This window comes from Heterodontus francisci, chromosome 36, assembly GCF_036365525.1.
Source record: "Heterodontus francisci isolate sHetFra1 chromosome 36, sHetFra1.hap1, whole genome shotgun sequence".
Lineage (NCBI taxonomy): Eukaryota > Metazoa > Chordata > Chondrichthyes > Heterodontiformes > Heterodontidae > Heterodontus > Heterodontus francisci.
In genome coordinates, this window is record NC_090406.1 from 5,768,044 (window position 1) to 5,912,222 (window position 144,179).

The 144,179-nt window shown below is 45.6% G+C and overlaps 3 protein-coding genes across 7 annotated transcripts in view; 1 reads left to right on the top strand and 2 right to left on the bottom strand.

Moving 5' to 3' along the window:
* Positions 1-3,282: 3,282 nt before the first annotated feature.
* LOC137351333 (vascular cell adhesion protein 1-like) lies at positions 3,283-22,337 on the bottom strand. The gene is made up of 7 exons (XM_068015770.1): positions 22,022-22,337; positions 12,243-12,521; positions 11,611-11,928; positions 9,433-9,714; positions 7,736-8,008; positions 5,807-6,079; positions 3,283-3,317 (listed from the first exon to the last, which is right to left on the bottom strand). Exons 1-7 carry the CDS (start codon positions 22,077-22,079, stop codon positions 3,283-3,285), a joined length of 1,518 nt encoding a protein of 505 aa, XP_067871871.1. The 5' UTR covers positions 22,080-22,337.
* A 10,321-nt stretch (positions 22,338-32,658) lies between these two features.
* Positions 32,659-103,287, bottom strand: LOC137351535 (hippocampus abundant transcript 1 protein-like). 2 transcript variants are annotated; one of them, XR_010969512.1, is made up of 13 exons: positions 103,053-103,287; positions 73,422-73,517; positions 71,241-71,303; positions 68,415-68,542; positions 67,143-67,257; positions 66,413-66,631; positions 58,967-59,080; positions 51,368-51,439; positions 51,053-51,165; positions 46,485-46,582; positions 45,306-45,472; positions 43,508-43,850; positions 32,659-36,960 (listed from the first exon to the last, which is right to left on the bottom strand). XR_010969512.1 is itself a non-coding variant. In XM_068016028.1 (12 exons), the coding sequence occupies exons 1-12, from the start codon at positions 103,131-103,133 to the stop codon at positions 43,638-43,640; spliced, it is 1,479 nt and encodes a 492-aa protein (XP_067872129.1). In that variant the 5' UTR covers positions 103,134-103,287; the 3' UTR covers positions 32,659-43,637. The 2 variants fall into 2 exon arrangements, 1 of the variants encoding a protein (XP_067872129.1); XM_068016028.1 differs by having other exon boundaries at positions 32,659-43,850.
* Positions 103,288-134,107: 30,820 nt separating this feature from the next.
* The window catches only part of pgpep1 (pyroglutamyl-peptidase I), a 47,999-nt gene continuing 37,927 nt past the window's right edge, over positions 134,108-144,179 (top strand). The window contains exon 1 of one of the 4 annotated variants that reach the window (XM_068016030.1): positions 134,108-134,270. In XM_068016030.1, the coding sequence (XP_067872131.1) occupies positions 134,234-134,270 (37 nt within the window). In that variant the 5' untranslated portion in view covers positions 134,108-134,233. Of the gene's footprint in view, positions 134,271-138,064; positions 138,144-144,179 lie in introns of those variants that run through there. The other 3 variants (XM_068016032.1, XM_068016029.1, XM_068016031.1) reach the window with 3 other exon arrangements.

Consider the following 144,179-nt stretch of genomic DNA (forward strand, 5'->3'; position numbering starts at 1 on the left):
ATAGCAAGAACATCCTTCCTCAGATAAGGAGACCAAAACTGCACACAATATTCCCGGTGTGGCCTCACCAAGGCCCTGTATAACTGCAGCAAGACATCCCTGCTCCTGTACTCGAATCTTCACGCTATGAAGGCCAACATACCATTTGCCTTTTTTACCGCCTGTTGCACCTGCATGCTTACCTTCAGCGACTGGTGTACGAGAACACCCAGGTCTCGCTGCATTTTTTTTTTCCCAAAATATACTTTATTCATAAAAATCTGTAAAAATTACATTGCCAAACAGTTTCCAAACAGCACCAAAAAATACAAACATTGCAAGGGAGATCAGTTTCCTTCAATACTGTCATGAGTTTCTTCCCAACCCTTCCGTTTCACAATTGTCATGTCAATTACAGTTTTACATTTACAGCAATTCAGAATATTAACGATACAGTTCGAGGGGTTTCCCATGGATCCAGCCCCTCAGTCCAGCTTGGTGGGGGAACCTTACACTGTGGTCTTTCCCCATTGAGCCTTTGCTGCGGCTGCCCCAAGCTTTAGTGCGTCCCTCAGCACGTAGTCCTGGACCTTGGAATGTGCCAGTCTGCAACATTCGGTGGTGGACAACTCTTTGCGCTGGAAGACCAGCAAGTTTCGGGCAGACCAAAGGGCGTCTTTCACCGAATTGATAGTCCTCCAGCAGCAGTTGATGTTTGTCTCGGTGTGCGTCCCTGGGAACAGCCCGTAGAGCACAGACTCCTGTGTTACAGAGCTGCTTGGGATGAACCTTGACAACAACCACTGCATCTCTTTCCACACCTGCTTTGCAAAGGCACATTCCAGGTCTCGCTGCATATTCCCCTCTCTCAGTTTATAGCCAGATAATAATCTGCCTTCCTGTTTTTGCTACCAAAGTGGATAACCTCACACTTAACCACATTATACTGCATCTGCCACGCATTTGCCCACACACTCAACTTGTCCAAATCACCCTGAAGCCTCTCTGCATCCTCCTCACAACTCACCCTCTCACCCAGTTTTGTGTCATCTGCAAATTTGGAGATATTATATTTAGTTCCCTCATCTAAATCATTAATGTATATTGTGAATAGCTGGGGTCCTAGCACCGTTCCCTGCGGTACCCCACTAGTCACTGCCTGCCATTCGGAAAAAGACCCATTTATCCCTACTCTGTTTCCTGTCTGCCAACCAATTTTCTATCCATCGCAATACACTACTCCCAATCCCATGCGCTTTAATTTTACACGCTAATCTCTTATGTGGGACTTTGTTGAAAGCCTTCTGAAAGTCCAAATAAACCACATTCACTGGCTCCCCCTCATCAACTCTACTAGTCACATCCTCGAAGAATTCTAGTAGATTTGTCAAGCATGATTTCCCTTTCGTAAATCCATGCTGACTCTGTCTGATTCTACCACTATTCTCTAAGTGCTCTGCTATAAAATCTTTGATAATGGACTCTAGAATTTTCCCCACTACTGACGTCAGGCTGACTGGTGTATAATTCCCTGCTTTCTCTCTACCTCCCTTTTTAAATAGTGGGGTTACATTAGCTACACTCCAATCTGTAGGAACTGTTCCAGAGTCTATGGAATCTTGAAAGATGACCACCAATGCATCCACTATTTCTAGGGCCACTTCCTTAAGTACTCTGGGATGTAGATTATCAGGCTCTGGGGATTTATCGGCCCTCAATCCCATCAATTTCCCCAATAGCATTTCTCTACTAATACTGATTTCTTTCAGTTCCTCTCTCTCACTAAACCCTGTGTTCCCCAACATTTCTGGTATGATATTTGTGTCCTCCTTTGTGAAAACATAACCAAAGTATGTATTTAGTTGGTCAGCCATTTCTTTGTTCCCCATAATAAATTCCCCTGTTTCTGACTGTAAGGGACCTACATTTGTCTTCACCAATCTTTTTCTCTTCACATACCTACAGACACTTTTACAGTCAGTTTTCATGTTCCCTGCAAGCTTACTCTCGTACTCTATTTTCCCCTTCTTAATCAATCTCTTGGTCCTCCTTTGCTGAATTCTAAACTGCTCCCAATCCTCAGGTCTGTTGTTTTTCCTGGCAAATTTATATGCCTCTTCATTGGATCTATTGCTATCTCTAATTTCCCCTGTAAGCCATGGTTTGGCTACCTTTCCCATTTTACTTTTGCGCCAGACAGGGATAAACAATTGTTGCAGTTCATCCATGTGCACTTTGAATGTTTGCCATTGCCTATCCACCGTCATCCCTTTAAGTAATGTTTCCCAATCCGTCATGGCCAACTCTTGCCTCATACCTTCGTAGTTTCCTTTATTAAGATTCAGGACCCTAGTCTCAGAATCAACTATGTCACTCTCCATCTTGATGAAGAATTCTATCATATTATGGTCGCTCATCCCCAAGGGATCTCGCACCAGTAGATTGTCAATTATTCCTCTCTCATTATACAATACCCAGTCTAGGATGGCCCATCCCATATACACTCCAAGAATTCCTCTTCTACTGTATTGTGACTAATCTGCATATAGATTGGACAAATCAAATTAAAGTCACCCATAATTACAGATGTTCCTTTATCACATGCATCTCTAATTTCCTGTTTAATGCCATTCCCAACATCACCACTACAGTTTGGAGGTCTATATACAACCCCCACTAACTTTTTTGCCCTTTAGTGTTTCTCAGCTCTACCCATACAGATTCCACATCGCCAGAGCTAATATCCTTCCTCACTATTGCATTAATTTCCTCTTTAACCAGCAATGCAATTCCACTGCATTCTACTTTTTGTCTGTCCTTCCTAAATACTGAATACCCCTGGAAGTTCATTTCCCATCCCTGGTCACCTTGCAGCCATTCTCCGTAATCCTGATTAGATCAGACCCGTTTACATCTATTTGCACGATTAATTCATCCACTTTATTGCAAATGTTCCACGCATTAAGGCACAAAGCCTTAAGGCTTGTCTTTTTAACATTACTTGTCCCCTTCCCACTATTTTTCACTGTGGCCCTGTTTGATTCTGGCCCTTGATTTCTCTGCCCATCACTTTTCTTATTCCCCTTACTGTCTTTTGTTTTTGTCTTTGATTGCCCCTCCTGACTCCTTGCAAAGGTTCCCATTCACTCTGCATCTGCTCCACACTTCCTCCACATTCACTTCAAATCCACTCTGCACTCACTCTCAATCTAATGTGCATTCACTCCGCACACACTGTGCTCATTGACTGTCGTCTCATTTCCGCAAGGCTCTGCTACTTTGGTGATATTTCAGCCATTAGTGTCAGAATCCATGAGAAAAGGCATCATCACCCTCATCTACAAGCAGAAGGGGGAGAGGACAGAAATCAGAAATTGGCGGCCCATCTCACTGCTTAATGTTGACTACAAGATTCTGTCCAAAGTCGTCACCAGTCGGGTCAAGTCTGCTCTGGAGTTGGTGATCCACCCTGATCAGACCTGTACTCTACCCGGCAGGAAGATCTCTGATAGTCTCGAGCTACTCAGGGATACGATCGCCTATGTACGGGACAGGAGGGTGGACACCTGCCTCATCAGCCTGGACCAGGAGAAGGCTTTTGACAGGATATCGCACATATACATAATGGATGTGCTCTCCAAAATGGGGTTTGGGGAGGGAATCTGTAATTGGATCAAACTGCTCTACACAGACATAAGTAGCCCAGTCTTAATCAATGGGTGGAAATCAAAGTTTCCCGATCCAATCTGGAGTCAGACAGGGCTGTCCTCTCTCCCCTGTCTTGTTTGTTTGCTGTATTGAACCCTTTGCTGAGTCTATTAGGAAGGAAGCGAGCATCAGAGGGGTGACAATCCCAGGCAGTGGAGGCACTCAGGTTAAAACCTCCCTGTACATGGAGGACGTCGCCATCTTCTGCTCAGATCCACTGTCCGTTTGCAGACTGATGAGCATCTGCGACCAGTTCGAACTGGCCTCGGGAGCCAAAGTTAACCACGGCAACAGTGAGGCCATGTTCTTTGGGAACTGGGCTGACCGATCCTTTGTCCCCTTCACCGTCAGGTCAGACTACCTGAAGGTGCTGGGGATATGGTTCGGAAGGGCCGGGGTGTGCACCAAAACCTGGAAGGAGCGAGTAGCCAGGATACACCATAATCTGAACATGTGGGAGCAGCGATCTCTCTCCATTGTGGGTGAGAACCTGCCGCGGTACGCTTCATCCAGTTGGACCGTGCCGTACCACCTATCCTTCGTGGGAAAGTTTCTGCGGAAAAACACCTTTGACCACCAATCCATCAGGCAGTGGTCTGCACGGAATGTCCTCAAGGCCCTACGGGAAAAGGAGATGGTGGATCCTGTCGGATGTTTCCCTGAGCAGACCGTCAAAGTCATTTGGCGGAATGCCTCATCACCAGAACTTTCAAACAAGCACCAAGATGTAGCTTGGCTGGTGGTGAGAAGAGCATTCCCTGTCAGATATTTTCTGCATGCCCGGAGTCTCACCCCCTCCGCACAATACCCTCGCGGGGGCTGTGCTGGGGAAGAGACGGTTGCCCACCTCCTCCTGGAATGTGTCTTTGCAAAGCAGGTGTGGAAAGAGATGCAGTGGTTTTTGTCGAGGTTCATCCCAAGCAGCTCTGTAACACAGGAGTCTGTGCTCTACGGGCTGTTCCCAGGGACGCACACCGAGATAAACATCAACTGCTGCTGGAGGACGATCAATTCGGTGAAAGATGCTCTTTGGTCTGCCCGAAACTTGCTGGTCTTCCAGCGCAAAGAGTTAACCATGGCCGAATGTTGCAGACCGGCACATTCCAAGGTCCAGGACTATGTGCTGAGGGACGCACTAAAGCTTGGGGCAGCCGCAGCAAAGGCTCAATGGGGAAAGACCACTGTGTAAGGTCCCCCCACCAAGCTGAACTGAGGGGCTAGACCCATGGGAAACTCTTCGGGTTGTATATACCAAATATGGGTTTGCTGCAAAATGTACATGGCATGTAAAATTAAATGGAAGGGTTGTGAGGCAACTCACTCCTGTATTGAAGGAAACTGATTTCCTTTGCACTTTGTATTGTTGACTGGGTACGGTTTTGAACTGTATTGTAATTTTTTTTTTTACAGAATTTTATGAATAAAGTATATTTTGGAAATAAAAAAAAGTGAGATTTCAGCCATTAGTGAGCATTTGGTGTAGAACAGCCCCACCTAGTGCCAGACACAGGGAATGCTGGAATTGCACAGCAAGCTCAACAGTGTTAATGGTTTCGAGTTTGGACAGAGTGGGGGGAGGGTCAGTAACCCGAGGACAGATTTAAGAACCAGAGGGGAGATGAGGAGAGCTTTTTTTTTAAATGCAGTGAGTTGTTGTGATCTGGAATGCGCTGCCTGAAAGGGCAGTGGAAGCAGATTCAATAGTAACTTTCAACAGGGAATTCGACAAATACTTGAAAAGGAAACATTTGCAGGGCTGTGGGGAAAGAGCAGGGGAAAAGGGACTAATTGGAAAGCTCTTTCAAAGAGCCAGCACAAGCACACAGGGCCAAATGGCCTCCCTCTGTGCTGTATGATACAGACCCCTAGAAAATAGGCAACATGTTTAGATAGAGGATCTGGATCGGCGCAGGCGTGGAGGGCCGAAGGGCCTGTTCCTGTGCTGTAATTTTCTTTGTTCTTTCTTTCTTTGTTCTATGATTCTGTATAGACTCTGTATCAGAACTGTGTGAACTGTAACACGCTCTGCCCTGTGCCTTATCCTGTGTGTAAGACCCACCCTCCTGGGTTTATGAAGCTCCTTTTATAAGCTTGAGACATACAGAAAAGAGATACTCACATTCCACATCGACCTGAGCTGTCAGTCGCACTTCACCCAATTTATTCTCCACGACACACTCATAAATCCCGTGGTCGTCCGGTCTGAGAGAGTCGATTCTCAGCTCCGACTCCCCCCTTGATCGGGAGATGTTCCACCTTCGCAGCGCACTGGGGTCTGTTCTCCTCCAGGTGATGTTGGGTTCAGGGTTGGCATCTCCACAGCAGGTTAACGCCAGCGCCTCGCTGTCCCTGGCACTGCCCCCACCGTCTATGGAAACATTCCGGGGACCATCTGGAAATCAGGAAACAAACTGCAACTCATCCAAAACCTCTGCTGTCCCGTATCCTGGGCACCCGCGGAGAAAAACCATAGATAGGGACATTTTAAAAAATTGTGGGGAATTTTTATTTACCTGACCTGCACAGAGCAGGTCAGCCAGAAGGTCACGGGAAACCTGCAGTCTGGGATTCACCCACATCGTGTCTACAATGTCACTGAGCAGTTCCCTCCTGGACCCCAGAATGATCGGAGACTGGGGGGGGGGGGGGGGGGGGGGGGGGCATTGGTTGGTGAACACAGGTCGATTGGGGGTGAGGAGGGGGACAACTCTGAGCTGCTGATCCCATAGGAGAGGTCGGGGGGTCTGAGGGAGGGGAATTACAATTTAGAGGGAACTCAGGACTCGGTGGGGGGAAAGGAGGGGGGGGGAATGGTTGTGGGGGAGGGGTCGGATGAGGGAGGCACCTGGGTCAAGGAAGTAGCAATGTGCGATGACACTCACCTCCTGAATCCACCAAGACCTGTAAACCTGCATCTCACGGACTGCAGCAGTTCACAAAGGTGGATCAGCACCACCTTCTCAGGGGCAATTATGGATGGGCAACAAATGCCAGCCTCGCCATTGACCCTCACATCCCACAAACAAATAAAATGTGAAAGCTGGAAATGGGCAGGCTGGAGGTGGGTTTGGGCCCAGAAACAGAATTTTCAGCTTTTAACCCACCCCCACCTGTTTTTATAGGTTAAAATTCTCCCCATTGTGTGTTTTTACATTTTTGAGCAATTTGATTTATTATAAATAGAAAGACTTACATTTCTATAGCAACTTTCATAACCTCAGGACATCCCAGCCAATGAAGTACATTTAATGTGCAGTCTCTGATGTAACGTAGGACATTACTTATAAAAAATACTTGGGGACGGGTGGGGGAGAAGGCTGCTCGACTGGGTGGGGCAGTTGGAGATGGGAGATCCAGTGATGAAACCTCCAGGATACACCCCAGCAGAGTTGGCAACCCCTGAGTAAGCGTTGGGATGAATTCAGTAGATAGATTCCTCAGTGCTCGATTCTGTTCTGCTATTGGTTACAAAGGGAACCTCTTGTGCCAGAAATCCTACAGGAAGCATCAACAGGAGTCGGCCATTTAACTCAGCGACCCAGGTCTTCCATTTTGTAGCAGGTGTGTCTGTTCTATTCCAAATCCTGGGGCTTCTCCCGATCCCATCCCATCATCTCCCTCCGAGATAAATCCCCACTTCACATTTAAACAGGTCGACTGATCCAACATCTGCAAAGCAGCAATCTGGAAATGGGATCATGCAATGTCCTTTTAAGGAGTGCTGAAGGGTGCAGCAGGCCCTCATTCCGCACTGGGAGTGCTCCTGCAGGAGTAACTTTGGAAAGGGAATTGGATAAATACTCAAAGGAAAAACAGGCCATGGGGAAAGAAGAGGGACCAATTGGAAAGCTCTTTCAAAGAGCCAGCACAAGCACACGGGGCCAAATGGCCTCCCTCTGTGCTGCATGATTCTGTATAGACTCTGTATCAGAACTGTGTGAATTGTAACACGCTCTGACCTGTGCCTTATCCTGTGTGTAAGACCCACCCTCCTGGGTTTATGAAGCTCCTTTTATAAGCTTGAGACATACAGAAAAGAGATACTCACATTCCACATCGACCTGAGCTGTCAGTCGCACTTCACCCAATTTATTCTCCACGACACACTCATAAATCCCGTGGTCGTCCGGTCTGAGAGAGTCGATTCTCAGCTCTGACTCCCCCCTTGATCGGGAGATGTTCCACCTTCGCTGCGCACTGGGGTCTGTTCTCCTCCAGGTGATGTTGGGTTCAGGGTTGGCGTCTCCATGGCAGGTTAACGCCAGCGCCTCGCTGTCCCTGGCACTGCCCCCACCGTCTATGGAAACATTCCGGGGACCATCTGGAAATCAGGAAACAAACTGCAACTCATCCAAAACCTCTGCTTCCCTGTATCCTAACTCACAACAAGTCTTGCTCACATATCACCCGCTGTGTGCTCACTGATCGACATTGGTTTCTGACTCACCACCTCACCTTGTTTTTTTAAATTTAGAGATTCAGCACTGAAACAGGCCCTTCGGCCCACCGAGTCTGTGCTGACCATCAATCACCCATTTATACTAATCCTGCATTAATCCCATTACCTTCGTATATCCCCACCTTTCCTCAATTCCCCTACCACCTACCTATACGAGGGGCAATTTACAATGGCCAATTTACCCATCAACCTGCAAGTCTTTGGCTGTGGGAGGAAACCGGAGCACCCGGCAGAAACCCACACGGTCACAGGGAGAACTTGCAAACTCCGCAGAATCGAACCCGAGTCGCTGGAGCTGTGAGGCTGCGGTGCTAACCACTGCGCCACTGTGCCGCCCGTTTCTCATTGAAACTTTTGTCGATGGCATGTGAAATCTGTCTGGAAAACTGAACTGTCCATTTTTAGTCTCTATGTGGGTTTGAGTTGCCAACCCTCCAGGATTGTCCTGCAGTCTCCAGAAATTAAAGATTAATCTCCAAGAAACTGCTGCAAGTGAGAGCCTTTGAACAATTTCATTTATTAAAGAACGAACTTGCATTTCTATAGCAACTTTCACAACTTTGGGACAGTCGCTGTTGCAATGTAGGAAATTAGTTTTAAAAATATTGGAGGATGGGGGAGGAGAAGGCTGCTCGACTGGGTGGGGCAGTTGGAGATGGGAGATCCAGTGATGAAAACTCCAGGATACACCCCAGCAGAGTTGGCAACCCCTAGGTAAGTGTTGGGGTGAATTCAGTAGATAGACCCCTCAGTGCTCGATTCTGTTCTGTTCTATTGGCTACAAAGGGAACCTCTTGTTCCAGAAATCCTACATGGAAGCATCAACAGGAATTGGCCATTTAACTCAGCGACCCAGGTCCTCCATTTTGTGACGCCTGTTCTATCCCTAATCTTGGGGTTTCTCCCGATCCCATGCCATCCTCTGCTTCCAAGCAAAATCCCTGTTTCACATGTTAAACAAATTGATTTATTCAACATCTGCAAAGCAGTGCCCTTTTAAGGAGTGCTGAAGAATCCAGTATGGCATGCAGCGTGCCTTCATTCTGCACTGGGAGTCCTCTGCATGCCAAATTGGTTAGTGGTTCCCAAAGAAGTAACTTTCAAAAGAGATTCGGATAAATACTCGAGGAGGAACACATTTGCAGGGCTTTGGGGAAAGAGCAGGGGAGCGGTACTATTTGGATAACTGTTTCAAAGAGCCAGCACAGGCACCAGGGGCCAAAATGGCCTCCTTCCGTTCTGTGCAATTCACTTAAATATTTTGTAAAAAGTGTAGAGATGCTCACACCAAACTTCTACTGAGCTCTGACGGTCAGTACTATTTGCACCACTGCTGATTTTACAGATGTAAACTCCTCCATCCTGGGCTCGCAGCTCATGAATAAACAGCGTTGAACGGCCGTGTGCACCGGTGATGTTCCAATGCTGAGTGGTCCTGGTGCCTGAGCCAACCTTCCTCCAGGTGATTGTGGGAAGAGGGTCACCATCCGCACTGCAGGAGATTGACAGCAGATCTCCTACTCTTTTCACAGTGTGAGTTGGTTCTATCCAGATATTGTGTAGCCCATCTGTATTTAACAAAGAGACTATTTCAACCGTGAGATATCAAAGTGACATGATTAAAAACATGAATACAAAATAAGACAAGTTCACAGAGGAGATCCATATCAAAGGAAAGTGACAGGAGTCTTTTCGAAATGGGACGATGGGGCGGTGGGGAGGGCCTCAAACAACACCTTTAAAGTCATTTCACCATCAGGGACCCCTTTTAAAGCCTCTGGTGTCACTGACAGGAAATGCTCAATGAGGCCGGGAATTCAAATCTGAGTCCTCACCCTGAGATGGGTCCCGGGCACCTCCATGCCCTGCATCAGGCCTTGGGGAGAACTCCCCTGCTCTTCTTCAAATAGTGTCTGGGTGTCTTTTGCCACAGATGCTGCCAGACCTCCTGAGTATTTCCAGCATTTACTGTTTTTATTTGAACTGACATTCTCTGGGTTACTGCTTCAGCAACAGAACCACTACACTGCTGTACTGCCAAAGCTGCATCAGCTTGGAGTAGAAAATTTGAATACACTCTTCCAATGTGACAATTCGGGAACCAGTTTCATTGTGACTACAGCAAGGTGGTGTTTGCAAGAGGACCCCTGAGTTGCTGAAGACTAAGTTTCATAAAATCACTTTAGTCCATGAAAGCCACTCATTATTGTTAACAAATTCAACCTTGTAACATAGGGACAGGAATAGGCCACCCAGCACCTCAAACCTAGTCTGCCATTCAATTAGATCATGGCTGATTTGTATCTTAACTCCATCCACTTCCTTGCTTCCATATCCCTTATTTCCCTTGGCTAACAAAGATCTATCAGTCGCAGTTTTGAAATTTTCAGTTGACTTCCAGCCTCAACAGCTTTTTGGGGGAAGAGAGTTCCAGATTTCCACTCCCCTTTGTGTGAAGAAGTGCTTCCTGACATCACCCCTGAACGGCCTGGCTCGAATTTTGAGGTTCTGCCCCCTTGTTCTGAACTCCCCCCACCAGAGGAACTAGTTTCTCTTTATGAAATCATCGAATGATAATGGAGGTCAGCTGGCTCGTCACAACTGTACCTGCTAATTGATAGAGCAGTCCCATTTCCTCCCCTCTTTCCCATACCCCTGTAAGTGTTTCCTTTTCAAGTATTTATCCAATTCCTGTTTGAAAGTTATTATTGAATCTTCTTCCACTGCCCTTTCAGACAGTGCATTCCAGATCACAACAACTCACTCGGGTTTTCGCATGTCACCTCTGGTTCTTTTGCCAATTATCTTAGATCTGTGCCCTCTGGTTACTGACGCTCCTGCCACTGGAAATATATATTCTACCAAAACTCTTCCTGATTTTGAGCACCTCTATCAAATCTCTTGACCTGCTCTGCTCTTAGAAGAACTCCAACTTCTCCAGTCTCTCCACTAACTAAAGTTCTTCCCCCTCCCCCCCACCCCCCCCACCCCAGTATCATTCTCACCACCTTTGCCAGGGAAATTAGGGTTGGGCAAAAAATGATGTCCTTGCCAGCAACACACTCATCCAGTGAATGAATATTTTTTAAAAATCCTCTGCACTCTCTCCAAAGTCTGGACATTCTTCCTGAAGTGCAGTGTCCAGAACTGGACACAATACCCAATCGAATCCTTTAATTGCCTTAAAAACCTCAAACCAGAGACTAGAATTGCACAGAAACAGGCCATTTGACCCAACCAGGCTGTGCTGGTGATTATACCCCACAGGAGTCTCCGCCCTACCATTTCATTTGCCTCATCTTATCTCTCTCTATTCCCGTTTCTCTCATGCACTCTAGTTTCCTTTCAAAGCATTTTGAAATCAATTTATTTCCCTATTGGATTCATGAACTATCACGTATTTATGCCCCCAGTTTTGGAATTTAACTCGCAAAGGTGCGTCCGTGCAAACAATGGGCACTCACTGTAAAGATGCAGCTCCAATGAGCTGTTCTGCTCCCTGAATCCCACGGAGTTCAGACCCAAGCGAAGCTGACAGGTGAACGTGAGGTCTCTGCTCCTGGTGCTGGTCTTGTAGTTTACTCGAGAGATTACGTTACACGTCAAACCAGAGTTCCAAATCGGTTCTGCTTTCTGAGTCTCGAACACCTCAAAGTTGTGATACCAAAGGACATTTATGTTGTGACAAGGATAAAGATCCCGTGCTGAACATTGCAGGGTGATAGTTTGCCCAGACACAGGATTGAGTGACTGCAATTCCACTTTGGGACTGTGTGGGAAGGCTGAAAGAAAAGGCAGACTTTATACACCTCTGCAATTAGATTGCTCTAGTCTGTATTGCCCTCCCCTCCATTCTCTCTCTACCTGTTTCTGCATCTCTCTCCAGTCTGTCTCTGTTCAAATATATCTGCAATATTGACTCTCTCTCTCCCCCTGTCTCTTGCCTTCGATCTGTCTCTCTGTTTCCTCCTGTCTCTCTGACCCAAAATCTTTCTTTAATGGTGTATAAAGGGCAGGGGTGTAACGAGCCATACGAATTTCTGCCCCCAAGAGACTTCGCACGGTTGTTTTTCATTTCCCGAGCGCTCTCACTTACAGTAAACTGTTAGAAAGACCTCCTTGCTGGAGAATTTTCCTGCACAGGTGATGGTGCATTTATAATCCGCCTCATACGCCTCCAGCACCTTGTCGATTCGTAGAAGCGTCTTGGAGTGGGAAGGAATCTCTTTTCCCGGTGCTAAGTCGATGGTTTTCTCCCATCTTGGCCGGCCACTCGGACACTGAGACACACATGTTAACTCCACCGCCTCTCCGCTCTTTACAACAGGGGCTTCCGGGAAAATGAGCAGAATCTCTTCACTCACTGTCACAAGGACTGGAGAGAAAAAACATATTGAGCTTAGCCAATAAACCATCGAACACTTGAAAAATGGTGCTGGGAGTGTTTGATGGGGACAGTGTAGAGGGATCTTTACTCTGTATTTAACCCCCGTTTTTTTTTTCCTTTATTAAAACCAGAAACAAAACAAAACTCAAATTAAAATGCCATTCTCGGCGTTGACAATGCACTCCAGTCCCAGCGGTGCCCACCGGCTGCGGAAGGCCTCAAGCGTACCGGCAGACACCGCATGCTCCTTCTCCAGGGACACCCGGGCGCGAACATAACCGCGGAAGAGGGGCAGGCAATCGGGGAGGACGGACCCCCCGACGGCCCGCAGCCTGGACCTGTGAATTGCCACCTTGGCCAGAACCAGGAGCAGACCGATGAGGAGATCCTCCTCCCGGCCCAAGCCCCTCCGCACCGGGTGCCCAAAGATCAGGAGCGTGGGGCTGAAGTGCAGCCAGAACTTGAGGAGCAGCCCCTTCAGATACTCAAATAGGGGCTGCAACCTCGCACACTTCGTATATATGTGAAACACGGACTCGTCCAGGCCACAGAAAGTACAGGCGGCCTGGGAATCCATGAACCTACTTAAAAGTCTATTGCACGGGACTGCTCTGTGCAGCACCGTCCACCCCAGGTCCCCGATGTAAAGAGGGAAGACTCCCGTGTAGAGAGACCTCCATCAGGGTTTCCCCTCGCCACCAGATGGCAACGCGGACCGCCAGGGCGTGTCGGGCCGGCTGACGAGGGCGAGGAAGTGGAAAGTGTGCAGGAGCAGCCCGTACAGGAAACCCCTCCATGCCGATTGGAATGGCACGGAGGGCCTTTCTGAGAGGCGGCTCTGGTTGTGCTGGACCGGCTCCTGAGGAGGGTTTCGGGGCCTGGGTCTGATGAGCAGTTCTGGCCGAACGGGGTTCAGCTCGGTCGGGAGCATTCCGCACTCGAGTCCCCTCGCCACCCGCAGTGAGGGGCGTCCCGGGGGTTTCGGCTACTCCTGCGCCCGGACAGCCGAGGCACTCATCTCCGCCGGTGGGGGAGCACCCTGACTGGAGGCGACCATGTTCCAGACTCGGAATAGATCCCAGTAAAAGACAGGCAACTCCCTCAGAGAAGCGCGACTAACGGACTCCACCGGGAGCTGCGTGTCGTCTTGAAGGCAGTGACACTGGCAGAAAAAATACGTCGCCAGCGCACACCATCCAGGAGGACGCTTGACGTACAGGTATCTCTGCAGGGTCCGAAGGCGGAGAGTCGCAGACTGGGTGCGGACGCACACCAGCAACTGGCCGCCCTCCTCGATCGGGAGACTCAGGACCGCGTCAGAGACCCAGTGTTTCCTCTTGCCCCAGAAGAAATCGACGAGTTTCTTCTGGATCTTGTTGGCAAATGCAGGGGGCGGGGCCAAAGTGACCAACCGGTACCACAACATGGAGGCCACCAGTTGGTTTATGACCAGCGCTTGGCCCCTGCAGGAAAGCACTCGGAGCAGTCCTGTCCAGCGCCCCAGCCGAGCAATGACTTTCGCCTCCAACTCCTGCCAGTTTGCCGGCCAGGCTTCCTCAGCGGGGCCAAGGTGGACTCCCAGATAGAGGAGGTGCGTGGTGCTCCACGCAAAAGGTGTCATCTCCTCCGGCAGGGAGTCCACCCGCCACTGACCCACCAGGAGTCCGGAACATTTCTCCCAATTGATCCTCGTGGAGGACGCGGCAGAAAAAGTCTGCTGGCAGATGCGCATCCTCCGCAAGTAAACAGGATCTGTGACCGCGAGGAGCACATCATCGGGTAAGCCGATAGGACAACCCGCATGGCCGGCTCGCGCAGAGCCAATCCCGTCAACCTCCTGCGAAGCAGGCACAGGAAGGGCTCCACGCAGATGGTATACAATTGGCCGGACATGGGGCATCCCTGACGCAATCCTTTCCCAAAGCGAAGGGGCGCCGTCAAGGACCCATTAACTTTGACTAGACACTCTGCGGCGGCGTATAAAAGTCAGACCCGGGCCACGAAATGCGGCCCGAGTCCGAAAGCGCGCAGAGTCCCGAAAAGGTATTCGTGATCCACCCTGTCGAACGCCTTCTCCTGATCGAGGGAGAGAAAGGCGACCGACTGACCAGTCCTCTGGGAAAGATGGATCAGGTCCCGGACCAGGTGGATGTTGTCCTGGATGGACCGGCCCGGGACCGTGTAGGACTGGTCAGGGTGGATCATGTGGGCCAGCACGGAGCCCAGGCGGGTAGACATAGCCCGGGCAAAGATCTTATAATCCGTGCTGAGGAGGGAGACCGGATGCCAGTTTTTAAGCAGGCGGAGATCGCCCCTCTTTGGCAGCAGGACGATGACCGCCCTGCGCCATGAAAGGGGCATCTCCCCCAGGACCCGCGCGAAATCGTCCCCCAGGACATCCCAGAATGCCCTGAGGAACTCCACGGTCAACCCATCCAGCCCTGGGGATTTGCCCCTCGAGGGCTGGTGGAGGGCGCCAGTCAGCTCCGCCACGTAAGCGGAGCCTCCAATTCTTCGGCGCTCTCCGGGCTGACCTGCAGCAGGTCCTCCCACAAAACTCTGCGCGCATCCTCGCTGGACGGATCCGGAGAGAACAACGCACTGTAATAAGTACGGACCAGGAGGCCCATTCCCTCCGGATCCGTGATGGAGGATCCGCCGTCGGCCAGCAGCTCAACGAGCTGCTTACGGACCCCCCGCCATTTTTCCAGCGAGTAGAAGAAGGGTGAGGCGCGGTCCAAATCTTCCAGGATCTGGATCCGCGACCTCACGTACGCGCCTCGGGACCCTATGAGCTGCAGGTCCCTCAGCGCGCCCTTTTTCTCTTTGTACGCCTGCCACAGGGCTGGGTCCGCGATGGCATGACCGAGGCGGGACTCCAAGTCGAGCACCTCCCTCTCTAGGCGTCCGATCTCGGCTTCCCGCCTCTTGGTCGACCCCTTCGCGTACTCCTGACAGAAGACGCGGATGTGAGTCTTGCCCACATCCCACCATAGCCTCAAGGAGGGGAAGCCCCCCTGCTTCCTTCTCCAGTCGGCCCAGAATCGACAGAACGAGTCCCGAAATCGCACGTCCTCCAGCAGCCGGTTGTCAAAGTGCCAGTACGCGGACCCCGCCCGCGTGCGTGGCAGAGTGAACTCCGCCCACACCAGGTGGTGGTCCGAGCACGGCACCAGCCACATGGAGGCCGCCGAGACACGGGAGACGTACGCCTGCGAAATGTAGAGGCGGTCGATTCGGGACCCTCCTCCTCCAGACCTCCACGTGAAGGCGCTGGAGTCAGGATGGAGATTCTGCCAGACGTCCACCAAGTTAAGGGAGCTGATCAGTCCCCTCAACTTCTCCACCGACGCTTGGCCGCGCTGGGGACCGGAATGATCCCCCACCTCGAGGGTGCAGTTAAAATACCCCCCGAGGATGATGCACTCGCCGCTATCAATGGAGCTCAAGAGAGCGGACACTTCTTCAAAGAAGCACGCTTGCAACGCGCCGGGCCTGGGCGCGTACACGTTCACAAAGTGGAGCGGCACGCTACCCAGGCGAACGGCGAGGTGGAGCAAGCGGCCCGGCACTAGCTCCTTGACCCCCAAGATCTCCGGCTGAAAAGTCGGGGCCAACAAGATAGCCACCCCAATAGAAATAGGGGTGAGGTGACTCATGTAGACCCCATCCTGCCATTCCAGGAGCCAGGTGGCTTCGTCTCCCGGAACGGTGTGGGTTTCCTGCAGAAAGCTCACCGCGTATCTCCCTTCCCTGAGGACTGAGAGATTGTGAAATCTGCGGTGAGACCCCCTGCTGCCGTTGATGTCGAGGCTGGCTATGGTTATCTTCATGTCAAAAGTACTTAAAACCCATCACCAACAGCTCACTGTGAGGAGGGAGTGGAAGTGTACCTGGCCTTCCACTCCCCCAGCAACCCATTGAGGAACACATTAAAACAGCGCCTCTAAACCAGTTTCACGCCCGCGTGCTTGCCCGCTTTCTTCAGGGCGGCACGGACGGACTGTATGATCAGCGCCAGATTCGACCAACGGCCGAGGGCCAGCTGAACTTTATCGCAGCAACCCCTGCAAGCTGCGAGGAAATCCCGGAGTTCCGCCGTGGGGATGAGAGGAGATTCGGTGGGAGGCACGAGGGACTCCACCACCTCACTGGCGATGGAATCAAGGTCATCCTCCTTGCCCCACACCGAATCCCCATCCTCCTCCGGGTCGTCACCGCCAGCGGCCGACACATCCACCACACATTGTGGGGCGGACGTCCCGGCCGCGCCAGCTGATCCCGCCGTCACGATCCCACCCATAGGATCGATGGTGGAGGAGTCCTCTCTGGTTTCTATTGTGAAACTGGAGCCTGTGGGCGCCAGCAGCTCAGGACCCCCCTCCACCTCCGTCCCCAGGCCAATGAGTGGTCCAAGGGAGACAGAAGTACCCGACTCCGGAAATCCAGCTGGAGCCGAGACTTGAGGCGGAGAGAGGAGGCCATCTCCCGCTCCGCCAGCACCCACAGACCCAGCAGATGGGGCAGCATTCTCGGTTATAACCGGGTCGGGTGTCTCCTGGTTGGTGGTGGACTCCGGCTGGGAGGGCCGACCCTTTGGGACCCCGCCCTCCCCTCTACTCAGGGCACCCGACCCAGTGGCAGTGGCAGAATGGGCGGCGTCCCCAGGCTCCCCCATCACAAGCAGGGCTCCACTGGCTTCCCCCGGAGGGGCCACATGTACAGGTGTCTCCCCCTCTCCTCCATCCTGAGGAATAGGGAGCTCCTGCTCAGACTTTGCAGCCTTGATGTTGGTGGTGGTGGTAAGGGGAACCTGAGGACCCAAAACAGGAGACAGCTCCCCTCCAACAGATGGACCCTGCACCTCAGGGCCCCTCGTTACCTCTGTGGAGGGGTGCCTTCTCCTCTTTTTCCCACTAGGGCGCAGAGGCTCAGAGACCTCCATGTCATCAGAGGCCTCCGCACCCTCCTTTTTTTTTTAGTCACCCTAGGCCTGAGCCCAGCCCTAGGACAGGTGGATTCCGTGAGAACAGGCTTTGGGCTGAGCTCAGGCTCAGGTTGTTTCAATGTGTCCAGGGGACGCACCTCTTGATGTTTCTTTTGCCTCCGCGTCTTCGTTCCACTCGGACGGGCACTCCCTTCCCTGCTGAAGGCTGTGAAAACTACAGCCTCCGTTGGATGTGTGGGGGGAGTGGGAGGAGGTGCTGTGGAACCACCCTGGGCCGCCGAGGTGGAGCTGGCAGCCGGGAGGTTGGAGCAGTTCTTACGAACATGCCCCACGCCCTTGCAGATGTGGCACCGCGCCCCGTCCGAGGTCCAAAAGACGCGGTAGGCCGTCCTCTGGAAATCCACATTAAATTGGCCCTCCGAGACCTCCTCCCGCGCCAGCTGCATAAATAGCTGGCGGCGGAAGGAGTAGACATTCCGGAGGCTGTTAGCCCGAAGACCGAGCGGGACTGGGGTGATCCCCGACCTCACCTCCCCCAGATGGTGCAGGTGGGGGAGGAGGAGCTCACTGGGAATGAAGGGCGGGACATTGGACAACAATATCCGCTGCGCAGTGGCCCCCAGAGGATCCACAGGCAGGAAGGTCCCCCCCACACTGAGCCCCTTACTCAGGGCCACGGACACGGCCCACTCGGTCTTTAGAAAAAACACAGCCTTCCCATACATCTTTGAGGCCGCAACAATGGCCGAGGGGCCGATAACCTCGGCCATTGCCTTCACACAGGCCTCAATGGACATGTTGGGATGGGGATAGCTCTTCACCCCATGGCTGGATGTTATTAATTTAAAGGGTGACGGGGCCACGTGGGCAACCACAGAGGCTGCAGCTGCATAGGTAGTAGAGGGCCCCGCCACCTGTGATGAAGGGCTTGCCATGGGTCTGAGAGCTAAACCCACCCCCAATTGTAGGCTTGAAAATAACTTTAAGATGCACAAAACAAACAAACAACAGGTTAGGGGAGAGGCTGAGGGAATAGAGCAGAGGGAAAGACAGACTGGAAGGGATGACTTTCTTTTCCTTTCTGGAGGTGGTGCACACAGCACACTTGAAACAGTCTCTGCCAGCACACTTGGTATTCCGGTCTTCTGGTTGGGGGAGGCGTCTTCACCTGGGTCAGCTGAAGCTGCCCAGGCACTATTTATCCCCTTCTGTATATTAGCCGGGTCCAGCCCGCCCCCCCCTCGCACCATCTTCACCCCGCACCCCCTTCCCCTGCACCCCCCCCCCCACCCCCTCCCTCTACCCCTCCCCCTTGCATCCCCTCCTCCCACCGGCACCATCCTACACCTGTGTAGGGGCCCCAACAACCCCACTGCCTTGTGGGCGTCTCGGGAGAGACCAAGGCTAAGGGAGTAAACCCTAACAGAAAATCCGGAGCGGAACCCCGTAGGCGGTCATGTGTCACCTTTGGCATGTTTCCGGCAGTTCCTGCAGCCATACTGGTGCCAAACGTCGTGTCCTGCACTCCTTTGGACCCCACCAGAAAGGCCGAGAGGGGGGTTTTGACGACTGGGCAACTCTCAACCTCCATAAATTTGCCCAGGCATGCGCCATGGAGAGGTCACTCCATATCACAAACCACTGACCACCTCCAGGCGCGTATCCATTGTCTCTCGAGATAAGGAGGCCCAAAAGAAAGAATATTAGCCGGGCAGCTTCAGCTGACTCAGGCTGGGCAATTGGGGTGGGGAGGGAGCTTCCCTGCAACTTTAGTGCAACGGCACAGCTCCACCCACTTGTTGTTCCGGCCTCTTCCACCTCCCACAACAGTCCAAATGAAATAAGAGTCTGGTGCTCAACACCCACCTCGAAATACAAGCTTATTCCAAAAGTCTTTCCTCCTCTGCAGCAAAAGTTGTTCAAAGTTTTTGCAGTTTCTCCTCAGCATTCCTTCTCCAGCAGCACCTCCAGCAACTGACTGCAGCAGTCAGCTGCACCTCGTTGATGCACTTTGGCATCCCAATTAGGAAGCAGCCAACCCCTGTGCTGTACCTGTCCTGGAAGTGTTTGATGGGGACAGTGTAGAGGGAGCTTTACTCTGTATCTAACCCCTGTTTTTTTTTATTGGCAAGTTCGTTTTATTTACAAAAATGGAGCATCACAAAAATTTGCTTCTCCCATGTGAAGACAGTAGAAAGTTGTCCCCCGTTTTTTTTTTAGCTTTACTCTGTATCTAACCCCCGTTTTTTTTTTTTTTTCTTTTTTTCTAACCCCCGTGCTGTACCTGTCCTGGGGAGTGTTTGATGGGGGACAGTGCAGAGGGAACTTTACTCTGTATCTAACCCCCGTGCTGTACCTGTCCTGGGAGTGTTTGATGTGGACAGTGTAGAGGGAGCTTTACTCTGCATTTAACATCTTTGCAGTGTTCACATGTAGCCTTGTTGGTTTATTAAAGGAGAGGAAGTTTGTTCGGGTTTATTTGCATGCAATTATCGTGAGCTTATTTATCAGAAATATGAATCCACAGAACCAGGGAAGTTTTGAGCACAGCAGGAGGCCGTTCATGACATGGCTGCTCTTTGCTAGCTAGAATTTTCCAAAGCTGGTCCCATTGCCCTCGTCTCTCCCCATAGCCCTGTAATGTAGTCTGCTTCAAATATTTCACAATTTTCCTTCAAAAGCAGCAATGGTCTCTATCTCAACCACCCACAGAAGCAAAGCATTCCATGTTCCAAAAACTTGAGTAAATACATTTTCTGTAATCTCTCGCCTCACAGTTTTAAATTGATAATCCTCTTGTCACTGACTCCCCAACCAATGGAAAACATACACACTCTATCAAAATTCAAGTCCCCTCATTGGTAGAGTTTTCCATCCCTGGTGTCATCCTAGTGTCCAACCTTTTCACGTGCGGGGCCACATTACAATTATTGTCCTACATAAGGGGCCAGTGAGCAAATTTCAGAAAGACTATCAATCAAAACATTGTTCTCACCTCCCTTGTCTCAGTATTCTCATTACCACCGTCCCCCCGCCCACCCGTCTCAGTATTCTCATTACCACTGTCCCCCCACCCGTCTCAGCATTCTCATTACCACCGACCCCCCGCCCACCCGTCTCAGCATTCTCATTACCACCGACCCCCCGCCCACCCGTCTCAGCATTCTCATTACCACCGACCCCCCGCCCACCCGTCTCAGCATTCTCATTACCACCGACCCCCCGCCCACCCGTCTCAGCATTCTCATTACCACCGACCCCCCGCCCACCCGTCTCAGCATTCTCATTACCACCGTCCCCCCACCCATCCCCTGCACATTCTCACCTCCACCCGCCCCCATCAGCACCAATTGACAACACCGAATTGGTGGGCTGGATCGAACACACAAACTAGGAGTAGGACATTCGGCCCCTTAAGCCTGCTCCGCCATTCTAGAATATCATGGCTGTTCTGTTTGAGGACTCAACTCCACTTTCCTGCCTACCCCCGAAACCCTTTGACTCCCTTGTTTGTCAAGAATCTGTCTACCTCTGCCTTAAAAACATTCAATGACCCTGCCTCCACCGCTCTTTGGGGAAGAGAGTTCCACAAACTCAGGACCCTCAGAAAAAAAATTCTCATCTCAGTCTTAAATGGGAAACCTCATTTTTAAACTGTGCCCCTTAGTTTTAGTCTCTCGCACAAGGGGAAACATCCTTTCAACATCCACCCTGTCAAGTCCCCTCAGGGTCGATTATGATTCAATCAGATCACCTCTCATCCTTCTAAACTCCAACGAATACAGACTCAACCTTTCCTCATTAGATAACCTTCTCACCCCAGGAATCAGTCAAATGAACCTTCTCCGAACTGCTTCCAATGCAATTATATCCTTTAAGTGAGACCAAAACTGTACACAATACTCTACACGTGGTCTCACCAATGCCCTGTACAGCTGTAGCAAAACATCTATTTTATATTCCATTCTCCTTGCAATAATTACATTTGCCTTCTTAATCACTTGCTGTACCTGCATACTAACTTGTGTACAAGGACACCCAGATCCCTTTGCATCGGAGTTCTGCAATCTCTCCATTTAAATAATATGGTGTTTTTATAATTTTCCAGACAAAGTGGACAAGCACACACTTACCCACATATTACTCCATCTGCCAAATCTTTTCCCACTCACTAAACCTATCTATATACCTTCGCAGACCCCTTATGTCCTCTTCACAACTTCAAAGAATACGGCAAGCTGGACTCTGGCCTGCGGGCTGTCTGTTGGACAACCCAAATCTACACTGTAAAAGGGCACCCAAAACATGCAGATGCTATAACTGACATAATTTAATAGGATTGCAGAATATATTTCAAAGCAATGTATTTGAATATTTTCTTGCAAAAATTAAAACTCAAACACATTTTCTTCTCTAACTTTAAAACTCTTTCGTTAAGTTGCCTTGTGCCTTTAAGTCAATTCACATAGAAAAATAGATTGTTAATATTTTGGTTCAGAATAAAGATTTTAAATCAAAAAAGAAAATTAAAAGTACCTACCAGGATCTTGGATCAGTACAGATAAAGTAACAATCAGGAAAGAGACTTTTCCCCACATCTTGTCCCTTCTCTTCAGAATTCCAATTATTTAAAAAAAAAACTCCTGATTTAAACCATTTAAGTTAAATTCACTCTAGAATATTGACATCCAGGTTGGCCATAAGCCTACTGGCTCTGCGAGGCTTCTCTATAAATTTGAGTTGTTTTATAATAGATTGTGTACTTCCTGTGGGGCTCAGTCCTCCAGATTCTTTCTCTCAGAACTACAAGCTGCAATAATTCACAGGCTGTGAAGATCCCCCTCTTCCCATAAGGAAAAGGGATGGATCTTACATCTGCCAGTTATATCCTGGCTCCTCATGGAGTCTCTTATAGGTTGCTTCTCCTTCAGCACGTTCAGCTGCTTTGGACACAAACTCCCCACCTTCCATTTGTGCAGAGTTTGTTTGAGGCTGTGGTTTAAGAAATGGTCATTAGGACAAGAGGAGGTCACTTCAGTTCCTCAAACCCAATTTGCCATTTAATTAGATCATTGCTGATCTGTATTCTTAACTCCATAGAACCACCTTGATTCCACGACCCTTAAATACCCTTGCCTAACAAATATCTATCAATCTCAGTTCTGAAAATTTCACTCGACTTCCAGCCTCAATAGTTTTGTGGTGTCCAAGAACTCCAGATTTCCACTGCCCTTTGTGTGAAAATTGCTTTCTGACATTGCCTACCATTGCCCAACTCCACCCCTGCTGCTAAAATCCCTCATGTATGTTACCTGTAGACTTTACTTTCCAATACTATGCCAGTGAGAGTTGTGGCTCAGTTGGCAGCACTTGTGTCTCTAAATCATATGATTCTGGGTTCATGTCCCATTCCAGGGCTTGAGCTCAAAAATCAAGGCAGACACTCCAGTGCTGCACTGTTGGAGGTGCTGCCTTTGGGATGTGATGCTAAACTGAGGCCCCATCTGTCTGCTTGGGTAGATGCATAAGGTTCCACGGCACTCTCTTGAGGAAAGAGCAGGAGAATTCTTCCTGGTATCCTGCCCGGATGATCTGGTCATCATCACATTGCTGTTTGTGGGAGCTTGCTGCGTGCAAATTGGCTGCTGTGTTTCCTACATCACAAAAGTGACTACACTCCTTGGCTCTGAAGCACTTTGCGATGTCCAGTGATCGGGAAAAGCAGCATTGTCATTTTTCTTTTCAATATTCTCTTGGTGAGCGCCCCGTCTTCCACTCGATATAAACTTAAACTACTGCTGCCCGTATCTGAACCAAGTTCCGTTCACCCATCACCCGTGATCTCTCACCGATGGAGGCTCATAGTTAGCACCACCTCGATTTAAAAAAATTTCTGCCTGGTTATCACATCCCTCCATGGCCTCACCCCTCCCTATCTCTAACTTCCTCCATCCCTACAACTTGAGATCTCTGCGCTCCTCTGGTCTCTCGAGCACCCTGATTTACATTGCTCCTTCAGCTACCAAGGCCCTAAGTTCTGGAATTCTCTCCCTAAACCTTTCTACCTCTGCTCCTCCTTTCATGATGCCCCTTAAAACCTACTTCTCTGCCCAACATTTTGGTCACTTGCCTTATTATCTCCTTGTGGCTCAGTGTCAAATTTTGTTTGATGATTGTTCCTGTGAAGCACCTTGGAACCTTATACTATGCTAAAGGTGTTATATAAAAGCAAGTTGTTGTTGTTGGCTGAGGGGAGGTCATCATCACTCACTGACTGTAAAAGCCTGTCAATTGAGAGGATTAGAGTCTTGTCCCCAACATGATATAATAGATCAGCTGTGCTTCCCCTATCCATTGTTACTTTGAAAACCATTATATAAATCTACTCTGCACATTTATCACCCTGTGCGCTGTGGCTCAGCAGGATGAAGGTGTCTATCTCACATCTCCATCTACGAAGGAGGGTGCCCGATAAGTGTGTGGGGTTTGAGCGTGAGTGGGGGAGGGTGTATGAGTTCGAAGTGGGGCATTTGCGGTCGGGGGTGATCAGAGTTTTGGTGCATCAGGTGGATGTAGTATAAAGGATGCAAGAAGTTAATACCAAAGACAATGAGAGAGACCCCTCCCACTGTACAAGTGATGCTGTAACAATCACGAGATAGGCTTGAGAAGGAGGTGGTAGAGCAGCACAAAGGATTCTAGCTTAGGTGGCTTGCTGAGCGTGTACATAGTAACGTTCAAATCCTCTGAAGAAGGAATTTTCCTCCACACAAGATCAGGGGGCAGGTTGTTCAACCTTGCCCGTCTAAGAGCGAAGTCCAAAGTACGGAAAGTCCTCATCAGAGAACTCCTCTTTGCTGACGATGCTGCTTTAACATCTCACACTGAAGAATGCCTGCAGAGTCTCATCGACAGGTTTGCGTCTGCCTGCAATGAATTTGGCCTAACCATCAGCCTCAAGAAAACGAACATCATGGGGCAGGATGTCAGAAATGCTCCATCCATCAATATTGGCGACCACGCTCTGGAAGTGGTTCAAGAGTTCACCTACCTAGGCTCAACTATCACCAGTAACCTGTCTCTAGATGCAGAAATCAACAAGCGCATGGGTAAGGCTTCCACTGCTATGTTCAGACTGGCCAAGAGAGTGTGGGAAAATGGCGCACTGACACGGAACACAAAAGTCCGAGTGTATCAGGCCTGTGTCCTCAGTACCTTGCTCTACGGCAGCGAGGCCTGGACAACGTATGCCAGCCAAGAGCGACGTCTCAATTCATTCCATCTTCGCTGCCTTCGGAGAATACTTGGCATCAGGTGGCAGGACTATATCTCCAACACAGAAGTCCTTGAAGCGGCCAACATCCCCAGCTTATACACACTACTGAGTCAGCGGCGCTTGAGATGGCTTGGCCATGTGAGCCGCATGGAAGATGGCAGGATCCCCAAAGACACATTGTACAGCGAGCTCGCCACTGGTATCAGACCCACCGGCCGTCCATGTCTCCGTTATAAAGACGTCTGCAAACGCGACATGAAATCGTGTGACATTGATCACAAGTCGTGGGAGTCAGTTGCCAGCATTCGCCAGAGCTGGCGGGCAGCCATAAAGACAGGGCTAAATTGTGGCGAGTCGAAGAGACTTAGTAGTTGGCAGGAAAAAAGACAGAGGCGCAAGGGGAGAGCCAACTGTGCAACAGCCCCAACAAACAAATTTCTCTGCAGCACCTGTGGAAGAGCCTGTTACTCCAGAATTGGCCTTTATAGCCACTCCAGGCGCTGCTTCACAAACCACTGACCACCTCCAGGCGCGTATCCATTGTCTCTCGAGATAAGGAGGCCCAAAAGAAAAAGAAGAAAAAGAACATAGTAACTGTAAATAATAGAATTGTTAGTTAACTTTTACCAGAGTCTAAGACTTTCTCTAGAACGCCCTCCAACACTACTAATACAGCTAAACCCAACAGTGGGTGCCAATAATTCATGATCACTTTCCAGCAATGAGTATGAAAAACCTTAGCTGATTAACTAGGACACAGAGGCCCTGCAGCACCCTCATTGCTAACCAACCTGTGGATCAGCTAACTCAGCACCCAATCCTCCCCAGTACAGTGTTGAATGACACCTCACCCTTCAGACCCCGGGGTAGCGCACTGTTGCTCGAAGAGCCAGTCCTACAGTGGCCACTGTTTGGCTGTTAATCCTTATAACAATTACCTTGTCACATAGAATTACATAGGGTAAATGGCACAGAAACAGGCCATTTGGCCCAACCAGGACATACCAGCGTTTACACTCCACAAGTCTCCTCCCATCCTTCCTCATCCACGCCATCAGCATAATCCTCTATTCCCATCTCCCTCGTGTTTACCAGCTTCTCCTTAAATACATCTATACTATTCGCCTCAACCGCTCCCTGTAGTAGTGAGTTCCACATTCTCACCACTCTCTGGGTAAAGACATTTCTTTTGAATTCCCTACTGGATTTTTTTTTGACTACTCTCAGCTATTTATAATTGGGGAAATAAATAGTGTTGCAGCTGAAATGCAGAATCAGTCTCCAGTGATATCTGTTTCCACCGGCTGCTCTGTCAGCTGTTTGGTAGACAGGTTGCACTGGTGTACGTCTCAGTTAGTATGGTATCAGGTGTGACAGATATCTATTCCCCCATGGGAAACAAAGGGAAGATCGGAGTTAGAACTGAAACCCTAGATTTAAAATGGTTTCAGATAAACTGATTTCCTCAGGTCCATGTGTGCAGCTGCATAACTGCTTACCCAATGACATTAATCAAAGTATAAAAACACTCAGTAATCGAGAAAGATCTCCAGTTATATTACTGGGGAAATGCAGCTGGAACAGAGACTGAGAGTCAGCATAGTCATGTAAGTAGGCAAGTGTTAACAGTATGGGGGTGCCATCATCCAGGTGGTTAGACAAGTTTGTTGCTGCATTTCCTTTCTGGTGCCAGAGTGGGAAGCAACAGAGCAGGCAGGACAACTTCTGGACAGGAAAGGAAATTAACCCAACATTGTGGATCGTAAAGAAACCAATAAATGGGAAGAAAAAGTGGGATGGGATCTTGTGACAACATACAACTTTCATTTATATAGCATATTTAATGTAGCAAAACATCACAAGGTGCAGTGCAAGAGCATTATTATGTAAAATTGACACCGGGTTGCATAAGGAAACAATAGGATTCAAAATGAGCTCAAGCTTGGTCAAACAAAAGGGTTCATGGTGCAAGGCCAAAGGGAGTGGTATTGGGACAGGTAAAGGAAGGTTTTAAGAAACATCTTAAAGGATGAAATGGCAGAGAGGGGGAGAGATTTATGGAGGGAATTCCAGAGCTTATGGCCTTGACAGCTGAAGGCACGGCCACCAATGGCGGGGCAATTAAAATCAGGGATATTCAAGAATTGGAGAAGCGCAATGATCACTCTCCACCATTTTTCACCATCTCCAGCATGATGCCATCAAACATAACTTCCCCTCCCCTTTCAACATTCTAAAGGTACTGTTCTCTCCATGACACCTTGGTCCACTCTTTAGTCACCCCCAATACCCCCTCCCCACAGCACCTTTCCATGCAAGCACAGAAGATGCAACACCCACCCTTTCACCTCTTTCCTTCTCACCACCCAAGGTCCCAAACACACTTTCCAGATGAAACAAGAGATTTACTTGTATTTCAATTTAGTATACAGTATTCAGTGCACACAATGTGGTCTTCTGTACACTGGGGAGACCAAATGCAGACTGAGTGCCCACTTTGTGCAAGACCCGAGCTTGGTGTTGCCTGTCATTTTAATTCTCCACCTTGCTCCCACTCTGACCTTTGTCCTGCTACAGTGTTCCAATCATACTCAACACCAGCTCAGGGAACTGCACCTCATCTTTCGACTGGGCACTTTACAGCCTCTCAGGCTCAATATCAAGTTCAATTTTAGATTGTAACCTCTACCCCCATTTTGTTTCATTTTTCTTTTTAAAATTCTCATTTTTTTCCCTTTTTTGTTTTCAGATAGAAGTTATTCAGGATCCTGTCATTCGCACCTTCAAGACACATCTTTTGTTTCTTCACCTGTCCCATTATCACTCCCTTTGGCCTTGCACCATGAACCCTTTTATCATTTAATATCACCTGCCCTCCACCCTATGACAGACCTTTCCTTTTGTTATTCTTTCCCTTCTCCCCCAACCATTTACTTCCTTAAAACCCATCAAATCTCTAACATTTCCCAGTTCTGATGAAAGATCACTGACCTGAAACATTAACTGTGTTTCTCCGCCGAAGATGCTGTCAGACCTGCTAAGTATTTTCAGTTTTAAGTTTTGATTTGTTCTGAAATGCAGTCGCTGTTGTAATATAGGCAACACAGCAGCCAATTTGCACACAGCAAGCTCCCACAAACAGCAATGAGATAATGACCAGATAAGCGGTTTTGGTGGTGTAGGCTGTCCCTTCAGCTGCCAAGGCCTTAAGCTCAGGAATTCCTTCCCGAAAACACACTCTTGTCCTTTAAGATGCTCCTTTAAATCCTACCTCTTTGAACAAGCTTTTGGTCAATTGCCCTAATATCTCCTTTGGTCAATGTCAAATTTTGTTTGATAACACCCCTATGAAATGCCTTGGGGCATTTTACTACATTAAAAGCGCTATCTAAATAAAAGTTGTTGCTGTTGTATGGAGTTGGACAGCTTTGAAGTCCTGGGCAAAAGATAGTTCGACAGTTTCTTATTTCAAAACAGATGGAAGACATAGCGAGAAAGGGTGGCACAGTGGTTAGCACCGCAGCCTCACAGCTCCAGTGACCCGGGTTGAGTCCTGGGTACCGTCTGTGAAGAGTTTGCATTTTCTCCCAGTGACCGTGTGGGTTTCCGCCGGGTGCTCCGGTTTCCTCCCACAGCCAAAGACTTGCAGGTTGATAGGTAAATTGGCTGTTGTAAATTGCTACCTAGTGGAGGTAAGTGGTAGGACAATGGTGGGGATGTGGTAGGGGATATGGGATTAATGTAGGATTAGTATAAATGGGTGGTTGTTGGTTGGCACAGACTTGGTGGGCCGAAGGGCCTGTTTCAGTGCTGTATCTCTAAATAAATAAAATAAAACAAACATGTAAGGCAAAGTATTAAAAAAGACAATGGGGGAGGGAAGAGAAAGAGAGGTAGGTTGGAGGCTGGGGGTGAGGAAAGGATTACTTGGTGGGGGGGGGGGGGGGGGGGAGAAGAGAAAAACAAGTCAGTAGAAGAATAATTGTGGAAAGGTCAGAGATCAACTCTTAAAATGTAAGGCTATTTTCCCCCTACATCAAGTTGAAACTTGTCTTTAACTACACAATTTTGCTTTTCAGTTTCACATGAAGTAAAACAATTTAGGAGAAAATCTCAACAACTACTCGTAAACACTGGGATCAGAGTTTGATGATTAACTTTTCTTTCTTTAACCTTTGACCACTATTTCCAAAAGCAGTTTAAAAATAAAGCACAAACATAAGTACAACATCCCGTTACGTGCCAAGTTCTAGAGTTTCCACAGATAGCAAATTTATGGAAACTGGATAGGTTCCTTTTTCCTTCTGTAGGTTAATTAACCATTGTTTGTAACACTCTGTGACAACTTGGTGTTGACAGAATTAGGGAAGATCAAGAACGAACACAATGGTAACTGCCCTCTGAAATGGCCTCAAGTCATTGCTATATAAAACCACTACAGAAACAAAGAATAAAACTGGACAGGCCACACGAAAACGACAAAGACATACCTTGCCTAGTTGGCCCTATAGTCCTTCTCACCATCAAGGAACTTAGAGCTGTCCCACAGACTCGAGCAACAGCCTGACAGTCATACTCACCAAATCATACCTTACAGCCAATATCCCAGACTCCTCCATCACCAGGAGGTCAGATCAACCAGAAGCAGCAGCACAGTGATATAGAGTGGCGGCACTGGGAGTCCGCAACATTGACTCCAGACCCAGTGAAATGGAGAGGGGTGCTAACTCATTTAAACAGCTCAACACCTCCCTTATGAGGAATATAAAGAAAAGGATGTGAACTTATGTAGCACCTTTCACATCAGAACATCCCAAAGTGCTTTACAGCCAATTATATTTAGTGTGTAGTTGTTACAATTTAGGAAACATGGCAGCCAATTTGCACACAGCAAGCTCCCACAAACAGCAATGTGATAATAAGCAGATAATCTGCTCGTGACATATATTGGTCCAGGACACCAGAGAGAAATCCCGTTCTTCAAAAAACGTTACGGGATCTTTAACGTCCGCCTCGATTTAACATCTCATTCAAAAGACACCACCACCCGACAGTGCAGCATCCAACATGACTGCACTGAAGCAAGTGCAGTTAGCAATAAAGCATTTGTAACTGATGTTCGCCAATTGGAAAATGTGTTAGTTTCGGCAGGATGTTGGATCAAGGTGGGGACTGCTTCACAGCCAAGCTCACTTTTGCAGGATAGCAGTAGTGGGGTAGGGGGAAAAAGGGGTACATTGCTAGGCCATTTTTAGAGGGTAGTTAAGTATCAACCACATTGCTGTGGGTCTGGAGTCACATATAGGCCAGACCAGGTAAGAACAGCAGATTCCCTGACCTAAAGTGAACCAGATGGGGTTTTATGGCAACCCAGTAACTTCACGGACACCATTACTGATACTAGCTTTTTCTTCCAGATTTATTTAGTTGATTGAATTTAAATTCTCCAACTCCTTGGCGGAATTTGAACTCATGGCTTCAGATTAGTCCAGGCCTCTGGTTTACTAGTCCAGCAACATAACCACTGTGCTACTCTACCCCTGCAATGCAGTCCTAGTGGACTGCTGCACTGTCACAGGTGCCCTCTTTTGAACCAAGTTCCCTGCTGTCTGATGCACTAGGTTAGGTGGATTTTGAAAGATCCTATACGACTTAGAGATTAGAGAATTTCCTCAGCCAATACTAACACCAACCGCCCCCCCCCCCACCCCCACCCCACCCCCTCAGCCACCAGTACCAAAAACAAAGTTAGCTGGTCAGTCATTTCATGGCTATTTGTGGGATCTTACAGTGTGCAATCTGGCTATTACATTTGCCTACGTAATAGTTACTTACAGAAAAAGTAATTTGCCTGAAGGACTTTGAGACACAATGAAGTTGTAGATAAATGTAAGTCTCTATTTGCATGTTAGTTTCAAACTGGGTCATACTCAGCCAATTTTTCTTTTGTACTTTTAAATAAAAGAAAAATTAGATTAAATTGGCAATTTGCTTTTATTACCAACACAATTCGCAAGTCAAAAGTTTTTGCAGATAAATGTTACACTGACATACTGTTCAGATGTAATTTGAAAACTGTTTGCATGGGAGATCTGATAACTCATTAAGTCAAGGAAGATACAAGTTTTATGGATTAATAAAAAGTAATTCTTACATGATTCTCTTCCACAAATCTGTAATTTTATATTATGGCACATCTTCGTAGAAATAATCTGTGAACAGCCCTGATTTAAAGAAAAATATTTGCATTTATTTTGCCTAACCCTGTAAAACATCTAAAAAAAAATCCACTGTGAAATACTGGAGTACAGCAACCTTATTACCTAGGGAGCCATTAGCAAGGTCCTACATACAGCAAGACTGATGACTAATTAATATGCCCAGGGCCATAACACTGCTTTTTTGCCCAAATAGCATAACGGGAATTCATTTGAACATAAACTGTTCAGTTTATCATTTACAACCTCAGGACATCAAAAGTACTTCAATGTAAAGCACTTTTGTAAGTGTAGTCACTGTTTTAATATAGGAAATGCGGCAGGCCAATTGACACACAGCAAACTCCCACATCAGCAATGTGTGACCAGATAGATCTGTTTGTGATGTTGGTTGAGGGATAAATCTTTTCCAACCACCCGAGGGGGCACCTCAAGAGTGCAGCACTTCATCAGTATTGCACCAGAGTGCTAGGATACAGATCAGAAAGGTCCAGGTTTGATCCCCTACCTTTGAGTTGAATTCTTTGAAAGAGCTATCCAATTAGGCCCACACTCCTTGCTCTTTCCCCATAGCCCGGCAAAATTCTTCCTCTTCGAATATTTATCTGATTCTCTCGACGTTACTATTGAATCTGCTACAACCACCCTTTCAGATGGAATGCACTATCTCCCAGTTTCCTTCGCCAATTACCTTAAATCTGTGCCCTATGATTACCAACCTTCCTGCTACTGGGAGGTTTTTCCTTAGAGTATTACATCCAGTTCTGGTCATCACACTTTAGGAAAAATGTGTGGGCCCTTGAGAGGGTGCAGAGAAGATTTACCAGAATGGTTCCAGGCATGAGGGATTTTAAGCTCTGTTCGGTTGGAGAAGCTTGCATTATTCTCCTTGGAGCAAAGGAGTTTGAGGAGTGATCCAATAATGTACAAGATTGACAGGTTTAAATAAGACCAACAAAGAAAAGCTGTTACCATTAGCTGATTGTACAAGGATTAGGGGAAACAGATTGAAGGTTTTGAGCAAGAGATATGGGAAGATGTGAGGAAGAACTTTTTTTTAATGCAGCGAATGGTAATGATCTGGAACTTGCTGCCTACGAGGGTGCTGGAGGCAGAGACTATGATTTCAAAAGGAAACTGAACAGGTACTTGATGGAAATATACTTGCAGGGCTATAGGAATAGAGCAGGAGAATGGGACTGACCAGATTGCTCTAGAGAGAGCTGCCATGCACTCGATGGGCCCAATGACATCCTTCTGTGCCATAATGACTATGACTCTATAAACTCAATTTTGACCATTAAAATTCATTAATAAAAAAACTCTGCACTTCCCTGCTTCTGTATTTTTGTTCATACCCAGTATCCTCAAACAAAATACTGACCAAGTGTCAAAATCCTCTCAAGCTGGAGAAGGAAGTCAAATTGATAATTTCAGGTCATAAAATATACAACACAAAACGGGTCATTCAGCCCAAATGGTCCAAACTGGTGTGTATGCTTCACATAAGCCTCCTCCCACCTTACTTCATCTAACCTTATCAGCACATCCTTCTCTTTGTTTCTCCCTTGTTTATTTAGCTACTCCTTAAATGCATCTATGCTACTCACCACAAGCAATCCCTACAGTAAGAGTTCCGCATTCTCACCACTAAGATGTAAAAAAAAGTCAACCACTCACAAATCAGTTTCATGTACATTTTTAATAAATACTTTTCTTTGATAATTCCTATTTACAATTTGTACAGGTTTGGTAGGCACATTTGAAGGAGGCAACAAGCTTTAACCAAAACCTCCAGAGACAAATTAAAGGTTACACTTTGCAAATTTTTGCAGGATTTGCTGAATCCAGTGTGAGAATTTAGACAGCAGACATTTTAAGCTGTTTTAGAGCAGCAATTAAAAAAAAAAAAAACTTGGCAAGGTATGCTGCAGAAACTTCTGGTAACAAACCTGGAGATGTGCAGTTATTTCAAAATACCGATGGCTGACCATTGACCACTTAATAAGTGGGCAAAGAATGAATTTGTGTTTCGAAAGCACCTTTCACAAACTCAGGATGTCCTAAAAGTGCTTTACAATGAAATACTTCTTTTTTAAAAAGTGTACTGCTGTAATATAGGAAACGCAGCAACCAATTTGCCCACAAGCTCCCAAAAAACAATAAGATAAGTGACCAGATAATTTGCTTTATGTGTTGGCTGAGGGATACATATTGGCAACGCTACCGGGGAGAACGACCCTGTTCTTCCAATAGTTCTGTGGGATCTTTTACATCTACCCAAAGAGGCAGGTGGGGCATCAGTTTACCATGTTATCCAAATGACTGCACCTCCAACAGTGCAGCACTCCCTTGGTATTGCACTGGGAGTGTCAGCCTGGATTTTGTGCTCAAAGTCTCAAGTGGGACTCAAACCCACAACCTTCTGACTCTGAAGGGAGAAAGCTATCGCTGAGCCATAACTGACACCAGATGTTCACCCGGGGTACACTTGGGTTATGTTACAACTCACAATGTAAATTCACAGATTTGCAAGAACACATTGTTTTTCTGTTTTTTGCAATTTAGGATTGGAAAAGGGGTACAGAATAATTGTGTATCCTTAGTCCTTAGTTTGAATTACGACAAGCTGAAGTTCTTTTTAAAGCACTCTAAAGTTGCTCTCCTTGCTCAATAGATACTGCAAAATTAATCAAATATAAAAAACCAGGGCCAATGCTTTGATGAGTTAACAAAAACTTGATGCAGGACACTGGTAGACACAGGCCTGGTCTGTTTTAATTTTGCTCTGGGATTTATTTTCGATGCATGCATCAGCTTACCAGATTCAGGCAACTGAACAAATTGAAAGGAACAGAATAGAAAATTCTTTGGGCCATTCATCTCCAGTCTCTGTGTGTTAACTAAAACCCAGATAACTGTAGATTGTTTATATAAAGCTAAAGAATGCCTTGGCAAGAGCATAAGCATCATTTCTCATCCATTAATTGACTGCTAACTTTCAGGGAGTACAGCATCAAGAAGTCCAACTAGTGATAAGACTCAGCCCAGTACAGAGTGTGAATTAGAAAACCAACCTTATTATTGCCACTATTCCAACTGCCAGGACAGCCAAAACAGACAAGTTCGATTTTTCCTTATTTTCTCCCTCCCACCATCCCCTCTCCAATTGCTCTCTCCTGGGGTAATTTTACAGGTACCAAGCATCCTCGGGAACCCCCATGTTATTGCCCCTCCACCTCTCAAAGTAGTCACTTCATAGACAGTGTAAGATGTCACTGTGGAATGCACTACAGGTGAGCCTGATGCTTGCTCTTAACCAGAGCCTCACACATTTCCCAGTAGGAATCACACACACTGAGCAGTTCCTTTGAAGTTAGCGGAGGAGCATTGGATAAGCAAATCCAGAGCTCGCTCTAACCCACAGTACATGGATATATGATAAATGTAAACACAGCTGGAGTCTGAACACATATTCCATTTTTTCTAGGTTCAAGGGCATAGAAACGACGATCACGTGCCCTGGGAGAAACCAGTATGTCAACTAGTTCATATTAACATTTTAAAAAAATTATATAAGCTGACAATTTTCTCACCTCCTTTGAAAGGGGGTGGGGGTGAGTAACATTTTTATTGGACTGCACATGCGATCAAGCCAGGCCAGTTCAGCATAATAAATCAAGCTCCAGAGCATGGGAGGCACCAAATCTTCTACTTGTTCAGCTGGCCACATGAGGGTGGCCAGTGTGAGCAATGCTGTGGGGTGGGAAGCAGAGGGGAAAAAAATCAAATCGACAGCAACTATACTTCAAAATTTAAAAGAAAAAAAGTCAGGTTTTTGGCTTAGTGGGTGACAGGTGGGTCCAGCTCTGAGCAGAGTACATCCAGGGTGAATAAGGAACCACATAGAGCGACTCTGCGACAAGTGGAAGAACTGATGTGGTCTTGTGGGTCCCACACCAAGCTGGCATTCCATATTAAAACACACTGGAATGGTATGGATTCTGGTTAAGTTGCTGCTCTAATATTCCAACATAAGAACGGAGTATCACAGCTGTATCGGTGCTGCATGACACACACCATTTGAGTGAGAGGTGCCCAGGAGATGCAGCAAGTCACTACACTCACTGAAATCCTAACAAGTGTCACTTTCATCACAACCGAATTGGCCTGCCTTTGCTGCCCAGTACTTGCTTGCCTCTAAAATCCCATCATCTGAGCGTCTATAGCTCAATCCTGACAGCAAGTAATTGTGTGTAGGGGATAGCGTGGAGTTGTATTCTAGAAACACTCCCTATTATGTTACTCGAAAGCAGAAATATACTAGCCATTATAAATGCTATTTACTCTTCCTTGGACGACAATGCTGTCTACAATCTTCACAATCACGTTGAACCCGAATCCTGATGGGGGTAATAACTTGCCAAAAAATGTCACGCGTATAAAGTTCTGTTTTAACCACAGCCCAATCTAAACAAAAACAGAACAATTATATTTCTAAGACTGTACAGTGGACTAGCCATCCAACAGCAACATGTAGACAAATGCAAAGCCCCACAGACAAATAACCCAAATACATGTTCCTGTTCACTGGTCTCTGTGAAATTTAAGTCAGTTGAATGCATTATTGGTCTTTTGCCAACATCTGAACTTAAAACTTGGGTGGCCTTGAATTTCTAAGATTAAACTAGAGCACCGCCTTGTTACTTTTTACGGACCGGTTAGCTACCAGGGTACTCTGCTGTGATTGTACAGTGGAGCAAACTGCAATACTACCACCAGCTTGAATTTCCTGTGCCCTGCTTCCCCCGGTGTCAATGCAGCAGAGTGGAATCCCCAGCCCAAGGCCAGAGGCCCTGACCCAAATTTCAGGGGCAGAATTATTTACATAGCCAGGCCAGTCCACCCCTTCCAATGCCAAGCAGAGTTCTCTGCAGTCCCAAATGGGCCAAAACTTTTTGGAACAGAGTTTTCACGGGGGCCACTCCAACTGAAGGTGACTGATCCCCTCCAGAATCCACAACCTGACTCCAGTAAAGGTTCAGGGCCCATAGAAGACCTCAAAAGTGACATGTGCCTGGTCACAAGGGGGTGTGAGTTCTGCTGAAGCCTTTTCAGGAGCTAGAGTGAAGAATTTTCCAGGGAAACCCCACTGACACTCCCACTCCTGGAATTTCATGGTCCTACTGAAATATGGCATGATAGCATGGCACTCCTTGGATGTAAATGCTACTTACGCCCTTCCCAACTTCAGGAATCTCAGGTCCATTTTATAGAAAAAATTTGGGTGCACCCAACATATTGAATTGTAAGATTTCCTATTCTTAAATTGATCACGGATACCCGACCAGCACCAGTGCAGTGCAAAGCATCGCACCAATATCAGATGCAGTATAATTGGAAATGTGCATGTTGAACATTTAAAGGCCCAGAGCATTTTATTTATTTATTAAACCACTGATCAAGAGTTCACACAGGAGGTGGACTGCATACAAAATGGTTCGGTACATCGCTGTTCTGTGGCTGCACTATTCTCAGTCGAAGCAACGGGCAACAGTGCATCCCACAATTACAGATGCACAGTAATTGTGTGACAGATGTAACCACAGTAAGTTCAACAAGCCTGGGGGCACAGCATGCCCATGGCCTCTGTCGAATTTATTTGATCAGCCACCTGAGTTAGTTACTACTACTAGCTTGGTTTTAGCTGGTAGTAAAGACCACAGCACCATCTCTGTAAACAGCCAACCTTGGCGCTTGCTAACCAGTACCTGGGTTTAGCAAAGGACTCAGTACCTGTACAGAAAAAGCATGCAGGTACTTCATAAATCAGGTAAACAGAGCGTGCATCTGCATGAATAGTTCAGTGGTCTGGTTTAGAGACTCTTCAGCGTACTGATCAGTTTCCAAGACCAGCAGAAATCCAGTACTTAGCATATAATAAAAACAAGAAATGCTGGAATCACTCAGCGGGTCTGGCAGCATCTGTGGAAAGAGAAGCAGAGTTAACGTTTCGGGTCAGTGACCCTTCTTCGGAACTCCAGTACTTAGCAATTGGACATCAGCAGTTCTATTATATTTATTAGCTGAATATGTCTGCAATTATGTGGCATTGACAGATCAAGGATTCATGCAATCCTGAAATGTTAATTTATCAATGAACATTTAAGAGAGGTTAAATAAGTACAGGAGGGAGAAAGGAATGGAAGGTTTTCCTGCTATGGCCCAAGGTGGGAGGCAGCTCAGGGCAGATCAGGATCAAGGTGATAAATGGTTTACTCCTGTTTCTGCGTGTGGAACCCAAACACTGGCATTGACTAGCTGCTCCAAATGGCCTGTTGCTGTGCCGTTAGTTCTATGTAATATTGAACTTACTGGCTTGTGTCAGCCACAAGAAGCCAAGCCTACACTGGGAGGGAAGGGAAGTGAGATCAGTATAATTTTTTTGATTCATGTTGTGTGGCAATACACTCAGTAATATCTCAGGACTTGGACCAAAGCACTTTACAGCCAATGAAGAGTAGTCATTGTTGTACTGTAGGAAACGCAGCAGCAAATCTGCACACAGAAAATTCCCACAAACACCAACGTGATAGTGATCAGAGAATATTTTTTTGATTAAGTGATGTTGGTTGACGGATAATTATTGGCCAGGATAACGGAGAATTCCCCTGCTCTTTTGCAGAATAGTGCCATGGGCTCTTGTGGCCACCTGAGACCGCAGGTGGGGCCTCAGTTTAATATCTTATCCTGAAAGTCAGCAGCTCTGACAGTGCAGCACTCCCTCAGTACTGCACTGGGGTGTCAGCCACAATTTTATATGCTAAAAGATGCTAAGCCATGGTAGCAGCAGATATGGTTCATTTTTCAAGGCACAGAACTCTCCAACAAAAAAAAAATACAACTGGTATAAAACTGACAACTCATTGTGAATGCACCGGCAACAATTACTCTTGTAACAACTTCTAAATTAGCAACGCTTTAAGTGTGGAACAAATATTTCTTGCTATAAAATACATGATTAAATTACAATTTGACTTAATAATGCTTAAACACATCCCCCATATTTTCAGGTGGGATACAAGTCTCAGCAAGACAGAACCAATCTTAGACAGAAATAGATGGAAGATTTGTTAACACCATAGATATTCTTCTGTGGAAATAACACAGTAAGATCTTAGCACCTGGTGAGAAGCAATTTTGAAGCAAAATTAAAAACTGCTCCTTTTGCCCTAATTATAAAGATTAGAAAGCTTGATCTCAAGGTCGGGGTGGATTTAGGAGAACATCTTCCCTCAGCCAGTCACTGAGAACTAATAAAAGTCATGCAAAGTCCATAGGTGGACCCCTTGCTCTCCCAGCTGATGGGAGGAAAGTTCCTTTTTGAGGGCAAAGAGGAAGAGTGGAAAAGAAAACCATTTAGTATTTCTTTTTAAAGCAGAAGCTTACTTCCTATGACATGGCTGTACAGTGTGTTCGGCTGTACAATGCTCCTAACTTGGATGGTTCCAGTGGCCGAGACCCCCTTCCTGTCCTGGAGAGGGGTGCATACAGGGTCACCCCTACTCCCAGTTAGAAAGGAGATGACTGGGTAATTCTCCTGTCAAATCAAGTTTGGAATTGATTTTACGCACATTGTATTAAGCAACAATCCTCCACTCACTGCATTTTGCTGGAATAACAATCCTGCTTTTATTCAGAGATGTTACTGTATTTTGGTCATGAATTTTGTTCCTTAAAGTTTGTAGAGACTCCTTTAAAATAGACTCTGCAGACTGTTTGCTGAAGTGCACTGTACAAATAGACTGCTGTACTATTGACTGCGCTACAAGTCCTGCCTCACTCCAACTCATTAGTTGTATTAATAGACACGCTGCTGGAGATAGCCAAGACATGGCTTGTGGAGGAAGGATTGGTATCAAGGTTTTTCAAACTCCATTGCTACATTTGAGGAAGAAGTGGCTTCCACTGCCCCTCCATGTGAAGTAAATTGTAACCAAATACCCAACACCTCAAAGTCCCAGGTACACATAAATAGCAGCATCCAAACTGAATTCACAATCTTTCTGTTCCCCACATAAATTGAGTGTCAAGCCACTCTTTCAAAATATCTTCAAACTAGTAGCAAGAGCATTTCAAAGCCAACATTTAGAAGATTTCTGGAGCAATATCATATTTAAAGACAACTTTGATCAAATACTGAGATCTATGCACGAAACTTGTTGTGGTCCTGGGCACCCACTGGTACCTCAGCCAAGTGGCAATGCATCATGCAACAGTCCAGAGATAGCGATTGTCAACAGACCTCTGGCTGTGTGGAGTATCACAGCAGAGCACGATCATTTTTTAACCCAACATCCATGATGAAGTTCCCAGCAGGGTCCGTAGATATCGATTAAAAATTAACAGCTGATGCTCAGATCAACTACAGACCCTATGCTCCAAACATGTGACTTGGCTGAGATTAGTCAACTCGCTGCAGATCAAGGATTGAACCTGGAACTTTCTAAGCAGCAAGGCCACCTCTACCAATGCTAACTCAGCCTCTATACACCGACACACTGTCTACTGCTAATTTATTGTAACCATCTTGCACGCTTCCATAGATGGAAGATAAGGAAGCAGTCATCACCTCCCTGTCTACACTGGGAGTTTGACCCACAGAACCCATCCAACCACTTCCCAAGTCACAACTGGACAGCCTATAAAAGGATATCTGAAAACATTAGCCAGACCAGTAAACGTTTTGTATTTTGCTACAAACATTGCCTCAGCCCTGACAAAGCTCCAACAATAATGTTCATTCCAGAATGGCTCTAATGTTGTGAACACTAAGGCTAAGTTGACTGGTACCTATTGCAAGAAAAAGCTAGAGAAGGTAATCCGAAATGTTGTTTTTCCATTTTATATATATATATATATATCTAATTATATAATAAACTATTACAATAAATGTTACACCAACTATCATGTAGAATTCGAGCGTACTTTGTTACAAGTACAATTATCTTTTGAGGCCTATAACAACCTCTCAATGCTCACATGGGAGCGTCAATAAAGCTTATTATCCCATCAGATTGTAGTCGTCATATAGGTAATGAAATATCAAAAGTCATAATTTGTCTAAAGTTGCTAATAATTTTTGTTGTTGAATACACCCATCTTAATCAGAGTGCTCTGTAATAACATGGCAGGCAAATAAATTGGTTTGGACCTTCTGTAAGATGCTGCATCATCCTGTTTCTCTCTCCCTTGCCTCCCCAGTCCCCAAATCTGCTTCAGCTTGCAAATATTCAGCAGGGCATTTTCCTGTCCAAGATTTTTCTTTGTAAGGAACAGGTTTATATAAAAAAAAATTCTACCTATTGACTTGACCACTGCGATGAAGGTTAAGGTATTATCATGGTTTGGTCACATGGCTGTTGCACATCACATAGTCGAAGACCTCATTCAAAAACAAATTAGTGGCAAAGACTAGAATATTTGGCGGTGGGGGAGGGGGAGCAGGGAATGGGAAGGTTGTGGGAACTGTAGCTGTCCTTAGAAATGGAGGAAAACCCACAATCCTGTTGGGATGATATACATTGCGATTATTTTTCAATAGACACCCTACGAGATGTCATATCACACTGATAATGGAGTGGGAGGGTCACTTCCATTGTACAACTTCAAAGTGAGAAAGGAGGAGGAAAAAAACTGACCCACCATATAGTAGAGGGTCATTCATCTTTCTTTCCTCATGCAGTGGATTGATTACCCCTTGCCAGGGAAAAGAACAGTGGCCATCAGTTTTACAAAAAGGCACCCATGATGAATGTAATCTCTCTCTTCTCTCCTCTCCCCATCCCTTAATACAAAAAAAATCTTTTTCCACAATACAGACAGCAAAGTTGAATAAAGTTTACACTCAGAATAAAACAGGGCACATTACAGAAAAATAAAATGGCACGTTAAAGGAGGTCCAGATGTTACCAGCAGAGGTTCAATCCTTGTGATAGCTCACAAAGGGCAGTGGGGGGACTGCAGTTGGTGATTTATTTCTCCTTCATCAAAACTCCATTTGGCTATCGTTTATTTTCTTGGTTTAGAGAAAATAGAGTCTGGCATAGGAATCTCACTACAATTCGGACAGTGTTGCTCGGGGTGGTGGTGAAAAAATGGTCATTCTGAAAGTACAGCATGCATACTTAGAACATTTTCAAAAGAGGAAGCAGTGATGGTGATGATCACTGGATTAGCCCAAGCTCGTTCCACTCCTGGAAATATTCTGTGCCCGATATCCATCAAAAAGCAAGAACTGCACAAATGCAAACCGCAGCCGTAGCAATTCTGGATCATCAGTAATCTGGTTTACAAATCCTTTGCCCCCAAGCCCTAGGCAACACAGGGCGTCAGATTCTAACCTAAATGAACGTCCAGATTAAGGAAATAACTTTGAACCCAGGATCAGAAAGGTCTTTTTTTGTTCCTGTTTTTTTTCTCTCCTCTCCCGAAGGCTCTGGTAGTGCACTTTTTAACAGGTGCTGCACACCCTTTAGCAGCTCAAACTGGCACTGTTTTTTCTGTGAATGTCCACAGTGAGAGACTATTTGAATTCAGAGGACAAAGTGGAGGTGAGTCATGTCCTTATCCAGATGGACACAAACACTTTCCAGCAACAGAGATTATTCATCAGGAGAGGGAACTCTGGCTGGATTTCCCCTCTTCCCAAGGGTGCTGAGGTAAACTGCAACATCTTAAACACCCTCCATGCTTGTAGGCATCAGCTAAACCAAAGATTGGAAATCGAATCTGGAGTCTATATGGCACAGTTTAGAAGTTCCCTTTATCAAATCACAAAGCAGAGGTTAAAGTCAGGGTGAAGTCAGCCAATTGGTTTATAATGAAGCCTCCAACCAGGTGCCCTCATGGCTAAATACAAGGCCGGTGTAAAATTCCAGGTGCCTCTGGAATCCACTACCATAATAGATTAAGTTTGCTGCGGGACTGAAGCTGGAGACAGCACAGAGTAAACTAGCCAGAAATCATCCTCTAAAGCTTGATCTGTAGTTGCAGGAGCAACACCATGCAGCAACTACTTCAAATCCTTTCAAAGTGTCCCATCAGTGTGAAAAGCTGTGAACTGGACCAGTTCAAAGTTGGATAAACTTAATCTGAATAGGCAGCTTGTTTGAGACAGGAGCCTGTATAAACAACTCCAGATCTGTCAGGATTCAGTTCGGTGCAATGCAAACCTCAGAGAATGACACTTTGTACTGCAGGTTGATTAGGATGCACACTTGCGCCCCAAACTCTCCAGAGCGGAGAGAGTTTGTCCTGCTTCAAGTAAACAAGGCAAGAAAATAACGAGAGAGCATGTTAGGGTCTGATTGAGCTGCTCTTCAGTCCTTGGACTAGCAAAGAGCTTTCATGGTTGGGGAACATGATGTGATACCAGAGCAGTCATGTTCATGACCAAGAGGACAACTTGCTCTTTATTGATGGCCGAATTCAGGGCCTCTCCTTAGGTAGGTGGTGATTGGCCTTTGAATTGATACTGTTCTGAGCCTTTCTCCTGCTCTCTAGCAGAAAAAAAGCCAACGAACTGTGGTTAGGAGGTGGGGCTGTCCCTGCTTCCATAAAGCAAAAGAATGCATGATTTTCAAGTAGAACAGTTGGTCTTGTAGAGTTATTCACCCCCACCATTCTCTCTATGCAGAGGTAAGTACCTTCAGCAGCCTGTATAGAATCAAGAAGTCATTATGATGGAGAAATCACAGAAAACCCCCATATCCCATCAGCAACAGGTACAGCACTGCCAAGTGTGGATCTCAGTTGCACTAAGAACCCAACAGAAAAAACAGCAAGGGTTAGGGTGGGAAGTGGAGGACAGGAACTCAGGTCATCTTAGTACATGGCTGGGTGATCAGAGACTGGGACTTACATGTCAATTTGCTACATTTGAGAAGAATTAGTTGCTTATTCATGAGACCAGAAAGACAGGTTTCAGCGAATAGTTACTTCAAACCATCTCCCCACCTCTTTTGACTGAAGCTGCTTTTATACTGCATGACACCTGCAGTAAACTGCCATCAGATCCCAGAATCACAGGTCTAGCAGATGGCTGCAAACTCAATTTAAAATCACCAGTATTCACAAAGTCGGTCAGCCAGAAAACCCAATTTTTTTTTTTTATACATTTGTTTAAGTGGACCATCCTTGCTGCTGATCGCTGCAAATCCTGGCAGTGTTACATGTGGCTTACTGTCATCCATGCAATACCAGGAAACGATAGCATCAAAGCAGTTTTGAAAAAACTCGGGTAGAAGTAGCACAGCAATTTAACAACTGATAATGGACTTTTGCTGCCTTGTGCAAGACGCCAGAACAGGGAAGAGTGACATCCTGTAATCAAGAAACTCTGGAATTGTACCAACTGCTGTAAACTATCCAAGAGCATCCAGACTCCAATAAGCCAATCAGGAGGTGGACCAGAAAGTGGTAGGAAAGGAATTGTTTTTAAACACAAATTTTAAAAAGACAAGAGACAAACCTTTAAACTTCCAAAAATTCAGAAAGAAAAATGTCAATGTTAGTATTCCCGAAATGAAACCTTGGCTTCACAGCCATGCCTGATCTCTAACTCCATCTCCAGCTACCCGACAGTGGGCAGCTCTTGGCCATCATACACAACTGTCTTGTAATAGAGGCTCCTTGCCATCAGGGCTCGCGCTCTGCGTGTTGTGAGTGAGACCCTGGGACCCGTTATTGTGCTTCTTCCAGCTGCCGGAACGCAGAGGGAGGCCGCTGTGCTCGGGGATGAATAAGGCGACCAGCAGAGACAGCAAGACCGAGCACGCGCCAAAGAGAAAAGGAGGTCCTGGGATTATGGTACTCTGAGAAGCAGAATAAGGGAGAGAAAAAAAAATATAAGGGATGAGTAAAGTCATAAACTTGCAAGCTTGCAAACTAATTTAACTCAAGGACAGTTTATTTTTCAAACATTCGAGGAAGGATTTCACATAAGGCAACTTGTCTATTTTAGATCAAAATGATGTGCACCAGTGTTTATGTCCAATGAAGAGGAAAATTAGGAAGCTTACATGTATATAGCACACTGTTTTAGGTGTTAAGAATTACTCTGAACTATGCTATGTATGGCAATATGACAGCAATGTTGTCCATTATCAGCTCCCACAAATAGTTACGAGGTGAATAAACTCGATGATCTACTTTTAGTGATGTTGGTTGAGGGAGGTATGGATTTCAAGGCACCTGCCTTCAGCTGCCCAGGCCCTAAGCTCTGGAATTCCTTCTCTAAACTTCTGCACCTCTATTTCCTACTTTGAGACAGATGCTTTTAGTCACCTGTCAAAATATCTCCTTATGTGTCAATTTTTGTTTGGTTACACTTCTGTGAAGTGTGTTGTGATGTTTTTCTACATTAAATGTAATAGAAAATGCAAATTGTTGTCGTTGCTCTTCCATCAATATTTAACATCCATCTGAACAGGCAGATTTGGGCCTGAATTTAACGTCTCATTAGAAAGATGGAAACTTCAACAACGTAACAAAAGTCATTGGCATCCCACAGATCACAAACAGGCTCAACGCTGGACATACAGCTTCCTAATGCTCAGGTCAGAATAGCTTTGGACCTTGTGTGGTATAGAGCCATACAACAGAGGGGGTGGCCCTTCAGCCTATCTTGCCTGTTCCAGCACTTTGATAGAGCGATCCAATTAGTCCCACTCCCCCTGCAAATATTTATTTTTCAAGTATTTATCCAATTCCCCTTTGAAAGCTAGCATTGAATCGGCTTCCTCCACCCTTTAAGGCAGTGTATTCCAGATCACAACAACTTACTATGTGAAAAAATTGATCCTCAACTGCCCTCTGGTTCTTTTGTCAATTACCTTAAATCTGTGTCCACTAGTTATCAACCCGACAGTGGAAGCAGTTTCTCCTCATCTACTCTATGGAAACTCTTGATAATTTTTAACACATGTATTAAATCTCTCCTTCCTTGCTATGAGGAAAAAACCCCAGCTTCTCCAGTCTCTCCATAAAACTGAAGTCCCTCATGGCAGGTACCATTCTAGTAAATCTCCTCTGCACCCTCTCCAAACTCTTGACATCCTTCCTGAAGCACAGTGTCCAGAATTGGACACCATATTCCAGCTGAAGCCTAACCAGTGCTTTAAAACATAACTTACTTAGCTTTTGTACTCTATGCCTCTATTTATAAAGCCAAAGATCCCAAAAGCTTTTTGAAACAGCATCAACGTCGGTTGACTGACTCATGGAGGTACTCTAGGGAGCTGGGCCCACACAAAAAATTGTTTCTTTACCTCATCAGTGGGATTCTGCATGTTTCCTTTTGGAACTTTGCCTGGGTTGTCAACCTCTCCCATTCCATTTAACTCCACGTGAAAAAGGTAGAATACAAATCCGTATAAAGCTGGACCAAGGCCATTGCACAATCCACGGATTCCAGTGATCATTCCTTGCACAACTCCTGTAGAAAAAAGGAAAGACCGGCTCAAACGTAAATCCTCTAAAATGAAGACTTCACATTTTAACTGTTCCTAATCGATCAAGGATTGAGCAGATGCAGTAAATTTACTCTTGCTCAAGGTAAAATTAAAAACAAACCGTATATGAACAATGAAAACTCTTTTAGAATTGCAAGTGCCAATCAGGTGCCCCCTCCACTCATGACCTGGCGACACTGGAGGTTCACTGGGAAATGGTTCAAGTGCCAGTTGCCCGACACTACCTCACTGAAGTGAGCGTGGGCAAGCACGGACAGGTTGTAGCTGCTGGCATTTACAGCTCCTCTAGACCCTTTTTAAAATTTGTTTTATCCAATTATCACCCCCTTTTGCCTTGCACCATCATCTCTTTTGTCATTTAATCACTCCTGCCATACTCCCCATCAGAGCTTCACTTTCGCTCTTCTCCCTGCATGTGCTTGCTTAAAACCCATCACATCGCTAACTTTTTCCAGTTTTGATGAAAGATCGACTTGAAACATTAACTGTTTTCCTCTCCACAGATACCACCTGACTGCAGTATTTCCATCATCTGCAAAATTTTGCTTTTGTATTAATTATTGACAGGCAGTATAGCTATTAAATGCGCGCACACACACACCCAGCTCTGGCTGATACCTTCCTTCTCCCCCTCACCCACCCACACCCCTCACAATGCAGAGGCCAATTGTAGTGCATTAGATGTTGAGATCAGCTTATGCAATAAAGGCATTCGACCAGAGACTTGCTGGTCTGTGTAGCTTTAGTTCATTGACTCAGTGATCCAAAACAGAAGTCCTACAGGAAATGGCAACTCATTCACCCAGTCACAAAGTGGGCATTTGGAGACAGGAACAGCAAATTCACCCACAACTGATTGCTTATAGCATCACAACAACGGCTGTTATTCAGACTGCAATTTGTGGGAAGGCTTAAAATCATTTTGCACCTGCTATACACGGTGTATGTTTGAGAAGGGGGGGGAAGAAGGCCTACCTTGCTGATCTGGATCGGCGTTCCTGGAAACAAGGGCGCTGACCGCTGGGAAGGTGATGCTGGACATGGCAGCCACGGCTCCTGCTGCCCACATCATCCTGCAAGACCAACAAGTAAACACTCGGTGTCAACATATCAGTGGCAGTAACTGGTTTTCCTGGCTGTGTTTTACAGTTCAAGCACCCTGCAGTTGAGAACTGGCAACATGGCAGACTTTTGAAAATGCAGGTGCACCATTGGAATAAGGAAGCTGGTTTCAGTAGTCTAAGTGGAGGGCATCAGTTCCCACTGCACTGTGCAAATACACCTCCACTATTGCACAAGTGTAGTGGGAACTATGCCCTCCACTTAGACCACTGAAACCACAGCCACTGTATCCGACTGAAAAGTGAAATGATAAAGCACCAGAGGGCATCCTATCCATTTGTATTCATCAATGGCTCCAAGAGTAGGAAATAGGCAACATAAAAGCACCAATTGGAACTTTAGCAGCCAACCTTAAAACACCAGATTATGTGCTTACAGATCTACCACGTATCACTGACCACAACTGACATCATACATTCATTTAAAAACTATTTTGATGGAAACTTAAAAATTAAAAAACAGTTCCATTTGTTTAAAGAGGTTTGCAAGCTTTGCTGTTCTCGTAGTTGTAAATAAAACTCCTAACTTCCCCAACGTTTGCTGCTCTGCGTACAGTAAGAAAACAATTTAGGCACGCTCATTTGTTCTAGTTACTTTCTGTTCAGCTAGTCATACCTCATCATTTTAATTCCGTACAGACAGCTGGGACTACACCAGAGACTGCAGACTAGCTGAGCTTATAACCAGTCAGCCGTGACTTAAGCTGCACCCAATAACACCTTGAGATTTTTAAAGTTGCCATGGCAAATGTTCTCAGGCAATTTTGCTTCATTATGTTCTTTGACCTCAGAGGAAAAGGTTATGAGCAAGTGGCTATGGCAGTGCCAAGAAGTCAGATGTGAAAGGAGATGAAACACAGGTTGAGCTGTTTGGGGAGGCAAAAGTGCTTTGCGTTCAAATAGACTAGAGGCTAACTAGTTTGTTGTTAAGCTTAGTGAATGTTTTATTTTGGTATCCTATTTCAGAAGGAGCAGAGATGAAGAAGAGCTCAGAGTGCCCTGAATGTTGGAATCTGGTTTAGTCTGGCAGCAGCTGGACTCAGGGCTGTTTCTACTTCACCATCACCTTTCTAGAGTATTTCAGCATTTGCTCCTGTGCAAGAAAAGTTTTGCCATTTTATCACTCAGTCAACACATTTTCTGCCTCTGACATGCTGCTTTAAAAAAAATTAGTTTTTAATATCTTTGGGCCACAATTTGCCTCCTGAATAAAACACTAGTTGCTCTATGGGGCCTCTTCCAGGAAATCATTCTTTACATGCTACCCCAGCCACTCAGCATTAGTAGGCTATTCAACTGCAGGGAGCATCACACATCCAAGTCCTCAATCAATGCCCACATGCATTCGCACTTTTCAACAGGGGTCACTGGATATCGTTCAGGTGCAGGAATCCAACCTGACTTTCCCCTCAACACAGGCTCACTAAAGCCCAATCCTAGCTCCTCTATTTTTCCCAGGGAAGATCAGCTAACTTAACAGATCAAACATTGAAACTGGGACCATCGGGGTCACTGTGGCTTAGCTACTCACTCCTTAGACCATCAGGTGAGCAGTACTCATCATTAAAGCAGTGTCCGGCCACTGCTCAATGCCAGAAACCCCCTCTCAATCTCTAGACAAACATCTTTAATATAATTTTCACTTATTTTCAGACATAGAATCATATAGCTCAAAAGGTGGCAACAAAAGTTACTATTGAATCTGCTTCCACCACCCTTTCAGGCAGCGTATTCCAGATATAACAGTTCACGGCGTGAAAAAAAATTCAGCTCCCCTCTGGTTCTTTTTCTAATTAACTTGAAACTATGTCCTATTACTGATCCTCCTGCCAATGGAAACCATTCTCCTTCACACACTGAAATTTTAAAACAGCTTGACTGAATCTTTCTTTGACTTTCTCTGCTCCAAAGTGAAAAATTCCAACTTCTCTAGTATCTCCACATAACTGAAGTGCTTCACCATTGGTACCATTCTAGTAAATAGAATATAGGAGGCCATTTGGTTGATTGAGCCTGCATCAGCTCTTTGAAGAGCTATCCATTAGTCCTACTCCCCCAGCTCTTTTTCCATAGTCCTGCAATCTCCTCTGCACTCTCTCCACACAGTTTCCTGTAACTTATAATTCTAGAAAGGTGTCTCTCATCTCCATGGAAATTCTAAACTAGCAAAACTGAAGATTATTTGCATATGCAGGGCATCTTGCACTGAAAAACTATTGAGTTATAAACAGGATACTAGCAGCTGCCTGGAGCAAGAGTCCAGAAACAGCAGCCATAGTCCTAAATGGCTGACCCCTTATCCTGAGATGAGAAATTTCTTGCATAGCAACAGAGGAACAGGAGGAGGCCATTCAGCCCATCGAGCCTGCTCCACAATTCAAAACAACCATGGCCGATCATCCACTTCATTGCATTTTTCCCCACACTAACCCCACTTCCCTTTGTGTCACTGGTATTTAGAAATCTGTCAATCTCTCCTTTAAACATACTCAATGACTGAGCTTCCACAGCCCTCTGGGGTACAGAATTTCAAAGATTTACAACCCTCTGAGTAAAGAGATTTCTCATCTTGGTCCTAAGTGGCTTCCCAATTATTTTGAAATTGTGCCTCCTGTTCTAGACTCCCCAACCAGGGGAAACATCTACTCTGTCGATCCCTTAAAGTATTTTGTAGGTTTCAATGAGATCACCTCTCATTTTTCTAAACTTCAGAGAATACAGGCCCAGTTCCCCCAATCTCTCTTCATTGGACAGTCCCGCCATGCCAGGAACAAGTCTGGTGAACCTTTGTTGCACTCCCTCTATGGCAATAATATCCTTCCTAAGGTAAGGGGACCAAAACTGCACACACTACTCCAGGTGCAGTCTAACCAAGGTTCTGTACAATTGAAGACTTCGCTACTCCTGTACTCAAATCCTCTTGCGATAAAGGACAACATACCATTAGCCTCCATAATTGCTTGCTGCACCTGCATGTTAGCTTTCAGCGACTTACTGACGAGGACACCCAGGTCCCTTTATACATCTACTCTTTCTAATCTGCTACCATTTAAGAAATAGTCTGCACATCTGTTCCTCCTACGAAAATGGATAAACACACATTTTTCCCACATGATACTCCATCTGCCATGTTCTTGCCCACTCACTAAGTCCGTCCAAATCCCCTAGAAACCACTTTGCATCTTCCTCACAACACACATTCTCACCTAGTTTTGTGTCATCCACGAACTTGGAAATACTACATTTGGTCCCCACATCCAAACCATTGATATATACTGTGAACAGCTGGGGCCCCAAGTACTGATCTTTGTGGTACCCCACTAGTCACAGCCTGCCAGTGTGAGAATGACCCATTTTTTCCTAATGTTTTCTGCCTGTTAACTAATCTTTAATCCATGCCAGTATATTATCTCCTATCCCATGTACTTTAATTTTGCTAACCAAACTCCTGTGGGGGACTTTATCAAAAGCCTTTTGAAAATCCAAGTGTACTACATCCACTGACTCCCCTTTATCAATTCTGTTAGTAACATCCTCAAAAAACTCCAACAGGTTCGTCAAACAGGATTTCCCATTCATAAATCCATGATGATTATGCCCAATCAGATTATAATCCAAGTGTCCATTTATCACATCCTGTAGAATAGATTCTAGTATTTTCCCTACTACTGACGTAAGGCCAACAAGTCTTTAGTTCCCGGTTTTCTCTCCCCCTCCCTTCTTAAATAGTGGGGTGACATTTGCTACCTTCAAATCTGCAGGAACCGTTCCAGAATCTATAGAATTTTGGATAATCCCCAATACATTCATTATCTCCATAGCTACCTCTTTCAACACTCTGGGGATGTAGAATATCAGCTCCCAGGGACTTCTCAACTTTCAGCCCCATTAATTTCTCCAATACAACTTCTTACTAATACTACTAATTTCCTTCAATTCCTCATTCTCCCTAGTCCCTTGAATCTCTAATTCTGGGAGATTTCTTGCATCTTCCTCAGTGACGACAGAAACAAAATAATAATTTAGCTTCTCTGTAATTTCTCTATTCCCCATTTTAAATTCTCCACTCAAGGGTTAATGAATCTTTGGAATACTCTAATCAGAGGGTTATGGATGCTCATTGTTGAGTTTATTCGAGGCTGAGGTCGATAGATTTTGACTCAAGGGAATCAAAGAATTTGGGGTAAATAAAAACAAGAAATGCTGGAATCACTCAGCAGGTCTGGCAGCATCTGTGGAAAGAGAAGCAGAGTTAACATTTCAGGTCAGTGACCCTTCTTCGGAAGAATTTGGGGATCAGGCAGGAAAGTGGAGTTGAAGTCAAAGATCACGCATGATTTTTTGAACAGGCTTGAGGGGCTGGACGGCCTACTCCTGCTCCTATTTGTTATGAGTGATTCTTCAGAGGAAATAAATACTTACCAGGGCTGAGACCCAAAACCATACCAAGCAAGCTGGAGAATCTGGAAGCCAAGGCCCAGGAGGATGGTGTTCTTATGCCCTATGGATCTCATCAGAATACCAAGCACCACAGTCTGTAAACCAAATACAAGTGAAATGAATGTTTCATCAGTAAAAGAAAAAAAATACATGTTGGAAAAACACAGTCGGCATCAGCACACAATCCTTATTTCCCTAACTCACTGTCATTTGCTGACAGACAGCTACTAGAATAGTTGTCAGACTGTAAGCATATTGCACTTAAAATGTTCCTACTTTTAAGTAGCAAGCACTTACTTGAGCTAAAATGGAAAGGATTCCTACAACTGCAATAAAGGCAGCTACAGTTTCTGAGGAAAATCCAATAACCTAGAGAACACAAAAGTGTACAATAAATAGAAGAAAGGGTCGGGTATAAAAAAAATACACACATCTTAAAGTATTTACAGCTTAAACAGGCCATTCAGCCCAACAGGTCATTGCTGGTGTTTACGCCACACAAGCCTCCTCTCGTCTTCATCTAAGCCCATTAACACATCCTTTTATTCATTTCTCCCTTGTGCTTATCTAGCTTCCCCTTAAATGCAACTATGCCATTTGCCTCAACTACTCCTTGTGGTAGCGAGTTACACATTCTAACCACATCTTATGTGGAATAACATTGCAGAAGATCACTCTGCAATCAGAACCCCATTTCAGCCTGAGAATAAATGCTCAGGAGAATACAGAGGAAGTTATAAACCCAATAATGCGAGGGAGCTGAATTCTCAGTCGAGATGTAACTGCGAATCCAGAGTTGGTCTGGGCTCAGAATCCATAACATCAAACACCCCAGCCTACTTGGGAGGAGGTGGAGCCACTACACGGGGGACTAAACTTCCCCATTTTTAAAATAAAATGTTTAAACTCACCCTAGTCCAGGAATACTGCCAACTGTCAATTATGACTATTGGGCCAAGTGCTGGAAAATGGGATTAGAATAGGTAGGTGCATGATGGCCGGCACGGACATGATAGGCCGAAGGGCCTGTTTATGAACATAACACAAGAACATAAGAACTAGGAGCAGGAGTAGGCAATTCAGCCCCTCGAGCCTGCTCCGCCATTCAATACGATCATGGCTAATCTCATCTTGGCCTCAACTCCACTTTCCTGCCCGTTCTCCATAACCCTTCAACCCATTTCGGTGCTGTATAACTCTATGTCACACCCTTCCTACTAACCAGAGATCAGGAAACTTAGCACACAATGGGAATTGAACTCAAGTTACACACAGAGTTAGCAAGGAAGTGCTGACTGTTTTTAAATAACATAGTACTTCTCGGAAAAAAGGGAAGAACTTGCCCTTGTAGAACATCCTTCATATTTTCAGGACATCCCAAATTGCTTAACAGCTAAGGAGGTACTTGGAAGAAACTTATGGGTAAACATGGCAGCTGATCTGTGCCCAGCAAGGGTCCGAAGACAGTAGTGAGATGAATGACCAGCTAATCTGTTTTTGTTTGAGGAAGAAATGTCGGCCAGAAATGGGAAAGGGGCCTTGCTATTCTTCATTACTGCCATCGGCTCCTATGTCTACCTGAACAATGAGACGAGCGGTCATCAAAAAAAGTCACCTCCACCAATGCAGCACTCACTCCCCTCAGACCTGTATTAAAATGTCATCCAGGATTGCATATGCAGAATAGGGACTTGAATCCACAAGCTTCTTACCCACTGAACCAAGCCCTCACAAAAGGAAGAAAAACAAAGGCTACCTGTAGTCAGACAGACAGACAGGAGACTGGCAGCAATATGAAAACATATACACTGCAAGGGGATCCCAGTATGTCTGAGCTCCACCATTAACAAGGCAATAGGCAATTCGACAGAGCAACCATCAAGAACATTGATTTGGACAAATTTCAGGAATCCTCATTTAAAATTCATTGTATCCAACTTGAATTTCTTGTTCTTGAATTTTGAAACAGATAATTTTACTATTTCTGGTCCTAAAACAATTCCCAAGTTATTAACAAATTGGTAGCAATTGAGACTCACATGTTGAAGACATGTTGATCTACAAAAAATGAAGGGAGAAAAGTTTCAACCCTCTTTCCATAGCCTCAATAGCTTCCATAGTTTGTTAATCCTCCACTGGAGACATTTTACTCACTCCGCCCAGACTCTGCTCCTTCCTAGGTTATACAAACATACAAATTAGGAGCAGGTCACTCGGCCCCTTGAGTTTACTCCATCATTCAACAAGATCATGACTGATCCGACTGTAACCTCCACTCCACATTCCCACCTACCCCGATAACCTTTCACCCCCTTGCTTATCAATAATCTATCTACCTCTGGCTTGAAAATATTCAAAGACTCTGCTTCCACCGTCTTCTGAGGAAGATAGTTCCAAAGACTCACGACCCTCAGAGAAAACAATTCTCATCTTTGCCTTAAATGGGCGCCTCTTCATTTTTAAACAGTGACCCCTATTTCTAGATTCTCCCACAAGAGGAAACATCCTTTCCACATCCACCCTGTCAAGACCCCTCAGGATCTTCTATGTTTCAATCAAGTTGCCTCTTACTCTTCTGAACCCCAGTGGATACAAGCCTAGCCTGTCCCACTTTCCATATAAGACAACCCACCATTCCAGGTATTAATCTAGTAAACCTTCTCTGAACTGCTTCCAACCCATTTACATCCTTCCAAAAATAAGTAGACCAATACTGTACAGGGTACTCCAGATGTGGTCTCACCAATGCCCTGTATAACTAAAGCATTAACTCCCCACTTCTGTATTCAATTCCTCTTACAATACACAACAACATTCTATTACCTTTCCTAGTTACTTGCTGTACCTGCATACTACCCTTTTGCGATTCATGCACCAGGACACCAGATCCCTCTGCATCTGAGAGCGCTGCAATCTCTCACCATTTAGATATGCTTTTTTATTATTCCTGCCAAATTAGACAATTTCACATTTTTCCCACATTATAACTCCATTTGATATATCTTTGCTCACTCACTTAACCTATCTATAGCCCTTTGTAACCCCCTTATGCCCTCTTCACAACTTACTTTCGACTCATCTTTGTGTCATCAGCAAATCTAGCAACCATACCTTTGGTCCCTTCATCCAAGTCATTATATAAATAGTAAAAAGTTGAGGCCCCAGCATTGACCCCTGCAGCACCACTCATTACATCTTGCCAACCAGAAAGTGACCCATTTATGCCTTCTGTTTCCGGTTAGCTAGCCAATCTGTTACCCCCTACACCATAAGCTTTTGTTTTCACAATAACCTTTGATGTGGTACCTTACCAAACGCCTTCAGGAAATCTAAGTACAGCACATCCACCTGTTCCTCTTTATCTACAGCACATTACTTCTTCAAAGAACTCCAATAAACTGGCTAAACATGATTTGCCCTCCACAAAACGTTGTTGACTCTGCCTGATTACCTTGAATTTTTCTAAGTGTCATCTCTCTCCTATCAGGAGGCTTAGCTATGCTCCACTTCCTCCCATCCCAAGTGCTCCAGCTGCAGTCCCCATGCTGATCTGTCCAAGTCATTACAGCCATTGCTCTCTATGCCCACTCCCAAATACCACAGCTGAAATCCTGTAGCTGAAACTCTCGCTCCAGCACCATAAGGTCAACATTGCTGGTTAAAAAGGAAATTAACGCAATAGTGAGGAAGGATATTAGCTCTGACGATGTGGAACCTGTATTGGCAGAGCTGAGAAACACGAAGGAGCAAAAAAAACATTAGTGGGGGTTGTATATAGTCCCCCAAACTGTAGTGGCGATATTGGGAATGGTATTAAACAGGAAATTAGAAACGCATGCGATAAAAGAACATTTGTAACTATGGGTGACTTTAATCTGCGTATAGATTGGGCAAATCAAATTAGTCACAATACCGTAGAGGAGGAATTCATGGAGTGTATAAGGAATGGTTTTCTGGACCAATACGTTGAGGAACCAACTAGAGAACAGGCCATCCTAGACTGGGTATTGTGTAATGAGAGGGGAATAATTGACAATCAAGTTGTGCAAGACCCCTAGGGGATGAGCAAACATAATATGATAGAATTCTTCATCAAGATGGAGAGTGACATAGTTGATTCCGAGACTAGGGTCCTGAATCTTAGTAAAGGAAACTATGAAGGTATGAGGCGCGAGTTGGCTATGATGGATTGGGAAACGTTACTTAAAAGGGATGACGGTGGATAGGCAATGGCAAACATTCAAAGAGCGCATGGATGAACTGCAACAATTGTTTATTCCTGTCTGGTGCAAAAGTAAAACGGGAAAGGTAGCCAAACCATGGTTTACAAGGGAAATTCAAGATAGCATTAGATCCAAGGAAGAGGCATACAAATTCGCCAGACAAAAAACATACCTGAGGATTGGGAGCAGTTTAGAATTCAGCAAAGGAGGACCAAGGGATTGATTAAAAATGGGAAAATAGAATATGAGAGTAAGCTTGCGGGGAACATAAAAACTGACTGTAAAGGTTTCTGTAGGTATGTGAAGAGAAAAAGATTGGTGAAGACAAATGTAGGTCCCTTACAGTCAGAAACAAGGGAATTTATTATGGGGAACAAAGAAATGGATGACCAGCTAAATGCATACTTTGGCTCTGTCTTTACAAAAGAGGACACAAAAATCATACCAGAAATGTTGGGGTATGCAGGTTTAGTGAAAGGGAGGAACTGAAGGAAATCAGTATGCGTAGAGAAATGGTATGGGAAATTGATGGGATTGAAAGCCGATAAATCCCCAGGGCCTGATAATCTACATCAGAGTACTTAAGGAAGTGGCCCTAGAAATAGTGGATGCATTGGTGGTCATCGTCCAAGATTCTACAGACTCTGGAACAGTTCCTACAGATTGGAGTGTAGCTAATGTAACTCCACTATTTAAAAAGGGAGGTAGAGAGAAAACAGGGAATTATAGACCAGTCAGCCAGACGTCAGTAGTGGGGAAAAATTCTAGAGTCCATATCAAAGATTTTATAGCAGAGAACTTAGAGAACAGTGGTAGAAACGGGCAGTCAGCATGGATTTATGAAAGGGAAATCATGCTTGACAAATCTACTAGAATTCTTTGAGGGTGTAACTAGTAGAGCTGATGAGGGGGAGCCAGTGGATGTGTTTATTTGGACTTTCAGAAGGCTTTCGACAAACTCCCACATAAGAGATTAGCGTGTAAAATTAAAGCGCATGGGACTGGGGGCAGTGTAATGCGATGGATAGAAAATTAGTTGGCAGACAGGAAACAAACAGTAGGAATAAACGGGTCTTTTTCCGAATGGCAGGCAGTGACTAGTGGCGTACCGCAGGGATCGGTGCTAGGACCCCAGCTATTCACAATATACATTAATGATTTAGATGAGGGAACTAAATGTAATATCTCCAAATTTGCAGATGACACAAAACTGGGTGGGAGGGAGAGTTGTGAGGAGGATGCAGAGGCGCTGCAGGGTGATTTGGACAAGTTGAGTGAGCAGGCAAATGCATGGCAGATGCAGTATAATGTGGATAAATGTGAGGTTATCCACTTTGGTAGCAAAAACAGGAAGGCAGATTATCTGAATGGCTATAAACTGAAAGAGGGGAATATACAAGACCCGGGTGTTCTCGTACACCAGTCGTTGAAGGTAAGCATGCAGGTGCAACAGGCAGTAAAAAAAAAAAGCAAATGGTATGTTGACCTTCATAGCAAGAGGATTTGAGTCAAGGAGCAGGGATGTCTTGCTGCAATTATACAGAGCCTTGGTGAGGCCACACCTGGAATAGATTGCAGAGTTTTGGTCTCCTTATCTGAGGAAGGATGTTCTTGCTATAGAGGGAGTGCAGTGAAGGTTTACCAGACTGATTCCTGGGATGGTGGGTCTGATGTATGAGAAGAGATTGAGTCGGTTAGGATTATATTCGCTGCAGTTCAGAAGAGTGAGGGGGGATCTCATAGAAACCTATAAAATTCTAACAAGATGCAGGAAGGATGTTCCCGATGGTGCTGGGGGTGGGGGGGTACTCCAGAACCAAGGTCATAGTCTAAGGATACGGGGTAAACCTTTCAGGAATGAGATGAGGAGAAATTTCTTCACCCAGAGAGTGGTGAGCCTGTGGAATTCGCTACCACAGAAAGCAGTTGAGGTCAAAACATTGTGTGTTTTCAAGGAGTTAGATATAGCTCTTGGGGCAAAAGGGATCAAAGGATATGGGGGGAAAGCGGGAACAGGCTACTGAGTTGGATGATCAGCCATGATCATAATGAATGGTGGAGCAGGCTTGAAAGGCCTACTCCTGCTTCTATTTTCTATGTTTCTTTGTAACAGCCTCTGGTATGAAGACTAACTCTCTTACACTTAACTAGTACCTGTAAAATTTTTTTTAATTCATTCATGGGATGTGGGCATTGCTGGCCAGGACAGCATTTATTGCCCATCCCTAATTGCCCTTGAAAAGGTGGTGGTGAGCTGTCTTCTTGAACCACTGCAGTCCATGGGAGGTATGTACATCCACAGTGCTGTTAGGAAGGGAGTTCCAGGATTCTGATCCAGCGGCAGTGAAGGAACGGCGATATAGTTCCAAGTCAGGATGGTGTGTGGCTTGGAGGAGAACTTGCAGGTGGTGATGTTCCCATGCATTTGCTACCCTTGTCCTTCTAGTTAGTAGAGGTCGACGGTTTGGAAGGTGCTGTCTAAAGAGCCTTGGGGCGTTGCTGCAGTGCATCTTGTAGATGGTACACACTGTTGCCACTGTGCGTCGATGGTGGAGGGAGTAAATGTTTGTGGATGGTGTGCCAATCAAGCGGCTGCTTTGCCCTGGCTGGTGTCGAGCTTCTTGAGTGTTGTTGGAGCTGCATCCATCCAGGCAAGTGGAGAGTATTCCATCACACTTCTGACTTGTGCCTTGTCGATGGTGGACAGGCTTTGAGGAATCAGGAGGTGAGTTACTTGACACAGGATTCCTAGCCTCTGACCTGCTCTTGTAGCCACGGTATTTATATGGCTACTCCAGTTCAGTTTCTGGCCAATGGTAGTCCCTAGGGTGTTGATAGTGGGGGAATTCAGCAATGGTAATGCCATTGAATGCCAAGGGAAGATGGTTACATTCTCTCTTGTTGGAGATGACCATCGCCTGGCACTTGTGTGGTGCGAATGTTACTTGCCACCTTTCAGTCCAAGCCTGGATATTGCCCAGGTCTTATTGCATTTCTGCATGGACTGCTTCAGTATCTGAGGAGTTGCGGATGGTGCTGAATAATCAGCGAACATCCCCACTTCTGACCTTATGATTGAAGGAAGTAAATGTAACTAAACATTTCTAACATAATCTCAGAAAGGTGATGGACTGGGAGCAGGATTTGGGAGAAGAGTTGAGGGAGATGGCCTAAGGTACACGTAAGAGATATTTTGCTGCCCTTGTGTTGATAATAATATACAGCTTTTCGAGGCTTATGACGACTTAGTTTAATTTAGTTGATTATACTGGTTAAGTATAAACACTGACTGTGCAGCAGCTTTGGAACACAAGGTCTGTGCCCTAACACACCATGCCACAGACTTGGCATGCAACTGTGCCGTCCCGTTTCCCTGGTGAATTTTCCATTTCAGCCACATTATCTGTGGACAGGTGTGAGTGAGTACAAGTCAGTTACGTTTCCCAGTGAAGGAAGGAGAGGCAGGGGATAAAATAGGAGCAACAGCTACCTTTAGTGATTCTGGTATGGCATCAGCCTGGGAGCAGATCACCCATCTACACAGTGAGAAGGGGAATGAGAAAACTATCAGGAGGGGGGGAAATAAAGGAAGAGAGCAAGTTAATCTACTGTCATTAAACCATTCATTCCCTTTCAGAAATAACAGATTTTAAATTTTACAGGGCCACTTTACCTGTCTGAGATAAAGAAAGAAGCTGGAATACTGGCCTGCTTCAGGCAGGTACGAGAGAAACACTGTTATACAGATCAGTAGAACTGTTGAGTCCTGACCCACTTTCTTCAGAGACTGAAATAAAACAAGGGCAGAGAGGAAAACAACAATGAAAATGAAAAACTGAGCCAAGTTCTTTTAAAAGATATTCCATGCATGATTACTCAACATTTCTAAAATCACAGAAGTGGAGGGTTACAGATCTCAATTTCACTCAAAATGAAATCAGCATCGGCACATACTACTTTTTACAACTGAAAATTTATACTTGTTAATACTTTTGATAATACTTTAGAGTGGAGCCAACAGCAATTGCAGTGGATGCTTTCTAAGAACATAATAGAAGCAGGAGTAGGCCATTCAGCTTCTCAAGCCTGCCCGCCATTCAATAAGATCCTGGCTGATCTGCCTCAGACCTCAACTCCTCTTTCATGCCAGCTCCTCATAGCCCTCAACTCCCTGATATTTCAAAAATCTATCTACCTCCTCTTTAAGTACTTTGTGATCTAGCCTCCACAACTCTCTGGGGCAGAGATTTCCAGACATTCACTATCCTCAGAGAAGAAATTCCTTCACATCTGTTTTAAATGAGTGTTCCCTTATTCTGTAACTATGTCCCCTAGTTCGAGATTCCCCCACATATTCTCAACATCTACCCTGCCAAGCCCCCTCAGAATCTTGTACGTTTTGATAAGATCAGCCCTCATTCTTCTAAACTCTAATGAATAAAGGCCTAACCTGTTTAGCCGTTCTTGATAAGTGAACCCCTTCATCCCAGGAATCAGTCTAGGGAGTCTCTTTTGAACTGCCTCCAATGCCATTATATCCTTTTTTAAATACGGGAACCAAAACTGTACACAGTAGTCCAGGTGTGGCCTCACCAACACCCTGTACAGTTGTAACAAGACTTCCCTATTTTTAAACTCCAACCCTCTAGCAATAAAGGCCGAAATTCCATTTGCCTTCTTAATTACTTGCTGTATCTGCATGCTAACTTTGTGTTTCATGCACAACACCCAGATCCCTCTGTGCTGCACTTTTTTGGAGTCTCTCTCCATTTAAATAATAGTCTGCCTTTTGATTCTTCCTACCAAAGTGCATGACCTCACACTTTCCCACATTAAACTCCATCTGCCAAGTTTTTGCCCACTCACTCAACCTATCTATATCTCCTTGAAGATTCCTCATGTCCTCATCACAAGATGCCCTCCCACCTATTTTTGTATCGTCAGCAAATTTGAATATATTACACTCTGCCCCTTCTTCCAAGTCATTAAAAAGATAGTAAATAATTGAGGCCCTAGGACTGATCCTTGCGGCACTCCACTAGTTATGTCTTTCCAACCTGAAAAAGACCCATTAATCCCGACTCTGTCTTCTGAGAGTTAGTCAATCCTCAATCCATGCTAATACATAACCCCCCAATACAGTGAGCTCCCATCTTGTGCAATAGTCTTTTATGTGGCACCTTATCGAATGCCTTCTGGAAATCCAATTACATCTACTGGTTCCCCTTTATCAACTCTGCTTCTTATATCCTCAAAGAATTCTAGCAAATTTGTCAAACATGATTTCCCGTTCACAAAACCATGTTGACTGTTTAATTGCGTTAAGCATTTCTAAATGTCCTATTTCTTCCCAATAATGGACTCTAGCATTTTCCCAACGACCGATGTTAGGCTGACTGGCCTATAGTTTCCTGCTTTTTGTCTCCCTCCCTTCTCGAACAGGGGTGTCACATTAGTGGTTTTCCAATCCACTGGGACCCTCCCGGAATCCAGTGAGTTCTGGAATATTTCGACCAATGCCTCCACTATCTCTGCAGCCACTTCCTTTAAAACCCTTGGATGTCGGCCATCAGTCCTGGCGACTTGTCTGCCTTTCGTCCCATTAGTTTGTCAAATACTTTGTCCCTCGTGATAGAGACTGTTACAAGATCTTTCCTCCCATTAGCTCCCTGCTTATCTGATATCTGTGGGATGTTTATAGTGTCCTCCACCGTGAAGACCGATGCAATATTGGTTTAAATTAGCTGTCATTTCCCTGTTCCTTGTTATCAATTCTCCAGATGCATCCTCCAAGGGTCCCACGCTCACTTTAGCTACTCTCTTTTCACATACCCGTAGAAGCTCTTGCTGTTTGTTTTTAATATTTCTTGCCAATTTACTTTCATATCAATTTTCTCCCTCTATTAAGTTTTTTTAGTCATCCGCTACCGGTTCCAAAAAGATTCCCAATCCTCTGGCCTACCACTAGTTTTCGCTGCTTTGTATGCCTTCGTTTTTGATTGGATACTGTCCTTGACCACCTTTGTTAACCACGGCACAGTGGTTAGCACCGCAGCCTCACAGCTCCAGCGACCCGGGTTCAATTCTGGGGACTGCCTGTGTGGAGTTTGCAAATTCTCCCTGTGTCTGCGTGGGTTTTCTCTGGGTGCTCCGGTTTCCTCCCACATGCCAAAAACTTGCAGGTTGATAGTTTAATTGGCCTTTATAAATTGCCCCTAGTATAGGTAGGTGGTAGGGAAATATAGAGACAGGTGGGGATGTGGTAATGTGGAATTAGTGTAGGATTAGTATAAAATGGGTGGTTGATGGTCGGCACAGACTCGGTGGGCCGAAGGGCCTGTTTCAGTGCTGTATCTCTAAACTAAACTAAAGGGGTGGTTCATCCGTCTCAGAGTCTTTCTTATTGATCAGGATAAATTTTTGCTGAGTGTTATGAAATATCTGCTTAAATGCCTGCCACTGTACATCCACTGACCTTCTCTTAGTCTATTTTCCCAGCCAACTCTTTCTTCATACCTCCGTAATTGCCCTAGTTTAAGTTGAGGACACTGGTTTGAGACCAGTGTTGCTCGCCCTCAAACTGAATTTGAAATTCTACCATGTTGTGATCGCTACCCCCTAGAGGATCCTTAACTATGATATCTCTAATTAATCCTACCTCATTACACATTACTAGATCTAAAATAGCCTGTTTCCAGGTTGGTTCTGCAAAGTATTGCTCTAAGTAACAAGCCCTGATGCACTCTACAAATTCGTCTTCCACGTTACCTCTGCCAATCTGATTTATCCAGTCAACATGCAGATTAAAATCATCCATGACAATTGTAGCACCCTTCTTACACGCCTCCATCATTCCCAATTAATACTTTGTCCTACAGTGAAGCAACTATTCGGGGGCCTATAGATGACTCCCGCCCATGACTTCTTCCCCTTACTATTCATTATTTCCACCCAAACTGATGCCACATCACGATCTATTGCACCTATATCACTACTCACCACCGCACTGATACCTTCCTTTATTAACAAAGCTACCCCATCTCCTTTTCCTTTTTGCCTATTTTTCCGGAACGTCGAATACCCTTGAATATTGAGTTCCCAGTCTTGGTCACCCTGCAACCACGTCTCTGTAATAGCTATCCATTTATTTCTATTTGAGTCGTCAACTCATCTATCTTGTTACAAATGCTGCTTGCATAACTACTCAGACACACGACCTAGTGTCATCTTCAAGATGTTCAAGGCTGCCAAACAAGCTCTCCCAATGGCAAATGTACTGGGCAGATTGGGGTTGAGTTCAGCAGACCATTCAGAGCCCTGGGTTAAACCCCTGGTCTGCCCGATTAGTTAGATGTGCTACAATGGCCAGGGGATCCCTGGACTCGAGAGGGATTTCCTGCCGCAAAATACTATTAGAGTCACAGAGTCAGAGTTTTACAGCACAGAAATAGGCCCTTCGGCCCAACACAGTGCCGACCAACAAGCACCTGTCCTAACTAACCCCATTTCCCCACACTTGGCCCGTAGCCTTGTATGTTATGGCGTTTCAAGTGTTCATCTAAATACTTCTTGAATGTCATGAGTGTTCCTGCCTCTACCACCTCTTCAGGCAGTGTGTTCCAGATTCCAACCACCCTCTGGGTGAAAACATTTCTCAACTCCCCTCTAAACCTTCTGCCCCTTATCTTAAATCTATGCCCCCTAGTTATTGACCTCCCCGCTAAGGGGAAAGGTTTCTTCCTATCTATCCCATCAATGCCCCTCATAATTTTGTGTACCTCAACCAGGTCCCCCCTCAGACTTCTGCGCTCCAAGGAAAACAACCCCAGCCTATCCAGTCTGTCTTCATAGCTGAAATGCTCCAGCCCAGGCAACATCCTGGTGAATCCCCTGTGCACCCTCTCCATTGCAATCACACCCTTCCTATAGTGTGGTGACCAGAACTGGACACAGTACTCCAGCTGTGGCCTAACCAGCATTTTATGCAGCTCCATCATAACCTCCCTGCTCTTATATTCTATGCCTTGGCTAATAAAGGCAAGTATCCCGTATGCCTTCCTAACTACCTTATCTACCTGTGCTGCTGCCTTCAGTGATCTATGGACAAGCACCCCAAGGTCCCTCTGACTCTCTGTACTCCTTAGGATACTACCATCCATTGTATATTCCACTGCTTTGTTAGACCTCCCAAAGTGCATCACTTCACACTTCTCAGGTTTAAACTCCATTTGCCACTGCTCCGCCCGTCTCTATCGTCCTGTAATCTAAGGCTTTCCTCCTCACTATTTACCACACCACCAATTTTCGTGTCGCCTGCAAACTTACTGATCATACCTCCTATATTCACGTTGAAATCATTAATGTAATACAAACAGTAAGGGTCCCGGCACCAATCCCTGCGGTACCCCACTGGTCACAGGCCTCCATTCACAAAAACGACCCTCGACCATCACTCTCTGCCTCCTGCCACTAAGCCAATTTTGAATCCAATTTGCCAAATTACCCTGGATCCCATGGGCTTTTACCTTCTTAACCAATCTGCCATGCGGGACCTTATCAAAAGCCTTACTGAAGTCCATGTAGACTACATCAACTGCTTTACCCTCATCGACACATCTAGTTACCGCCTCGGAAAATTCAATCAAATTTGTTAAGACACGATCTCCCCCTGACAAAGCCAGGCTGACTATCCCTGATTAATCCCTGCCTCTCCAAGTGGAAATTAATCCTGTGTCTCAATTTTTTCCAATAATTTCCCCACCACTGATGTTAGACTCACCGGCCTGTAATCACCTGATTTATCCCTGCTACCCTTCTTGAATAATGGTACCACATTTGCTGTCCTCCAATCCTCTGGTACCTCTCCTGTGGCCAGAGAGGATCTGAAAATGTGTGTCAGAGCTCCTGCAATCACCTCCCTTGCCTCAGATACATCTCATCTGGGCGTGGGGATTTATCCTTTAAGCCACTAATACTGCCAATACTTCCTCCTTTACAATGCTAATTTGTTCAAGTATATCACAATCCCCCTCCCTGATCACTACACCTACACCGTCTCTCTCCATAGTGAACACCGATGAAACGTAATCGTTCAAAACCTCCCCTATGTCCTCCGGCTACACGCACAGACTGATATCTGTTCCTATTCACTATTGATCCTATTCGCTCAGCCATGCTGGAAAGTGAAGGTAAACTTCAAGGTAGGACAGCATCAAGACTCCATGGCCAAATAGCATGCTGATGCTCACTGTTGATGTTTAGATATGAAGAGCAGCCACTTGACCGACATCCAGGCAGGCTGTCTCACATGAAAGCGCAACCCAGCATAAGATGCTATCTTCCAAGAGAGGAAAGGGGCGGGGTGGGAGGGGGTTGTCAAGAGATGATGGGACCTTTTTGTTAACAGCTTAAAGTAGCAAACTATACATAAGAACAAGAAGCAAAGGTAGGCCATTCAGCCACTCTCGCCTGCTCTGCCATTCAATAAGATCATGGTTGATCTGTTTGTATCTCAAATTCCACACATTCATCTACCCAATAACCCTCGCCTAACAAGAATCTCTCTACCCCCGCCTTGAAACTGTTCAATGACCCCACCTCCACCACTTTGAGGCAGAGTTCCAAAGTCACAATACTCAGAAAAAAATTTCTCATCTGTCTTAAAAGGACAACCCTTAATTTTAAATCAAATTTCCCCTCACTCTTCTAAACTCCAGTGAAAACAAGTCCAGTCTGTCCAACCTTTCCTCATACGATAACCCGCTCATTCCAGGTATCAATCTAGTAAACATCCTCTGAACCGCCTCCAACGCATTCACATCCTTCCTTAAATGAGGCCAAAACTGCACAAAGTATTCAAGATGTAGTCTCACCAATGCCCTGTTTAACTGAAGCATAACATCCTTACTTTTATTTTCAATTCCTCTCATAATAAAGTTTAGTATTCCATTCGTCTTCTTTATTTACTTGCTATACCTATATATTAACTTTTTGCGACTCATGCACTGGAACACCTCGATCCCTCTGCACCTCGGAATTCTGCAGTCATTCTCTGTTTAAGTAATACCCTGCTTTTTTATTCTTCCTGCCAAAGTGAACAACTTCACATTTTCCCACATTATACTCCATCTGCCAGATTTTTGCCCACTCAACCTATCTATATTGGTCTGCAAGCTCCTTATGTCCTCTTCACAGCATACGTTCCTACTTATCTTTGTGTCATCTGCAAATTTAGCTACCATGCCATTGCTCCCCTCATCTAAGTCATTGATATAAATTGCAAAAACTTGAGGCACCAGCACAGACCCGTGTGGGACTCCACTCTCACATTCTGCCCATCAGAAAAGGACCCATTTATGCATACTGTTTTCTGCCAGACAGCCTATCTTCTATTCATGCTAACATGTCACCCACTACACCATGAGCTCCTACTTTGCGCAATAACCTTTTATGTGGCACCTCGTTAAATGCCTTCTGGAAATCCAAGTAACGGGCTCTCCTTCATCCACGGCACATGTCATTCCTTCAAAGAACTCCAATAAATTGGTTAAACATTATTTCCCTTCAACAAAGCCACGCTGACTATTCCCGATTACCTTGAGTTTTTCTAACTGCCTAGCTATAGCCTCCTTAATGATAGATTCGAACATTTTCCCCATGACAGATGTCAAGCTCACCCCCTTCTTGAATAGAGGGGTTATATATTTGCTATTTTCCAGTCTGATGGAATCTTTCAAAATCTATCCTAAGGTACTTCACCAAAGGCGGCTGATTGGACACTGGCCTGGAATTCAGCGATTGAAGATGTAGTTGGGGTAGATTTTGAGGCTTTTTGAAGGTGGACGAAGACATGGAAGATGGAGGAGCTTAGGCAGAAAATTCCAGGCTAATGTAGCACCAGAGGAGGTTGCAGTGAAGCTATGGAAGGATTTGTGAATGATGACAGGGATCCCGAAAGCAATGTAATGGGGGCAGGGAGCCAATACATCAACATAACTTAGTTTGGGATAGGATGCCAATAATGAAAGCCTGGAATTATAATCAGGAGGTCTATTGAAAGCAGGGTAAGGATCAGCACCAATACATTTGGATGGGCTTGTGAATGAATTCAGTTACTTACTGCAAAAGGGTCTGCTTGTTCCCATGAAATCGGCGCACCCCAGGAAGCAGGCCTCATCTTCTCTGGTAAAGATTCTGGCACAGCCACGAGAATGAAACAAATGTCCAGCAAGGCAATGGCAGTGGCCAAAACTACCACTAAATTGTCCCCATATGCCCTGGACAAGTATGCTCCAATGGCCGGGCTGGTCACAAGACTAGCTGCAAACGTTGCCGATACCTGTGATTGAGAGAAAACAAAATTCTGACTACTTTCCAACCCTGGAGACTTTCTTCAGTGTTTTTATTTGGGTGAATTTTGAGCTCATTCAGACTTTCCATTTCAGGCACCAGTTTCAAACACGCCCAGGGCAGGTACAGCACAGGTAAATACACAGAGCAAAGCTCCTGCTACAGTGCTCCATCAACATACAGGATGAAGAGCTTACAGGGTAATGGACAAAATGGGACTAAGCAGGACTACTCTTTCAAAGTGCCAGCACAGCCATGACAGGCCAAATGGGCTCCTTCTATGCTGTAAGTTTCTATCATTCTATGAACCCAAAACCTTCTGAATCAGAACTGCAGCATGCTGAAAAATTGCCCATGTACAATGGTTCATTGCTTTGGAAGAGGTGCAGTTGAACCTCCATTAATAATTATCCAAGAACCCTTGGTGTTTTAAACTCTGAACAAACCCTTACAGTGGAGTAAGAGATGTCCTTCTCTTTAGCTGCGGTTTTGTGACTTACAAGTCCATAAGCTGTGCTCCTCTCGTGCTCCTGAGTTATATCTGCTACGTAGGCAAAGATCACTGAAAACGTGACTGCAAATACTCCAGACATGGAAATCACTGCAAAGTACCACCTGCGGAGGAAAGCACATATAGAAACAACCAATCTTCAGATTGTTGGAACTTTAAACACTAACCAAGAGTTTTTTAAAAAAGCTGGCTAAAGAAAATGAACTGCATTTAGATCAGCATGATAGGCTGCAAATATATAGTTACAAGGAGTGCTGCATATGGAATAACTTAAGCTCAGAGTGTTACAATAATTTGAGGCAGGGATATGGCTCCTAATCCCTGCCTATTGAGCTTTCCTGAGAATCTATGGACTTTGGGTGGGGGGACAGAATTGGGTTTAAGAGGTATGCTCCCCCCACTAGCCAGACATCCTTCCGATACTCTTGCCCATGCTCATACACCAAGAATGAGCACTTGGGGGAAGTATTTGAAGAATGACAGCAGTGTACCGTACCAATCACGGTATGGCCTTTTGGAATGCACACTGGAAAAACTGGGTTTGGGAAGCATGGGGGAAAGAGGATGGGAAACATTGAAAAAGCAGAGGGGGAAAAACTATTACATGGAAGTTTCTGAAGTATTTTGTCCCCGTATTTAGGATCCATCCCAGGTCCAGCATGACCTTCACTCCCTTCTTTCTCCAGAAAAACACTTAATTGACTCAAGACCCTTTATACTGTGAGCTTCAATGCCTCCTTGGAACAATTTTCATTTGAGTTCTCCTCTGACTCTTAATCGTCTCATTTTTCACAAGCTTCCATTGTTGTTTGAATCTTCCTTTCACAATTTTGAAAACTTCAATTAGGTCAACTCAAAAGCTTCCTCTTTCCCACACAAAGCAAGTCCAACGCTGTTGGCCTTCTTTCGTAATTGATACCCACAATGATCTTGGCATAAGTGGCTAGCCAGCAAACTGCAGCTTAGCTGGTGGAAGGAGAGATCAGGAACTCACTACATAAAAGTCTGGAGCATAAGTTTGAATCTCATTATTCTCTGATACAGATGCAGGGAGCTTAACTGTCAACGGTAACAATTTGAAATGAAGGATAAATTTTCAAAACATGCTTTTTAATTTTATTTAATTCTTGAAATCAGATGTGAAGCGAGCACCAAACATCCGGTCACATTATGGCTCAGAAATCCACAAAAATGTCTCAAGATTTTTTTTTTTGTTTTTGCTCTGATAAGGGAGCTAATATAGCAACTTGCAGCCACTCACCAGGGGCTTATTCTCATGAGAGGAATTGGGGCACAGGTGAAGAACACAGTCAGAAGAAGAAAGGATTTCCTGCCCCAAACATCCGACAATGCTCCAATCAGAGGAGCGCTAAGAAACGATAATATTCCCTGCAAATCAAAACAAGTCATTAGAAGTGACTAAAACATATGTGCACTGTGATTTTAATCAGAGAAGCTGATTCTGGACAGCCAAAGAAAATTTAAATTAAAATACTGGAAATCTGAAATGAAAACAGAAAATGTTTTAAGTACATGGGAGGCCAGTTAGCAACACAATAAAGCAATGACAGGAAACCCTTCACTGGAACCCATCTGAAGCTGGGACTCATCCTCCACTCTCAGTCCCCCCTGCTGTACATTTTCCAACAGTTATTGCTACAAAGATTTATTGACCTGACCACATGAGGGAACTCTGAACGGTTGGAATTACATAAATACTGAGTGCAGGAGGCAACAATTGTACCTCAATTCATTCAGTTTGCTCGCATCCTCAAGCTCCACAGCCAATTTCCTGAATGAAACTATTTTTCAATGTAAGAAAACAATGTTTTTTTGTTGAAAGGGTCACCCATGGGAATTCTTTCATCAAGCTATAACCACTCCTGCCCTGAATCAAGATTGAGTAGCTGCACTGTGATTTCTCCACTTGCTCAGAGAACAAACGCCTTGTAATTATAATTCTCTCTGGATGTGGGTGTCACTGGCAAGGCCAACATTTATTGCCCATTGCTAGATGAGATGTTTGGGATGATGGTGATGGCCACCTTCTTTAACCGCTGCAGTCCGTGTGGTGAAGGTGCATCCACCAACAGTGCATTGACTGAAGCAGCTCATTACAAGTGACACTAAAGGAGCATTTACTTTATAAAAAGTCAGCCAATGATAAATGTCTGCTTCACCAGCCATTTGTTGCAGTTGTAAATATAAAAGTGCTGGCACAGCCAGTTCCTGCAGCAGCAGAAACCTCTGTCCCTTGTCTTGTGAACTGTTGCCAGATTCATTGACACCAGCGCCTGACATAGAACGGGCACTGGGTGGGAATGTAAACTGGATGGAGTGGCATTGGGGGGTGGGAGAATGGGTGAGGGAATGCTTTCTAATGTGCTGCACTCCCAAAACTGGAGCAGCAGTGCTGGAGACCATCTAAACTAAATGCCATTCACTCCCAAATGCAGTGACACTAATAGCCAGATGACACGTCATAACCAAAGGAGTGGAAAGGAGCATCCAGAGATGGTTGACTGCTACATGTGAAATTCAACCAGTAATCAAGAGATGTACATTCAGCACATTACAAGTGGTCAGTCCATTTACTGGAGTTCATTAATAGGCATTTTCTCTAAGTCAAAACAAACTGCTGAAATGGCACAGTGCAAGGCACACCTCTGAAAGAAACAAGAGTTGAATATTAAACTTCCTTTCACTTCCACACTCAAATCTACCGTGTACTTTCACCATTTTCTTTCATCTCCGATTTCCTGCATTTTCTTTTTTACTGAAGAGTTTTGAAATTTCATACATGCAAGTCAACAAAAAACTTCTGCTGGTTCTTCAAATAAGGCAACAAGAGTGGGCTATTCAAGTCAAACATATTTTGTTTCAAGTACAAGCTACATCATAGAGTCACAACAGCATAGAAAGCGTCTGTTCTGAGTCCACGTCGGCTGGCAGTAGAGCAATCCAGTCGCTCATTCCCTTGCTCTAACCTGCAAGTTTACTTTCTTCACGTGCCCATCCAATTTCCTTTTGAAATCACTGAGCGTCTCTGCTTCCACCACCCTCAGAGGCAGCAGGTCCCAGGGTTGTTACCACTCGCCAGGTTAAAAAGAAAGCTCTTGCTCACAACCGTAAACCTGTGATCCTTAGTTCCTGTACCATCAGCTAATGGCAACAGCTTTTCTTTGTCAACCTCATTTAAACCTGTCTTAATCTTGTACATCTCTACCAAATTTCCCCTCAACCTCCTTTACTCCGAGAACAATCCCAGCTTCTCCACCCCATCCTTGTAGCTAAAAGCCCTCACCCCTAGAACCATTCTGGTAAATTTCCTCTGCACCCTCACATCCTTCCTAAAGGGTGGTGACCAGAACTGGACGCAATACTTTAGTTGTGGCCTAACCAGAACTTTATAAAGATTCAGCAAAACTTCCTCTGCTTTTGTACTCAATACCTCTATTTATGAAGCCCAAGATCTCATATGCTTTGTTAACTGTTCTCTCAATAGGTCCTGCCACCTTCAAAGATCTATGCATGTGAACCCCAGATCCCTCTGTCTCTATACACTCTAGAACTGTGCTGTTAAGCCTATATTGCCTCTCCTTATCTTTTCTACGAAAATGCACCATCTCACACTTCTGTATTACATTCAATATGCTACTTGTTTGCCCATTCTGGTAGCTTATTTATGTCCTGTTGCAAGCAGTTGCTATCAACCTCACTGTCTGCCACATCTCCAAATTTGGAATCATTGCCAAATTTTGAGATCTTACTCTGTATTCCAATAGCCACGTCATAGGCAGTGGTCCTAGCACTGACCCTTGGGGGATATCACTGTCTACCATCTTCCAGTCTGAAAAAAACAAGCATAGCCATTTTTTAAAAATCCAAGTTGACAGTAACCCACAAGCCTTAATTTTATTGAACAGTCTTTTTTGAGGTACTTTGTCAAACACTTTCTTAATCAATATAGACAACATTCACTAAATTCCTCTCATCAACCTTCTCCAATACTTCATCAAAAAATTCAACTAAACTAATCAAACATGGTCTGCCTTTTACAAATCCGTGCTGGATTGTATTTTCTTACCTTCACCCCATGAATAAGTCCATTCATTAGAAAGGTGTGCTGAGGGAACGTCTGATGCAAAACCTAAGGAAAAATTAAATGTTACCTCATGAAATAATGCAGGGTTGCAGAGGCAGCAAGTGATAATTCAATGCTAAGCCACTTTTATACTGTGCTGGTGTTACAATCTGCCAACACAGGTCTCTTGCAGCCAGCAGCAAAAATCAAAGTATCCTTGTTAGATTGACTAACGCCATTAGTTTATTTTGGTGGCACACACAGTAGAAGACCCATGTGTCAGGAACAGACGGCATAAGATCATGAGAAATAGGCCATTCAGTCCTGTTCTGCCATTCAATGAGATCATGGATCATCTGACTGTGGCCTTAACTCCACTTTCCTGTCTGCACCCACTCAACTCTTGAATTCCTTCAATTAAAAATCTGTCTAACTCAGCTTTGAATATATTCAATGATCCAGCCTCTACAGCTTTCTGGGGGGTTTGGGGGGGAATTCCAGAGAATAATGACCCTCAGAAGAAACTCCTCCTCATCTGTCTTAAATGAGAGATCCTTTATTTTACTAGTTCTAGATTTACCCCCCACACTCCGAGGGGAAACATTCTCTTAGCATCCACTCTGTTAAGCCCCCCTCCAGAATCTTATATGTTTCAATAAGATCACCTCTCATTCTTCTAAACTTCAATGAGTATAGGCCCAACCTTTCGTCATAGAACAATCCCTTCACCCCAGGAATCAGCCTTGTGAACCTGCTCTGAACTGCTTCCAATGCAAGCATATCCCTCCTTATGTGAGACCGCCAAAACTGGACTCTAGGTGCGATCTCAGCAATGCCTTGTACAGTAGTAGCAAGACTTCCCTGCTTTCACACTTCATCCCCCTTGCAATAAAGGCCAACATTCCATTTAACATTGCCTTCCTAATTACTTGCTGTACCTGTATGCTAACCTTTTGAATTCATGTACAAGGACACCTAGATCCCTCTGTACCACAGCATTCTGTAGTGTCTCTCTATTTAAATAATATTTTGCTTTTCTATTCCTCCTGCCAAAGTGGACAACCTCATATTTTCCCACATTATACTCCATCTGCCAAATTTTTGCACACTAACTTAACCTATCTATACCCCTTTGCAGACTCTGTTCTCATAACTTGCTTCCCTACCCATCTTTGTATCGCCTGCAAATTTGGTTACAATACACTCGGTCCTTTCATCCAAGTCATTAACATAGATCATAGATAGTTGAGGCCCCAGCACTGATCCTTTTGGCACTCTAGTTACAGTTTTCCAACCCGAAAATGACAAATTATCCCAACTGCTTCCTGTTAGTCAATCCTCTATCCACGTGTAATATACTTAGCTTGCATAACAGAAGATATGAGCTGATGTATTCCTATTACCAAGACTTAAGGCTACGGATGTGAAAAAAGAGATTCTGGGGTGAGGGCATGGCGGCGGCGGTGGGCGAGAGGAGCAAGGCAATACTTTAATAGTCTTTCAAAAACAGTACCTCTAGCAATTAAACCCCCTCAAATTCACTGCAAAATTTCGCCTCTCCCCATCTTCCTTGAAGAATTGTTTGACAGTAGTTTGCCGAAGAATCTATGGGGGCGCATCACAACAGATCGCGTCCTTATCCTGAGCAACGCTCAAAGTACTTTCCAGCAGGGGTCACTGAAGAGTGACCAGGAGTGGAAGGATTTGAACTACAGGCTCCACTGCTCTGCCACCTGACATAAGGGAATGGTATACTGGACATTGTGAGGGATTCCAAAAACATGACATTCCAACATGTGCAGCTGCACTGGATCAATTTGGTTACACACAGCAACTTGTGCTCAAGACAAAACATATAAATAAAGCTGGGGCACAGTTCTACAGGCACTGATAGTCCATCAGTACTCTCACAACTAGCCATTCATCCTGAGAGAGTCCGGTGAGTGAATGCTAGATGGTTACTTGTGCACTTTTCCGCAGCAGTTGAGTTACGGCACAGTCATCATTGGCATGATTTTTCCAGGAATGCAAAAAGCCCTTCATCTCAGCTGAGAAACCAGCAATGGAACACGGGACTTGCCTCATGTATGCAGCTTGGTTCACAACATGTGGTGGACTTATGCACTAAACCACTGGGTGGCAGTTACCACCTAACCGAAACATAATGGTGTACATTGGACTCACAGTTAACATAGGAGTTGTCAGCAATCCCCAAGCGAAGAATTCCAAAAAGATGACGATCACCGCATGATAAACACTCGGTTCACCTATCCCTTGTGGCTGAAAACAGAAGAACACACATAAATCCAAAGGAATGCTACAATTATCACGAATAACCTCTAATTGGAGCATCAGCTTTGTTCACAGAGTTGCTCCAAGTCAAAAGCATCACAATGGCACATTAATTAACACCCAAACCAGGACTGAAGGAGTGCTACACTGATGGAAGCCCCATCTGCCAGTCTGATGACTTGGGGAATGTAAATTATCCTATGAAATTATTTAAAAGAAAAAAAAAAACAGGAAATGCTCTTCTGTCAGCCTTTGAGTAACTCCCAGGAGCAAGTGAGCTGTTGAAAGAAGAGGGGAGACAGCAGAGGCTCTGACCACAATTTTTCAATCTTTCTTAAATATGCAAATTGCACCATAAATTGGACCATTGCTGATGTAACACACTTATTCAAGATTGAGAAGGATGAAGTGGATAATAGATTGGTAAGTCAGATACCAGTTGTAGGTAAACTTTTAGAATCCATAATTCAAGGTAAAATTAGAGAACGCATGGGTTAATCAAAGTTTGCCAGCCTGGATCAGTTAAGAGCAAGTTACACTTGACAAATGAGAGAATTTTTTTTTGAAAAAAGTGACTGAGAAAAGGAATGTAGTACCTCTAGGTTTTTAGAAGGCATTAGATAAGGTGGCTCAAGAGGCTGAGAGAAAAATGTAGACACATGTTCTAAGAGGTAATGTAGCAGCGTTGATAAAAAATTGGTTGATGGACAAGAAGCAAAAGGTCACAAGTGCTGGGCCCATTTTTGTTTTCAGTTTTATAGAGATGAGTTGGACCTGGGTATAGGAAACAGTCTCAGAGGTTACTGATTATACCGAAGCAAACAATTTGGCGAATGGTGAAGGGAACTGCAAACGACTTCAGAGGGGGTTAGAATTGGGCAGACAAGTTGCAGGTGTAATTTTAATGTGGGAGGTGAAACATGGCAGGTATGCACGCTCAACAGAAAGACACTGAAGTATGTGGATGAACAGAGACACCCAGTGATTCCCTCAAGGTGAGCGCGCAGGTAAATGAAGCCACTAAAAAGGCAATAGCATTTTAGGTTTTATAAAGAGGGACAATGAGTACAAGAGTGAATAATCAATTGGTACAAAACATTCATTAGGCCACAGTTAGATCACTGGGTGAAGTTTTGGGCTGTCCACTGTAGGAAGAATATAGAGTGTAAATTCACTGGGATGAAGCCAGGGATGGGAAACTAGAATTATGAGGAGAGTCTAGAGTTACTTGGAGTATTTGCACTGAAGTAGAGAAACCCAAGAGATTTGACGATGTTATTTTAAAAAAAAATCTTTCCTAGAACGAATATGGGAAGGCCATTTCCTCAGGTTAGGGTGTCAGTAAGCGCCCGCGGGAGATGGCTCGGAGAGCATCTGCAGCGCACTGTCGGCAATGCTGCATGCCTTTATTTAAACCACTGCAAAAAAAAACCCTTAACAAATGTAATCACCTCTAAGTCTGCCAAATGATGCTTCACCTCCCGAAGGACGTGGATGAGCTTTCCGGACGTCGATGGTGGGCACTGAGGAAATGGCTTATTACCTGCACCAGATTCCACCCCCCCTCCCCCCACCTTTACCCCCCTTCCACCCCCCCCCACCCCCGTCCCCTTCCCTGCTCCACCCTCTCAGCTCACCCCCTCACAACCCCGTCCCAGCCCGCCCCCCCCCTCGCACCATCTTCACCCCGCACCCCCTTCCCCTGCACCCCCCCCACCCCCTCCCCCTCCCTCTACCCCTCCCCCTTGCATCCCCTCCTCCCACCGGCACCATCCTACACCTGTGTAGGGGCCCCAACAACCCCACTGCCTTGTGGGCGTCTCGGGAGAGACCAAGGCTAAGGGAGTAAACCCTAACAGAAAATCCGGAGCGGAACCCCGTAGGCGGTCATGTGTCACCTTTGGCATGTTTCCGGCAGTTCCTGCAGCCATACTGGTGCCAAACGTCGTGTCCTGCACTCCTTTGGACCCCACCAGAAAGGCCGAGAGGGGGGTTCTGACGACTGGGCAACTCTCAACCTCCATAAATTTGCCCAGGCATGCGCCATGGAGAGGTCACTCCATAGTTGCCTCACAGCGACTGAAACAACACGGAAGGCAGCAGTTACGGGTTATAAGTCCAGATAAATTGGCGTAGAAACTGGGCGCCACGGGTTGCCTTTGTCGGTGGGAGAGGTCATTGCACCTCACTGGACAGCTACCGCCCGCCTCAAACCGGGCAGCCCCCGGTCAATAAGGTTCTGTCCCGCCACAGTCTGCCTGCTTCAATGGGTGCTTGGAGCTCAGGGTCATTGCCCGAAAGGTGGACTGATACACCGCACCAAACAACATGAAAAAAGGAAAGAAGGTACCAGCCCTTCGCTTTGCAAGCTGGAACGTCAGAACTATGTGTCCTGGCCTGTCGGAAGACCTTACACAAATCAACGATTCTCGGAAGACCGCCATCATTAACAACGAGCTCAGTAGACTCAATGTGGACATTGCAGCACTTCAGGAGACTCGCCTCCCCGCGAGTGGCTCTCTAGCAGAGCAAGACTACACCTTCTTCTGGCAGGGCAGGGATCCTGAAGAACCAAGACAGCATGGAGTGGGCTTCGCCATCAGAAACTCCTTGCTCAGCATGATAGAGCCTCCCTCAAATGGCTCGGAACGCATACTGTCCATCCGACTGCTCACCACCTCTGGTCCAGTACACCTACTCAGCATCTATGCTCCAACACTCTGTTCCGCACCTGAAGCTAAAGACCAGTTCTATGAACAACTCCATAACATCATTAGCAGCATCCCCAACACCGAACACCTATTCCTGCTGGGGGACTTTAATGCCAGGGTTGGGGCCGACCATGACTCATGGCCCTCCTGCCTTGGGCGCTATGGCGTTGGAAGGATGAATGAGAACGGGCAGAGACTGCTTGAGTTGTGTACCTATCATAACCTCTGCATCACCAACTCGTTCTTTCACACTAAACCCTGTCACCAGGTTTCATGGAGGCACCCAAGATCACGTCGTTGGCACCAGCTAGACCTCATTGTCACAAGGCGAGCCGCCTTAAACAGTGTTCAAATCACACGCAGCTTCCACAGTGCGGACTGCGACACCGACCACTCCCTGGTGTGCAGCAAGGTTAGACTCAGACCAAAGAAGTTGCATCATTCCAAGCAGAAGGGCCACCCGCGCATCAACACGAGCAGAATTTCTCACCCACAGCTGTTACAAAAATTTCTAAATTCACTTGTAACAGCCCTTCAAAACACTCCCACAGGGGATGCTGAGACCAAGTGGGCCCACATCAGAGACGCCATCTATGAGTCAGCTTTGACCACCTACGGCAAAAGTGCGAAGAGAAATGCAGACTGGTTTCAATCTCATAATGAAGAGCTGGAACCTGTCATAGCCGCTAAGCGCATTGCACTTTTGAACTACAAGAAAGCCCCCAGCGATTTAACATCCGCAGCACTTAAAGCAGCCAGAAGTACTGCACAAAGAACAGCTAGGCGTTGCGCAAACGACTACTGGCAACACCTATGCAGTCATATTCAGCTGGCCTCAGACACCGGAAACATCAGAGGAATGTATGATGGCATGAAGAGAGCTCTTGGGCCAACCATCAAGAAGATCACCCCCCTCAAATCTAAATCGGGGGACATAATCACTGACCAACGCAAACAGATGGACCGCTGGGTTGAGCACTACCTAGAACTGTACTCCAGGGAGAATGCTGTCACTGAGACTGCCCTCAATGCAGCCCAGCCTCTACCAGTCATGGATGAGCTGGACATCCAGCCAACCAAATCGGAACTCAGTGATGCCATTGATTCCCTAGCCAGCGGAAAAGCCCCTGGGAAGGACAGCATTACCCCTGAAATAATCAAGAGTGCCAAGCCTGCTATACTCTCAGCACTACATGAACTGCTATGCCTGTGCTGGGACGAGGGAGCAGTACCCCAGGACATGCGCGATGCCAACATCATCACCCTCTATAAAAACAAAGGTGACCGCGGTGACTGCAACAACTACCGTGGAATCTCCCTGCTCAGCATAGTGGGGAAAGTCTTTGCTCGAGTCGCTCTGAACAGGCTCCAGAAGCTGGCCGAGCGCGTCTACCCTGAGGCACAGTGTGGCTTTCGTGCAGAGAGATCGACTATTGACATGCTGTTCTCCCTTCGTCAGATACAGGAGAAATGCCGTGAACAACAGATGCCCCTCTACATTGCTTTCATTGATCTCACCAAAGCCTTTGACCTCGTCAGCAGACGTGGTCTCTTCAGACTACTAGAAAAGATCGGATGTCCACCAAAGCTACTAAGTATCATCACCTCATTCCATGACAATATGAAAGGCACAATTCAACATGGTGGCTCCTCATCAGAGCCCTTTCCTATCCTGAGTGGTGTGAAACAGGGCTGTGTTCTCGCACCCACACTTTTTGGGATTTTCTTCTCCCTGCTGCTTTCACATGCGTTCAAATCCTCTGAAGAAGGAATTTTCCTCCACACAAGATCAGGGGGCAGGTTGTTCAACCTTGCCCGTCTAAGAGCGAAGTCCAAAGTACGGAAAGTCCTCATCAGAGAACTCCTCTTTGCTGACGATGCTGCTTTAACATCTCACACTGAAGAATGCCTGCAGAGTCTCATCGACAGGTTTGCGTCTGCCTGCAATGAATTTGGCCTAACCATCAGCCTCAAGAAAACGAACATCATGGGGCAGGATGTCAGAAATGCTCCATCCATCAATATTGGCGACCACGCTCTGGAAGTGGTTCAAGAGTTCACCTACCTAGGCTCAACTATCACCAGTAACCTGTCTCTAGATGCAGAAATCAACAAGCGCATGGGTAAGGCTCCCACTGCTATGTTCAGACTGGCCAAGAGAGTGTGGGAAAATGGCGCACTGACACGGAACACAAAAGTCCGAGTGTATCAGGCCTGTGTCCTCAGTACCTTGCTCTACGGCAGCGAGGCCTGGACAACGTATGCCAGCCAAGAGCGACGTCTCAATTCATTCCATCTTCGCTGCCTTCGGAGAATACTTGGCATCAGGTGGCAGGACTATATCTCCAACACAGAAGTCCTTGAAGCGGCCAACATCCCCAGCTTATACACACTACTGAGTCAGCGGCGCTTGAGATGGCTTGGCCATGTGAGCCGCATGGAAGATGGCAGGATCCCCAAAGACACATTGTACAGCGAGCTCGCCACTGGTATCAGAGCTACCGGCCGTCCATGTCTCCGTTATAAAGACGTCTGCAAACGCGACATGAAATCGTGTGACATTGATCACAAGTCGTGGGAGTCAGTTGCCAGCATTCGCCAGAGCTGGCGGGCAGCCATAAAGACAGGGCTAAATTGTGGCGAGTCGAAGAGACTTAGTAGTTGGCAGGAAAAAAGACAGAGGCGCAAGGGGAGAGCCAACTGTGCAACAGCCCCAACAAACAAATTTCTCTGCAGCACCTGTGGAAGAGCCTGTCACTCCAGAATTGGCCTTTATAGCCACTCCAGGCGCTGCTTCACAAACCACTGACCACCTCCAGGCGCGTATCCATTGTCTCTCGAGATAAGGAGGCCCAAAAAGAAAAAAAAAAAGAAATGAGTCGTCGCCAACTTAAAACTGTTAGAGAGGGGGGGTTAGGGCAATTTTGTTACAAAGGGCTATTAGAGCACAAAATGCTTTGCATTAGTATCTGTTGAGGAAAAGACCTTTTAAAGAAAAACTGGCGGCACAGTGGTTAGCACCGCAGCCTCACAGCTCCAGTGACCCGGTTTCGATTCTGGGTACTGCCTGTGCGGAGTTTGCAAGTTCTCCCTGTGACCACGTGGCTTTTCGCTGGGTACTCCGGTTTCCTCCCACAGCCAAAGACTTGCAGGTTGAGGTAAATTGGCCATTACAAATTGCCCCTAGTATTGGTAGGGGAATTGAGGGAAGGTGGCGATGTGGTAGGAATATGGGATTCATGTAGGATTAGTATAAATAGGTGGTTTTATGGTCGGCACAGACTCGGTGGGCCAAAGGGCCTGTTTCAGTGCTGTATCTCTAAATAAATAAATATTTGAAGCAGAACAAGATACAAGACTACAAGGAGCAAGTGGGACATCTGGATTAGTTTTGAATTGTTCTAGAAAAAGCTAACAGATACAATGGGCTGAATAGTCCCCTTCTGTCCTGCGAGCCTGTATGGTTCTTAACTTTTCTCACAATAAGCTATTTTTTCCAAACTGTGATTGCAAAGCCTCTTTCACCCCGTTTCTTTTGGTGACTGTATTTCGTCTTGTCCCCACTTTGCAATTCCAATTCTCTCTGACACTACCCACGTAACAACATCTCATGCAAAAATGGCTCATATTTAAGTCACGCTTCTCATAACTGTTATTTTTAGATGCTATTTGCATGCACTTCACACTAGTGAACAGAATTGTTTCGAAAAACATTACATTGCTATGGTGCACTACTCAATAAAAATAGACTTCTTATATGAAGAATTTTCTTGCCTCATCTGAAGATACTCTTGCCAAGTTATGGTGTCCAAAGCACTGACTGCCCTCTGGTAGCATATTCAGTCTGATCTGGAGGGGGGCTGAATTTTTTCAAATTAATTTGCCACTCAGAGCCAAAAAGGATTAAATTAGGAGGACAGGGTTGGTTTGTATATCCTTGAGTATTTAAGGGATGATGTAATTGTGGTGTTTAAGGCACTTAAAGCAGCTGATAGGGTAGAGAGAATGGGGGCAGTCCAGATCAAGGGGCCATAACTTCAAAATTCGAGCTAGGTTGTTCAGGGGTGATGTCAGAAAGTAATTCTTCATACAAAGGATAGCTGAAATCTGAAAGGCTCCCTCAAAAAGTTGAAGCTAGGAAAACAATTGAAAATTTCAAAGCCGAGATTGATAGATTTTTGTTAGGTAAGAGTATTAAGGGATACTGAAACAAGCTGGGCGCATGGTGCTAAGAAACAGATCTGCCATGATCTAAAAGAATGGCAGAATAGCCTCGAGGGGCCTCCTCCTGTTCCAATCTTTCGAACAGTTACTACATTATTGAAAAAGTGGCAAATAACTATCTTTTGTTGCACGAGTTAAATTTAGTCACCTTTCGTGAATGGCAAGCTTTGCATGCAGCCTCTCTAAATCGAGCTTACATTTTTCCTGCAATGAAATAACACTGCTGCAGTCAATCTCTGACACTAATGATGCATTAGCACAAGTTTACAAGTGATTTCAGCTCACCACCAATGTTAAATTTTTTAATGCAATTTGGTTGTTACGACCTGCATTCACTCAAATGCAATTGAATGAGGCTCCCTCATCCAGGAGGATGCCAAGCCTGTCCTCAACTCCACATTCTAGAGCTGCAGTGTCAGAGCAAAGCTAAACCCCCTAATGCATCAATGTTACTTAGTGTTGAATGCACCCTATCCTTGTACTAGCTGTTTGACCAAGCAGCGATCTAAGCAAATTCAGACTACCTATTTTCAATTGTGAATATGTCTGGCAACGAACTACTGCAACATTGTAAATTGATGAGAAAGTATATTAAAAAAAAGGCTGTTTGGCCGTTGCAATAAAGTCAACACTTTTCTGTTAAACAGGATGTAGACGACCAAATCAAATATGCACACAATACTGGCTCATGCGCATAGCAGCTGACTTGATCACAAGACAGTTCCCTGCCTTTTATCCTGACTCAATCAGCAGAGCCCTACATAAATCACTGGGGCGGGGTGGAGATCAAAATTGACAGTCTTCAATTGAAGCTTTTTTGTATCTAAAAACTATTTGCTGGAATTTTGAACCATACTTTTTTTTTTGGTACACATAATAGAACCACATTCTGTAAGCACCACACCAACCCCCACTCCGACCAATAATTTAATCTCAGATTAAATTAGGTTTGGGGAGTTGACTCTACTGCGTTCGGTAGTTCTGCAAGTTTTCAGCTCTCACAATGATGCTGAAAGACTAATAGTTATTTCAGTTAGAAAGCTACTCCAACATCAGGAACCAGCTTACTTGCCAAACATAAAAAAGAATCAGAACGTTTACAGCACAGAAAGAGGCCACTTAACCCAACATGTGGCCAGCTCAATCTTAAGTATTGGAAACTGTGCTGAAACAGAATAGCACAACACTACCCAGTAAACCCAGCTCCAACAATCAGACCACAAACAACTTATTGCGAAATAGGACCAAAAACCTCTCCCTTTAAACAATTAAATGGGCACCAAATAGCATCCATTGCACAAAATGAAAATGTTCAAATTGTGACTTATTTCTGTAGCTCCAAGTTCCATCTCAAAAAATCCTACACACCCATCACTCCATTATATAGGAACTTTGACAACCCAAGGATGTCAATGAAGTACTTTTGAAGTTACTCACCTTTGTAACGTAATGGTCTGCCAATTTGCACACAAGATCCCGCAAAAACAGCGAGATATTGACCAGATAATGTGTTTTAATGATGATGATTGAGGGACAAATATTGGCAGGACACCGGGAAGAACTTTCCTGCTAGTCTTTTAAAGTGGCCACGGGATCTTTTGTATTCACCCGATAGTGGCAAAAAGGTGGCAAATGGAATTCAATCCAGAGAAGTGTAAGATAATGCATTTGGGGAGGACAAGCAAGGCAAGGGAATACACAATAAATGGTAGGATACAGAGAAGTCTAGAGGAGCAAAGGTACCTTGGAGTGCATGCCCACAGATCCATGAAGGTAGCAGGACAGGTAGATAATGTGGCTAAGACAGCAAACATGATACTTTCCTTTATTACCCAAGGCACAGAATATTCAAGAGTAACAAGGCTATGCTAGAAGGGGATGAGTTAGCTGGCAAGGTCAGCATGTTATCCATCCCTAATTGCCCTCAAGGTGGTGTTTGTGGGCTGCATTCTTGAACTGCCACAGCCACGTAGTGTAGGTACACCCACTGTGTAGTTAGGGAGTGAGTTCCAGGATTTTGACCCAGCAAGAGTGAAGCATCAACGATATAGTTCAAAGTCAGGATTGGAGGGGAGCTTGAAGATGGTGTTCCCACGCATCTGCTGCCCTTGTCCTTCTAGGTGGTAGAGGTCACGGGTTTGGAAGGTGCTGTTGATGAAGCATTGGTAAGTTGCGGCAGTGCATCTTGTTGATGGTACACACTGCTGCAACTGTGCGCTGGTGGTGGAGAGATTGAATGTTTAAGGTGGTGGATGGGGTGCCAAACGGGTTGCTTTGTCTTTGGTAGGCAATAAATCAGTAAAGGTGAATTGCACCGAAGGACATGACTCCATACCACAATTATGCACACAGTTGTTTAGAAGTCAGAATCCTCCACCAATCAGTTCACAGGTCATACAAAGCCAGCTCATTTCTGTTTAAACTGGTTTATTTGAAGAGCAACTGTCCAATCAGCAAAAATCAAATGGTCACAGAGAATTCAGCTAAATATTTTCAGGATCAGTTTATTTACTTTGGGTTCTTTTTATTTAGTCAATTCCAATGAAGGAACCAGCATAGACAAACAATTCAATAAAATTCCTGAGTGAAAACAGAACTCTAATAAAACTAACAGCAACCATCGCTCTTCAGTTTAATAGCAAAACTAAAGAGTCACAATAAGATTCGATGCATTGAGGGTATAATCACTGCCTCGGAAAAGCACAACTGACATTTCCCCCACTTTTTTTATAGTCATTTTTATAGTCGTTCAGTGAGATTTCCAATTTGTTCAGCTTGATACTGTGCCACTGGAGGAAAATTCACTTATAGCGTTCTAATCTGAATCTCAATGCAACTTAATTAGATATGCAGACATAGGAAGATACACTGGAACAGGATTGCCGATTCCACCAGTCCGTCCGATCAGGGCTTATTTGTACCTCAACTCCATTTACTCACCTTCGTTCTGTAACCCTTAATACCCTTGCCCAACATCCAATTTATCAGATTATATCAAACAATGAGGCACAGTATATTGGAGCAGAAAGTAGAGACTGACAGATTTCTAAATACCAATGACATAAGGGGATATGAGGATAGTGTGGGGAAAAAGGTACTGAAGTGGATGATTAGCCATGATCGTATTGAATGGCGGAGCAGGCTCGATGGGCTGAATGGTCTATCCCTGCTCCTATGTTCTTGTGGAGGAGGCAGCTCAGAAATTACAGAATAAATTAGGCAAAATATAAGTAAGCAGAACAATGGCAGATTAAATCTAATACTGACAAGCGCGAAGCACTGCATAACGGAAGGAAAAATGGGCACCATATGTACTTTATAAATAGTGTTGACAGACTAAGACGTTTTAAATAGGGTCTTAAAGGAGAGAGACGGGGGGATTTAGGGAGGGAATTCCAGAGCTTAAGGCCTAGGCAGCTGAAGACTCAGCCAGCAATAGTGGAAGGATGAAAATCAAGGATCTGTAGTGAGATCCCAGATGATGCATGGATTGGGTATAAAATTAAAATCCAACCCCAACCCGACCAACCCGAACCCAGCTCGGGCCCTTAAATTTTTTCATGCCCGACCTGACCCAAAAATATCAAATATGTTATTAGTACAGAAAAAAAAATGGCGAAAAGAATTGGGTGACTACTATAGAGAAGTGATAATGGGCGTCTTCAATTGTTCGAATACAGACTGATATAGTAGTGCAAAGAGCAGAGAGGATGTAGAGTTTCTGAAATGCGTTCAGGAGAATTTTCGAGATCAGCAGGTTTCCAGCTCAACAAAGGAGGCATTGGTGGATCTGGTTCTGGGCAATGAGTGGATCAGGTGTCAGTAGGGGAACACTTAGGAAACAGTGATCATAGTATCATAAGGTTTAGATTAGCTATGGAAAAGGACAAGGAATAATCTAGAATAAAAAATACTTAATTGAAGGAGGGCTAATTTCAGTTGGGTGAAAACAGATCCATCCTAGGTCAATTGGAAACAAAGATCAGCAGGCAAAACTGTAATGGAACAATGGGCTGTCTTCAAAGGAGGGGAAAGGTAGGGCAACCATGCCAGAGCTCCCTGAATTGCAAAAAAAAAAGATAGAGAGTCAGATGAAGCAGAAAAACGGTGCATGATAGTTGTCAGGTTGATAACATGTGAAAACCAGGCTGAATATCGGAAAGTTCAGGGGAAGTGAAAAAGGAAAATGAGGGGCAAAGAGAACAAGGAGAGACTGGCAGCTAACATAAAAAGGGAATCCAAAAGTCTGCTATAGGCATATAGTAAAACGGTATTAAGAGGAGAGGTATGGTCGATTAGGGACCGAAAGGGGATCTACATCTGGAGGCAGAGGGGATGGCTGAGGTACTAAATGAGTAATTTGCATCTCTTTACCAAGGAAGATGCTGTATAAGTCATAGTGAAAGTGGGGGTAGTTGAGATACTGATTGATAAACAGGAGCCATCAAAGGTTGGCTGTACTTAAAGTTGGTAAGTTGAGATGCATCAGAGGATACTGAGGGAAGTAAAGATGGAAATTGCAGAGGCACTGGCCATAATCCTCTTTAGATAAAAGGGTGGTGCCAGAGAACTGTAGAATTGTAAATGTTACACCCTTGTTCAAAATATGTGCAAAGATAAACGCAGTAACTACAGGCCAGTCAGTTTAACTTCAGTGGTGGGATAGCTTTTAGAAACGATAATCTGGGACACAATTAATAGTCACTTGGACAAGTGTGGATGAATTAAGGAAAGCCAGAACAGATTTGTTTAAGGCCAATTGTGTTTAACCAACTTGACTGAGCTCTTTGATGAGAGTAATTCAGTTGATGTGGTGTACATGGACTTCCAAAAGGCATTTAATGAAGTGGCACATAACAGACTTACCAGCAAAGTTAAAGCCCTTGGAATAAAGGAAAGCGGCAGCATGGATATGAAGCTAGCCATGTGTCAGGAAAGGTGAAGGGTTGTTTTTCAGACTGGAGGAAGGTTTATAGTGTCGTCCCCCAGAGGTCAGTACTAGGACCACTGCTTTTCTTCACTTAGATCGACGAGCTGGACTTGGGTGTATAGGGCACATTTTCAAAATTTGCAGATTATACAAAATTCGGATGCACTGTGAGCTATGAGGAGCATAGTGATAAGATTTCAAAAGGACATACAGGCTGGTGAAATAGGCAAACAGGTGGTAGGTGAAATTTAATGCAGAAAAGTGTGAATGATACATTTTGGTAGGAAGAACAAAGAAATGCAATATAAAATAAAAAGGAGCAATTCTAAAGGAGATGCAGGAACAGAAAGAGCAGACAGTATATGTGCACAAATTGTTGAAGGTAACAGCACAGATTGAGGAAGTGGTTAAAAAGGTATATGGGATCCTGGGCTTTATAAATGGAGGCACAGAGTACAAAAGCAAGGAAGTTATGAACCACCTTTATAAAATACTGGTTTAACTCAATTGGAATAGTGCGTCCAGTTCTGGGCACTGCACTTTAGGAAGGACGTGAAGGCTTTAAGAGAAGGTGCAGATAAGATTTATGAGAAAGTTTCCAAGGTTGAAGGACTTCAGTTACGTGGATAGACTGGAGAAGCCGGGGTTATTTTCCTTAGAGAAGGTTGAGAGGGGATTTGATAGAGGTGTTCAAAATCATGAAGGGTCTAGACAGTAGATAGAGAAAAACTGTTTCCATTGCTGGAAGGGTCGAGAACATGAGGACACTGATTTAAGGTAACTGGCAAATAAAAAACTGGCGAGTTTTTATGCAGCAAGTGGTTAGGATCTGGAATGCATTGCCTGACTGTGGTGGAAGTAGATTCAATTGTAGCTTTCAGAAAGGGAATTAGATAAACACTTGAACGGAGAAAAAATACAGGGCTATGGGGATAAGGTGAGGGAGTGGGACCAGCTGAATTGCTCTTGCAGAGAGCCAGCACGAACACAATGGCCAAATGGCCTCATTTGGCAATGTAACCATTCTATGAATGGAGAGATCTCAAAGGGTTGTCAGGCTGGATGAGGTTATAGAGAGGGAGGGCTGAAGTGACGGACTGAGAATTTTAGAAGGGTTGTTGCTGGATTGTGAGCCAATGAAGGTCAGGGAGCACATGGGCGAACAGGACTTGGTGCAAGTTAGGAAACGGATAACAGCATTTTGGATGAGACCAATACAGAGGGGGGGATAATGGGGTAGATGAAACAAGAAAAGGCATCAGTCGTTCATTCACATTCTATCACCTATGAAACTGTATCTTGGAAGTTGTAGGAACCAGGTAGAAGACCCTCATGCAGGCGCAGTGCATGGTGCAAGAATAATTCAAATGGTCAAGGAAAGTCTCTCTTTTGAAACTGATTAAGTTGTGTGGAGAGCCAGAGCCCATTATACAGAATGCCACCATGTGTCAGCTCGAGGTATTTTAATCTTTGGGTCCAAAGTCTATGGATTAAACCGACATCTAGACTGGAGCACCTAATCTAGACGGACAACTGTTACAGTACAGAAGGCCCATTGTGTCTGCACCGGCTCTCCAAATGAGCAATTCGCCTAATGCCATTCCACCTTCGCCCCGTAACACTGCACATTCTTCCTTTTCATAACAGTCTAATGCCCTTTTGAATGCTTCAACTGAACCTGCCTCCACCACACTCTCAGGTAGTGCATTCCAGAAGAGTGCGTTGGACTATCCGAGATGTTTTGTAAAGTTTAGTTAGGGAGGGAATTCCAGAGACTGGGGCCTCAGCAGCTGAAGTCATAGCTGCCAATGGTGGAGGGATTATAAATCAGGGATGTGCAAGAGGCCAGAACAGTCAACACATTTCAAAAGTAATCTCCTGCATGACTAGCAAAACGATGAACTGACTAAGTAAGAGGGCAAGATAAATCAAGAGCAGTGATTCAATATTGCCAAGTGTGAGTTTTAAAAGTCTGTAGATGGTAGAAGGATGGGGACACCCAGGAAGGCCAAGAATTTCACATAATGAAGGTCCCAGGAAACAGTAAGTAACAGGTAGAGATAGCACAATTTAGTAAACATTAAATCATTAAGACACAGATTCCAAGGTGGAGAGAACCACTATATGATAGCAATGTCTTGGGTAGTTGGAGTTTATGGCTTTTCATTGAGTTTTCTTTTAAAACATATGTTCTCCAATGGATTTCAAACTCCTCCCCCAATTTTTACTGTTCCTTTTTAATCTCTAAAACTGACAGTCTTTACAACTCCTGAATTTTCACAAGAAAATCAGAATTGCTGTAAAGTACAATAAGCAATAATTGTGTTTAATATTAATTTGAAGTTATGTCTTTCAAATGAGATGTTAAACTAAGATCCATATTTACTCTCAGCTGGAAATAAAAGATCCCATGGGCACTATTGCAAAGAGCAGGGGGGGTTCTCCTGACCAATATTTATCACTCGACCAACTTAATTAGAAAATGGCTTATGTGGTCATTATCTCATTGCTGTTTTTGGGATCTTGCAGTGTAAAAAATGGCTGCCATATTTCCTTCATTACAACAGTTGCTGCACTTCAAAAGTACATCATTGGCTGTAAAGTGCCTCGAGATGTCCAGAGGTAATGAAAGGCACTACATAAATGCAAGTCTTTCTGCTGAATATGAAGAAATGTGCAAAGGTTTCTGCTGTTTTAAGTTTCCCTCCCCCCTTTCAAAAATGTAATTTTACCCCTCCACCATCTCAATTTTCCCCTATATTTAATTTGTTCTCTTGATCCTCTGTACTACACAGCATCTACAGTTTAGAAGGGAGAAGTCACCTTCGCCAATGCCAGCCTGATCTGACTGGAGTGAAGAAATGCGAGGGGACCCAAGCATGCGTCTGCCTGTCCACACCAGCATGACCAAGATGAGAGGTTGTGAAAGATATAGAGCCTGTGTGTCACTTTCCAATTCCTTCCATCATTGCAGCAATATAAGCAGTAAAATTTACATTCCCCCTCAAATGCTAAACACCAAAAATAAATTACCTATCTGAAAGTTCAGTAAGTAATGAAGACTCAAGTACTAGAAAAGTCCCAGCTTTGATTACCGCCCTATGCTTAATTCACTGTTGTTTGGGGTCTATAGGAATGCTAAATTAGTCTCAACAGCCCTAGAAGAGGAAGGGTAAAAATTTGCCAGCGTCCAGTCCAAATCATTATGCAATGATTTCTGGGACAAAGGTTCATACATGTGTTTGTGTTTTGATGCTGGTAAGAGCAGCCAGAGTTTCACAGCTTTGGCTCAGTTATGATGCCTCAGATCTGAATAGCATGCCATCACTCACTGTCTGCACGTAAATATAAATAACTACTACCAGACAGTAACCAGCAACCATGGAACTGTAGTTCTGTCAACATTTCAGGAGAGGAAGGGAGGAGAAAATTCATGATGAAAAATATCCTGCCCACCCACTCAACTTTCCCGCTGCTGTAAAATACTCAGCCATTTCAGGTTTGGTCAGAGGGTGTCCAAAATAAAAAAGTTACTTCACAATTCATTTGATACCTCAATGGAGGAATATTATTGGAAAATAATAAGATCATGGTGATATAAGCACGAGCAGGTTATACAAAAAAACAAAAGAACACTGCAGATGCTAGAAATCTGAAATAAAAACCACAAATTGTGGAAACACTCAATCATGCAGGACCTGTACAGACAGAAAGAGTTTATGTTTCAGGTCGATGACCTTTTATCATCTATCTTGCTTAAGCTTCCAGTAAGTATTTTGGTTAGCAATTGTTCAGTGTAAACATAACCATGTGCCAACAATAGAGCACTAAACTTGCACTGCCAGCACTAAAGCAGTTCAAGAATTTAATAAAAACTACTCCATAGCATTTACAGTAAATTTAAAAAAAAATCAGTAAATATCCTACAGTAATTCCAGAGCAGTAATCCAACCTGCAGGTTCAGATGACAGTTACAAACCATTCAAACTTTGCTCTTGTGGTTTATGATCTAACATATATCCCTCCATTACACTTCCAGGCATCTAGTTTTTCTTCCATTTAATATGAACGGAAGTATTAATGGCATATAATTTCTCTGCAAAAACTGCACTTGCTGCCAGCTCACTCACTCCCGTCTACTGCCACCTTGTTGCAAGATATCCGTTTTCCTGTTACAAAACATTAGAATACAAACAAATGCTCCTCAGTGATAGTAAGCCTAGAAAACGAAAAGTAAATAACTGGGAATCTGCCCGAGGTTGCAACATGCTCACGAGGATGGGAAGTCAGCACAAAGTCATTCGAGCTTCATTCTCTCAAATGTACTATGGCCTCAACATACAGCCAATTGCAACTTAATCCCTAGCCAATATTAAAACAATGCAGAGGGATTAAGAACTTGTACTTAACATACAGAACACCGGTTTGGCCGCTTTCCACTCTAGCATGGTGTGACGGTATGCACATCAGTGTAAACCCTTAAAATAAAGCTCAAATGATTCATAAAGCAATAGCTGACCTCCCATGGTGGTGCAAACAGCAAATCAAGGTGCTGGCTTCACATGAATCGAGCTTAGATGAGGAATAGTTGGACCAGGAACAGACAAAATTTAGATCCCATTTTAAAATCATAAATACTGACCTCATTTTACTCTATTATAAATTCTTGTGTCCACATTTGTAATGGGAAATGGCTAAGTAAATTTGTCATGCTATGATGATGCCCTCCCACCAGCAGTGCATCCATAAGGCAGGAGGGTGTAATTACATAACAAGCTAAAAATAGAAAAAAGGTGACAGAAACTGGATGCAGAAACAAGATTTAATATATGCAGATCCTCAAGGTGGGTGCAGCTGGGAATACAGAATTCTAAGTAATGTTTCACGCAATTTTACCAGTGATCACATTATGCCATTGGAATTCCACTATATCAAGTCATTTTCTTTAACTGTTGCTGAGACTTCCCATTTCCTGTTAGTTTCACTTTTCATGACCCATTCACGTTTTTCTAAAGAACAATATTTTATAGTCGCCAAGAAGATTCACTTTAATCTTGTTGGTTTAAAGGTCAGGGCAGGGAATGCTGGAAATTGAGAGAAATTCAAAGCATGATACATGGCCCTCAGTCTTACTAACATATGAAAACAACAGGCAGGAAAAGACCATCAGATTCATCAAGCCTGTCCCACACAGTCGCAATGTCTGAAGGATCGTGGTTACACACCTTCCTACCCACGAGCAGCTGTCTCCTGGGAGATGTAAGAAAAAGGTAAAAACCCAAGGCCAATTAGGAAGAAAAATCTGGGCCCCTAAGGCATCTCTTGACCAAGGAAGATGCTGTATAAGTCATAGTGAAAGTGGGGGTAGTTGAGATACTGATTGATAAACAGGAGCCATCAAAGGTTGGCTGTACTTAAAGTTGGTAAGTTGAGATGCATCAGAGGATACTGAGGGAAGTAAGGATGGAAATTGCAGAGGCACTGGCCATAATCTTCCTTAGATAAAAGGGTGGTGCCAGAGGACTGTAGAATTGTAAATGTTACACCCTTGTTCAAAAAATGTGTAAAGATAAACCCAGTAACTACAGGCCAGTCAGTTTAACTTCGGTGGTGGGATAGCTTTTAGAAACTATAATCTGGGACACAACTAACAGTCACTTGGACAAGTGTGGATGAATTAAGGAAAGCCAGAACAGATTTGTTTAAGGCCAATTGTGTTTACGAACTTGACTGAGCTCTTTGATGAGAGCAATTCAGTTGATGTGGTGTACATGGACTTCCAAAAGGCATTTAATGAAGTGGCACATAACAGACTTACCAGCAAAGTTAAAGCCCTTGGAATAAAGGGCCCAAAGGCCATCAAAACTAGCCCAGGAGGCCACACTGACCATACTATTATCTGATATTTCACCTACTTTTTATAAAATGTTATCTGTTCTGAGCCAGCCCACCATCCTCATACCCACTTAATAACCAATCCCCCACCTCTGGTCTAACAGGAAGGGAAAGTGAGACACAAAGTGTGATGTTGGGTCTGACAGCAGAACAGTTAAACAATGCCTGCCATGAACTAGGCTGTGGTCTAACAGGAGATTCAGTACATCAATAGCTTACAGACTGCAGCAAATTCAGTGGGAATAAGCACTCAACTGAACTGGAAAATTACTGAACACGCAGCCTACAATCTAAGTCAACTAAACTGCTGCATTCTCTGCTACAAGTTGAAAGTTTGGCCACAACTCAAATCTATACTTTGCAAATAAAACCACAATCTGGAGACTGCTGCATGCAGCTAATATGATAATTTTAAGATTAACAATTAAACTGGAAACCAGCTTATGTTGGCCTGTGAGAAAAGTTTTCCTTTAGCTCTGGACTAAACAATGAAATATCTTCAGTAAATTAACTAAACAGAGAAACAAGTGTGCCCCTCCCCATTGTAAAGGGTAGGTGCGGCTCTTCAGCTTTGGAGGAGATGATGGTTTAGTGGTAATGTCACTGAACTAGTAATCCAAAGGTCCAGGCAAATGCCCTGGAGAGACAGGTTCAAATCTCACACAGTAGCTGTTGGAATTTGAATTATTTAATTTAATTAATAAAAATCTGGAATTGCAAGTTAGTCTTATTAATGGTGCCATGAAACCATCGATTGTCGTAAAACTAATGTCCTTTTAGGGAAGGAAATCTGCCATCCTTACTTGGTCCGGCCCACATGTGACTGCAGACTCAGCATTGTGGTTAACTCTTAACTGTCCTTTGAAATGGCCTAGCAAGCCACTCAGTTGTCAAGGGCAATTAGGGATGGGCAACAAATGCTGGCCTTGCCAGCGATGCCCACGTCCTATGAAAGAATAAAAGGTTGCAGGCCATCTGGCAGAAGGGACTCTGAGGGTTAAAACCAGGAGGGAGACAAAGGGAAACCGCCTCAGCTACTCTTCCCTGGTAAGTGGCTCAAGAATCTTATGAGAGATGAGTCAGGACCCATTATAGTTGACTGTCATGTTTGGGCTTATATTCACTGCTCTTCTGAACTTTCCTTTCTTGTTCATTGCAAGTTCAAACATCACACTTGTAGTCTCCCCTGCATCCTCATTGCTTCCTATTCTAGTTCACTCTTTCCTCAAAGCGGTGTAACTCCTTATTGCCATTTCAGGCTTTTTAAATCCAACCTTGGCATTATCTACTCACTCACTACATCTCAACTGACATATTGCCTTGCACCACCACCACAGCCCTTTATCCAGGTCAATTAAAATCATGATTCTGGAAGGAAGCAGAGATATAGAATTTGGCTTGCATTTATGAGGTATTTCATTACACCTTTCAGAAATATCTAAAATCTCTTCACATACCGTGAATTTTTTGGGGGACGGGGCTGATTGCAAGTGACTGTTGATGTGCAAAGAAAAACAAACTTACATTTCTCTTGTGTCTTTCATGACCTTTGGACATCCCAAAGCTACTCACAGCCAATTCATTACTTTTGAAATACACTCATTGATGTTTGGTTGCAAAACATGGCAAGGTCCCACAAATAGCAAGAGATGAATAACCAATTAATTTGTTTTGGGGGTACATTAGCTAAGAGAATAATGCTGATCAGGACAAAGCTCTTCAAACACTATCATGGGATCATTAACATCAGCTCGAGCAGGCAGGGATGGATCTTTAGTTCGATGTTTCATCGCAAGAATAGCACCTCTGAGAATGCAGAACTCCCTCAGCACTTAACTTGCAGTGTCTGCCTACATTAGGAAAGACAACTACATAATTCACAGCTAACTTGAGTGTTAAACTGGTATTCAGGAACTTTACTTTCAGTATCTTCCATTCATTATGCATGTTACACATTTATGTACTAAATTATTAAGTTTATTGGCATTTTACAGGTTTGGTTGAAATGGAGCACTGTTCTTGTTTTGCAGTGGTGCAGTGTAGTATTTGCAGTGTTAAAAGCACTTTCCTTGTGATTTAGATGATATGAAATGTGATTCAAGAAGATTCAGTGGTAGAGTTAGGAGACAGGTTTGCAGAGAAATTACTAGCTCTTTGGTTAGTTGCAAATGCTTGCAACTGGAGCTGCAGCAGCAGAGGGCTAGATTGTTTCCAATGGTGAATCAACACTCCAGAATGGTTTCAGTCAGCCATGGATGGAGTTGTTATTGTTATAACAAACATTCACTGATGACCCACAAGTGAGCACAAGTTGATTCAATTTTGATCTACAATGAATTGCAGGAAACTAATTCCAAGTCAGACCTCACAGAATTGAGACAAATTTTATGTTCCACATACGGGAGATATTATACACACATGACATAAGGTGCTGGGCTGCAAAGTATTATACTTAGATTTCCTACATTACAACAGTGATTACACTTCATAAGTATAAAAGCAAAATACTGCGGATGCTGGAAATCTGAAATAAAAACAAGAAATGCTAGAAATACTCAGCAGGTCTGGCAGCATCTGTGGAAAGAGAAGCAGAGTTAACGTTTCGGGTCAGTGACCCTTCTTCGGAACAGTTCCAAAGAAGGGTCAATGACCCGAAACGTTAACTCTGCTTCTCTTTCCACATATGCTGCCAGACGTGCTGAGAATTTCCAGCATTTCTTGTGTTTACACTTCATAAGTACTTTGCTTCTAATTTCCACCCTTCTCACCTTTACTTGGTCCTTCTCTGACACTTCCCTCCCCTTCCTCAACTTCTCTGTCTCCATCTCTGAGGATAGGCTGTTTATTAATATGCATTACAAGCCGACTCCCATAGCTACCTCGACGACACTTCTGCACACCCTGCCTCCTGCAACAACTCCATTCCATTCTCCCAGTTTCTCCGCCTCCGACATTTGCTCTGATGATGCTACCTTCTATGACAGCGCTTACGATATGTCTTCCTTTTTCCTCAACCGAGGATTTCCCCCCCACTGTGGTTGACAGGACCCTCAACCGTGTCCAGCCCATTTCCTGCACCTCTACCCTCACCCCTTCCCTTCCAGAAGCGCGACAGGGTTCCCCTTGTCCTCATTTTCCACCCCATCAGCCTCCATATCCAAAGGATCACGCTCCGCCATTTCCGCCACTACCAAAGGCATCTTCCCCTCCCTTCCCCTGTCAGCATTCCGAAGGGATCGTTCCCTCCGCGACACCCTGGTCCACTCCTCCATTACCCCCATCACCTCGTCCCCTTCCCATGGAACCTTCCCCTGCAATCGCAGGAGGTGTAATACCTGCCCATTTACCTCCTCTCTCCTCACCATTCAAGGCCCCAAACACTCCTTTCAGATGAAGCAGCGATTTACTTGTACTTCTTTCAATTTAGTATACTGTATTCGCTGCTCACAACGTGGTCTGCTCTACATTGGGGCGACCAAACGCAGATTGGGTGACCACTTTGCGGAACACCTCCGCTCAGTCCGAAAGTATGGCCCCGAGCTTCCAGTTGCTGGCCGTTTCAACACACCCCCCTGCTCACATCTCTGACCTGGGATTGCTGCAGTGTTCCAGTGAACATCAATGCAAGCTCAAGGAATAGCATCTCATTTACCGATTAGGATTGCTACAGCCTGCTGGACTGAACATTGAGTTCAATAATTTCAGAGCATGATGGGGCCCCCCATTTTACTTTTATTTTTAGTTATTTTTTTTTGTGTTTATTTTATTTTAGTTTGTTTCTACGGTCTTTCATGTTTGTGCTTGAGCCTGTTCAGTTTTCAGTCCATTAACACCCTATCTGTACTAATGCTTTGTCTTTCAGCACACCATTAACATATTGTTTGCCTCTGCTCCTTGACCTTCTGGTCAGCTATTCTGTAACCTTGTCCTATCAACACCTTCTCTTTTGTTATCTCTTGCCCCACCCCTGCTTTACTTGCTTAAAATCTTTTACATTTCTTATATCTGCCAGTTCTGAAGAAGGGTCACTGACCTGAAACGTTAACTCTGCTTCTCTCTCCATAGATGCTGCCAGACCTGCTGAGTATTTCCAGCATTTCTTGTTTTTATTTCAGATTTCCAGCATCTGCAGTATTTTGCTTTTACTTCATAAGTACTTCACTGGATGTAAAGTACTTTGGATGTCCCGAACTCATGAAGGTGCTCTATAAATGCAAGTCTTTCTTTATACCTGCTTTTTTAATGATATACAATAGCATTATGGCGGCACAGTGACGCAGTGGTTAGCACCGCAGCCTCACAGCTCCAGCGACCCGGATTCAATTCTGGGTACTGCCTGTGTGGAGTTTGCAAGTTCTCCCTGTGTCTGCATGGGTTTCCTCCGGGTGCTCCAGTTTCCTCCCACAGCCAAAAGACTTGCAAATTAATAGGTAAATTGGCCATTATAAATTGCCCCTAGTATAGGTAGGTGGTAGGGGAATATAGGGACAGGTGAGGATGTGGTAGGAATATGGGATTAGTGTAGGATTAGTATAAATGGGTGGTTAATGGTCGGCACAGACTCGGTGGGCCGAAGGGCCTGTTTCAGTGCTGTATCTCTAAATCAAAAAAATCAATCAAAATGTTTCATTTCTTTGGGAAACACTCTCTTCTAGTTAACTAGAACATACTCCATGCCTATTTCATGTATAAATATATCCCTTTTTACCAGGTTGAAAGTTTTGGCCCCAGTGACCACAGCCATAAGAACTCTGATGCTGATTCTCCAATAGGAAAGCAAAGATGAAGCTGTGCAAATATTAATTGAAATTGACTAGTTTTAAAGTACTGAGTTCAAGGCTGTTTAACATATTGAGCAGCACTGAGAGTTGGAGCAAAAACAAAGTGACACTGAGCAGGAGGGTACAGGTTCAATTCCAGCCCACTTAGTTCCTGATCTACATTAGCCACTTCAGCAGATGCCAGGTGGAATCACAGCAGTTCCTTACAGCTTGGGAAATCAGGCTGGGCTCTTTGCAAACATTAGCACCTGGCGTGAAAACTTGGGGATTGGCAGGTCCCCATCTAGTGGACTGCACGCAATCCCAGGCACCTAATCACAGGAAAGCTATTACTGCCTTTCAGAAAGCACAAAGGCAAGTGAGAACAATTCCAGAAATCAGAAACTAAATGGGGCATTTCCTTGCAAAAGGGAAATTCTGAGGCGAGCTGGGATTTTCCAGATTATCAAGTGAATTGATACATTAGACAAAAGCAAATTGCTTCCCGTGATGGGAACAAAGTTTTATTTGTCGAAAAGTCAGAAAGCTGTGAATAAAAGCAGCCAGGAAGATCAACAGATTAATGGAATAGATTAGCAGGAAAACTATTGAAGCCAACAGTGTAACTTGGCTCGATAGATAATTGGTTCAATTTTTGGAGAAAGAAGAATCTAAGAATAGGATGAGAAGGCAGGTTGATCAATGAAAATGGGCATATTTGCCAAATGGCCTTCTCACTCCCAGAAATGCCCGTACCTTTGCTGGACCATTATCTTGTGCCTCCCAGTGTTTGATTAGGACACAGGCAGAAGTCAGGAACCAAGCCACTCATGGTAGGTACCCTTCACTATTGGGTAAATATCCTCACGGATATTAGGGTGACCATGTAAACTGCTTAACATAACACTAAGCCCCCCAAGGCATAACAATTTGTATTCATACTTACTATGCTTTAAACACAGTAAAACATCCCAAGACACCTCAAGGGAGCACTGTCAAACAAAGTTTGATACAAAGCCACAGCGGGAGATATTAGGGTGGGTGACAATAAACTTGGTTAAAAGCATTTTAAGGAGCATCTTAAAGGGAGAGGGAGGTAGAAAGGTTTATGGAGGAAATTCCACAGCTTAGGACCTAGACAGCTAAAGGCATGCTCACCAATGGTAGAGCCATGAAAATTGGGGATGTACAAGGCACCAGAATTGGAGGACAGCAGAGATCTTGAAGGGTTGTAGGACAGGAGGAGGTTACAGAGATAAAGGAGGGGGAAGCCATGGAGGGATCAGAGGACAAGAGTGAGGATCTGATCAATCAAGACATTGCTTAACCAGGGGCCAATGTAGGTCAGCGAGCGTAGGGGTAATATAGTTACAGACAGCAGGGTTTTGGATGAGTTTAGGTTTATGGACAGTGGAAGATGGGAGCTCGAAGAGCACTGAATTCAAGACTAGAGGTAACAAAGGCACAAATGAGGGTTTCAGCAGATCAGCTGAGGTAGGGATGGAGACAGGCAGTTATGGAGGTGGAAGTAGGCAGTCTTGGCGATGGAAGCTCAGTTCAGAGTAAAATATGACTGCAAGGGTTCAACCTCAGATAGTGGCCAAAGAGGGGACGGAGAATAACCAGTCTACAACAGGAGGGCAAGCAGATACAAAACAGAATATCTTCGACTAGTTGGGAGTTTCTTTGAGTTTATTAGTTATTGCGGAGGGTGGGTGGTGGCAGGTAGGGGATATTTTACGTTGAAACTTCAACCACATCACTGTTTGTAGATATTTAGAGACCAGATACCTCATCCCAGACAAAGAAAACTATTCCTACAGTAATGTTCCCTTTAACCATTTATAAATGGTGTTATTACAAATAAAAATGGTATTTTTCTGACAAGGTCACATCCTGGTGTTTCCAACATTTTCTATTTTTAATTTCAGTATTTATTACGTTAAAGTATGTATTACACTCTGATTTGTAATATAAAGAATGTACAGCACAGAAATAGGCCATTTGGCCCAACAGATCCATGTTGGCGCAGATGCACCACATGAGCCTCCTCGCACCCTATCAGCATATCTTTCTGCTCCTCTCTCATTAAACAATGTAACCTGAGCTGACAGTCCTAGCAGTACATCCTGAACTGCAATACAGTACAGCTCGTTATAAACTGGCCTTCAGATTCATCATTGGTCAAGTTTTCCAGTTCTCAAACAATACTACCCACAGAAGGTTCCTAACACATAAAAACAAAGTGCTGGAAATACTTAGCAGGTCAGACAGCATCTGTGGCGAGAGAAACAGAGTTAATGTTTTAGGTCGATGACCTTTCATCAGAACAATCGGCCTAGAACGTTAACTGTTTCTCTCTCCACAGATGCTGTCATACCTGCTGAGTATTTCTTGCACTGTTTTTATTTCAGACATCCGGCATCTGGTATTTTGCTTTATTTTAGATTTCTAACTAACTTAGAATCATAGAATGATACAGGATGCGGCTGTTCAGTCCAGCGACCCTGTGCTGACTGAGAGAGCTATCCAGTTAATCCTGCTTTCCCATAGCCCTGTTAATATTTTCAGTTCAAGTAATTTATCTAACTCTCCTTTAAATGTTGCTATTGAATCTGCTTCCACCACTAAATGGTACAGTTCTAAAGAGTGTACAGGGACAGAGGGATCTGGGAGTTCATATTCATGTATTTGAAGGTGGTAGGAGATATTGAAAGAGTAGTGAGCAAAGCATATGGGATCTTGGGCTTCATTATTTGGAGGTACTGAATACAAAAATCAGGGAAGTTATGCTGAATCTTTATAAAGCTCTAGTTAGGCCACAAATAGTAAATGGTGTCCTGTTCTGGTCACACTTTAGCAAGGATGTAAGGGTCCTCGAGAGAGAGTGCAGAGGAGATTTACCAGAATGGTTCCAGGGATGAGATTAAGTTGGAGAAGCTGGTGTTGCTCTCCTTGGAGTGAAGGAGATTGAGGGGAGATTTAATAGAGGTGCACAAGATTATGACAGGTCTAGAGAAGGTAGACAATGAAAAGTTATTCCCATTAGCTGATGGTACAGGAATGAGGGGACACAGATTTAAGGTTTTGGGGGGATGTGAGGAATAACTTTTTTTTTTACCACAGCGTGGTAATGACACAGAATTCGCTGCTCATGAGGGTGGTGGAAACGGAGATGATGAATGATTTCAAAAGGAAATTGGATGGGCACTTGAGGGAAATAAACTTGCAGGGCTGCAGGAATGGAGTAGGGGAATAGGATTAACTGGATTACACTAGAGAGCCAACATGGACTCGATAGGCTGAATGGCTTCCTTCTGTGCCATAATGACTATACTCCTTACAGGCAGGAAATCCCAGCTCACAACTCACCGTGGAACATTTCTTTCAGATGAGATGTTAAACTGACGATCCTTCTGTCCTTTCAGCTGGATCAGAAATATCGCATAGGAATATTCAAGATGATCAAGGGTGTTCTCAGTGCCCTGGTCAATATTTAAAGTGGGAGCTTGCTGTGTGCATACTGGCTGCTGCGTTTTCTACTTTAGAACAGTGATTATACTTCAAAAGTACTTAATTGGCTGTAAAGGGGTTTGTTTAGTTTTAGTTTAGAGATACAGCACTGAAACAGGCCCTTCGGCCCACCGAGTCTGTGCCGACCATCAACCACCCATCTACACCAATCCTACACTAAACCCATATTCCTACCACATCCCCACCTGTCCCTATATTTCCCTACCACCTACCTATACTAGGGGCAATTTATAATGGCCAATTTACCTACCAACCTGCAAGTCTTTTGGGATGTCCTGATGTTGTGAAAGGTGCTTTATAAATGCAAGTCATTCTTTTTAAAGCAAAATCCCAAACAGCAGGAATCAAAATATTCCTAAGTACAATTATCTAATATATTGAACAGTGCTATCCACAAATTCAGAGGTTCCCTTGAGCCACCACGTGCAACCACTCGCATTGTAACATATGGTTCAGAAACAAGGAATTTGCAAGCCAAAATCTAGTAGGTTTACAAGAGACAAAAAGCAGAGAGCTGAAGGAGGCTTTTAACTATCAACAGAATAGTAATACTTCAAGTATTCTTAAAGATACGGTACGCATGGTCAAATAATTGAACTGATCAGCCAAGTTGTTTTGGCTACCAGTACACTGACTCATCCATGGATAGCAATTACCTACTTGGATGAAACAAACCGAATTCTGCTCAATTCTCTGTGCGTATGCTCTATACCCATATCCTGGATGCCCCTAATAGCCTCTGACCCATTTCACCACTATTTTCTTATGCTCATTCTCCAACACCATCCCCACCCATGTACCCATTCACTGTATCCATCCATCCAAATTCACATTATTCATTACCAACTCAACCTCCCAGTTCTTTTGCTCACTCCGGCCTTCCTCCATATTCTGCCTGTTACTGCTACTTTTCCCTCAACTCATCCCCACCCCCAAAATCTCCACATACAACACCCATGTTTTTTGTGTCATCTTTGCCCCATCATTCCCTTTAGGTGCAACCATTCCCTTACTTTTTCAGTGCCTTCATCTGTTATGTCCCATCTCACTGGTACTCATCTCGCAAACTCCATTCTCTATAGCCATTGGTACTCATTTCCATTACTGCTGCCTTGACTGGTTAATCTGCTCCACCTATCCCAGATCTTCTGCATTTACTACCCCAACCCAAACTTTTATTAGGAATGGGTGCTCACAGTACCCATTCTACACCAGCTCTTACATACCATACCTGCACTGATATATTGCACCTCCTCCGCTTACACCTAAAATATGCTATGCTGTTTCAGACCCCACCAAAATATCCCCTCCACGCTGCTACCCCCAGACATATGCCAAACCTCCAATTCAGACTCTTAAATATCCCATACCCTCCACTTTGGCATCAATATATCCCACCTTTTCACTACCTCCCCCCCACCCCCCCCCAAAATATATCCCACCTCTAAAATATCCTATAATAAAAACAAGAAACACTGGAAATACTCAGCAGGTCTGGCAGCATCTGTGGAGTGAGAAGCAGAGTTAACGTTTCAGGTCAGTGACCCTTCTTCAGAACAAGCAAATATAAAAAATGTAAAAGATTTTAAGTAAAGCAGGGGTGGGGCAAGAGATAACAAAAGAGGTGTTGATAGGGCAGGTTACAGAATAGCTGACCAGAAGGTCATGGAGCAAAGGCAAACAATATATTAACGGTGTGTTGAAAGACAAAGCATTAGTCCAGATAGGGTGTTAATGGACTGAATACTGAACAGGCACAAGCACAAACATGAAAAAACAGTGGGTAGGCACAGTAGAAACAAACTAAAATAATACAAACAAAAAAAGAAAAAAATAACTAAAAATAAAAGTAAAATGGGGGACCCATCATGCTCTGAAATTATTGAACTCAATGTTCAGTCCAGCAGGCTGTAGCAATCCTAATCGGTAAATGAGATGCTATTCCTTGAGCTTGCATTGATGTTCACTGGAACACTGCAGCAATCCCAGGTCAGAGATGTGAGCAGGGGTGTGTGTTGAAATGGCCAGTAATCGGAAGCTCGGGGTCATGCTTTTGGATTGAGCAGAGGTGTTCCACAAAGCAATCAGCCAGTTTGCGTTTGGTCTCCCCAATGTAGACGGGATGTATTTTATTTTAGTTTGTTTCTACTGCACCTACACACTTTTTATTTCATGTTTGTGCTTGTGCCTGTTCAGTTTTCAGTCCATTAACACCCTATCTGTTCTAATGCCTTTTCTCAGCACACCATTAACGTATTGTTTGCCTTGGCTCCATGACCTTCTGGTCAGCTACTCTGTGACCTTGTCCTATCAACATCTCTTCTGTGATCTCTTGCTCCATCCCCACTTGATTTTTTATTTATTTAGAGATAGAGCACTGAAACAGGCCCTTTGGCCCACCGAGTCTGTGCCAACCAACAACCACCCATTTATACATTAACCCCATATTCTCTACCACATCCCCACCATTCTCCTACCACCTACCTACACTAGGGACAATTTACAATGGCCAATTTACCTATCAACCCACAAGTCTCTGGCTGTGGGAGAAAACCGGAGCATCCGGCAGAAACCCACGCAGACACAGGGAGAACTTGCAAACTCCACACAGGCAGTACCCAGAACTGAACCCAGGTCACTGGAGCTGTGAGGCTGCAGTGCTAACCACTGCACCACCCAAATTTTACTTGCTTAAAATCTTTTACATTTTTTTTAAAATATCTGCCAGTTCTGAAGGGTCAGTGACCTGAAATGTTAACTCTGCTTCTCTCTCCACAGATGCTGCCAAACCTGAGTATTTCCAACATTTGTTTTTATTTCCGATTTCCAGCATCCCCAGTATTTTGCTTTTATTTTAATACCCTACCCCACAAACATATCCCAACCCTGTATCTCACCCATCCAAATCAGACCCTACACTCCAAACCCCTCCACAGCCCTTCACCTCAAACTTGCTCAAAATATTCCATCCTCCTGACCACATCCCACTCCCAAACATATTTCACCCTTCACCCCAGCCCCCACATACCTTGCTTCGCCATGACCCCACAATTTATCACACCTCTTCCACTACCTCCTAAAATATATTCCACTCCCTTCAGTTCCCGACCAAAATATCCCACACCACAACTGCCCTAACATATGCCAACCCTCCAATTGAGATTATATACCCCTCCTCTCCTGTCCAACTCACAAACACCTCCACTCTAGCACCAATATATCCCAGTTCCTCTACTGCCCCATAAAATATATCCAAGACCCTTGACGTGCCCCCAAAACCCAACTAACACCACAAATAAATGTCAATTCTCCCCCAACCTCCTCTCCAGTCCCTACATATTCCACTTCCTCCACCATGTCCCTTCCCCCAAGTATATCCCACCCCTCCCCCACGCCCCTGGTCTTCCACTCCCCTCTTGGCCCGCCCCAGGTATCGCCACCCCTCCTGATTCCCCCTGCTCCTCCTCACCGTGCCTCCGTCCTTGATGATGATTTTCTTGGCTAATAGGACGCTGCGGTTGAGCCGCTTCTTTTTCTTTCCTTGGGTCATTTTGCTCACGCGGCCTAAACCGGCCGGACCCGCCTCATCGCCATAGAGACGGCCTGAGCAGACGGGCGCCAAACACCCCGGCCGCCATTATCCGCAGTCAGCCGCCGCCTCAAACTAACCTCACTCGCCGCCCAATCGGGAACCGCGTGGCGCAACCTAACCTACTGGCACCCTATCCTAACCCCCGCCCACCTGACACTGAAACCCCGCCCTCCCTTTGCTTCGACTGGCCCGCACCGATCACGCAACGCGAGGGCTTGAAGGAGCTTCGCGGATTCTAATAGGTCAGTGGGAACGTCAATCATAGAGGCCCCGCCCCAGGACTGGAAGGTGAGCTCGGGCACGTGATCGGATGATGAGGTCACGCACGCCATCTTAGTAAAGGAGAAACCTTCTCCTGGGGAGAGGCAGGTGGGTCATCCGCAATCTCATTACAGTCGACCTCAAACGTGGTTGATTTATATGTTTTATCTATAATATATCAACAATTCTTACATATGCACTCATTTCTTTCTGAATTTTGCCCATATAGATTTAGCCAGAACGTTTTGGGTTCAGGCCTCAATCCAGATACTTCAGATCATAATCCAGGCTAACATTCCCAGTGCCAATGCTGAGGGAATGCTGCACTGTCGGAGGTGCAGTCTTCCGGAGTAGACATTAAACCGAGGTCCTGTCTGCCTTCTCAGGTGATGTGAAAGTTCCCAGAGCCACTATTTCGAAGGGAGGGGGAGGTCCTCCCTGGTCTGCTGCTCAATATCCCTAAGTATCCCTCAACATCCTCACTCAAAAACAGATTATCTGGTCATTATCACCTTGTTATTTGTGGGAGCTTGCTGTGTGCATTTGGCTGAGGCATTTCCTATGTCACAACAGTGACTACATTTCAAAAGTGCTTTGTTCGCTGTAAAGTGCTTTGGGATGTTGTGAGAGGCACTTAGATAAATGCAAGTCTTTTTAGGAACTGTCCATGTAAACTTATCACAGCAGTTGAGTCGATCATCATTAGTGTGGGTATAATTACAGCCTGATTCACTTAAATAGGCAGTTTCTTTTCAAAATGTGGTCGTATGAATTTACAACAGAAATGCAAAAGTAAGAACAGAATGTGTGATTTGCAAATGAGAATGGCTGTATGTCTCTGTGGCATGACTCTGACTTGAAGTGTTAACTTTCTTTCTCCACAGGTGCTGGCTGACCAGCTGAGTGTTTCCAGCCTTTTCTGTTTTTATTTCAGTTCCAGCATCCACATTATTTTGCTTTTGAATCTGTATTTTGTGATGTTGATTGAGAGGTAAATATTGGCCAGGACACTGGGGATGTCTTACCTGCTGTTCTTTGAAATAATGCCATGACATCTTTAACGTCCACCTGAGAGGACCAATTGAATATCTTTATCAAAGAGTCGGCAGGGCACAAGTATGATCGGCTGAATGGCCTTTTTTTGTGCTGTTTGATTCTATTACACCTCACAACTTTTACTACTGATCAAGCACACTGTGAGAAGACCATATAATTCCACAAATTTGGGTGTGTCATAGTCTGGAGGGCACTGATTGCACCCATTTCTACCAAGGGCTCCTGCACCCTTTGCTGATCACTGTATGAACCAAGAGAGATTTTATTTGCAGTGTCCAGCAAGTATCTAATCACCAGCACCGACTCACACGTGTGCATATCTGCTCCCCCAGGAGCTTTTACAAATGTGTCAATTTGAGGCAACTCTCTATGCCAACCTTATTTGAAAGAGACTGAAGAATGGAAGACCAAACCTACTGTTTGTTGGATACCTCATGATGTCCGTGGACCAGCCATGGTCAGAATTGGAGGGCAGGTATGATAATACCGGAAATAATGAGCATTTCGTTAAAGAGATAGAAGAAAACTGTTTTCTGGTTGTTGAGCGGTCAAGAACAAGGTTAAATGTTAAAGATTTAGGACAGAGAGGGAGAGTTGTGAGGCTGCCCAATGCCAAGATTAGATTGTAAAGACGGATGAAGATAAAGGGGTTGAAGGGAGATGGGAACAGGGTGGGATTGAAACTATTTGCTTGTGTGGAGATTAACCAGTTGGACGAGGCATGGAACACAAGAAATAGGAGAGGGAATAAATCTTATGGCCTGTTGAGCTTGCTCCGCCATTCAATGCGATTATGGCTGATCTTGGTCTTCAGCTCCACTTTCCTGCTTGACCCCCCAAATCCCTTCAGTTCTGATGGTCACTGACCTGTAACATTAACTCTGCTTCTCTCTCCACAGATGCTGCCAGACCTGCTGAGTATTTCTAGCATTTCTTGTTTTTATTTTATAACCCCAAATCCCTTGGTTCCCTGAGAAACTAAAAATCTGTCTATCCCAGCCTTAAAGGTATTCAATGATGGAGCTGCCAAACAAACTACCAAGAAAGCTTGGTATGCCAGGCATAAGTCTAAGATACCTTTCCACACTGAACCAATTACTAATTCTGCAAAGTGCATCTGTAATGTAATTGCCCCCAAACTATCTCCTCCCACACTGTTCGGCACTGTTCCTCAAATACCTTTTATTAGTTGTTTTATCTGTGCTATTATTTTATTAAATAAGGGCACATAAATACCAGAGTGATTATTGACACTGCTGTGTCAGTCAATGACCTGGAGGCAGGGTGGGACTTGTAGCAGGACTCAAAACAAACATTCTATTTAAAGAGAGGACTGCATATAGTGACACCACTATTCCTGGCCAAAATGGAGATGATTGGGTAATTCTCCCATCAATCACACCTGGAGAATGACTGAGCATCCATAACACTCTGGGGTAAAGAATTCCAAAGATTCGCAGCTCTCTGAGCGAAAAACTTTCACCTCATCTCAATCCTAATTGGATGACCCCTTATCCTGAAACTATGGCCCCTAGTTCTAGACTCTGCAGCCAGGGTTAACAATTTGTCAGCATCTACCCTGTCAAGCCCTCTATGAGTACGCACTGTTTCGATGAAATCCTCAGTCATTCCTCTAAATTCCAGAGAGTATAGGCCTATTCCTTTTCTAATAGGACAAGCCCGTCATCATAGGAATCAATCCAGTGAATCTTTTTTGCCCCCCTCTCAGCAAAGTATATCCTTCCTTGGGTCATGAGCTCTGTTTGCTGCAGTTCATGGAGACTCTTTTTAAGGAGTACACTGGACAGCACGGTGTCAGCCAGTGAGTTGGAGGCCGTGTGGGACTTAGGAAAAACTCACAGCAAAACGTCTATTTAAAGAGAGATTGTAACCTAAAAATTAGAGTCGGACCTTTCAGGAGTGAAATTAGGAAACTCTTCCGCACACAAAGTGTGAGAGAAGTTTGGAACTCTCTTCCACAGAAGGCAACTGATGTTGGATCAATTGTTAATTTTAAAACCGTGATTAATAGATTTTTGTCAACCAATGGCATTAGGGACATGGGGAAAGGCGGTATAAGGAGTTATGTCACAGATCAGCCATGATCTCATAAGAACATAAGAAATAGGAGCAGGAGTAGGCCATTCAGCCCCTCAAGCCTGCCTCGCCATTCAATAAGATCATGGCTGATCTGTCCCAGGCCTCAACTCCTCTTTCGGGCCTGCTCTGCATAACCCTCGACTCCCCGAGATATCAAAAATCTATTTACCTCCTCCTTAAATACATTTAGTAATCTAGCCTCCACAACTCTCTGAGGTAGAAAATTCCAGAGATTCACTACCCTCTGAGAGAAGAAATTCCTTCGCATCTCAGTTTTAAATGTGTGCCCCCTTATTCTGTAACTATATCCCCTAGTCTGAGATTCCCCCACCAGTGGAAGCATATTCTCAACATTTACCGTGTCAAGCCCCCTTAAAATCTTATATGTTTCAATCAGATCACCTCTCATTCTTTCTTTTTTGGCCTCCTTATCTCGAGAGACAATGGATAAGCGCCTGGAGGTGGTCAGTGGTTTGTGAAGCAGCGCCTGGAGTGGCTATAAAGGCCAATTCTAGAGTGACAGGCTCTTCCACAGGTGCTGCAGAGAAATTTGTTTGTCGGGGCTGTTACACAGTTGGCTCTCCCCTTGCGCCTCTGTCTTTTTTCCTGCCAACTACTAAGTCTCTTCGACTCGCCACACTTTAGCCCCGTCTTTATGGCTGCCCGCCAGCTCTGGCGAACGCTGGCAACTGACTCCCACGACTTGTGATCAATGTCACAGGATTTCATGTCGCGTTTGCAGACGTCTTTAAAGCGGAGACATGGACGGCCGGTGGGTCTGATACCAGTGGCGAGCTCGCTGTACAATGTGTCTTTGGGGATCCTGCCATCTTCCATGCGGCTCACATGGCCAAGCCATCTCAAGCGCCGCTGACTCAATAGTGTGTATAAGCTGGGGATGTTGGCCGCCTCGAAGACTTCTGCATTGGAGATACGGTACTCCAATGAATAAAGGCCTAACCTGTTTAGTCGTCCTCGAAAAGACAACCCCTTCATCCCAGGAATCAGTCAAGTGAACCTTTTCTGAACTGCCTTCAATGCTAGTATATCCTTCCTTAAATATGGGGACCAAAATTGTACGCAGAACTCCAAGTGTGGCCTCACCAACACCCTGTACAGTTGTAACAAGACTTCCCTATTTTTAAACTCAAACCCCCTAGCAATAAATTCTATTTGCAGTCATCGAATGGCAGAACAGGCCCGAGGGGCTAAACAGCTTCCTCTTGTTACGTGGTTTATAAAATATAAAGAAATTATCTTGGTACCAACCAAGGTCCATCACTCCTCTGCCAGTTCCCTGAAAGAATTATTCACTAAGTCTCATTCCCGAAACCTCAACATCCCCATTCGGGCCGTTATGTCTGTGCAGGATCTCTGATTAAGCTGTGTCCCATTTACTTTTAAATGTTACTTTTTCAAATAATTATCCAAGGCCCTGTTAAAAGTGATCATTCAACTTTAGCCACTGTTTCTGCAATTGAATTTCTCCAACTAAGCCAAAAACATCCCTTACGTGTCAGGTAGTTAAGCTCATAAGTGCACCCACATACTGAGCTACACAGCCAAGATGCTCACACTTGCATTCTGCAGGCTGCGCTGATCTGAACCTTTCGTTCTACCTGTGGTAAAGAAAGAGGATACAGCAGGAATACACATTCCTGATAATATCGATAAACTCATGCTGGCAAGCAAATAGGGAAAGTGACCAAAGAGGAGAGGATTGAGCTTGGCGTGATGTCTTCCAAAATAGCCTGTTGATTGTCACTTATTAGACTTACTCATGAAGACTAGGCACTTGGAACCCGTACCCCAGTGAGAGTCAGTGTCTGTGGAACCTATCCCCCAGTGAGAGTCAGTGTCTGTGGAACCCGTAACCCAGTGAGAGTCAGTGTGTGTGGGACCTGTACCCCAGTGAGAGTCAGTGTGTGTGGGACCTGTACCCCAGTGAGAGTCAGTGTGTGTGGAACCTATCCCCCAGTGAGAGTCAGTGTGTGTGGGACCTGTACCCCAGTGAGAGTCAATGTGTGTGGAATCCGTACCCCAGTGAGAGTCAGTGTGTGTGGGACCTGTACCCCAGTGAGAGTCAATGTGTGTGGAACCTGTACCCCAGTGAGAGTCAGTGTGTGTGGGACCTGTACCCCAGTGAGAGTCAATGTGTGTGGAATCCGTACCCCAGTGAGAGTCAGTGTGTGTGGGACCTGTACCCCAGTGAGAGTCAATGTGTGTGGAATCCGTACCCCAGTGAGAGTCAGTGTGTGTGGGACCTGTACCCCAGTGAGAGTCAGTGTGTGTGGGACCCGTACCCCAGTGAGAGTCAGTGTGTGTGGGACCTGGACCCCAGTGAGAGTCAATGTGTGTGGAATCCGTACCCCAGTGAGAGTCAGTGTGTGTGGAACCCTTACCCCAGTGAGATTCAGTGTGTGTGGAACCTGTATCCCAGTGAGAGTCAGTGTGTGTGGGACCCGTACCCCAGTGAGATTCAGTGTGTGTGGAACCTGTATCCCAGTGAGAGTCAGTGTGTGTGTAACCTGTAACCAGTGAAAGTCAGCATTTTGTGGGGTGGGGAGCAGAACTGCAGAAGAAAGTTCTTTAAAAAAAAAAGTGAAAAGGTAATTTGACATTTCATTACTGCTCTGGTAATTAATTTGCTGTGTAATCCAACCTCTTACTGATTGATTAACAACTGTAATCACCGTCTACAGTGAAGATGTGGCTGCCAGTGACAGCCATGAATATTCCTGGCATTAGTCTCATCTGTGTAATTGAAATTAAAAGGGCAAACACTGAATAATAGAGGACTTAATTAACTTCACGTAAAGAAACCTGTGATAATGGTTGCCTGCCTAACCCATGCAGTTTATAGCAGCCCCTATGATAACAACTCACAAATAGCCTGATGCCAAAAGTATCTCAATATTCTTTCAGCTTGCTGGCTACATGTTATGCTTGATAGATTTCCAATATCTTTGTGTATCACCGAATGAACTTCTTAATGTTAAGAATAGCTAAATTAAACAAAAGGAAGGAAGTGATCGTGAACGTTTAGGCCCCAGCTGAAGTATTGTGTTCAATTACGGGCAACACACTTCAGGAAGGATGTCAAGGCCTTGAAGAGGGTGCAGAGCAGATTGACTAGAATGCCACCAGACTGAGAGACATCAGTTATGTGGTGGGATTAGAGAAACTTGGGTTGTTATCCTTAGAGCACAGAAGATTAAGTCTGAATAGAGGTGTTGAAAATGTTGAGGGATTTTATAGGGAGAAACTGTATCCACATGCAGAATGGTTGGTGACCTGAAGTCGTAGTTTTAAAATAATTGCCAAAAAAGTCAGAAGCACGATATGAAGATGAATGGCAGAAAGGGAGGACCCTGGCACCAAAATCAATTTCAATCAAACTTGACCTGCTGACACACTCATTTGGGACAGGACAAAGCTGACAGGAATAGATAATGCAGAACAATTGGAGAACTGGGCCAACGAGGTTGTCGTCCAGTTATCCTGGCCTGTCATTAAAAGCTTTAATCACTTTATGTCAAGACTTCAAGTCAGATTAATGTGGGATTCTGTGCATAATTTATCTCCTTTTGAGGGCCAGAGCTAAAGGACTTCAGTTTCCTTTTCCAGGATTCCTCCTTGTTTTGCTGAAGTTTTGTGGCTGACTGTCCTACTCGCCAGCCAGGAATGTCCCAGTTCCCCCAGTGGCTCAGGTGGTGAAGGTGGTTAGTGGCTGAACATAAGGATCCCATATTTGACAAATGTTCTCTCGCCTCTGAGTCAGAAAATTCACCGGCAGAGATCTCAGGACTTTGACTTTCCTTTTTACCTTTTTTAAAGAACTTTTATCTGCAGTTCCAGCTCCTCACCCAACCCCCACTCCTGAAGGCACTGACTCTCATTGGGGTAAGGGACTCACACATACTGCTCTCACTGGCGTAGGGGTTCCACACACACTGACTCTCACTGGGGTACGGGTTCCACGGACACTGACTCTCACTGGGATAGGTGTTCCACGGGCACGAACTCTGGGGTAGGTGTTCCACGGGCACTGACTCTCACTGGGGTAGGTGTTCCACGGGTACTGACTCTCACTGGGGTAGGTGTTCCACGGGCAATGACTCACACTGGGGTAGGTGTTCCAGGGGAACTAACTCTGGGGTAGATGTTCCATGGGTACTGACTCTCTCTGGGGTAGGTGTTCCACGGGCACTGACTCTCACTGGGGTAGGTGTTCCACGGGCACAGACTCACACTGGGGTAGGTGTTCCACGGGCACAGACTCACACTGGGGTAGGTGTTCCACGGGCACTGACTCTCACTGGGGTAGGTGTTCCATGGACACTGACTCTCTCTGGGGTAGGTGTTCCACGGGCACTGACTCACACTGGGGTAGGTGTTCCATGGACACTGATTCTCACTGGGGTAGGTGTTCCAGGGGCACTGACTCGCACTGGGGTAGGTGTTCCATGGACACTGATTCTCACTGGGGTAGGTGTTCCAGGGGCACTGACTCGCACTGGGGTAGGTGTTCCACGGGCACTGATTCTCACTGGGGTAGGTGTTCCACGGGCACTAACTCTGGGGTAGGTGTTCCACGGGCACTGACTCTCACTGGGGTAGGTGTTCCACGGGTACTGACTCTCACTGGGGTAGGTGTTCCATGGGCACTGACTCACACTGGGGTAGGTGTTCCACGGGCACTAACTCTGGGGTAGGTGTTCCATGGACACTGACTCTCACTGGGGTAGGTGTTCCACGGGTACTGACTCTCACTGGGGTAGGTGTTCCATGGACACTGATTCTCACTGGGGTAGGTGTTCCACGGGTACTGACTCACACTGGGGTAGGTGTTCCACGGGCACTGATTCTCACTGGGGTAGGTGTTCCACGGGTACTGACTCTCACTGGGGTAGGTGTTCCATGGGCACTGACTCACACTGGGGTAGGTGTTCCACGGGCACTAACTCTGGGGTAGGTGTTCCATGGACACTGACTCTCACTGGGGTAGGTGTTCCACGGGTACTGACTCTCACTGGGGTAGGTGTTCCATGGACACTGATTCTCACTGGGGTAGGTGTTCCACGGGTACTGACTCACACTGGGGTAGGTGTTCCATGGACACTGACTCTCACTGGGGTAGGTGTTCCACGGGTACTGACTCTCACTGGGGTAGGTGTTCCACGGGTACTGACTCTCACTGGGGTAGGTGTTCCACGGGCACTGATTCTCACTGGGGTAGGTGTTCCATGGACACTGATTCTCACTGGGGTAGGTGTTCCAGGGGCACTGACTCTCACTGGGGTAGGTGTTCCATGGACACTGATTCTCACTGGGGTAGGTGTTCCATGGACACTGATTCTCACTGGGGTAGGTGTTCCAGGGGCACTGACTCTCACTGGGGTAGGTGTTCCATGGACACTGATTCTCACTGGGGTAGGTGTTCCAGGGGCACTGACTCGCACTGGGGTAGGTGTTCCACGGGCACTGACTCACACTGGGGTAGGTGTTCCACGGGCACTGATTCTCACTGGGGTAGGTGTTCCATGGGCACTGACTCGCACTGGGGTAGGTGTTCCAGGGGCACTGACTCGCACTGGGGTAGGTGTTCCATGGGCACTGACTCACACTGGGGTAGGTGTTCCAGGGGCACTGACTCACACTGGGGTAGGTGTTCCAGGGGCACTGACTCGCACTGGGGTAGGTGTTCCACGGGCACTGATTCTCACTGGGGTAGGTGTTCCACGGGCACTGATTCTCACTGGGGTAGGTGTTCCACGGGCACTGATTCTCTCTGGGGTAGGTGTTCCACGGGCACTGATTCTCACTGGGGTAGGTGTTCCATGGGCACTGATTCACACTGGGGTAGGTGTTCCATGGGCACTGACTCACACTGGGGTAGGTGTTCCACGGGCACTGATTCTCACTGGGGTAGGTGTTCCATGGACACTGACTCTCACTGGGGTAGGTGTTCCAGGGGCACTGACTCGCACTGGGGTAGGTGTTCCATGGGCACTGACTCACACTGGGGTAGGTGTTCCACGGGCACTGATTCTCACTGGGGTAGGTGTTCCATGGGCACTGACTCTGGGGTAGGTGTTCCATGGGCACTGATTCTCACTGGGGTAGGTGTTCCACGGGCACTGATTCTCACTGGGGTAGGTGTTCCATGGGCACTGATTCTCACTGGGGTAGGTGTTCCACGGGCACTGATTCTCTCTGGGGTAGGTGTTCCACGGGCACTGATTCTCACTGGGGTAGGTGTTCCACGGGCACTGATTCTCACTGGGGTAGGTGTTCCATGGACACTGACTCTCACTGGGGTAGGTGTTCCAGGGGCACTGACTCGCACTGGGGTAGGTGTTCCATGGGCACTGATTCTCTCTGGGGTAGGTGTTCCACGGGCACTGATTCACACTGGGGTAGGTGTTCCACGGGCACTGATTCTCTCTGGGGTAGGTGTTCCACGGGCACTGATTCACACTGGGGTAGGTGTTCCACGGGCACTGATTCTCACTGGGGTAGGTGTTCCATGGACACTGACTCTCACTGGGGTAGGTGTTCCAGGGGCACTGACTCGCACTGGGGTAGGTGTTCCACGGGCACTGATTCTCACTGGGGTAGGTGTTCCATGGGCACTGACTCTGGGGTAGGTGTTCCATGGGCACTGACTCACACTGGGGTAGGTGTTCCACGGGCACTGATTCTCACTGGGGTAGGTGTTCCACGGGCACTGATTCTCACTGGGGTAGGTGTTCCACGGGCACTGATTCTCACTGGGGTAGGTGTTCCACGGGCACTGATTCTCTCTGGGGTAGGTGTTCCACGGGCACTGATTCTCACTGGGGTAGGTGTTCCATGGGCACTGATTCTCACTGGGGTAGATGTTCCACGGGCACTGATTCTCTCTGGGGTAGGTGTTCCACGGGCACTGATTCTCACTGGGGTAGGTGTTCCACGGGCACTGATTCTCACTGGGGTAGGTGTTCCATGGGCACTGACTCTGGGGTAGGTGTTCCACGGGCACTGATTCTCACTGGGGTAGGTGTTCCACGGGCACTGACTCACACTGGGGTAGGTGTTCCACGGGCACTGATTCTCACTGGGGTAGGTGTTCCACGGGCACTGACTCACACTGGGGTAGGTGTTCCACGGGCACTGATTCTCACTGGGGTAGGTGTTCCACGGGCACTGATTCTCACTGGGGTAGGTGTTCCACGGGCACTGATTCTCACTGGGGTAGGTGTTCCACGGGCACTGACTCACACTGGGGTAGGTGTTCCACGGGCACTGACTCACACTGGGGTAGGTGTTCCACGGGCACTGATTCTCACTGGGGTAGGTGTTCCACGGGCACTGACTCGCACTGGGGTAGGTGTTCCACGGGCACTGACTCTCACTGGGGTAGATGTTCCACGGGCACTGACTCTGGGGTAGGTGTTCCAGGGGCACTGACTCGCACTGGGGTAGGTGTTCCACGGGCACTGATTCTCACTGGGGTAGGTGTTCCAGGGGCACTGACTCGCACTGGGGTAGGTGTTCCACGGGCACTGATTCTCACTGGGGTAGATGTTCCATGGGTACTGACTCTCACTGGGGTAGATGTTCCACGGGCACTGACTCGCACTGGGGTAGGTGTTCCACGGGCACTGACTCTCACTGGGGTAGATGTTCCACGGGCACTGACTCTGGGGTAGGTGTTCCAGGGGCACTGACTCGCACTGGGGTAGGTGTTCCACGGGCACTGATTCTCACTGGGGTAGGTGTTCCAGGGGCACTGACTCGCACTGGGGTAGGTGTTCCACGGGCACTGATTCTCACTGGGGTAGATGTTCCATGGGTACTGACTCTCACTGGGGTAGATGTTCCACGGGCACTGACTCTCACTGGGGTAGATGTTCCATGGACACTGACTCTCTCTGGGGTAGGTGTTCCATGGGTACTGACTCTCACTGGGGTAGATGTTCCACGGGCACTGACTCTCACTGGGGTAGGTGTTCCACGGGCACTGACTCTCACTGGGGTAGATGTTCCATGGACACTGACTCTCTCTGGGGTAGGTGTTCCATGGGTACTGACTCTCACTGGGGTAGATGTTCCATGGACACTGACTCTCTCTGGGGTAGATGTTCCACGGGCACTGATTCTCACTGGGGTAGATGTTCCACGGGCACTGACTCACACTGGGGTAGGTGTTCCACGGGCACTGATTCTCACTGGGGTAGGTGTTCCACGGGCACTGACTCACACTGGGGTAGGTGTTCCACGGGCACTGATTCTCACTGGGGTAGGTGTTCCACGGGCACTGATTCTCACTGGGGTAGGTGTTCCACGGGCACTAACTCTGGGGTAGGTGTTCCAGGGGCACTGACTCGCACTGGGGTAGGTGTTCCACGGGCACTGATTCTCACTGGGGTAGGTGTTCCACGGGCACTGACTCGCACTGGGGTAGGTGTTCCACGGGCACTGACTCTCACTGGGGTAGATGTTCCACGGGCACTGACTCTGGGGTAGGTGTTCCAGGGGCACTGACTCGCACTGGGGTAGGTGTTCCACGGGCACTGATTCTCACTGGGGTAGGTGTTCCAGGGGCACTGACTCGCACTGGGGTAGGTGTTCCACGGGCACTGATTCTCACTGGGGTAGATGTTCCATGGGTACTGACTCTCACTGGGGTAGATGTTCCACGGGCACTGACTCGCACTGGGGTAGGTGTTCCACGGGCACTGACTCTCACTGGGGTAGATGTTCCACGGGCACTGACTCTGGGGTAGGTGTTCCAGGGGCACTGACTCGCACTGGGGTAGGTGTTCCACGGGCACTGATTCTCACTGGGGTAGGTGTTCCAGGGGCACTGACTCGCACTGGGGTAGGTGTTCCACGGGCACTGATTCTCACTGGGGTAGATGTTCCACGGGCACTGACTCTCACTGGGGTAGATGTTCCATGGACACTGACTCTCTCTGGGGTAGGTGTTCCATGGGTACTGACTCTCACTGGGGTAGATGTTCCACGGGCACTGACTCTCACTGGGGTAGATGTTCCACGGGCACTGACTCTCACTGGGGTAGATGTTCCATGGACACTGACTCTCTCTGGGGTAGGTGTTCCATGGGTACTGACTCTCACTGGGGTAGATGTTCCACGGGCACTGACTCTCACTGGGGTAGGTGTTCCACGGGCACTGACTCTCACTAGGGTAGATGTTCCATGGACACTGACTCTCTCTGGGGTAGGTGTTCCACGGGCACTGACTCTCACTGGGGTAGATGTTCCACGGGCACTGACTCTCACTGGGGTAGGTGTTCCACGGGCACTGACTCTCACTGGGGTAGGTGTTCCACGGGCACTGACTCTCACTGGGGTAGATGTTCCACGGGCACTGACTCTCACTGGGGTAGATGTTCCACGGGCACTGACTCTCACTGGGGTAGGTGTTCCACGGGCACTGACTCTCACTGGGGTAGGTGTTCCACGGGCACTGACTCTCACTGGGGTAGATGTTCCACGGGCACTGACTCTCACTGGGGTAGGTGTTCCACGGGCACTGACTCACACTGGGGTAGGTGTTCCACGGGCACTGACTCACACTGGGGTAGGTGTTCCACGGGCACTGATTCTCACTGGGGTAGGTGTTCCATGGACACTGATTCTCACTGGGGTAGGTGTTCCACGGGCACTAACTCTGGGGTAGGTGTTCCACGGGCACTGACTCTCACTGGGGTAGGTGTTCCATGGACACTGACTCTCACTGGGGTAGGTGTTCCATGGACACTGACTCTCACTGGGGTAGGTGTTCCACGGGCACTGATTCTCACTGGGGTAGGTGTTCCACGGGCACTAACTCTGGAGTAGGTGTTCCACGGGCACTGACTCACACTGGGGTAGGTGTTCCATGGACACTGACTCTCACTGGGGTAGGTGTTCCATGGACACTGACTCTCACTGGGGTAGGTGTTCCACGGGCACTGATTCTCACTGGGGTAGGTGTTCCACGGGCACTAACTCTGGGGTAGGTGTTCCACGGGCACTGACTCACACTGGGGTAGGTGTTCCATGGACACTGACTCTCACTGGGGTAGGTGTTCCACGGGCACTGATTCTCACTGGGGTACAGGTTCTACAGGCACTGACTCTCACTGGGGTACAGGTTCCGCGGGCATTGGCTCTCTCTGGGGTAGGTGTTTCAAGTGCCCATTCTTGACGTGTAAATCTAATGAGTGATGATCCTCAGTACTGTCCTCAGCAGACATTCTCCTTATTGACGCTGTTACAAAGTGCACCTTTGACATTTGACCCCCAAGGTAGTGTGATCATTATTTAGGCACTGGTGTAGATAATCTGGCTCAGACAGTGCATGTGAGGCCGCCTCATGGTTCTTGCACTTTGTTTTAAGGTGAGTATCAACATATTTCTTCACATCTGTCGTGTTCTTTCCCACAATCTGCCAGGGTCAAGACTCAATGCAGACCACATACTGCCTGCCTCACACACACTTCTGGGACAGCAAGAATCTATTCCGTATATTCTCCCCTTCATTTCCCTCCTGTGACTCCTTGCAGTAACGAAAGAAAGATCAAGATTTCCACAGCACCTTTAACTGCCTGAGGATATTCCAAAGCACTTTACATCCAGTGGAGTACTTTTGACGTCGTCATTGTTGTAATGTAGGAAACCCGACAGCAAATTTGCACACAGCAAGCTCCCACAAACAGCAATGTGATAATGACTAGTTAATCTGTTTTCAGTGATGCTGGTTGAGGGCTAAATATTGGCCAGGACATCAGAGGACAACGCCGCTGCTCTTCTTCAAAATAGTGACTGTGGGATCTTTTGCGTCCACCTGAGAGCAGACGGGACCTCAGTTTAACATCTCAATCCAAAAAAGAAGCACCACTGAGTGCCGCGCTCCCTCAGTACTGCACTAGAGTATTAGCCTCAATTTTTTTGTGTGCAAGTCTTTGTAGAGTGGGACTGAACACTCCGCATTCTATTGCAAAACGCACTTTGTAACCAGCTGGCTCCCTGATATAAGCTGCTGCTGCTGCTGCTGCATTAGATGCCAGTTCTGTGCCTGCAGCATCGAAGGCAAATAAGTTCGTAAAATCACAGACTAGGTGAGCAAGTTTAGTTTTCATGCAATACTGAGTTAACCTGCTGGTACTGCACAAAGAGTAACTTCCCATTCTTTAAAGTTTTATTCCTCTTTTGTAAGAAGGGGTTACCGACTCTGGGCAGCTGCATTCCTGGAGGTTTCATTGTATAATGGCCCCCTCTGCCCCGCCTCCACACTCCTGCCATTGGTCACCCGACACATCCAACATCATGACACACTGCCTTCCTAGACCAATTGGCAAGCGAAGAGATGATGAATGATTCAAATGCATGATTCATGATTGTCTCCCACCGCCCTCTCAAATCAACTGATAAACACAAAGAAAATGAAGGATAAAAACATCAATTATTTTATGTCTCCCTAGGATTTTTCTCCAGGGTTGCTTGCAGCAGTCACCTTAATCTTCAGTCCCTGGAGACTGCAGGGCAATCCTGGAACGTCGGCAGCTCTGCTGGTTGGGACCTGGCATACTGTGCAGAGTCTTGGTCTCCTTATCTCAGGAAGGATATACTTGCCTTGGAGGCTGTGCAGCAAAGGTTCATTAGATTGATTCCTGGGATGAGAGGGTTACCCTTTCATGAGAGCTCATGTAGAATGAGCCTATACCCACCGGAGTTTAGAAGAATGAGAGATGATCTCATTGAAATGTATAAGATTCTCAGGGGGCTTGGCAGGATAGACACTCAGAGGTTGTTTCCCCTAGCTGTTTAGTCTAGAAGTAGGAGTCACAGTTTCAGGATAAAGGGCCAATCATTTAAGACTGAGATAAGGAGAAATTTCTTCACCCTGAGAGTTGTGAATCTTCGGAATTCTCTGCCACAGAGGGCTGTCGATGCTCAGTTGTTGAGCATACTTGAGACTGGGATTGACAGATTTTCAGACTCTAAGGGAAATCGAGGGATATAGGGATCAGATAGGAATTGAGGTCAAAGGCCATGATCTTACTGAACGATGGAGCAGACTCGTGGTGCTCTATGGCCTACTCCTCCACCCAATTCTTACGTTCCAATGTTTTCCTGTTCTGAGAGCTACCAAATATATCCCATAATTAGCCACCAGAGGGTGCACATGCACTGCCTGTGTTGAATTCCCCATCCAACCCCTACGGGTTTCATTGCAGTGGACCCCCCGTAAATACTGACACACTGCGGGGGTTCCATGTAAATACTGACACACTGCAGGGCATTTCCTGTAAATACTGACACACTGCGGGGGATTCCCTGCAAGTACTGACACACTGCAGGGGATAAAGCCCGGCTACCTGACCCAATCTAGACTCGACTACATGTGTCAGGTTTGGGATGGGTCGGGTCTATATTCTGGGTCCAGCATTTGGGCTCGGGTCAGGTCGGGCTGGACAGTGCTGCCACTGGGAGAAGTCACGGGATCAGGCTCACCCAGGATTCCCCACAACTCCATCTGCAGGAATAGCCTGCTGCTGGAACGGATGAACGATATTCGTGTCGGGTCGGTCCGTTTCGGACGTGAAAAAAAATTAAAGGACTCGGGGGCCCGGGTCAGGTTGGCAGTGGTCGGGTCGGGCCTGGGTTGGATTTCAATTTTATACCCGAGCAGGCCTTTAGCGGGGGATTCCCTGTAAGTACTGACAGACTCCCAGAGACACCTTGTAAATACTGACACACACCCAGGGGCCCCTGTCAATGCAGACACACTCCCAGGGACTGCCTGTAAATACTGACCCACTCCTGGCGATCCCTGTAAATATGACACAGACCTGGGGCACCATGTAAATACTGACACACTCCCAGGGACTGCCTCTAAATACTGACCCACGCCAGGGTATTGATCTGGAGACATGAGTTCGAATCCCACCACAGCAGAAGATGGAATTTGAATTTAATTCATAAATGTGGAATTAAAAGCTAGTCTAATGGTGGCCATGAAACCATTGTTGATTGTTGTAAAAACCCATCTGGTTCACTAATGTCCTTCAGGGAAGGAAATCCGCTGTCTTTACCTGGTCTGGCCTACATGTGACTCCAGACCCACAGCAATGTGGTTAACTCTTACATGTCCTCTGAAATGGGGGCAAGCCACTCAGTTGTACCTAACCGCTACGAAGTCAATAAAAAGGAATGAAAACGGACGGAACACCCAGCATCAACCTAGGCACCGGAAACGACAACGGCAAACCCAGCCCTGTCGACCCTGCAAAGTCCTCCTTACTAACATCTGGGGGCTTGTTCCAAAGTTGGGAGAGCTGTCCCACAGCCTAGTCAAGCAACAGCCTGACCTAGTCATACTCACGGAATCATACCTTACAGACAATGTTCCAGACACTGCAATCACTATACCTGGGTATGTCCTGTCCCACCGGCAGGACAGACCCAGCAGAGGTGGTGGGACAGTGGTCTACAGTAGGGAGGGAGTTGCCCTGGGAGTCCTCAGCATCAACTCTGGACCCCATGAAGTCTCATGGCATCAGGTCAAACATGGGCAAGGTAACCTTCTACTGATTACCACCTACCACCCTCCCTCAGCTGATGAGTCAGTACTCCTCCATGTTGAACACCACTTGGAGGAAGCACTGAGGGTGGCAAGGGCACAAAATGTACTCTGGGTGGGGGACTTCAATGTCCATCACCAAGAGTGGCTTGGTAGCACCACTACTGACCGAGCTGGCCGAGTCCTAAAAGACATAGCTGCTAGACTGGGTCTGCGGCAGGTGGTGGGGGAACCAACACGAGGGAAAAGCATACTCGACCTCGTCCTCACCAATCTGCCTGCCGCAGATGCTTCTGTCCATGACTGTATTGGTAGGAGTGACCACCGCACAGTCCTTGTGGAGACGAAGTCCCGCCTTCACATTGAGGATATAGTCCATCGTGTTGTGTGGCACTATCACCGTGCTAAATGGGATAGATTTCGAACAGATCTAGCAATGCAAAACTCGGCATCCATGAGGCGCTGTGGACCATCAGCAGCAGCAGCAGAATTGTACTCAACCACAATCTGTAACCTCATGGCCCGGCATATCCCCCACTCCACCATTACCATCAAGCCAGGAGACCAACCCTGGTTCAATGAAGAGTGCAGGAGGGCATGCCAGGAGCAGCACCAGGCATACCTCAAAATGAGGTGTCAACCTGGTGAAGCTACAACACAGGACTATCTGCGTGCCAAACTGCGTAAGCAGCATGCGATAGACAGAGCTAAGCGATCCCATAACCAACGGATCAGATCTAAGCTCTGCAGTCCTGCCACATCCAGCCGTGAATGGTGGTGGACAAGTAAACAACTAACTGGAGGAGGTGGCTCCACAAATATCCCCATCCTCAATGATGGGGGAGCCCAGCACATCAGTGCGAAAGATAAGGCTGAAGCATTTGCAACAATCTTCAGCCAGAAGTGCCGAGTTGATGATTCATCTCGGCCCCCTTCTGAAGTCCCCAGCATTACAGATGCCAAACTTCAGCCAATTCGATTCACTCCGCATGATATCAAGAAATGACTGAAGGCACTGGATATTGCAAAGGCTATGGGTCCTGACAATATTCTGGCGATAGTACTGAGGACCTGTGCTCCAGAACTTGCCGCGCCCCTATCCAAGCTGTTCCAGTACAGCTACAACACTGGCATCTACCCTGCAATGTGGAAAATTGCCCAGGTATGTCCTGTACACAAAAAGCAGGACAAGTCCAACCCGGCCAATTACTGCCCCATCAGTCTACTCTCAATCATCAGTAAAGTGATGGAAGGTGTCATCAACAGTGCCATCAAGCAGCACTTGCTTAGCAATAACCTGCTCAGTGATGTTCAGTTTGGGTTCTGACAGGGCCACTCAACTCCTGACCTCATTACAGCCTTGGTTCAAACATGTACAAAAGGGCTGAACTCAGGAGGTGAGGTGAGAGTGACTGCCCTTGACATCAAGGCAGCATTTGACCGTGTATGGCATCAAGGAGCCCAAGCAAAACAGAGGTCAATGGGAATCAGGGGGAAAACCCTCCGCTGGCTGGAGTCATACCTAGCGCAAAGGAAGATGGTTGTGGTTGTTGGAGGTCAAACATCTGAGCTCCAGGACACCACTGCAGGAGTTCCTCAGGGTAGTGTGCTAGGCCCAACCATCTTCAGCTGCTTCATCAATGACCTTCCTTCAGTCATAAGGTCAGAAGTGGGGATGTTCGCTGATGCTTGCACAATGTTCAGCACCATTCGTGACTCCTCAAATACTGAAGCAGTCCGTGTAGAAATGCAGCAAGACCTGGGCAATATCCAGGCTTGGGCTGATAAGTGGCAAGTAACATTTGCGCCACACAAGTGCCAGGCAATGACCATCTCCAACAAGAGAGAATCTAACCATCTCTCCTTGACATTCAATGGCATTACCATCGCTGAATCCCCCACTATCAACATCCTGGGGCTACCATTGACCAGAAACTGAACTGGACCAGCCACATAAATACCATGGCTACAAGAGCAGGTCGGAGGTTAGGAATCCTGTGGCGAGTAACTCACCTCCTGACTCCCCAAAGCCTGTCCACCATCTACAAGGCACAGGTCAGGAGTGTGATGGAATACTCTCCACTCGCCTGGATGGGTGCAGCTCCAACAACACTCAAGAAGCTCGACACCATCCAGGACAAAGCAGCCCACTTGATTTGCACACCATCCATAAACATTCACTCCCTCCACCACCGACGCACAGTGGCAGCAGTGTGTACCATCTACAAGATGCACTGCAGCAACGCACCAAGGCTCCTTAGACAGCACCTTCCAAACCCGCGACCTCTACCAACTGGAAGGACAAGGACAGTAAATGCATGGGAACACCACCACCTGCAAGTTCCCCTGCAAGTCACACACCATCATGACTTGGAACTATATCGCCGTTCCTTCACTGTCGCTGGGTCAAAATCCTGGAACTCCCTTCCTAACAGCACTGTGGGTGTACCTACCTCACATGGACTGCAGCGGTTCAAGAAGACAGCTCACCACCATCTTCTCAAGGGCAATTAGGGATGGGCAATAAATGCTGGCATAGCCAGTGTTGCCCACTTCCCATGAACGAATAAAAAAAGGACTTCCTGTAAGTAAAGACAGAGTCAATGATTGTATCTCCCAGCACCTGCCTGATGTCCAGCTGGATTTAGATTCCACTCTGTGCATTTTTCACTGGTAATACATAACCAGCAGAACTGTTTTAACGTGAAGCAAAAATTTGTTGCCAGCATGATTCCACATTAAAAATCCTTCATCCTATTGTAATAAATGGGGAATGGATTCTCCTGGTGGCTGACTCAGTAAATGCATCCAGTGTCTGGTACTGATCTACATATCCTGGAAAGTCTGATTGCTGTGGTATGGATAAAGGCTTTTCCCAACACATTTTCTCCTGATTGTGTGACACAAAACGTAATTGAAGCAGCCTTAGTTTCTGCCATATTCCGATCAGGGTTAGCTTCTTATTAAACACCTCATTGCATTAGAGAAAGAAAATGGACTGGCATTATCAATTATAGAGAGAAACACAGATAATAACTGTTGCTTTTATATTGTATTGAGCCTTCGTGTCAGTCGGACAGACTCCCAACGTACAGGTCCCATGCGGCAGCTGTAACCCGAAAGTAATCTTACTGCTCCCTATGGCATGATTCTTGTGTAATATAGAAGTGGTTTTAGGAATGTGAGTGAATCCCAAGATAAGGTTAAAACCTTAATACAAAATCGAAATACTGCTGATGCTGAAATTCTGAAATAAAAACAGAAAATGCTGGAAACACAGCAGTTCTGGCAGCATCTGTGGACAGAGAAACAGAGTTAACGCTTTGGGTCTGTGACTTTTCATCAGTTCTGATGAAGGGTCATTGACCTGAGATGTTAACACTGTTTCTCTCACTACAGATGCTGCCAGACCTGCTGAGTATTTCCTAGGTTAGAACCTCAATATCATCACCATTCATCCTTTAATACGACACAGGGACATGAGGAGAAATATTTTTTACACAGCGGGTAATGCCCTGCCTGAAAGGGAGCAGATTCAATAGTAACTTTCAAAAGGGAATTGGATAAATACTTGAACAGGAAAAATTTGTCGGACTGTGGTGAAAGAGCAAGGTTGGAGGGAGTGGGACTAATTGGATAGCGCTTTCAAAGAGCCAGCACAGACATGAAGGCCTGAATGAACACCTTCTATGCTGTAGGATTCTATAAAAGAAAGAATTTGCATTTCTGTAGCACATTCCATGGCCAGAGAACATCCCAAAGTGCTTTACAGCCAATGAAGTACTTTTTTAAAAGTGTATTTGCAGTTGTAATGTTGGAAATATCCAACGTATTTTACAAGCAAACCTACTTGTCAAATAAAATTAAACTGAGAAAAAGACAGCTAATGTTAAACAGAGCACTACTTTCTTACTTTATCCAGAAAGTGGTGAGAATGTGGAACTCACTATCACAGGGAGTGGTTCAGGTGAATAGAAAGATACATTGAAGACGAAACTGGATAAACACATGCGGGAGAAAGGGATAAAAGAATATGTTGATAGACTGAGATGAAGTGGGGACAGAAGGAAACTCATATGTAGCACAAACACCAGCATAGACCAGTTGGGCCGAATGGCCTGTTTCTGCACTGTAAATACAATGTAATTCTATGTAAGAGACAGCGCTATTTTGTAGAGCTATTAACTCAGACTCCCTCTTCAGCTATCAAAACAACAAAATGTGCAACACTTCTCTGGCACTGCTACAAGATGTGATGATCAGGGATTCCCTCTGTGATTATGACATTGCCTGCTCAATTAGATCACAGAGGGTGGCTGGTGATTTCCAGATACGTGTCATACACAGCTATCCAGAATCTAAAATACCCGTCCATTGCCTGCTCAGTGAGCAGAAACTTAACAAGAAGCACTGTGATTAACACAGATTGCTGACAGTTAAAATTCTTCAACATATGGAAACCAGCTAGATTCCTCTCTCACCTAGTACATCTTTCACACACTTCTCTGGGAGTGTTTGATGGGACATTGTGGAGGGAGCTTTGCTCTGTATCTAATCCGTTTTTTGGGGGTTTTTTTTACTCTGTATCTAACCCCGTGCTTTACTTATCTTGGGAGTGTTTGATGGGTACAGTGTAGAGGGAGCTTTACTCTGTATCTAATTCTGTTCTGTTTTCTTTTAGGGATGGTTTAGATGGAGGCAGTGTAGAGGGAGCTTTACTCTGTATCTAACCCCATTTTTTTTCCTTGTTTTTTCTTTTATAAGGTGGCCTTTTTACCCCAGGCCCCTTTTATGTTTTTATGTCGAGGGGGCCTTTATTCCTCAGGCCCCTCTTAAATACATTTTAAATAAATAACTTTATTAAAACCAGTTAAATAAAACAAAACTCAAATTAAAATTCCAGTCTCAGCATAGATGATGCACTCCAGCCCTGCAGTGCCCACCGGTCGCGGAAGGCCTGTATCTAACCTGTTTTTTTTTTCCTTTTACCCCTTTAAAAAATTTTTTTATATAAGGTGGCCTTTATACCCCAGGCCCCTCTTATATTTTTCACGTCGAGGGGGCCTTTATTCCTCAGGCCCCCTTTATATACATATTTACAGTTTTAAAATAACTTTATTAAAACCAGATAAATAAACAAAAACCTCTAACCCCGTGCTGTATCTGTCCTGGGAGTGTTTGATGGGGACAGTGTAGACGAAGCTTTACTCTGTATCAAACCCTGTGCTGTACCTACCCTGGGAGTATTTAATGGGGACAGTATAGAGGGAGCTTTACTCTGTATCAAACCCTGTGCTGTACCTGCGCTGGGAGTGTTTGATGGGGACACTGTAGAGGGAGCTTTACTCTGTATCTAACCCCATGCTGTACCTGCGCTGGGAGTGTTTGATAGGGACAGTGTAGAGGGAGCTTTACTCTGTATCTAACCCCATGCTGTACCTATCCTGGGACTGTTTGATGGGGACAGTGTAGAGGGAGCTTTACTCTGTATCTAACCCCATGCTGTACCTATCCTGGGACTGTTTGATGGGGACAGTGTAGAGGGAGCTTTACTCTGTATCTAACCCCATGCTGTACCTGCGCTGGGAGTGTTTGATAGGGACAGTGTAGAGGGAGCTTTACTCTGTATCTAATCCGTGCCATACATGTCCTGGGAGTGTCTCTCTTAATACCTTCTAGGTAAAGTGTTCCATTCCTTAGCACCTGGACAGTTAGTGTGCAAAATAGGAAAATGTATCACTTCTCCAAACAGAAATATTCCCACAAAAAATATGCACACTGGGTAGGCGGTGGCGTAGTGGTATTATCACTGGACGAGTAACCCAGAGACCCAGGGTATTTCTCTGAGGACATGGGTTCGAATCCCACCACAGCAGAAGGTGGAATTTGAATTTAATTAATAAATCTGGAATTAAAAAGCTAGTCTAATGGTGGCCATTGAACCATTGTCGATTGTTGTAAAAACCCATCTGGTTCACTAATCTCCTTTAGGGAAGGAAATCTGCTGTCCTTACCTGGTCTGGCCTACATGTGACTCCAGACCCACAGCAATGTGATTAACTCTTTCATGCTCTCTGAAATGGCCTAGCAAGCCACTCAGTTGTACCTAACCGCTACAAAGTTAATAAAAAGGAATGAAACCGAACGGGCCACCCGGCATCGACCCAGGCACCGGAAACGACAACGGCAAACCCAGCCCTGTCGACCCTGCAAAGTCCTCACTAACATCTGGGGGCTTGTGCCAAAATTGGGAGAGCTGTCCCACAGACTAGTCAAGCAACAGCCTGACATAGTCATACTTACAGACAATGTCCCAGACACTGCAATCACTATCCCTGGGTACGTCCTGTCCCACTGGCAGGACAGACCCAGCAGAGGAGGTGGCACAGTGGTTTACAGTAGGGAGGGAGTTGCCCTGGGAGTCCTCAGCATCAACTCTGGACCCCATGAAGTCTCATGGCATCAGGTCAAACATGGGCAAGGTAACCTCCTACTGATTACCACCTATCGCCCTCCCTCAGCTGATGACTCAGTCCTGCACCACGTTGAACACCACTTGGAGGAAGCACTGAGGGTGGCAAGGGCACAAAATGTACTCTGGGTGGGGGACTTCAATGTCCATTACCAAGAGTGGCTCGGTAGCACCACTACTGACCGAGCTGGCCGAGTCCTAAAGGACATAGCTGCTAGACTGGGTCTGCGGCAGGTGGTGGGGGAACCAACACGAGGGAAAAACATACTGGACCTCGTCCTCACCAATCTGCCTGCCGCAGATGCTTCTGTCCATGACTGTATTGGTAGGAGTGACCACCGCACAGTCCTTGTGGAGACGAAGTCCCGCCTTCACATTGAGGATACCGTCCATCGTGTTGTATGGCACTATCACCGTGCTAAATGGGATAGATTTCGAACAGATCTAGCAATGCAAAACTCGGCATCCATGAGGCGCTGTGGGCCATCAGCAGCAGCAGAATTGTACTCAACCACAATCTGTAACCTCATGGCCCGGCATATCCCCCACTCTACCATTACCATCAAGCCAGGAGACCAACCCTGGTTCAATGAAGAGTGCAGGAGGGCATGCCAGGAGCAGCACCAGGCATACCTCAAAATGAGGTGTCAACCTGGTGAAGCTACAACACAGGACTATCTGCGTGCCAAACTGCGTAAGCAGCGTGCGATAGACAGAGCTAAGCGATCCCATAACCAACGGATCAGATCTAAGCTCTGCAGTCCTGCCACATCCAGCCATGAATGGTGGTGTACAATTAAACAACTAACTGGAGGAGGTGGCTCCACAAATATCCCCATCCTCAATGAGGGGAAGCCCAGCACATCAGTGCGAAAGATAAGGCAGAAATATTTGCAACAATCTTCAGCCAGAAGTGCCGAGTTGGTGATCCATCTCGGCCTCCTCCTGAAGTCCCCACCATCACAGATGCCAGAGTCAGCCAATTCAATTCACTCCACGTGATATCAAGAAATGACTGAAGGCACTGGATACTGCAAAACCTATGGGCCCTGACAATATTCCGGCAATAGTACTGAAGACCTGTGCTCCCGAACTTGCCGCGCCCCTAGCCAAGCTGTTCCAGTACAGCTACAACACTGGCATCTACCCTGCAATGTGGAAAATTGCCCAGGTATGTCCTGTACACAAAAAGCAGGACAAATCCAACCTGGCCAATTATCGCCCCATCAGTCTACTCTCAATCATCAGTCAAGTGATGGAAGGTGTCATCAACAATGCCATCAAGCAGCACTTTCTTAGCAATAACCTGCTCAGTGACGCTCAGTTTGGGTTCCGCCAGGGCCACTCAGCTCCTGACCTCATTACATCCATGGTTCAAACATGTACAAAAGGACTGAACTCAGGAGGTGAGGTGAGAGTGACTGCCCTTGACATCAAGGCAGCATTTGACCGTGTATGGCATCAAGGAGCCCTAGCAAAACAGAGGTCAATGGGAATCAGGGGGAAAACCCTCCGCTGGCTGGAGTCATACCTAGCGCAAAGGAAGATGGTTGTGGTTGTTGGAGGTCAAACATCTGAGCTCCAGGCCACCACTGCAGGAGTTCGTCAGGGGGTAGTGTCCTAGGCCCAACCACCTTCAGCTGCTTCATCAATGACCTTCCTTCAATCATAAGGTCAGAAGTGGGGATGTTCGCGGATGATTGCACAATGTTCAGCACTATTCGCGACGACTCAAATACTGAAGCAGTCCGTGTAGAAATGCAGCAAGACCTGGACAATATCCAGGCTTGGGCTGATAAGTGGCAAGTAACATTTGAGCCACACAAGTGCCAGGCAATGACCATCTCCAACAAGAGAGAATCTAACCATCTCCCCTTGACATTCAATGGCATTACCATCACTGAATCCCCCACTATCAACATCCTAGGGGTTACCATTGAGCAGAAACTGAACTGAAGGAGCCATATAAATACCGTGGCTACAAGAGCAGGTCAGAGGCTAGGAATCCTGAGGCGGGTAACTCACCTCTTGACTCCCCAAAGCCTGTCCACCATCTACAAGGCACAAGTCAGGAGTGTGATGGAATGCTCTCCACTTGCCTGGATGGGTGCAGCTCCAACAACACTCAAGAAGCTCGACACCATCCAGGACAAAGCAGCCCGCTTGATTGGCACCCCATTCACAAACATTCACTGCCTCCACCACCGACGCACAGTGGCAGCAGTGTGTACTATCTGCAAGATGCACTGCAGCAATACACCAAGGCTCCTTAGACAGCACCTTCCAAACCCGCGACCTCTAGCAACAGAAAGACAAGGGCAGCAAATACATGGGAACACCACCACCTGCAAGTTCCCATCCAAGTCACACACCATCATGACTTGGAACTATATCGCTGTTCCTTCACTGTCGCTGGGTCAAAATCCTGGAACTCCCTTCCTCACAGCACTGTGGGTGTACCTACCCCAAATGGACTGCAGTGGTTCAAGAAGGCAGCTCACCACCACCTTCTCAAGGGCAAGCAGGGATGGGCAATAAATGCTGGCATAGCCAGTGATGCCCACATCCCATGAATGAATAAAAAAAAAAATTAAAAGTCTCTGACATTGCCATACTGGAAAAGATGGCTAAAATTTAAAAATAAAAATACCAGTGAAGGGAATGGAAGAATTGGACCAGAAAATGTGGAATTTGCATGGCAATTCAGGCAGTGTCTAAAAGAGTGAAGCAAGTGAGTGCTTTGAGGGCAGTCTGCAGCAGGACAGAGCTAATGAGAGAAATGAAAGACGATCGTAGCCCGAACCATTACTGTTTCTGAGTGATTTTAGGGGTTGTATATTTTTTTGAATGTGTTTCGTTTCAATCAGCATCCCTGAAATTCTCCTAATCAGGGTGAAGTGGGTAAAGGGAGCGCCATGAATCTCTCTTATATCTTTGGGAGTCCTCCCCAACAATCTTCCCTCAGCCAAAACCCTGTGAAACAGATTAACTGTCTCTTTATGTGACTGTAGTTTGTGGAATCAGTGACTGCATTTCAACATAATTGGCTGGATTTGAAGGACTCTGTGATCTTTCATAATAATATTACATATAAAACAAGGCTTTATTAAAAAATCTATACCTGGCCTTTTAATCCAAGTGGCTTCAGCCATGGCTCAGTTTGAACTCTTGCCTCGTAGTCAGAAATTCTTGGGTTCAAACCCCACTCGGGTCCGTTAACGCATGGTTTTCTGGAGTCTGTGCCCAGAGACTAACCAGGAGACAGATTCATATTTTGATGTGGTTTGCATTATTATTAACAATAATAAATAGTACATTTTCCATAGGATGAGTTCTTCATTTTCCTACACACTTGTCTTTTAATGGTTAGGGGTGGGTGAGAGGATGAACAAGGGTGGGAAGTTGTGTGGGATATATGCGGGACGGGGGCTAATGTATTCGCTGCCCAGGAACCAGGAATTCTTACTGTGGCCATGAGACTTGAGCCCATAATCTCGATTGATGCTTCAGTGCTAGTACTGAAGGAGTGCTGCACTGTTGGAGGTGTCGCCTTTCAGATGAGACATGAACCCACAGCCCGTCTGCCCTCTCATGTTGATGTAACAGATCCCACAGCTGCTATTCAAAGAGCAGGGGAGTTCTCCCTGGTGTCCTGGGCTAATGTTTATCCTTTAACCAACAGCACTAAAACAATATTTTTTTGGTTTTATTTTATTTCATCTTAGTTTGTTCAGTTTGCTTATCCACTTTTTTTTTCATGTTTGTACTTGTGGCTGTTGAATTTTCAGTCCGTTAACGCCCTATCTGTACTAATGCTTTGTCTTTCAACACACCATTAATATATTATAAAAGCAAAATACTGCGGATGCTGGAAATCTGAAATAAAAACAAGAAATGCTGGAAATACTCAGCAGGTCTGGCAGCATCTGTGGAGAGAGAAGGTAATATATTGTTTGCCTTTGCCCCACGATCTTCTGGTCAACTGTTCTGTTACCTTGTCCTATCTGCACCTTCTCTTTTGTTATCTCTTGCCCCACCCCCACTTTACTTGCTGAGAACCTTTTACATTTCTAATATTTGCCAGTTCTGAAGAAGGGTCACTGACCCGAAACGTTAACTCTGCATAGATGCTGCCAGACCTGCTGAGTATTTCCAGCATTTCTTGTTTTTATTATCACTAAAACAACGATTAGAAAGTTATCTCATTGCTGTTTGTGGGACATTGTTGTGTGAAAATTATCTGCCCCCATTTCCCTGATTGTAACAGTGACAATACTTCCAAAGTACTTAATTGGCTGCAAAACACTTTGGCTCCTCCTGAAGTCTTAAGGCACCATATAAATGTAAGCTCTTCCTTGAGTGGCGTTTGCCATTTTGTGTAATCAAAGTCTGTAAGACCGGAAAACATTATCAGGTGCCAGTCAATGTGTGGTCAACAGGGCTTGTTCTGCCTGAATGCCTGTCCCCTTCCATGTCTATGTCCGTGCCCGAGTATCCCAGGAGAGGGAGCCCATGAAGCCCACAGGTACACTTGATGCGTTCCATGACTGGTGGGCATCAGAGGGACTGGAATGCATTGTCTACACAGAAACAATAGGCGTTAATTTTTGTAGCGCCTTTCATCATATAATGCTGATTTAAAATTGAGTAGTTGGGGGTACTTTTTTGTTAGATTGCTAATCAATGATACACATCATCCTAATTGTCACCAAAATGATGACAGCAATAAACAAATGGCCAGTGGGTCTGGAGATCTCGAATGAGTTGAGCAATGGCAGACTGGAATAAAAACGTGCTGGAAATACTCAGCAGGTCAGGCAGCATCTGTGGAGAGAGAAACAGTTCTGATGGAAGAACCATAGAAAAAGTATGGCACAGAAGGAGGCCATTCAGCCCAACGTGTCCATGCCAGCTGAACAAACTAGCTGCCCAATCTAATCCCACCTTCCAGCACCTGGTCCTTGGCCCTGCATGTTACAGCACTTCAGGTGCATGTCCAGGTACCTTTTAAAAGATCAAAGTGATTCTTGACAACGCAGCCGGCCACTGACACCATCAGGCTGCGCCAAGGTGCGCACGTGTGCAGACGGTCTCCTGCTCTCTGTGCGTGTGCTGCGTTCCGACTTGCCAGGACTGGTCAGCGCATGCGCCAATAACGTCATCGTGTGACGTCTGCATCTTCAGGGAATGCGCCTAGTTGGCCTCTGCGCATGCGCTTTACGCGTACAGCAATGCAACGCTAACCCATGCGTCAAGCTCCGCTCCCCCCAACCCGCTCTCTCCGGCCACTCCACACTTTCGGCCGTTCCGCTTCCCCCCCCCCCCCCCCCCCGCTGCTCTCTCCGGCTGCCCCATTTTTGCGGCCGCTCCGCTCCTCCCCTCGCGCCACTGTTTTGGCCGCTCCGCTCCCCTCCTCACTGCACTCTCGGCCAGCTCTGCTCCCCCCCTTGCTGCTCTCTCCGGCCACTCCGCTCCCCCTCTCGCTGCTCTCTCTGGTCGCTCTGCTCTTTTGGCTGCTCCGCTCCCCCCCTCGCTGCTCTCTCCGGCCGCTCCGCTCTTTCTGGCCGCTCCGCTCCCCCCCACCCCCGGCCCGGCCCGGCCCAGCCCAGCCCAGCCCAGCCCCTCCCGCCATTGTGTGCTGCCATGTGTTTGGGTTAGGTTGCCTTCGTGTGATTATTTGAGCAGCGCCATCTTTAGTCCTGGCAGACTGTGACATTTTAGTGGCACAGGCTGCAATTGTGCATGTGCCACTGTAGCGCCACCTAGTGGTAGCGTTGTCAGCAAACGCAGCCTTAGAGGAATTAAGGGTTTCTGCCTCCACCACCATTCCTGGCAGTGAATTCCAAACACCTACTACCCTCTGGGTCAAAAAGATTTTCCTCATGTTCCCTCTAATCCTTCTACCAATCACCTTAAATCTGTGCCCCCTGGTAACTGACCTCTCCGCTAGGGGAAACAGGTCCTTCCTGTCTACTCTATCTAAGCCCCTCATAATTTTGTACACCTCAATTAAGTCACCCCTCAGCCTCCTCTGTTCTAGGGAAAAGAACCCTAGCCTATCCAATCTTTCCTCATACCTGCAACTTTCAAGCCCTGGCAACATTCTTGTAAATCTCCTCTGTACTCTCTCCAGAGCAATTATGTCCATCCTGTAATGTGGTGACCAGAACTGTACGCAATACTCCAGCTGTGGCCTAACCAGCGTTTTATACAGTTCCAGCATTACATCCCAGCCTTTGTATTCTATACCTCGGCTAATAATGGAAAGCATTCCATATGCCTTCTTCACCACTTTGTCCACCTGTCCTGTCACCTTCAGGGACCTGTGGACATGTACTCCAAAGTCTCTCACTTCTTCTACCCCTCTCAATATCCTCCCATTTATTGTGTATTTCCTCACTTTGTTTGCCCTCCCCAAATACATTACCTCACACTTCACCAGATTGAATTCCATTTGCCACTTTTCCACCCACTCAAGCAAACCATTGATATCATTCTAGAGTCTACAGCTATCCTCTTCACTATCAACTACACAGCCAATTTTTGTGTCATCAGCAAATTTCCCAATCATGCCTCCCACATTTAAGTCCAAATCATTAATATATACCACAAACAGCAAGGGACCCAACACTGAGCCCTGTGGAACGCCACTGGAAACAGCTTTCCATTTATAAAAACATCCGTTGATTACTACTCTTTGTTTCCTGTCCCTGAGCCAATTCTGGAGCCAACCTGCCACATTCCCCTGTATTCCATGGGCTTTCATTTTACTGACCAGTCTGACATGCCGGACCTTGTCAAATTCTTTCTTTTGGGCCTCCTTATCTCGAGAGACAATGGATACGCGCCTGGAGGTGGTCAGTGGTTTGTGAAGCAGCGCCTGGAGTGGCTATAAAGGCCAATTCTGGAGTGACAGGCTCTTCCACAGGTGCTGCAGAGAAATTTGTTTGTTGGGGCTGTTGCACAGTTGGCTCTCCCCTTGCGCCTCTGTCTTTTTTCCTGCCAACTACTAAGTCTCTTCGACTCGCCACAATTTAGCCCTGTCTTTATGGCTGCCCGCCAGCTCTGGCGAATGCTGGCAACTGACTCCCACGACTTGTGATCAATGTCACACGATTTCATGTCGCAAATGCCTTACTAAAATCCATGTAAACCACATCTACTGCACTATCCTCATCAATCCTCCTTGTCACTTGCTCAAAAAACTCACAGACCTAAAACGTTAACTCTGCTTCTCTCTCTACAGATGTTACCAGACCTGCTGAGTATTTCTAGCATTTTCTGTTTTTATTGCAGGTTTCCAGCAGTATTTTGCTTTTATTACAATGGCAGACTGGATATGTTTGCTCCCGGGTTTCCCGCGCTCAATCAGGAAGGTTACACAAGGGGCGTGACCAGTGACGCAATACGCACGGCGTCGCCAGACCAGTGTGGCGACGTCAGGCGCGTGACGGGGTGACGCAAAGGTGGGTCGGTTTAGTTGGCTCGAGTGGTAGAGGAAGAAGAGGGAGTGAGAGTGGGGGAAAGGAGGTGAAGAAAAGACAGGAGGAGGAGGAGGAGGAGAGAAAAGACTGTACTCAGCTGGAGGAGATGGAGAGGAACAGCAACAGGACTGTGGTAGTCACAGGTAACTGGCATTGCGACTGTTGCTTAATTGTATCCGCTGCACTTTGTTACAGTAACTCAGCACTGGATACACCTTGGAGACACGGACAACCTCTGATGTATCAGCCTGAGGGAATTCCAGCTGCTGCGAGTTACCTTTACTGACAGAGGAGGGGGGGTGAGATCCTCAGAACTTTCCTCCCCACACACTCCTTTGTGTACTTGCTGTTGTGTTGCAACAGTCTGTGGATTGTCTTTATGTTTGTGTGTGCCTTTGTAGACTTCAGAATGTTTCTTTTTAAACACTGCTGCCTGCGCAAAGTTTTTGTTAAGTATAACTTTATTTAAACTCTCGTACTTTGTTGAAGTGTTAACACCTGTTGATGATAAAAGCATGTTAGAGAAAATAGTGTGTAAGTTACAAAATAAACATGTAGCAATTATTTTATCAATAATAGTAAAGTTTGAAAGTGATATATTCTAAATGGGTATTACTGTTATAGATTTCTGCAGAATGCAGAGTTGGACTAAACTGAAAGGGACCAAGATAGTGTCAGATGGTATAAAGGACTGTGAGACAAGCCAGAGAGGAGATTGTTGTAGTTTTTTGTTGCTGTGTTGGGGCACAGTAGGGGAGCCATTGTGCTAATTCTGCTGTGCTGCATGTGATATCAGAGCTGCACTAGACAAAGAAAGGGACAAGGGAATTGGTCAGACAGGGCAGAGACTGGGGCCAGACAGTAAAATTAGGGAGAGGAGACCAAGCATGAAAGGCTTGGAATTGTTGAACGTCTGCAGGAGTGACGTGACTTGAAGTGTTGTGATGACCTGCCTGACTGCAAATAGTTGGGGTATACAGTGCTTTTAACTAGTTAGAGAAAGTAAAACAGGGCTGGGGGAAAGGAAGGGATCAGACAGAGACAAAGCAAAGATTATTAAGTTTAAACATAGAGGTCACAAGTGGCTACAAGAATTCTTTTCTTAAAAAATAATTTCTGCATACTGGCAGTGATTTTCAAATTCAGCAATTTTGCCAAAACTGAAAACCTTTTGGGGCTGTGTGAGTTATGGAGCATACTGGTTTCAACTCTTTGTTTTTGCTTGATTTTGCACTGTTGTGTACTATTTGAGGGAGAGGAGAGAGTAATGGGGCAGACAGTGGAAAGGGGGAAATCAAATGATGAGAAATGAAAGGCAGACACGCTCACAATATGTTAATATGACCACTATTAGCAGGGCCAATATCTCCTTTCTCAATGACCTGTGAGAATCTTTGAGATAATAGTTTAGCTGGCATTGTCTTTGTTGCACAGCCTGCTAACAGTAATAAGAGAGAATGACCTCCGGATGACCCAAAACACTTTCCGGCCAATGAAATACTTTTTTGAAGTGTAGTCACTGCATTGTGGCAGCCAATTTGCGCACAGCAATGTGATAATGACAGGATAATCTCTTTTAGCTTTGTCAGTTGAGAGATAAATATTGATCCAAGACATCTTGGGAGAACTCCCCTGCACCTCTGCAAACAGTTCTTTGGGATCATTTACATCTACCAGAGAGGGTAGATATGGCCTCGGTTTAACATCTCATCTGATAGACAGCACTACGACAGTACTGCACTGCTCGTGCCAGCCTAGATTTTGTGCTCGAATCACTGGATTGGGGCTTGCACCCACAACCCTCCGATTTAGGAGAATGCTGCCCACTGAGCCTGGCTGATGCCTATCTCCTCACAATCTGGTGTAAATCAATGTTACAGCCTGAGAAAACGAGCAGACTGCTCACCAGCCACTGAGAGCACTATCAATGAAAGATCCAGTGAAGGCCTGTATGGCTCAGTGGGTACATGCACTGCCCTGTGTAATACTGAACCATACGGACCAAGAAGGCCCCTACTCTCCATGGTCTGGACTGAATAAGTTGACCTCAGCTGTGATGGCTGGTGGGTGTTATAATTAGGCTAAGAACCCATGAACTAGGCAAAGGGAAATCAGTCAGGCTTGCTGCTCCTGATCACTATCCAGCTTCCAGAGTGTCTGTGCGGATGCCGGTGAAGCCAGGGTTCTACTGACCTATTGATTTCTCCCGCTTGAGCCTTTTGGCACTAAGTGTCATAGGAACAAGGCCATTCAGCCCCTTGGCCCTGTTCTACCATTCAATTAGACTATGACTGATCTGCATCTAGACTCCATGTACCTGTAGTCTATGGGTCTGAAAGGGTTAATGCTGAGAGAGTGTAAAGAATACTTCCGAACATCATGATGTAAGAGATAATGTGAGAGACTTGAAGATAGATGCAGCCTCACTTTAGATGAATCACAAAGATTGGTGAGAAGATGTACATAGTTAATAAAAGTTAATGTTCTAACTACTCCAGACTAAAGAATCTCTCTAAGCTAGACTAACGAAGGTGGCAGCGTACCAAACAAACATAACAGTACCCACCTTGGTTCTGTAACCCTTAATACCCTTGTCTTGACTGTTGCCTAGAGAATGGAGTGTGCCTGCAGAGCTGGACTCCAGCATGTGTTAGCACTTTCAGGAAAGATAGTAATGGGGTGGGGGAGAGGAATGGGGGGAGGAAATGCTCCCAAGTCCTTTTACATGACCCTAGTTGACAGCGTGACTCGGACAGACCCAAGGATGGCTGGTGTGAAGAGATGAAGCAAAGTCACCCGCTTTCCACCCCCACCTTCAATTAGCATCAGCAACAGCAACAAACAACTTGCATTTATATAGCGCCTTTCAATGTAGTAAAATATCCCAAGGCACTTCACAGGAGCGTTCGCAAACAAAATTTGACAGTCACTTAATGAGATATTAGGGCAGGTAACCAGAAATGTGGTCAAAGTGAAAGGTTTTAAGTGTCTTAAAGGAGAGGGAGGTAGTGAGGCAATTCCAGAGCTTAAAGCCCAGGCAGCTGAAGGCACAACTGCCAATGATGGAGCAATTAAAATCAGGGATGTGCAAGAGGCTGGATTTGGAGGAGCGCAGAGGGCTCAATGGGTTGTAGCATTGGAGATGTGGACAGGCAAGGCCATGGAGTTATTTGAAAACAAGGCTGAGAATCTTGAAATCCAAGCATTGCTGCTCGGGAGCCAGTGTGGGTCAGTGGGCACAAGGGGTGATGGATGAGCGGGACTTGGGAGCTTTACTAACCTGACCTGGGGGTGTTTGGGGCTGACGTGGGTGCATGAAATGAACAGTATTCTGCTCCCCATCACCCTGAGCAAAAGGAAAGCATAATTAATTAAACAACTTTGTTTAATATAAGTTATATTGTAGGACCTCAGTGGTGAGGATGTTGCTATCCATCTCATTTGCATCTAATCTGTACAACGTTACTAAACACAGTTTGAAACAAAATATACAATTGGTGATGGGGCGAAGGTAGGAGTGAGAAAGTAAAACTGTAACTAGTGAATATAACCAAATATGTTTCACGTGTTTCAAATAAATACTTAATGAGTAACTTAGTTTCAAAGTTTCTTTTCTAATTGATTCTGTGGATTCGATGTGGCATGGAGTTCCAGCAAAAGTTTTTTCTGTTCCTGTGTAAACTGACTGCACTGAGATCCCAACTTTCCACACGTGTAGCTGGGACATTTTGAGGAGCACACACATGTGGAGCAGTGACGCCATGATTTCACTCTGCCCTTGGTGATCTTAGAACTATACAGCACAGAAGGAGGCCATTCGGCCCATTGGATGTGACCTTCCCAGTTCGGGGACAGAAGACCCACCAGGCAGTAGACAACGTGTCAGTCCTTTCTGCTTCCTGTCAGATAACGCAGAGCGCTGTTGACATTAGCTGTGGGTAACTGACTGTGAAATGGACTTTGCCCTTTCATGAGTAAAGGAATAATCATGTCGAGAGAGGAAGCAGGAAAAGTTTGTAAGAAAGAACTTTCTTTTATATAGCACTTTTCATAACCTCAGGATGTCGGAAAGTGCTTTACTGCCAATTAAGTACTTTTGAAGTGTAGTCACTTTTGTAATGGTAGCAGTCAATTTGTGCACAGTTAGCTCCCACAAACTGGAGTATAATTACCAGATAATCTTTTTAGTGATGTTAGTTGTGAGATAAATATTGGACAGGACACCGAGGAGAACTCCCCAGCTCTTCTTTCAAATAGTGCTTTGGGATCTTTTATGCCCACCTGAGAGGGCTAAACATCACATCTGAAAAATGGCAGCACTTCTTCAGTGCTGACACTGAGTATCAGCCTGGGTTATGTGGGAATTGAACCCATAACCTTCTGAATCTGAAGTGTGAGTGCTACGCATTGAGTCATGGTGAGAGGTTATCAAGGGGAGGAATAATTATGACATGGCTGAAGTTGGTGGAACAGGCTTGTGGGTCTAAATGCCTTACTCCTATTCCTGTGTTCATTAGTTCTCTTTTTTTTAACATAGTTTCTGTTTCTTCTCAGTTAAGAATGCTTCGTCGTTGGAATACGGTATCAAGTGTGTGATCTGTGTGCCAATGAGTTTTTTTTTTTTAGCCCCTTGCCCAATGGGGAGGGTATTATAGCAGAAACCCTGATTTTTATTTCCAACCTTTACATGGCCGAAGAGGCACTAAAGCCAATTTTAGCACTGCTAACATTCACACTGGTTGTGTGAGCTCCGCTCTGTATCATTCAAGTTGACAATAGGTTGTGCATTTAACCCCTAAACATCGGGTAGGTTATTTGATGTTCCTTGGTTTGTAGGATGAGTATAATCTGACATTACTGTACAATTCTGGAGCTATTAACTTGCGACACGGATGGGAGGAGGCTCGTGTGGGACATAAATGTCATAATGGATCAGTTAGGCAGCATGGCCCATTCTATGCTCTACATTCAATGGAACTCTGACTGTCCTATCCCTCCCATACTTGTGTGTTAAGTATTCTGACCTATGCTGCAGTGAGTTGATCCTTTCCATTTAGTTGTTATGGACAGACTGTTCTGAGAAGGAATAAGGTCCTCCTGCACTAGGGTAATATCCTTCCTAACCTAGTCTTTGTGCTGAACCCTACCTTCAATAATAAGTGAAGCAAGTAACTGTATTGCCATAATAGCACGTTGACAAGTTTTAATGGGACTTTCTCATGGCCATTTTATGTGGCACACCAATTTTTAAAAGAAAACCTCACTATCTACGGATTGGTCCCAAAATTCCAAGATGGTGAAGTGTTTCACAGTTGACTCCTGGTACAATTCAGTCAGGTAAATGGTAAAGTTTTTTTTTTCCATTGGCTTAAACACCGTAACACTATATTCTTAGTTAAGTGTGGATAACCACAGCTTAGGAACCTCTACCGTATCCTCCATCTCATTAAAAGCAATTCCACGACAATCTGGTAAAATGTTCTACAGCAATTGGCCTCTAGAGAACCTCGGTCTGTCCATTTAGACCACTGTGACTGAGCTTTAGTCTTATAGGAGACAGCCGTGTTTAAACACAGCTAAATCTTGGTGTTAAATGTCACTTGCCTAAAAACAAATCTACCCCCCTCGACCACCTGCACACTCTTATCCACGGGTTGCATTGCAGCAACTCGCCAATGCTTCTTTGACAGCACCTCCTGTAGCCACCACCACCTAGAAGGACAAGGGCAGCAGACACATGGGAATACCATCATCTCCAAGTCACGTGCATCCTGACTTGGACATATATCGGTCATTCCTTCATCACTGAGCCAAAATCCTGGAACTCCCAACCTAAGAACTGTGTGAGCACCTTCGCTACAGTGGTTCAAGAAGGCGGCTCATCACCACCTTCTCAAGGAGCACCTAGGCATAGGCAGAAAATGCCTGCCTGGTTAGTGATGAACGCATCCTGAGAATGAAATTTAAAAAAATCAGTCCTGCAGGTTCTCTGTAATTAACTTGAAGAATCAGCTAAGGCAGAGGTGGGAAAAGATATCTCGCAATGTTGAAAGTCTGAAATAAGTGCTGGACATGCACAGTGAGTCTGACTGCATCCTGCGGCTGACAGAACAGGTTAACATTCTGGATTAAATCCAGTTCTGGATTATGCCTGAAATGTTAACTGGTCACTTCAGATGTTGAATAACCTGCTTCCTTGAAGTATTTTCTCTCAAAATATGCGCAACCTGATCTTTTTTTGTTGTTGAGTTGTTAGCTGTCAAATGAAACACTTGGCTTCAAACTTTAGTGGTTCTGGCAGTAACTAGTAACCCAGAGGTCATCTATTTCCATCTCTGTAACATCACCCGTCCCTGCCCCTGTCCATCTGTTGCTAAAACTCTCGACTCTTTGTTGACCACCACCCTCCTTAAACCTCAGCTCATCCAACACTCTGTCTCTATCCCAACTTGCACCAAGACCTATTCATCCAATCATTTCCAGCCCACCCCATGCTTGCTGACCTGCATGCTGCATCGCCTTGGTTTTAAAAATCTCATCCTTGTTTTCAAATCCCTCCATGGCTTTGCTGTGTAATCTCCTACAGACCTCCCAGATCTCTGCACTCCTCCGATTCTTGTGCATCCTCAGTTTCTATCGTCTCCACCATTGGTGGATGTGCCTTCAGCTCTAGGCTGAAAGCTCTGGAATTCCTAAAACCTGACCACCTCTCTCGCCCTTTAAGATGCTTTTAAAACTTACTACTTTGACCATACTTTTGGTCATTGGCCCTAATATCTCATGTTGCCTAGTGGCAAATTCTGTTTGATAACGCTTCTGTGAAGTACTTTAGGATGTTTTACTACACTTAAAGCTGTTCAATAAATGCAAGTTGTGTGTTTAAATCTCACCACAGCAAATTTAGAGTATGAATTCAATAAATTCAGTAATTTTTACCAACAACAGAGAAAGGAAAAGTGGCCAGGCAATCTGTTGGATTGGTGTAAAAACCCAACGAGTTCATGAATGTTCTTTTGGGGAGGGAACCTGCCACACCCTATACTTGCGACTCAATTTTACAGCCAACTACTTCGAGCAGGTGGACCATCAACATCTAGGAGGAACTGGAGATGGGCAGCAAAGGTGGCTTTTGTCAGCATAGATCTCTCATTTTTTTTTTCCTCAAGGTAACTTGGATTAATAAAATTATCCATCTTTCTTTTTTTTTATTCATTCATGGGAAGTGGGCGTCACTGGCTATGCCAGCATTTATTGCCCATCCCTAATTGCCCTTGAGAAGGTGGTGTGAGCTGCCTTCCTGAACTGCTGCAGTCCATGTGGGGTGGGTACACCCACAGTGCTGTTAGGAAGGGAGTTCCAGGATTTTGACCCAGCGACAGTAAAGGAACGGCGATACAGTTCCAAGTCAGGATGGTGTGTGACTTGGAGGGGAACCTGCAGGTGGTGGTATTCCTATGTATTTGCTGCCCTTGTCCTTCTAGTTGGTAGAGGTCGCGGGTTTGGAAGGTGCTGTCTAGGGAGCCTTGGTGCGTTGCTGCAATGCATCTTGTAAATGGTACACACTGCTGCCACCTGTGCATTGGTGCTGGAGGGAGTGAATGTTTGTAGATGGGGTTCCATTCAAGCGGGCTGCTTTGTCCTGGATGGTGTCGAGCTTCTTGAGTGTTGTTGGGGCTGCACCCATCCAGGCAAGTGGAGAGTATTCCATCACACTCCTGACTTGTGTCTTGTAGATGGTGGACAGGCTTTGGGGAGTCAGGAGATGGGTTACTTGCCCCAGGGTTCATAGCCTCTGACCTGCTCTTGTAGCCACGGTATTTATATGGCTACTCCAGTTCAGTTTCTGGTCAATGGTAACTCCTAGGATGTTAGTGGGGGATTCAGTGATGGTAATGCCATTGAATGTCAAGGGGAGATTCTTATCAAGCAAAGCCTTTAGGAACAGGAGGAGGCCATTCAGGCCCTTGAGCTTATTTCACCATTCAATAAGACGATGTCTGTGTCTTTAATATACTTAATGATTACTTTGTATCAGTGTTCACTAAGTAAGCGGAATTGACAAAATATCAGAAGTGGAGAGAGTAGATGCAATGGATAGGGTAAAAATTGAGAAGGAGGGAATTACTAAAAAAGCTGGCTATACTTGGAGTAGATAATACACCTGATCCAGATGACTTTCATCCCAGGTTGTTAAAAGAAGTGGGGATGGAGATAGCGGAAGGGCTTGCCATAATCTTCCAATCTTCCCTAGAAACAGGGTAAGTGCTAGAGGATTGGAGAGTGGCAAATGTGACACCCTTATTCAAGAAAGGGTGTAAGGACAGTCCTAGCAACTACATCCCTGTCTGTTTCTACAAACTTACCCAACACTGATGTTAAACTATCAGGTGAACAAAATCAACAGACATTTGGAGATGTTCAAGTTAATTAAGGAGAGCCAGCATGGATTTGTAAAAGGGAGATCATGCTTGACTAATCTAATTGAATTTTTTGATGAAGTAATAGAGAAGATTGTTGAAGGGAATGTGCTGGATGTTGTTTATATGAATTTTAAGAAAGTGTTTCATAAGGTACCACATAAAAGGCTGGTTAACAAAATTGAAGCCTGTGGAATTAGAGGGTCAATGTCCAATTGGATAAAAATTGGCATAAGGACAGAAAACAATGAGTTAGAGTAAATGGCTGTGTTTCCAGACTGGAGGATGATATACAGTGGTGTTCCCCAAGAGTCAGTGTTGGGACCACTGATTTTTTTGGCTACATATAAATTACTTGTATCTTGGAATACAGAGTAGAATCTCAACATTTGCTGATGATATCAAACTTGGAGGTGTGGCAAAGAATGAGGATGCTATGAACCACCTGCAACATGACATAGGCTAGTAGAATGGGCAGACAGGTGGCAGATGAAATTTAATACAAGTGTGAGGGGATGGATTTTGGTAGAAGGAATAGAGAGAGGCAATATATACTTAATGGCACAGTTCTAAAGAGTGTGCAGGAACAGAGGGACCTGGGGGTGCATGTGCATTGATTTTTGAGGGTGACAGGACATATTGAGAAAGTGGTTAGTAAAGCATGAGGGATCTTGGGCTTCATAAATAAAGAAATTGAGTACAACAGCAGGGAAGTTATGCTGAACCTTTATAAAATCTGGTTAGGCCCCAAATGGTGCATTGCATCCAGTTGTGGTCGTCACACTTTAGGAAGAATGTGAGGGACCTTGAGTGGGTGCAGAGGAGATTTACCAGAATGATTCCTATGTTCCAGGGATGGGGGAATTTTAGTTACAAGGTTAGGTTGGAAAAGCAGGGGTGGTTGTTCTTGGGAACATAAGAGCAGGAGTAGGCCATTCAGTCCATTGAGCCTGCTCTGCCATTCAATACGATCATGGCTGATCATTCACTTCAAATGCCGTTTTCCCACACTATTCCCATATCCCCTTATGTCAATGGTGTTTAAACATACTCAGTGACTCAGCTTCCACAGCCCTCCGGGGTACAGAATTCCAAAGATTCACAACCCTCTGAGTAAAGAAATTTCTCCTCATCTGTGTCCTAAGTGGCTTCCCCCTTATTTTGAAATTGTGTCCCCTGGTTCTAGACTCCCCAGCCAGGGGAAACATCTTAGCTGCATCGACCCGGTCTATCCCTTTAAGTATTTTGTAGTTTTCAATGAGATCACCTCTCATTCTTCGAAACTCTAGAGAATACAGGACCAGTTTCCCCAATCTCTCTTCATAGGGACATCCTGCCATCCCGGGAACAAGTCTGGTGAACCTTCGTTGCACTCCCTTTATGGCAATAATATCCTCCCTAAGGTAAGGGGACCAAAACTGCACACACTACTTCAGGTGCGGCCTATCCATGGTTCTATACAATTGAAGTAAGACTTGGCTACTCCTGTACTCAAATCCTCTTGCAATAAAGGCTAACATACCATTAGCCGTCTTAATTGCTTGCTGCAATTGGAGCAAAGGAGATTGAAGGGTGATTTAATAGAGGTGTACAAGAGTATGACAGGCTTAGATAAGTTAGACAAGAAAAAACTGT

What these genes read in the sequence shown, in the direction of transcription:
- LOC137351333 (XM_068015770.1), bottom strand. Translation starts at nt 22,079, where the DNA reads ATGTGGGGAAAAGTCTCTTTCCTGATTGTTACTTTATCTGTACTGATC. An exon ending in GGTCTTTCTAACAGTTTACT is followed by an intron (nt 11,929 to 12,242) that starts GTAAGTGAGAGC and finishes CTTTTCTTTCAG; the next exon opens with CCTTCCCACACAGTCCCAAA. An exon ending in AGCTCAGGTCGATGTGGAAT is followed by an intron (nt 3,318 to 5,806) that starts GTGAGTATCTCT and finishes TTCTGCTTGTAG; the next exon opens with ATGAGGGTGATGATGCCTTT.
- LOC137351535 (XM_068016028.1), bottom strand. Translation starts at nt 103,133, where the DNA reads ATGACCCAAGGAAAGAAAAAGAAGCGGCTCAACCGCAGCGTCCTATTA. An exon ending in TGACAACTCCTATGTTAACT is followed by an intron (nt 71,304 to 73,421) that starts GTGAGTCCAATG and finishes ATTTTTCCTTAG; the next exon opens with GTTTTGCATCAGACGTTCCC. An exon ending in AACAAGCAGACCCTTTTGCA is followed by an intron (nt 59,081 to 66,412) that starts GTAAGTAACTGA and finishes GTTTTATTTCAG; the next exon opens with TCTCTGAAGAAAGTGGGTCA.